Genomic DNA, 119,382 nt, shown 5'->3' with positions numbered 1-119,382 from the left:
GTAGGAATGGGTTAATGATTGATTGTAGTGTAAAGCGCTTTGGGGTCTTTGGGGACTTGATGGAACGCTATACAAGTGCAGGCTATTTACCATTTACTATGATGCCCTGGGTTGAAAGCCATATTGCCCAAATGAAAAGCTGCCAGTGATTATGGGACATGTATGCATAATTTAAAACGATGTAATATATGACAATAACTAGCCATGTATAACATTAATTGTTTGTTTAGCTGCACAATTACAATGTGAGAATAACAACCCAACTCCTATTAAATTCTAATAACAATACAATAACAGCTATAGTTTAAACTATTTAACAACTGGCTATTTAAAAAATAAAATAACCTATTTTACAGTTGTGCATCGTTACATTTTAAACATTTTTATCTCAGTATCTCTCCAAATCTCATATTGTATTTGGGTGGTCCCAATGTTTCGAATACGATATTTCCTAAAGTTCTTGAATGCAGCAAAAAAAGCTCCTGGTGACGGAGAGAAAGAGAAGCGGCAGGGAGGGAGCTGTCAACATCGTCTCATACCGTCTCTGGACATAAAGGTGTGGAAAGGACACTGCTCTGAGCTTCCTTCAGATAACATACTGCCAAAGCGTAGTTTTCACGCCGCTTGTTACACCACGACTGTTTACATAATTGGGTTGTTGCGTTTGTGCGCCTGTGTTCGGTTACATTGCTACATTCGTTAGCTTTACGTTAGCATAGCTGCTTGCTTAGTGTGCTTTTTCTACAGTGGGAGGTTAGCGACAGGAGGCTAGCGTTAGCTTTCCGGTCGGCGTTTTCACGTCATCCTAAACCCCAGATAAGAATCACAGCAACAAAATAAAACAGTCAGACGGCTCCCGTGGAGTGTACACTAGTGAAATGTGATTATCTGTAACGGGAAACAAATTAGTGAACGCTTCTCTCCCATTTGGCCGTTTGACAGCTCCGTGTCCGCGGAGATATGGAGACGCCGGGGAGAATAGTAACCACACCGGACGCTCTGGACTTCACCGTGGAGAACGTAGAGAAGGTGAGTCTTCATATGTCAACAGCCTGTCAAACAATTATTCAGTCTGTAGAATAAAGAAGCTGGTTTATTTAAGGTACATCACCTGGAAAATAGAACTTTATTTATAATGTAACCACATAATAATAGCATATTTTTTTTACTTAACAGAGAAAATTAGTAAACAACGTGTGGATATACGGAATTAAAGTTACCAGCTCATGTTCCTTATATATAAAGTGCTTCTCTGCGTCGTCTTGTTGTCCTCTGAGGGACTGGATAAAGTATGATGTGTATTTGCTTGCACGGCGCTGTTAAGTGCCAGGTTGCTGTGATGAATTACGCTTCTGGGCGGCCAATGGCTTGGACATACCAAGGATGATAGGTGGGGGAGGAAGGATGGGGAGAGATAGAGGTGCTCAGTGGAGGAGCAGGATTGATGGAAGATGATAAAGGTGAGGGATGTGCCAGCAGAGAAACAGGAGGGGGCTTGAGGAGATAGGTGATGCGACAAAAATGATTAAAGGCAGATCAGAGGGAGCATGCACATTCCTGCAGGGGAAACGATTAAGCATTGGGTTGTAGGTCTAATAGCTGCATGGGTTTTTTGTTTTTCTCTCTTTTACTTCTTTTGATGACGAGAGCATTGAGTAGCCTGCGATGATAACCTTGAGTAGAACTGCCAAAGATTCAGTGTTTTTGCAAATAAATTAAAACAGAAATGTATAAATTCATTCATTCATTCATAATATAACATAATTATTACAGGTATAATAATGTTATATTTATAACCTTTTTGTATTCTTCGGCTCTGTTTGGATAGCTAGTCTGGATTCACTTGCACCTTGCCAACTGTAGGTCTGAGACAGCTTTACCTTCAGAGGATTGATGGGAGGATGCTTCTTTTAGTTTCTACATCATGATTGTCCATGTTTTCACAAACAAAAACATTGACAAACTGTCAAATTTGTCTTTGCCGTAAGCAAGAGAAAAGTGTACCAGCTTTCTTTACTCCAGCTGACCAGCAGTGCACAGTGTTAGGTGGAGCAGAGGCTGTGCTATGCTACCTTTTGCTGTACAAATATATATGTATATATATGTATATATATATATACACACACATACATAGAGACATGTTATAATTAGAACCATCTCTGGAGTCACTCTGGAGCTGAATTACAATATTGATGAGGTTTTCTTCTTCTAAGGTCCAATTGTTAATCCTTTTATAAGGGAACCCGTAGCACACTTTTTTTTTTTTTTTGCTTTTAGGGGTTATAATCTTTTAAAAATAATCTGATTAGGTGATTATTATAATGAACAGTAAGGCCTAAAATAAATTTGGAAATCACTATCATCCTGATCATAACTAATTAGATGACGTTAAAAAAATGCTTCAAAAAAGGTTTCTTTTAGGATTTTTCTGTTTACATTGGTATGTATTTGTCTTTCCTTTTGAGTGATTAGAGTAAAATAGGTTTTTAAGTTTGCGTTGAATTAGTGCGCACTGTTACTTGTTGTCAGCATTGTGTTGGAGATGATGGTTCCTGGCCCATGTGTCCAACAGACAACTCTTTGTTTAGTATTGGGTCCTTTAGACAAAGTCAAACATTGTCTCCATCTTTGTGCATAAGGAAATAAATTGTATACTGCCTTACATTTATTAATAAGTACTACTTACTTTATTTCTTTTAAGGAAATCTGAAAGGTCAGTTCTGGGTTGTAAGTGTGCGCTGTTGAGATTTTATAAATCTCTCCCTGAGGGAGTTACTGTACAGTTCCACATAATGCTTGGTCTGACCTGCCCATCATCTTGCTCAGGGGTGCTTGGCCAGGGGTCACTTTGTGTCACATTGCTTCAGTCAACAGTCCCTCACAGCAAGCTTTAAAAATGAGCCACTATTAGTCCCAGGGTCCATTCAGGACTGCTCATCTTCCAGACTTTGTACTTTTTACTCTTCTGAAACAGTGTTGAGATAGAATAAGACGAATATGTTGCATCAAGTATAAGAATTAGGAAGATGATTCAGAGTAAAACCTAACATGTTTAAGGATCAGTGTTGGAAAGCAAAATCGGTCACAGAGACACATATGACAGAGTTAGAAGTAGAGAAGTGCTGAGAAATTGGCTGGTGAATGGTCATTCACCAGCCAATTTCAAATTTCACCTTGGTCAGCCCTGATCAGTGATGGGCTGGTTGGAAACTCAAATGGTAGATGCTCTTCCAATCAATGAATTCACAATACTCAAGGGCTACTGGATTGTTGTAACAACACTGCTTTTCAGTATGGAAATTGTTACCGATAGAAGGAAACTCGCTGTGAGTGAGATGTTTAGAATGAAATCAGAGGAAAAACAAAATATTTAAATCTATTTAAAAGGAAACAATTTTCCACAACATATCCAAGACATGAATGCAGTTCATTCAGGCAAAGAAAGAGCAGGAACGAGCGAAACATTTGGCAGATAACAGGAAGGCCTAACGATGTACAGCAGACCTGCTGTGTTTTATCCTTTAGAGCTTTTAAAGGTCTTTCTTGGAACTCGATTTAAAAATGTCGGTAGCCTTTTGAAGGTCTCATGGTTAAAGTAAGGAACACACACTGCTTTAGTAATACTAGCTGTGCTAACTTTGCTAATCGTTAATATAAGATGCCAAGTACAACCTAAAATGTAGCCTCAGTAATCAGTTTGTCTCTGGTTTATACACACTGTGACTTTGCCTCTGTTCCTAATATAAATAACTAATGAGCACTCACGGCTGGAAGCCTGAAAAAAATAATATGAATGCGGCTTTAAAATCAACTAAAATTGATAAGAGAAGACCAGGGTTCTCTCAGTGCACCTGTAATATGAAGTAGGTTTTTGTTGGTCAGAGATGGGTGGTTCATTTTCCATCCAGGCCAAATCATCTATGGAAGATAGTTCAATGTTAAACACACGACTATCGGGTTGCTCGATACAGTTGTGTAGCATGATTTGTTCATTACTCTGTTTTATGCCAGTCCTGGGTATTGTGTTAATGATTTTGCGACCGCTACAGAATATTATTTTTGTCTATCCATGCAGCTAAGATTTAGAAATGAAAAAGGGTCATCTAAGACAATGGGCTTTTTTGATCTTATGCTCAGATCTTTTCACTATTGGCAACATCCTGCTTCTCTTAATTTTTGCCATGCCTGTGTGCTGTCAACAAACACCCACGCAAGTCTTAAGACAAACTATTCTTTCTGGTAATAATCAACAAGCGCTTGAAGGTCTGTGATGCACACAGAAATAATAAAAAATCAGGCTTTTATCACAGTGATGATCTTAAGAGTGACTCTCCTGAAGATCAGATGAGTGGAACGCACTCTGAAGCCCTGGTTCAGATGACCTGCTGTGGCTGGGAATAGTGTCAAAAGACCTGTTCTAAATATTTGGATGTAATTCTGTGTTTATTACAGCTATGAGGATTGGATGCTATTTAAATAAACAATAATTATATTGTCCATTGAGAAAGTCCATCTTTCTTTTGTCTTTTTTCTGTTTATGTAAATCATTAATTGACACAATAATATTTTCAGTTCACTGGCTTGGTTTTGGTTTGTCCTTCTTGCTGCGTACTTTATTATTTACTATGTTTTACTGTATGTTCTTTGAAAGTGTTTTGTTGTTATGCTACCAATTTTAATAATCCCAATTCAAGTGTTATACAGGTATATATGTATTGATATCTAAAGATCTGCTCCAGGAAATCATTGCATGACCTATCACAACTTGATCTGACCAAAAAATCGGATCGGTAAAAAATCTCTTTCCCGATCTGTGAGAGCTCTAAACATACCTGGCAACAGGTTGCTTTGACGACAATGTTCGTTGTAGAAGTTGTTCCTGCAGGAGGAAGACTGAGGTGTTTTTCCTAACGATGAAGTCAGAGGAAGCACAAAAGGTGCAAGAAGCTTTGTTGCTCACCTGGAGTTCACTTAGTTTTCTCTCGTTCACACTTAGTAGTAGTAGATTTATGTTGGGTATTTAGTTCTCCAGATAATAGGTAACAATATTGTGCTTAAATGTCAGAGAAAGGAACATTTTGAATAAGAAAATATTTTAATTGGTTTATAATACTCTGAACTACAGCTGCACGATATGAGGAAAATATGCTATATGCAGTAATAATGTTGGATGCCACAATAGCAACATGACCTGCAATAAATAAATAAGTAAACAGTGTTAATGTTCTTCTGATTTGTGTTCATAGCACAGTAGACCCAAGTTAATGAGTAGTCTGTCCAGCTAATGGAAAAAAATAAGTGATTATTTTCATCTAAATAACACAGTTTTCTTGAAAAGGTTTCTTGATGACTTGACCACTTTACCAACTCTTTATCTTTAAAAGATTTCTATAATGCTTTAAGCAAGTGTCCCTGTAGATGAGGATCCACAGAATAATGCAAAGCTGGGGGATGAATTACACTCGCCACCGAGTGTCGGTCAGGACATAAACTGGAGATGGAATTTTCTTTGAATATTTAATTAGCAGTTAGAGCAGCTGTATATACATGAAGTAGATAGAGGGATGTGGTCTAAATCACATGAGAAACAAAACAAATAATAATTCACCTTAAGAATAATTAATAGATACAAAGTACAGCAGTGGCACCTGCTGGTCGTAAACTGACTGCAGGTGCCCAATAATTACCAAAACAGATAATTAAACTTTTTCCTATGAAGTTAAATGACTTAGACGTCATATTAATCATGCAATATCAAACTCAAAATAATTACTGATAGGAGCACAGCAAGATACCAGAAAAATAACTGAGGCACCTCACCAATTACACAGCATATGCTCACAGATGTTAGCAAGGTGCAGTATGCTAATAGCAGTCTAAATATTGACATTACTACACATCACAGGACGAAACTACATTATTACACTGAACTAATTTGCTTGTGGGGATTAATAAAGAATTACGTACAATAAGTCAGTAACGCACATCAACTACAAAGCGAAGTCAGCACCAGCTGCAAACATCCACGCACTGAAATACGTTGCTCAGCACACCTCTAAAACAATGAAAATCTTACCATTAAGTGGCACCCTGACTCCACCCAGGTTCAAAACAACAACATGAACTCTATTTTAACACAATTGCATTGTGAAATGTCCATGTCCAGTGGCAAGCATGAGCCTTTCTAACAGCTGCCCCTAAATGTAGGAGGTATATTTGCTCCAGAGGAAGGCGATGGTCTAAGTCTCTGATGATGAACTGTGGCTGTTGGACTCCTCTTGTAAAGCAGGAAGAACTCATCCTTGCCACCGGTCTGGTGTAGACTCTGTCCGCAAATCTGATGCAACCATCAGCACTTTGATGCACATTGGTCACTCTTCCCATTGGCCAAAGCGCTCTGGGAAGCTGAGGATCCATGGGCATGACTACAGTTCCCTCAACCATGTCAGCCTCAGCAGACTGCTATTTTTGTCTGACTTGCAAACCTGAAAGGTATTGCCTGATAAATCTGGACCAAAAGAAAAGAGTCAACATCGAGGTGGGTGAGAATGTCAAGGTGGGCAGCCCTAGTCGTTAAGCACTTAAAGAGTATGCCCTTTTTTCCTTACGGCATCCAATTTAGACATCAAATGGTCTGAAACAGTCTGTTCCTGTGGAGTGGAAAACAGGCTTAAAGAGATGGAGATGGGCGGCAGGTAAGTCAACCATTCAGGGAATAGTAGGCTTGGCCTTCCACCGTCTGCAGTCAGGGCAGTTGGATTGATGACATCGAACAGCTTCTCTGCCTCGCAGTATCCAAAAGCCTCTGTGAATATCCACCCAGGACCGGGATGGCATAGACATCAACGTAACCCTGTATCAGCAGTCTGGTGAATGGGTGGTGTGGATCTAAAACAATCGGATGTACTGTCCCGAACTCTAGATTCTTTGTGTGTCTGTCTGCCGCCTACCCTGATTTCTCCTGATTCATCCAACTCTGGTGCCAAAGTACAGAGTCTGCTGTTAGTGGCAACAGGCTTTCCCAGTCTAAAAAGCTTGATCTCGTCAGAAAAATTGTCACTTTGTATTCTACTTACAATGTGCTTCTCTGTGATGCTATGGTCTGCAGCAGTCAAACCTCCTCCATTCCCTGCTGTACCTTGTAGCTTCTTAGCAGTGGATAGAAGTAGTTCCTGTCAGTCTTGTACGTCTCAGATTCTGGGTTTGAGGATGCTGTGGTTAAAGCTGTACCACAAAAGGCTGACATTCGTAATTCTAAGGGTTCCTCCTCTGGTGGGGTCCTTGGCTTAGTAGGCCAGTTGTCCTTGAAGTTGGCTCTGAAGGAGGAAAGGGAGGCCTTGGTTCCATCTGTTCGGCTCAGACAGAGCCTGTAAGGTCTAGCCTTGAGTAATGTCGTCAGCTGGATTGTTGGCTGAATCAACAAACTCCAAGACTGCCGATCTGTTAGGTCTTGAACCTCAGCCGCTCAACAAATACTTTGTAGCGACATGAATCTGAAAGCATCCACCTTAACACTGCAGCAGAATCAATCCACAAGGTGGTGGTGTTATTCTTCAGGGTGAGCTCTGTGTTTAAAAGCTTGGCCAGCTGGGCTCCTGTTAAGGCTGCAGATAGCTACACCCGAGGTATGGTCATTTAATGCCGTGGGGCTACTCGTGAGTGAGCCTGGAGGAAGCATAGGTGGATCCCACCTTGACTTTCCCCAGTCCTGAGGTATGCGACTGATCCACACGCTTGCTCTGAGGCATCACAGAAGATACATATTTGTTTGCTGGTGACAAAAGAATCATCAACCACAGGAGAAGAGTGCCTGGGAAAGTGAATTTGGGGCAGCAGGTCGAGTTCACCTTCCCATTGCTGCCATAATATCTGTAAGTCTGGGGGAAGTAGTGGGTCATCCAAGTCTTGATGTTTCTCCCAAAGGTGATGGACTAGCACTTTGGCATGGGTGGTGAATATTTTTCAATTAATTCGTAAAGAGAAACCAGAATCAGCTAACTCAGTATTGTCAAGTCAGAGCTTTACACTGGTGATCGGCAAACCAGCAACAAAACCCCTGATTGGTGCATCTTTAGTAATATCCCAGGCTGCAGTAGGAAACTTTGTGACCGAGCCATGCTACTGCAGTTCTGTCCCGTAACTTCATGCTTATGTACAATTAATGCCATCTGTCCATGTCTGGAAACAGTGTGCTGCTGTCAGACTGAGCCAGTTTCTTCAGATAATTTGTTTTGTAGATTTTTTTCAGTTGTAGGTTGGAGATATTTCTGTTGTTTCTATGGATATTCATCCCTTTGCATGTACTTTCAGAGCCGGCTAACAATATACAGTCAAGATAAGTAACACTAATGGCTCGTATGTGCGGTGGTGTTTTTATTGATAAGGGTAGTTTTTTTGTAAGATTGAAGAAGTGAACTAACCAGCTTGTTTTTTGTCTTTGGTTTTGATATTGATCCCCAGAAGGACACACAGAGCTGTTTGGGATAAGATAAGGAGAGGTCTGCAGCCACAGAATGGACTGCAGTGATGATTAGCTGCTTCTTTTAACTCTGAAATCCCACCCTCTATTAGAGAAATGCCAAAGTGGAGCTGGATGGCTGTGTAAAGGAAGCCTTGATAATCATCCATTGAAAGACACTGCAGGAGCCATCATTTTATTTTTATCCTAACTACCATTTTGTCTACATTAATCCCTACTCTCCTGGGAATCCATATCAAAGCCAAGTTTATGTATGAGTGGGTTTTATTCTTTAAAGAGCACAACATGCAGGTGGATGTTTTTTGAGCGCAGAGACCCTGTTGGCCATGAATAAGTTAAAACTTCAAGCATAATATAAATTCTGCACCTGCTTTGTATTTTATATGGGTACCTACAGTCTCTGTTTCCACTCATAGAGGCAGAAGTGATACCTGGCTCTCTGAAGATTGTCAGCTTAGTAACACAGCTTGGCTTGTTCAGAGCCTTGCACATTAAGAGGAGACAGATAATTGTACTGGATGATGGCAGACTGAGGAAGGCTACCTGATACTCTGCTACCAGAATGCATCGACATTAGTTTGATTTTCCTCTTTGCAGCTGCAGCTGTCTCGCTGCATTCTGTTACACTGTTTTTGTTTTGTTTTAATCTTTGCTTGTTAATTAAAAGAATGATTTTTAGATTATTATTGTATTTGCAAAATGTTCAATATTGAATGCCATGGCTGGGATGAAAATGAGTTTAGGCTGTAGGATGACAGCTGTATAGATAAACCTGAGAGGGCAAGATTGGTGGTTTTGGATGACAAGGGTGCAGAGATGAAGCTCACAGCATGAATCTTTTTTTTTTCTGTGCTCTTGATAATGCTCTTTACTCTGGCTGCCAGAGGTTTTAGTTCACTAACCGTGTGCAAGTGTGTTACAAGATGAGAGAAAAGCCAACATTTTTCAAGAGCAGTATTCCAGCGTTTTCAGAATTGAAGACATCTGTCTAATTAATGCTTATTTATCCTGTCCCTTATATCCCTCTCATACTTGTTCCCATTATATATTTATCTTTACCTCTTTCCTCCTTTGTCGTCCTTGCACTCAAGTCCTCAAAACACCCGAAGCTGTGCTTTAAAAAGGACTGTTTTCAGTTCATTGCTTTCTAGTCTGCTGAGGTTTTTGGGGTAATGTGTCTACTGTGTGTTTGTGGGAGCTCTTCTCCAATGATGTAACCCGCTCTCTCTCCGACTGTCAGGAGTACGGAGGACTGTGGTTGTTTCTATGTTAGCTGCTTTGTTTTCCCAGACACCCTTCGTTTTCTCCGTCGCCGGTGTAGGCATGGTCCCGTATGAGATTCTCATTGAATGATCACCTGAGTAAAAATATATTGGTATCACAACATTTACACAAATATTTAAATCAGCAACGTATAATGTGATCTTATTTCCTTTATTTCAAACAGAAAGCTGACTTTGGCTGCTAATCGCTAAAACTGATTGTTACAGTTTTAATAACATTATATTTAACACTTACAGTGGGGAGAACAAGTTTGATTGAGACTGTGGACAGGTGTCTTTTTATACAGATGAGTTCAAACAGGTGTATTTAATATAGGTAATGAGTGGAGAACAGGAGGGCTTCTTAAAGAAGAACTAACAGGCCTGTGAGAGCCGGGATTCTTACTGGTTGTTAGGTGATCAAATATTTATGTCATGCAATAAAATACAAATTAATTACCAAAAAAATCACACAATGTGATTTTCTGTATTTTTGTTCAAGATTCCGTCACTCACAGTTGAAGAGGACCTATGAAATAAATGAAAGACTTCTACATGCTTTGTGCAAGTGGGAAAACCTGCAAAATCGGCAGTGTATCAAATACTTGTTGTCCCCACTGTATGTGATATTCTGATACACCCCTCACATTTTTATAAAAAATTTTTTTCTATTTGTATTCTATTCTGTTCTATAGAAAGCAAAAAAAGAAAATGGGTATAATAAGGCCAATAAAAACGACTACCATTAAACTAACCCGGTGTTTATGCTATATTCTTACCTGTTCTATGTTATAAAAAACAATATTATATAATAATAATCAATTTTATTGGTCATTGCACATGTACATTACAACGAAATTTGTCCTCTGCATTTAACCCATCCCTTATAAGGAGCAGTGGGCTGCCATTGGGCGGCACCCAGGGAGCATTCTAAGGGTCTTGCTCAGGGACCCAGAGTGGCTATCTGTGGGATTGGAACCTGGCCCCTTGTGTCCCCTCCGGAACACAAACCTCCTGCTCTAACCACTAGGCCACCACTCCCCTACATAATGATAATCAGTGCAGCATATGTTAAATGACAGTCACTATTGCGATATAAACAGTTGTTTTGTGATGTCATGCAGTCCTAGTAACATTTTTTGTATTATTTCAGCAGCATCAGATTTAATTGTTGGATTCCTGTTAAAATAAAAGCAGTCAGGTTCTGTTATATATCATGTTTTTAGAGTTTTATATGAAACTTGTGATATAGTGCAAGCATAGTATTCTTACTCAACGTTATCAAAGCTTGGGAGTATTATATAGGTCCATACATTATTTAAGCTCTGGGAACTGTGTGAATTTAAAGGTTCTGAAACTGCAGCTCTGTAAAATCTTGGTATACCAGCCTGGTTGGCTGTATTTTCAGATGTTTCAGACGATAACTTCAGGACAGTTCAACTCCTTTATGTGAGTCATTCATTGTGTGGATGCATCTAACTGTTCTCTTCATTTCCATGCTTATTTCCAGGCTCTTCATCAGTTATATTATGATCCAAACATAGAAAACAAGAATCTGGCCCAGAAATGGCTGATGCAAGCTCAGGTTTCACCTCAGGCCTGGCAGTTTTGCTGGGTCCTACTCAGCCCAGATAAGGTACATGGTCCTTAAAAAACTAAATTAAAAAACTCAATAATAATAATACAAAGGAAGACTTTAAAGATTGTTTTATATTCACATGTATTTTCTCTAATAGGTGCCTGAGATTCAGTACTTCGGGGCTAGCGCACTTCACACCAAAATCTCTAGGTACTGGTCGGACATCCCAACAGACCAGTATGAGTCCCTGAAGAGCCAGTTGTTCTCCCAGATAGCCTGCTTCTCCTCCGGCTCCAAGATGGTTCTCACCCGGCTGTGTGTGGCACTGGCCTCTTTGGCACTCAACACGATGCCTGATGCCTGGCCTGGCGCTGTGGCAGAAATGGTCCGGGTATTTCAGGAGGAGGGGGGAGGGGTGGATGGTCGGGCACGTTGCCTGGCTTTACTGGAACTGCTCACTGTGCTGCCCGAGGAGTTCCAGACCAGCCGCCTGCCGCAGTACCGAAAGGGACAGGTAATATCTGCCTGGCACCAGCGCCACCTGTTTGACCACCTGCTTAGTAGTAATGGTTTACTGACTTATTGCTTTCTCCATACCTCTGTGCTAACATTACTATATTAGGACTGAGCTAAATCAGTTCTCAATTTACATTTTATGAGCATACGTTTTCTGATAAGAATTTATTGTGTGAATTTTTGTATTGGAAAAATACAGGTTCATCTTAATATTTCTGAATGTCAGTTTAATAAAAAAGTCAACATATAGCAAAGTGGTATATTTCAAGCTTTTATTTCGTTTATCTTGATGATTACTGCTTAATACCAACGAAAAGTAGAACATTACATAGAACCAATAAAAATGAGTCTTGATACAAAAATACTAGTTTATGGCCTAAACAATTATGGGGAAGACCTCTGATTGGACAGCTCAGCAGTCAGTCACTGATACCCTTCACAAGGATGGTAAGCCACATAAGGTAATTGCCAAAGAAGCTGGCTGTTCACAGGGTTCTTTATGCATGCATAATAATGGAAAGTTTGGTGGATGGAAAACGTGTGGCCAATAAAGGTGCACATGTAGCAGGGATACCTGCAACCTTGGGAGGATTGTGAAGCAAAGCCTCTTTTAAAGAGTTTGGGGAAGATTCACCACAAACAGGTTCCGGGATATCGGCTGCAACTTGGACCAGAAACAATGTCAAAAGCATCTTACCTGGGATACAGAGAAGAAGAACTGGACTGTTGCTCAGTGGTCCAAAGTCGTCTTCCCAAATGTAAAGTTTGCGTTTCATGTGGTCTACCAGGAAATGTTAGAGCACTTCATGCTCTCTACTGCTGACAAGCTTAATGGAGATTCTGATTTCATTTTCCAGCATGACATGGCTCATTCCACTGCCAAAAGTACCAGTATCTGCTTTAATGATCATGGTATCACTGTGCTTGACCTGAACCTCATAGAGAATATGTGGAGTATTGTCAAGAGGGAGAGGAGAGACCCCAGACCGACAATGTAGATGGCCTGAATGCCCCCATTAAAGCAACCTAGTGGGCTTCCTTAATACCTCAGCAGAGCCACAGGCTGATGGCCTCCATGCCATGCTGCATTGAATCAGTAAATTGTGCAAAATGAGCCTGACAAAGTATTGAGGGCTTATACTGTACAATACATGGTTTTTGGTTTGCTGTCTGAAAATTAAAATCCTTTTTCATTCATCTCATGTAATCCAGTTTTCTCAGAAACTGAATTTTGGGTTTTCATTAACTGTAAGCCATAATAATCAACCCTAACAGAAATAAAAACTTGAAACATATGCATGTTTTTGTAATAAGAAATATGGGTTACTTTTTGAATTAAATTACAAAAATAAATACAATTATCAATGATTTTCTAATTTGAGATTCATTGTTAGAATGATTTTGGCATCAGAGCAGAAATATCTGAAACATAGTTATATAACTGCTTAAAATGATTAGCGACATGAAGTAATGTAATGTTTTTACTGGACGTCCAGGTACGGGGGGCTCTGGGTCGAGAGTGGGGGTCGGTCTGTCCCTTACTGCAACAACTGCTTCGACGAACAGACAGCCCCGGGGCGGTTAAAGCCCGCGTGCTGCGCTGCCTGTCATCATGGGTGCTGCTGGATGTGCCCCTCAACGAGAGCGAAGGCCTAGTGCATGACTGCTTCAGCGCCCTGTCTGACCTGGAGCTCTTTGACACAGCAGTAGAGGCTATAGTCAACGCCATTTCTCAACCGGACTCCCAAAGGTATGTTCAATGTCTGTTGCCTATTTGCTATGAAATAGTAAAGAACGTTGTGCTCATAAGAAAAGAAATTATATTGAACTAATGCTGAAGTACAATAAAGACACACGATGGGGGAGAAAATTGGCTGTGTGGTTACTAAAAGGCACCAGGGAGGGATGGATGGATAAAAGGAAGATAGGACTGGTACAGGGCAAGCTCACAGCCAAGAGGAGGAAAGCAGCATTTCGCGGTTGGATGGTGTTGCTATGGTTACAGATCTGGGGAGTGATGTCATCATGCCCCGGTTGATTCAGACATGGCAGGCACCCATTACCCCTCCCTTAGAGACAGAGCGGGCGGGGGTGATGGGACTGTGCTAAGAGAAAAGGAAAGGAAGCTCTGAGAAGGCGGAGGACTGGGGGAAGGTGTGAAGGAACCCAGATATATAAGGCTTTATTCTCCATACCTCCAGTAGTCCTACACAGACTGGGGTTCTGGTTATCTGAAGCTGCTGCTGGCAAGCTAGTTTGAACACAAAGGCATCATATCAAGCAGATGCCTGTTAAGTTACATCAGTCAGTACAGCACAGTGCAGTATGACTGTTATTTCTCCTTGAGCATAGAAAAGTTGACTTTTTTTGTCAACTTTTCTATGCTCAGCATGTCCTAACTAGTGAGAGGATGGTGCATTCTGTCTTGTGTGAATCCATGATTAACCACAGAAACAAATTATTGTATTGAACCAGTTGCAGGACTTTGACCTGCCATTCTTACAAAGGAAATCAAAGCCCGTCATGTTTCGTACTTCAGCCTCTTGGTTTTCTTGTTATCTGTTTTATCTTTTCTCCCTGTCTACCCCTTTCTCTGTACTCTTCCCTTCTCACCTCTCACCATCAGTGCCAAGCCCTCCTCCCTGTCTCTTGTTCTCTTTCTCTGTTTAAACACGTTACAGTCAACTCATTTGGGGGAATGCTATTGGTCCAGCTGCATCCTGTTGCCAGGCAACCTATTTCCCCTGTCTCAGAGTGTTGCAGTAATTGCAGAGGGGAACAGAGGGACAAAGGGGGGAGGGAGAATGAGACACTAAGGGAGAAGACATTAAAGGAGGAGTCTGTGTAAAACGGCTGGACAGAAGCAAGAAAAGGAGATGAGTTAGCGGAGATGGGTCTGCAGCAAACGGTCTCTGTGGAATCTCTAAAATGTCAGCATTTGTTTCTTTTATGAGATGAAATGGATAAATGCATACACATCCAGTCTGGCCTTTTAATCCCCCCACATACACACAAGCAGCCTTTCTCCTGAGCTGGGAGTGCATGACCTCTGTCTGAAAGGCACCTTATTAAAAATAAATGATCTTTTGAGCGTGTGAATGCACGCATGCACACACACACACACACACGCAGGCAGGGAGGCATGTAGTCACTCAGACAGTAAAGATAAAAGCTATTCCTGGCACTGCTCCTAAAGTTGGTCAAATACAGGCCGTATACTCCAGTAGTTGCACAGGTTGTGGCTTATTTTTTTACAACCAGATTGATACTGATAACATTTCAACAGGGTAGAGATTTCTCTATTCAGGCTAGACTGCTGGTTTGAGGATTTGCCTTATATAGCAGGGCCATATAAAAGGCTTCTCAGCCTAAAAGAGGTCTAGAGGCAAATTAGTGAATTTAACCCATGAGCTGCAGTCCTATATTTTTTATTTCTTCTTTCTTCATTTCTCTTTACTTGTTAGTTTTCTTGAAAACTTATTTTGTTCCCCTAAACCTAATTCTTTGTTCTGTGATAGTTTCGGCTTTTACAGTAGATTTATATGGTTTGTGGTTGGAATGGCTATTGCACAAACAAAAGTGTTGCTACGATGCAATGTAGGTTTAAGCATTCTGACGTGATCTGGAAACGTGGAATTTTATTAAAGTACTTTCCAGGCATTGATAAGTGTATGAAAACAAAATGGAAAATGCAAAATTTCCTAACCGTCCGTCCGTCTGTGCTTGCATCGATTCATCTGTTGCTCCATGCATGCATCCATTTTCCCACACATACATGCATAGATCCATCCGTCCTTCACTTTATCCTTATTGCTGTATATCCATTGCTTTGTCCGTCTGTCTGTACGTCCATTGTTACATCCATCCCTTTGTCTATGCATTCATCAATCTTTGTTAATCATCAATCATAGTGAACTATTTGGGTTATAATTGAAAAATAGGCAAAAAATATTTAATTTGGAAATTGGATTGTGGAAAAACTATTGAATTTCAACAATGGAAAATATGTAGGAAACCGGATTTTTTTAAAGGAAATTTTGACTAAAAAGCATATCTGTCTTAAAATCAATTGTTGCTGCACTCAAGGAGCTTGTGAAAGAAGCATTGTTAGCTTTTATATAATGTTTGTTGTTTTAAATGCTAACAATGTTCAACAACCTTACTGTGTCATTGATAAACATTCACCAGCCTGGCCAAACATCCTTATTGCGATTCTTCTGAAAGTTGAACCGCCTCCTGCATACCACAAACTCCCAGGACACGTAATATGGTTTTCATGCATTGCATTCATGTGTGCGCACAATCCTCTGTGTGACATTCAGGAAACACGTTCTCTGTCCCTCATCTTCAAACGTCACTCCTCCTTTCGCTGTCACCAACGATGACAGGAGGAGCGATGTTTAATGTTGACATGTGCAGATGAAGACCCGTGCATGTGTAACCATGTGTCTGTGTGTGTGAATTATTCAGAGTGAGGGGACTTATAAATGGCTGAGACAGCAGCTAGTAGACGTAATTATTACTGACAGCAGAGTAGCTGCAAAAAGGAGCTTTGAATAGATTGTCTGGTTCCTTAGTAGATATGTGGGATCTTTTTGGTGGGTGTGCTGGATCAGAGATCAGAGGTTGGATTGACTTGGACTGACGTGATTTAGAAAGAAATAAAAATACGTCAAGCTAGCCATAAAGAGGGAATCAGTTTTCTACACACCAGTAAACATTTTCTTCACTTGTGCTTGCTGTGTTTTTGCAGCTTTATGTGTATTTTTAGAAATATTAGTATTAAATATGTTCCAATCTTAAGGTTTGTTTATTTTGTGTGTTATGTCCATGGTTTATAGATATGTGAACACATTACTGAAACTGGTTCCCCAAGTGCTGGCCCTCCACGATCAGCTCAGGGAGGCTGTGCAGAATGGAGACATGGAGACATGCCATGGAATCTGCAGGATCGCTGTAACACTGGGAGAGAACCACTCCAGGTGTGTGTTTTTGTCCATTTAAGCAAATGTTATGACATTATTAAAACCAAAATAAGACAATAGTAATGTTTCTCAGCTAAGGCTGCTGCTCTCTGCAACTGGATTCTTTATTAGTGGGTGTCAGTTCATACCCACTTTGGAGATGTTTCATTAAATTGGCAAAAAAAGCTAATTAAACCAGAGCCGAGTGGAGCAGACAACACGAAGGCAGAATGTATTGAAGCAAAGTTATTCTGTTTAAACCTTTTGAGTTTTGAGCTTCTCTCTGTTATGGAATATGTTGACAGCCTTGGAGAAATACACAAAGGCTGCTTTTTAAAGTTATTAATGTTAAACGTGCTAAATCTTATGCTACAAGAAGGTTTAAATGTCATTATAATTTTATCCTTGTTTTAAGTTGGTAAAACTGCGATGACTTTCTCACACATAGTGGGGTATCACCTACTCTCCTGATGAAAAAATGACAGTAATTATAACAGTTCATGGCATGAAAGCTTGAAATTTTACATTTTAAATGCTGCTAGTGGCTCTTAATGGGAAAACTGAACCTGCTAAAATTATCTCATAAGAGCCCTAACAAAAACAGAGATTGGACATCAGCCACAATTCTCTAATCCGTGCATCTCTAATAATTTATATTAAAGATAAAATGCATGTCCAATTTAACAGAAGTTAAAGATAATCAGCACTAGTATTGCTTTGTTACTTTGAATGTTTTCGTCTGTCTATCTCTAGCTAAAGATTTTGATCTATGTTCCATCTAAATCCTACTTGCTCTCTTTCGTGGTATTTGCAGGACATTGTTGGAGCAGGTGGATCACTGGCAGAGCTTCCTGGCTTTAGTCAACATGATCATGTTTTGTACAGGCATCCCTGGCCATTATCCAGTCAATGAGACCACTAGCTCCCTTACACTTACCTTCTGGTACACACTACAGGTAAGAAATGTTAACATTCAGTTTTGTATGATGATATTTAATCTGATAAGGGTCACTATGTTTCAGCTCATATGGTCTACTTTCTTCTAGTTTAGTCCAGTCTTTAGAGACAGCTCTTATTTGTCTTGCAATAATATTTTTCTTTTATGCAAAATGAACATTAATGACTGCTTTAGTGTGGTAAACTTTAAGGAAACCAAGATTGTTTCGTTTGTTCTGTAAAATACCCTCATAGCTCTTTGTTTGAAGCATAATAATAATGGTTTTGTGTTTATTTCCTTTTTCTCAGGATGAAATCATGTCATTTGAGTCAGATAAACAGGCCGTGTACCTCCAGGTCTACAGGCCAGTGTACTTCCAGTTGGTAGATGTGCTGCTTCACAAAGCCCAGTTCCCCTCTGACCAGGAATATGCATCCTGGTCCTCAGATGAAAAGGAGCAGTTCAGGATTTACAGGTCCGTATCCCTGTCTGTTTAAGATTTGTATTCCCAATTCATCTCTGTCCTGACATGCAGGTGTGTTTCACTAACTGCCAAGTGTTTCAGAAATTACTCACTGACAGGATGATTGGTCAGCAAATGAGTGCGTCTCCCTCTAAATGTACTCTAAACACTCTGGCAGTCTGACACAGATTTAACAGATAGGATTTCAAGAGTGCAACCCCCTAAAATGTCTGCCTGTGCTCTTCTGTCCTTCAGGGTGGATATCTCAGACACGCTCATGTACGTGTACGAGATGCTGGGAGCAGAGCTGCTGAGTAACCTGTACGATAAACTAGGGAGACTGTTGACAAACACAGAACAGCCGACATCATGGCAGGTCAGTGAGACGGATTAGCAATGCTAAAAAGAGCGAATGATAGCCATTTTGTGTTGTCATGTAAAAAAGAATCCTAGCAGTAAAAAAAAAAACATCACAAGCACGGTGAAAATTAGACAGAAATGTATTTAAAAACCTCATTTTATTCCCATATATATTCTTCCCCCGTAGCACACAGAAGCTTTGCTGTACGGCTTCCAGTCCATCGCAGAGACGATAGATGTGAATTATTCCGACGTCATCCCAGGCTTGATAGGACTCATCCCTCGAATCAACATCAACAATGTTCAGTTAGCCGACACTGTCATGTTCACGATAGGTAAGGCGATAGATGTCAGGATTTGAAAAAATAAAAATAGTGTTTCTCATTCATTCTCTGAATTCATGCTCTCCCTGTAGGTGCTCTGGCTGAATGGTTAGCAGACCACCCAGTGATGCTCAGCAGTGTCCTGCCTTTGGTTTTACAAGCGTTAGGAAACCCAGACCTTTCTGTATCCTCTGTCTCAACCTTAAAGAAAATCTGTAGGGAATGCAAATACGACCTACCACCCTACGCAACTAACATCGTAGCAGTTTCTCAGGTAAGTTTTATTTTCTGCCTTGGTAAAAAAGGATGGATTGGGCCACATTTAAGATTAGATCAGACCAATAAAAAAAACCATTTTTATTACAGAAATGTGGGCTTAATGAACATTGTGTTTAATACCTTCTTTAGGGTTATTTTCTCAAGGTACTTTTAATTTGACAGACGAGCCTCATTGGATCTCATATTGGGATTCACTGAATATGGCTGTGGTTATTGAAGGGAAATTTAAATCTATCAAAATTAGTACCAGTGTTTTAGAGCTTTACAAAAAGCAGAAATTGGCCACAAAAGCTCTGATCGGTTCATCCCTGATAACACACTGCCTCCTTCATGTTGTAGACTTTTGTAATGTGTTTTTATATTCCAGAAGTAATGGTTGAGCTTCAGTTGTGTTTACTGTTGCTTTTTGTTCATAACTTTGTTTCTTGAGATTAATAGAGCCGTCACTCTTTCTGTCTGTTTTTTTCTCTAAAGGAGGTGCTTATAAAACAGATCCACAAGGTGTGTATCTCTCATCTTTACTTTTTCTTTTTGTGCAGTCCAGTGATGTTTGAACATCAAATACTTTGAAAGACTGCAACTATTTTCTGCCTGTGGTCTGCTATCTGGAAAAAAAAGTGTGGCTAAATATGTTTGCACTGTTTTTATATAAGCGTATTGTTGACTGAAAGCTTATTGTTTGTTTAAACCGCCTCTTCACACAGACCAGTCAGTGTATGTGGCTGATGCAGGCTCTGGGATTCCTGCTTTCCGCTCTGCCTGTGGAGGACATCTTGAGAAACCTTCATTCCCTCATCACCCCCTACATTCAGCAACTAGAGAAGCTAGCTGATGAGACGGTCAGTTCACACCCAATGCAAAACAACACACACGCACACACACACAAAGGGAGGGGGGGACAGCATGCACAGATGGACTCTGGCCAAAAGGAACAGGCTTTGTGTCCGTGTGTTGTCACTGCAGTGGAACGATTCGCTGCAGGACCAGATTGGGTTTGACCCTCCACCATTGGCAAGTGACTCATGTTGGTTCACCAAATACATTCTCTGACTCCTGCAAGCACTCACTCTTAAATGAAATGAATGTATTAATAAAAACGTCCCCAGCCATGCACTTACAGTAGGTCATGCTTTTGTGCATGCAACACAGTCGTTCAGAACAAAAATTAGAATCTGCTCAAATGTTTTTGTATAATTGAACTTAGATTTATTGCCCTTCATGCTGGATAGCTTAAATAAGAACCTACATGCACCTAAAAATAGTCATCAATCAGGGCATCTAAATATAGTTTAATATTTGCTTTTTGTGGAAAAGGAACTATTTCCTTCAGATTTCCTAGGATGGGGTGGACATACATCTGTTTAGATTAGTTCTTTATATTTCTATGTCTCTTTGTTCCATAATAACCCACTGTCTGATCCATCCTAACATTCTTCCTTTTATATTGTCATGACATTACGTCAGAGAAAGCAGTCACGGGCTGCGTCTGGAGGTGGCCAAATAGTGGCACCTAGTGGGGAGACCTTTGGGTTCCATTACGTCAAGGGTAAAAGAGCACAGTGTCTGAAGGCGTTGACCTAAAAAGGAAAAGGATTGATTCACTTGGATGAGTGACAGCAGAATACGATCATATAATGTTAATTTTCTAGAGGGACTATTGTACACAGAGGCATTAGTCCAAATCTGAAGAATACAAAAAGGGTGTTATTACTGGGTGTGGCCGCTGTGTTTGTGTTTCAGATTGCTGGCTGTGTTACATCACCATGGAGATACTGATTTAGCGCTCTTGTTAAAACCACGATTTTTTAACAACTGAATTAGGAATAGGTTGACCTGTCAAGTTCAAGGCCTGTTGGCCATATTTGGCCCTGCTTTGAAGTTTTATCTGAGGTCATTAGATTATTTTTTTATGGATTGTAACCATCCTATGAACATACGGAACACAGATCACTAAAATCAAAAATCCCATAATGCACTGGAACAGGCAGTGCGATCACGTCATGCAAGGGTTGTAAGCCAAGATTTCTTTGCTGCTCAGTCTATTGCTGCTTTGCTGAGTCATGATCACTGCCATTTTATTGCCAGTTGATTTTATAAACTGGGCATGTTTAGCTCTAAGTGTTAAAAGCTAATGTTCTAAAGACACTTTTCACATAAACCTCTGTTGAACTCTGAAATAGTGATAAAAAATGTGACTTTGTATACTGCACTGTTTTAATCATGTTTCATTGCTCACAAGCTGCTCTGATGATCTCCATGCTCACCAGGTCACAAACAATCAAAACATCCCATAGAGGAATTTCCACAAATCAGGGCTTGATCACAGATGCTAACATACAGTCAATAAAATGTGGCTGCTGTGTTGCTGGTCTTTTAGCAGAGCTACAGTGTCTCATTGAATTCATGTTATTAGATATTATTTTTATAGATTTCTCTGCCCTACATTTCCATGGTTGAATATTTGTAGCTCCAATTGGGTCGCTAATGTTTTTTTATGAGAAATAAATAAAACTCCTGATTGAGGGGAAGGCATAGAATAAACATTAATTTCCCTTCAAGATGTCTAATTATCTGTAAACCATGTTTGTTCTTACTTCTGCATAAGAGCACTGGGAAAAAATTAAGATTATTTACTTGCTTGAATATTTTGAATCAAGATAACTAGAAAACATTTTAAATAGGTTTTTCTAATTAACTACATATATTGACTAAGGTTTAAAAGTGAGTTTGACATTTAAAAAAGCCCATGAATAAAAGCTTCTGTACATAAAACTTCCATCTTCAACCGTATGTTTGCACGCTGACTGTTTGCATTGTGGACAGTAAAAATACTGGTATTAGAAGAAGCGATTGCCTTTTTAAACCTTTAATTTCAATTTACTCAGTTTACTTTCTAAATAAGAACAGGAGCACCATCACTTTGACTGATTATATAGGATCTATCAAAAAAAAAAAGAATATAAGGTGCTAATTTCTTGTTACTGGACAGAATAATGTAAACATCTTTTTGTCAGTTAAATGTTGTAATTGTAATAATAGAGAATTGTGTCTTATTTTAAGATTATTTTTACTGATGCACAGATTGAACTTTGGGTTAAATGGAGGAAAAATCCCTGTTAGAGTTGAAGTGTTTATCTCTTGTTTTGTTTTGCTACAGCCTAATCCCTCCAACAAACTGGCAATAATTCACATCTTGGGGCTGCTGTCCAACTTGTTCACTACGCTCGACATTAGCAAGCAGGACGACGAGTCGGCTGACGGCTCTGCGCCACCTGTCAAAGCAACCCCACCCCCTCCTGGACCAAATCCGGTCCGTCGGTGCACACCATAACCAGTCTCATATATGGCATTGGGTAGTTTTAAGATGACAATCACTGATGAGCTGAGTGTAAAGAAGGCATAGTGAATGCATTACTCAAAGGTTTTGAAATGTGACAGTGAAAATGTGAAATGACTGTGTTGTAGATAAAAAAGCCACATAGTTCTTGGGATAGTTTGACTTTCATTTCCTAAACCCCAACCTCAGCCATTGTAATTCTTTTTACTGTTATCCTTACCGTTTTGAATGACTGGCTTCTCTCCACGTTGCTTCCTGTGCTTTTAGGTGGTGGTCGTTTTGCAACAAGTTTTTGCACTCATACAAAAAGTTCTGAGCAAGTGGCTCAATGACTCGCAGGTTGTAGAGGTACGTAGACATGCGCAGTCGGGTCCCATCACCTCTTTACATCTGTGGTCCACCCATTTCAGTGTTTGATGTTTCACAGGCGGTGTGTGCCATCTTCGAGAAGTCTGTGAAGACCCTCCTGCATGATTTTGCCCCCATGGTGTCTCAGCTAAGTGAGATGCTTGGCCAGATGTACAGTACAATTCCCCAGGCATCAGCTCTTGACCTAACACGACAGGTATACAATCAACTCGTAGGCAAAAGGCACAAGATTTTGGTCACATGAAGAGAAATTAGCACTTTGTCAGAGAAGGCATTGTGTGAGCTAATAAGCTAGCCATTAGTAAGTTAAACATCTTGAGTATGATTTATAATCAGGCTTTAAGTTTTAGCTGTGTGACAAATTAAATAAGATACATTACTTACTATTTACAAATAAAAATGTTTCTCCTTAACAGTAAACACCTTTCTGATTTAGTATTCACCAAAGAGGTCAAAAAGTGGAACATTTACTTCAACTAATCTCGTTAGACATTTATCTTCTTGCTCGTAAGAAATCGCTCACATTAGTCAGACAGCATTGGGAAGTATTTTTATTGTGCACAAGTCCAGTTATTGTTATGTTTAAAGATATTAGTCAGATCTTATTCTAGTATGCTTAATAAAGCCTGGGGATACCAGTTCACTCGGGTGGATTTCTGTGAAAGAGATCTAAATGTCTGTTTAAATGTTAATTGTGATGTAAGCATGCCAGTCTTATCTTACACAGAACATGTGGTTCTGGAAGCAGTTTTTAGGTCATAGATCACCGTTTCTACAGCTTTACCTTTTTGGTTGTGTTTGGGTTTGAAGCTTGTGATAGTTTTATTCATTTCTGTGTCTGAGATTGAGAAATATTTTGAGGAAGCATATACAAGGAAGCAGTGAACACAGCCAAAACTGAGAGTGCATGGGCATTAGTATTGAACACCCAAGAACAAAAGAAAGTAGTTAAACTGTCCAGTTCGAAAGTGAGTTCATTTGACGTTTTGTCAGTTTGTCCAGTGAGGAGGAAGAAGTCGCAAGAGAATAGACCGGCAGCCAACCCAGGTCTCTGTGGTTAGTCTGGCTATCTGTAATTTGCCACAGTGGTGAATGACTGTGGTGGTAGACCTTTTTCTACCAACATCCGTGTAACCAGGATAGGCTTTTGCAATGGTTGTGTAACACATAACAGCAGCAAATGAAAGCAGCTTAAAGTCTCGTTGTTCTTCACATAATCAGTCCATGTTTTACTCATGAGTATTAAATTGCACTAGAGCTATGTTGCTTTTAAACCTTTTATGCTGAGAACACGATCCACCAATCAAACTTTACCATTAGTTTTTATCACAACATATTGTTTGGCCCTTTAAAAGTCCCTTTAAGCTTGTGCTACACATGTGGTTGAAAGGGAAGCAAAAATCTGAACAGATCTATTGTTTATTTGGCTCAAAATTTGGCAAAATGACTCACTTCTTCTGCTTATAATTAAAGATAAGCATGCAGGGAAATCTGTGGAATAAGTGGTTGTTTAATAACACAATCTGCAAATGTTAGCAGATTTTTTGTTCAGGTTTTCTGGCTAAAATAGTCAGTCTTGGTCCAGTGTAGACTAAAATCAAACAAACATTGGGTCCATAAATACCATTTTTAGACTCTAGATGAACCCATTTATCTGGAAATCTACTGATACGTGAAAACATTGGTAACAAATATACTAAACACCCTGGTCTTTTTCAGACTACATCACTAACCAGCAGTAATCTGGATGGTTTGTTTGGTTGTTGTGTGCAAGTAAAATATAGCCACCGTCTGACTTGTTGACCCACTGTTTCAGATGGTGCATATCTTCGCCAGTGAGACAGACCACTTCCCACCAATCAAGGCTCTGTTTGAGCTGGTTACCTCGGTAACACTGTCCATCTTCCAGCAAGGTAGGGGTCCGCCAGAGGTGGGAGTTTCAGGACTCTAAACCATTTCTGTTCAGGTGAAGGATGGGTGTTTCAGATCAGAACCAATCTGATTTAAACATACAGATAAACCAGTTTGTTTAGTGGTTGATGTAAACAAAATTTCTTATTCTAGATGGTAATCTAGATGTTAACAGAAGATTGATTTTATTTTATTTTTTACTTTTGCTCATTAATGTTTGAGGAACTGCAGTGTTTTCTGTCCTGTCGGTGATGTTAGAAAGCAACACTCTCTCCCAAATACTGGATTTGCTTCTGTAATCATAAGGGTCATTTGTTGAAGTGGGGGACGTCTTAAAACTGCTCTGCTCTATAGGCACAGGAGCAAAGGGCCCATTCCAGTATAGCACTGATATAAGCAAATCAGTGCAAGACCAAAAACAAACAAACCAGTGAATAATCAATAATTTTATTTCTGCTTTAGTCGATTAATGTCCACATTCCCATAAATGTCATCAGACTTAACTCTTCTGTTTACCCACATTAGGGATTTTATGTTTTACTCTTTTAATCCAGACTGTTTACAAGTAAATTGAACTTAAAATATAATCAAACATGAATTAGAAAAAAATATTTTTCCCCTATCCAAAAACCAGTTATGATCTCAGTCTTCTGTTCACCATTGACTTCTGGGTGTACAACTATAACCAAATGGCCATTGTTTTCAAAGGCCATATGTTTTGCACCAGTGTGTCCATGCATTTAGCAGCTTTAATAGTTTCTCTGCTATTCGGGACAAAACTAGTTAAAATGGTGAATAGAAACCAGTCTGCACATGAAAGATCACAGTCTGCAACCTTTCAGGCACTGCCTGTGACTATCACAGGTATTACAGTAAGACAATAAACAACAAATAAAATCCTTAATAAAGTCTACAAAGAAGATTTCATCAATGCAGACCTTTTTTTGCCCTTACTGTTGTTTAAATATTTTTTTATGATTTGCTGTAAAAACATGAACTCAACATGTCACATTTTCTGTTTTTCTAATCTGTTTTTTTCTTTTGTTATTTATTTATTGATTGACTACGGCCAGACCTTTCAGACATTTGTTTCTTTAATTTTTACGGAATGTCATTAAGTGGTCAAAGAGGTTGATCTTATTTTTTCTAAAATGGGTTTAGACTATCTGTATCAGGTCTGGCTGATGCCTCTTCTCTCTATGTTGTCCCTTTTCTTCCCTTCTTCTCTTGCTTTCACTGGTTCAGTAATGGCTGCCTCTCCTCCTGCATTTTAAGTGTTTTTTTTTTTTTTGCCTCTGAGCAGGTTCCTGCAGTACACAATAATAATAATAAAACAGAGTACAGAAAACAGAGTGGCTTATTCAGTTGGCTAACAGGGAATGGGGAGGGCAAGCCTATTATGTCTGCAGCCACTCCTGTGCTTCAGACACTTCATCACAGCTCTCTGAATAAGCCCTGTGCCAAAACCATTGGCAACCCTGGTAAAGATGTTTAAAAAGCCTTAAAATAAACTCATTTTATTGTAGCTGCATAATCTCACATTGAAGAATTAAAAAAAATCCAACTTTTAATTTAGGTAGATTTATTCAGTGGAAGTAAAACCTCATGTGTAAGATAAAATTAACTTGACGTAAAACGATTGGTGCCTCTGATGGTAATGGTTTTTACAACATGCTTTGCCAGTCTTCTTACCATTTTACGAGGCTGGAGCATACACAAAGAGGGATCTTTGACCAGTCGTTTGTGGACAATCTCCTGGTATGTGAGGGAGGTTTTGATGCCCTGAACTCTTAACAAGGATCCCAGGACCTTTGTACAAGAAACTGATCCACAGCATCACAGATCCTCCACCATTTGGTATTTGTTTCATACAAAGCCCACCTGAGTTTTTGTCTTAGTAGTGGTGCCGGCAGTTTTTAACAAACTTCATACAATTACATTTGTGACTGTAGGAAAGAAACTGCTCTAAAAGAAAAGCGTTCTCTAGCATCCTCACCAATCACTAGTTGGCATGTAGATGATGCCTGGTGGATGTTAAGGAGGCATAAAGACCCAAAGCTATTACTTTTTCCTGTAGTTCTCCAACACTGAGCTTTGGTGATGTGTTTTTATTTATTCATTCGTTTTGGAAACCTTCCCTGCTGTCCTCTGATCTCTGGTCCTCCTCGGTTTTGGGCTGCTTGAAACTTCTTAATGATTACTCTGACTGGTGCCGTTTATTAGTTTCTAATGATCCACACAGTTATAGTGCTACATTTTACTTGATTAAAAACAAATCCGTGTTATCATTCTGTCTCTAATGAGCAGCAACACATTAACTGCATTTCTTAGGGCTCCTCACACCACAAACTAAATAAAGTTTAATAAGAACATTAATGAAAAGTGCATTATCCTAACAGCAGGTCATGGACTTCTAATTAAAAGCCCTAAGCACTCTGATCAACTTATATGTTTATTGTATTGAACTGGGTAGGGGTGCCAATAACTGTTGCACCAGAGATTTTTGTAAAAGCAAGAAAAACATCCCCAAAGTGGGATTTGTTTGCCTTTCACTAATTAAATGCACTAAAATTAAAGCTGGAAGCTTTCAGAAAATTTTCAGAGTGAGATTATGTGACTGCAATAAAATGTTGTATTTTAGGGTTTTAAGCTGTTTCAGGAGTACCAATATTTATAGAGGGTGCTGTATCGTCTCTAAAGATCGTACCATCTGGATGAGGACTAAAGGGTTGAACTGGTCAGTAGGCCTGATTGGATGCTGGGAACAGACGAAGCTGGACGCTCACCGTAGACACGTGTCTTGCTTACCACGTTTTTCTCCAACATCACTTCTAACTCATCTAATTATTTAAAAACATCCTGAACTTTTCTGTAGCCTCTTCAGTAACAGATAGAGAAGATCTTTACTTAACTGTAATTTATTATGTTAATTGCATTTTTAATTGATGAAATGAGTCTTTTAGTTCGTATCCAGCATAAGGGAGGTAATGGGGTGCAGTAAAAACCAATGCAAATATGTAAGTGTATTATTGGGTAGAACAGTTCATCTTGTTGATCAGCGCTGAATGGACCCTTTACGGTACCTTCTCTGCCAGGTGTAATGTGTTGCTTTTAACTGGGTCATCATCCTGCTGCTGGTGCCTTATGGGAAGGAGGGTTTGTTCAGGTTTGGTAGCCCTTCTCATCAAGCTGTAACTGTAACAGAGGTGCCTCCTGGGTTTCCACTCCAAACCCACCTTTGCTTCTTAGGTTTCTTCTTTTTCTCTCGTTACTTCTCTTTTTGTTTCCCTCCAAACAAACCCATGTGTTTGTCTTCTGCCTGTTTGTTTTTGGTTGGTCTCTTTAAAGACTTTGCCAAAGCTTCATATGTCCCCCGCCCCTGCCCCTTTGTTCCTTACTCACATGTAAATTATTTCGATGAAGTATTGTTTGGTTCTCTTTTATTTCCACATGACTGTTGAATCTATTAAGTTGCTGTTTGTATATTATTCTTATTCTCTCTTATGATTTCTTAAGTTTCATCTTTATTATATTATAGGACCCAGGGATCATCCTGATATTGTTGATTCATTTATGCAACTCCAAGCTCAGGTGTGTTTTTTGGTTTCTTATTTCATTCACTTTGGGTTTCTCTCTCTTTCTTTCTCTCTCTGAATTCTTCCTGTTCTTCTGTCTTTCTCTCTTTCTCTCTATAGCTCTTGCTATTCTTTGTTACTGGGCCCTAAAGTGTCCCATCATAAAGGCGAGGCAGTGGAATGAAACACTCGAGGGAACTGTTTGAAAAAGGGACATTTGTCTCTCCTCAAATGCTTTTTGACTCTAACAGTCGCCTCACCACTCAAACACATGTAAAGTTTTTGTTTTACCTGCAGAAACCACCGCTCAATGCACCATGTCCTAATAGTCATAAGACTTTGATTTAGACCTGAGCCGAAGTGAGACTCTAACTGTTTGATAAACACAACAGTTTTTCAATTAATGCAATTTAGAGCAAAAGTGAAATGTGGATATAGATTTTTTACACACAGAGTGATATATTTCAAGAATTTCTTTCTGGTAATTTCGGTGATCCATTTCGAAGGCTTAGAGCTACTGATGACCACAATTCAGTTTCTCAGAATATTTGAATATTACAAAAGACAAAAAAATACTTTAATGAAGAAATGTCATCCTGAATACTGTACATTATATGCACTTAATATTTGCCCCGGGCTGCTTTTGCATGAGGTACTACATCAGTGCAGCCTTCAGCTCTCTTGCATTGTTTGCTCCGCTATCTCATCAATACTCAACGGATTTTCTGAGGTTTAGATCTTTTCCAAACAAGCACAGTGACACCATGGTCATTAAAGCAGGTATTAATACTGTTGGCAGTGTGGGCTGCTGCCAGGTCCTACTGGAAAACGAAATCAGCATCTCAATGAAGCTTGTCAGCCGAAAGAAGCATGAAGTTTCCTGGTAGATTGCTGCATTGACTCCTCCTGGCTCCTCAAATCATCACTGACTGTGGAAACTTCACACTGGACTCTGGGACCTTAGTTTCCAAATGAAATGCAAAATTTACTTCCATCTAAAAAAAAGGGGACTTGGGACCACTGAGCAACAATCCAGTTATTTTCTGCTTAGACCAGGTAAGATGGTACTGGTCCAGGAGTGGCTTGACACAGGATTGGAATGGTTATTGCAAAATGATTCATACCCCTAGGAGTTTTTTTTTCTGATTGGAAATGAGACGGGCGTCTCACAAAGGTAATAAAACATTTAAATATATTTTCAATAAAAAAAGAACAGCTTTTATTTACATTTTATTTAAAAATGACTTTTCAAAAATGATTTATACCCTTGTAAATAATCAGGTAGAAATCTTTGTCATTACAGAAATGAAACTCTCCAGCTTTCTGCACGTTTCCTGTTATTGTAAGGATTCATCTTTGGTAATGATCTCCAAGTAAAGCTGCACAATTTACCGTAATTGTATCGTTATGGCAACATCACTGTACACAGTGTTCACATCACAAAGAACTGCCTGAACTGCAATGAATGTAAGCTAATTATTTGAGTACCATGCATTTGGGCTCTCTATATCCAGCATGTTTCATTACTTTGTTACTCTTTAACGCAACATAAAACATTTAAAATGTAAAGAGGTGGCAAGATGATTAAGTAAAGTTAAGATAAAGGTACAGTTAAGTTGTTTCAGAGTCAAGCAGATGTGAGCCAGAAGCAACTTTTTCAGTAAAACCATGTTGTTGGGATGGGAATAATGTTTTTTTCCATTAGCTGGGTAGACTGCTCATTATCTGGGGTCCGTTTTTGCTATGAACCCAAAGCAGAAAGGCAGTAACAACCTTAGTATCATTCACGTCTTTAAGGCCGTAAGACCTCCTTGCCATCACTCAGGACTGGCTCCAAAATGTTCTGAATATCTCAGTCAAAAGACACATTTAGGTAAAACTAAAAGATTACTTTAAATCTACCAGGGGTATGAATAATTTTGGATTTAACTTGAACGCCTGTGTGTGGAGGATCCAACCTAAATGGGTTTTATTTCACGATACGTTCACTCAACTTCCTATGAATTCAGTAGCAATTTTCAGCAATGACCTTGAGTAGCTTCCCCACCATGTGGAGAGGGTCAGTAACTCTCTGCTTGGCAGCTGTCAAGTCAGCAGGCTTCTCCATCATTTTGTTGGCTATAATATAAACTTTCTTAATTAAAACTCTTTTTTGTTGGTTTTATTTAGTTTTCTGATAAACTAAATTTTGGGGTTCACCAGCTATGAGCCAAGATCACCGAGATTAACAGTAATAAAGACTTGAAATCTATGACTTTGAGGAATTATTCTGTATAATTTGAGTGAAAATTTAAGACCTGAATAACTGAAATAAATTACCTTTTTTAATTAAATCCTAATTTATTGGAATATGCCAGGATGGTTTCACTGTATCATAGTATTAACACAAAAACATAGAACAAGAATCCTGTTAATTAAACAGAAAAGCAACAATTATTCATACTGCTGCTAAAATAAAATAAAACATTGACTATTACAGTTATAATGATGTTCTTTAAAATGTTTTTCAGTGTTTTGATTTTCCTTCATAGAAAATATAAACACGCACTAAATTGTGCAGAATAATTCTGCCTGTATTTTTAGCTGGTCAGTTAGTCAGGCTATCTGCTCAGCTGGCGAGCCTGCAGTCAGCTGCTTTACCGACCTGCCGCTCGTAGGTGGCCAGCTAGGCATGAGGTGGTTACTGGTATTCTGAGGTACACTGAAGTTTGACATGGTTTGTTGCAAACCTGCTAAATGTTCCTATTAAACCATTAGATTCAAAGCCCTTTTAATAAAGTACTGAAGTGACCAGATGTTGATGTGGACTGCTGATCAGCTGGCTGATAGAAGACAACAAAGACAAGTTTGGAGATGTTTCTGGTTGCAAAAGCACGAACGGTCATGTGTGGAAACTAAAGATTACACTTACCAAGGTAATGCTGTTTTAAAACTGCAGTAGACAAGAGGTGAGCTAGTTGGCAAGCGGTTTTAGATTAAAGCAAGCGATCTTGTCACACTTTTCTATTGCATTTATGCGTTAAAGTCATGATACTGTTATTTCTGGCCGTGGTAATCAGGCTACTGGTAATCTCATAGTAGAGCATGTTTTTACATTTAATTTAAAAACAGTGTTACATTAATGATAGCTGGATAATAGCAATCCTGTAGGGTCCGCAGCATGACTGTTTTTCATGACTGGACATTTATCCAAAATTGCTTAATGTGTTTTCCTTGCAAGCAAAGAATAAGGTACTGGAGCCTCTTTCAGCCTGCTGATCAGCAGTGTGGAGCAATATGTGAGAAGGAGGGAGCACTACATTTTGCCTCATTAAAAGGACATTGGACTGTAGTTGTGGTATGATTGAAACTGTGGAAACAACTTTAAAGCTTTCGTTTACCTGGACGCCAGTAGGTGGCCCATGCCTGTTGTCATCACAGGAAATCTTTTCATCTAGAGAGTTGACTTTTAAAACAACCGACGTTTTAGAAATAATCGTTGAATTTCGAGGTTTGAAGAAAATTAGAAAAGTGTATTTGTGGCATGAAAATGTGCAATTTAAAACAGTTGAATGTGTCTGAATTGTTACTCTTCTTACACATTTAAAAAAAACATCAACACCTTGGTCCTTTGTTAAATATTTTAGCTGATGCTGCCCTCTCAGAAGATGAATGTCATCTTGTGGTCCCGGTGACTGGTTAGTCTCTGAGCCCAGTCCTCCTTTGAAGTCATTCCAGCCCAGAGCCAATCAAAGCCCAAATGAATTAATATTCAGCTAATATTAATCTGCACCAACTAATTGGCTGATGGCTCTCTTGTTTTTATTTTTTTGTCTTTTGTCTTCATTCTTACTTTGTTTTCTATCTTTGGATAGATCTGAACCTTTTCTCCCTTTCCCTCTCTCCCTCTCTCCTCTCCTCCATCCTGAATGGGTTCATTATTATGAGATGAGTTGTCTTTCTCTTTATCTGCACATGTTAATTACTTATTACACACTTCTGTTGCATATTCAGTCTAGTCAACCAAAAACAAGGAAGATGAAATTGAGTTGAAGAATCTAAGCCAAAAACCATCATTGCCTTTAGTTTGACTTAAGTTTTAAATTATTTCAAAGTTTGATTTTTTGCAATTTGTTTGTTATACCTGCATCAGTTCTGCATTGGAGGATCTCTGTTTGAGTTTAGATAGATTTTGTCCTAAACAGATGGAGAGAGCACTGTAGCCTGGTAGGCAGATCTGGTCCTCTGTTGCCATCAGATCCGGCTACCAGGCTTAGCGGATGTTGTTAACAGTATTCTGAAGGAGCTTATGCAGTGGAATGTGGTGAAGCAGTAGCGAATGGGTCGGGCCTACAGAACCGTAATGCGAATTGCTTTTATCTGCCTCGTAGGCCCTCAAACGGAAGCCCGACTTGTTCTTGTCTGAGAGTCTTGATGTGAAAGCAGTGTTCCACTGTGGTAAGTGAACACAGACACATGTCCCTGTGTAGAGATCCGTTGGGTTCTTCAGTGAAGCGTGCACACGTTTGACATCAGCACTCAGAGGTCTGTCTTCTTCTTCCAACTTTAGGAATTCTGTCTCTTAAATTTCCTGAGGCCCCAACAGTCAAGTCGACGTGCCAGTACTTTGTAAGCACACACACACACTCACACACACACACACACTTTGAAAACTGTTGAGTTGTCTATAAAATGCCTGAGATTTGATGATTGATTGTTTGTTTAAGACTGAGCTGCTGCCGCACTGCTCGGACGTACCTCCATTAGCCAGGGTGGTACAGGAGGATGGCAAGCTGTTGGTGCAAGCTGTATTGGAGGTAGGAAGCACTACATTACCTCATATTTTAATTGTACAGTAGTTTGCTGTGGTGTCAGTAGCAACACAACAACACATGATGCATAGTTTTCAATGTTTATTTATTTATTTTTTTAGATATTTTTTCGGCACTAGTGGCCTTTATTTTTATTTTTTGACAGTAGGCAGACAGGAAAGAGGGGTAGAGAGAGGGGGAGACATTCGGCAAATGTCGCCGGGTCCGGGACTCGAACCCGGGACAGCCGCTTTGAGGACTGTAGCCTCCGTATAGGGTCGCGCGCTTAACCCCTACATCATCACCGCCGCGCCAGTTTTCAATGTTTTTAGTTAAAGATTGAAAAGTATGGTGTGCCTTTGAATTCAGCCCCCTTTACTCTGATACTCTTAACTAAAATGCAGTGCAACCAAATGTCTACAGGAAGTCACCTTGTTGGTAAATGGTCAACCTTTGCATAATTTAATCTCAGTAAAAATTCAGCTGTTCAGTGAGGGCCTCAGAGGTTTGCTAGAGAACATTAGTGAACATCAGCATTGTGAAGATCAAGGAAAACAGCAGACAGATCAGGGAGTTAGTTGTGGAGAAGTTTAAAGCAGGATTTATTTGAACATCTCACAGAGCTCTGCTCTACTTAATAATCTGAAAATGAAAATCAGCTGCAAACTGATCCAAGAGGCTTTAGGCAACTCTGAACTCTGCAAACATAGAAGCTGCTGCTTTGGTCAGATGATACCAGAACTAAAATGATAAGATGCTACGTGAAAATAAAACAAAACAGTTTTTTTTTTACTTTTTCTTTGTATAAATGTTGAAAACTAGGTGCCATTTTCTTCCCACTTCAAAATTCTGCATTACATTGTGTTGTACTGTCACAAATAATTACAATAAAATACGTTGAAGTTTGTGGTTGTAACATGACAACATGTGGAAAAGTTCTGTTGGTTTCAATGCTTTAATAAAACACCTCCTCCTTTCTCTCCAGGGCATCGGTGGTGGAGCATCCCGGAGTCTAATGGACCAGTTTGCTGAAGTGCTGTTCAGTCTAAATAAGCACTGCTTTTCTCTGCTCACTGTGTGGTTGAAAGAGGCACTGCAGCCTCCGGGTTTCCCGTCGTCACGCATCACGACTGAGCAAAAAGACAACTTCTCACAGCAGATACTCAGGTATCAAATATGCAAGTTTATTTATAGGATTATTAGAAAAAGTCCAAGATTAGGCAACATAGTAACTTACCTGTACTCAGTGGTTTGTTCTTTTGTTTTTCTATCCCCCTTTTGCAATGCAGAGAGCGAGTAAACAAGAGAAGAGTGAAGGACATAGTGAAAGAGTTCACGCTACTGTGCAGAGGTCTGCACGGCACAGAGTACGCTGCTGAATACTGAATCACTGCCCCACGACCTCCCAGCTAATCATAACCTTCGTCCTCAGTGCAAATATCCGGATGCCACAGCAACAAAGTTCTTTCAAAGTCCATAAAGACGTTGAGAAATGATTGTAACTATAATCCATCGAGTTGTAGGACAAGACATGGTTCCCATTCCAGCACAGAGCTGCCATCGGATCAGTGGACAAACTTCAACTCCCAGCAGGCCTCAGAGAGGGCCTCCTCTTTGCTGCATTGATTCTTTTCACTGTTATAAGATTGATTGCCTCTCCCTCCTCTCTTTTCTCCTTCAAAGGTCATTTTGTTGGAAGGATTTTAGCAGCCCACCCAGCATGCTGCCTAATGCCTCCTATCTCTGGCTTGTTCTGCCTTTCTAGATCTTCCTGTGGTTCACTAGGTTTGTTTGCTGGTGATTAGCATCTATATGAAATGGTAGTGGTATCGTACGTAGCTACTTGACATTATTTTTCAAAGTAAACCAAGTTAATTATATAAATGTATATGTAAATACAAATGGAAGGTTTCAGTCCTGCTGCTACTGCTGCTAATGGGATAAAAAGCAGCAATGTTTAGGGGGTAATTCTGCAGGAAGTTAGTACAATATTTGCTCCAGCTCATGCCCCTCTGATCTCTGCATTTGCCAAATTATATTAATTGTTTTGTGACTTTCTATTTCTTTTATTAAATGCCTTTCATGGGGTGTGAGTAGGCAAGGGAAGCTGAAGACCACAATGCTTGGACTTTATACAGTCAAATAACTCAACAAGCCCTCTTTATAAGGGGCTGTACCTCATATATGTATAATCCTATCTAGTGACACTGCAGTGTCCTCCTTTACCCTGAAGTAAAGCAGGACTGCTGAAAACGATGGCAGGAGCGAAAACGGATCCCAGTAACCGGCACCATGATGGAAGCTGCTAAGAAGGGAACTAGGCATTTCTGACAATGGGCTGCTTAGTTGCTGTAATCGTGCAAAAATATTTATCCAAGTTGTGCATATTAACAGTTAAAGCTGAGCACTTGCGTATTTGAGTATACGAATGTGTTCATATCTGTGTGTACGAGAGGTTTGCACATATGTATCTTTTCCCCCACTTGTTCAGTGCACTTATATTGGACCTATGGTACAAATGCATCATTTTCATCTTTTATTATAAGAGCCCGTTTTATTCTTCAAACCATGTTCACTCAGGCAACCCTCTTCAGAAAGACTGACCCAGAACATCTAGCATGTCGCGGACTCTGCAGCCATCCCTCATCTGTATCGCCTCTTTTTTTCAAATCAGACTCATCCATGTTATTTTCACCAAGCACTGCAATGAACAAATGCTTCTGAACAAGCTACCCAGAATCCTCTGGGTCACTGCCTTGGAGAGGGTTGAGAAGCATCAGAGAGCCGAGCACCACAACATAAGATCCCTGAAAGAGAAGTTTCTTCACGCCGACATTCTGTGCTCATCCTTTACGCTTGTGATGCTACGGCTGTAAATTACACTTTTTGTCAATCAGCAGCACTCGGCATCAGAACGTACCTTGTGATCTCTGATAAAACTTTTATCTCAGTATAATCCTTCTGTCTTATCCGAGGTGCCTGCAGACATGTAGCATGTATGTGTTTTGGGGTGGGAGGGGGTTCTTGGGGCTAATTTACAGGGTGTGGGTTAATCTGCAACAATGGGTGAAGACAGAGACCCAAGGCAGGAATCACTTTTGATGCAAGCCGCTTCGCTTTAATCCAGTAAGTACCGTGGACGTCTTGTCGTTCAACATTGATCCCTGGTTGTTTTGCGCTCTTGGTCTGAAGTGAGAGAAGGGGCGGTGTTTATCACAGTTGTAGGCGGATGAGGGGTGGAAGGAATAAAATGTACAGTAGTCTTTTTGTACCTTGGCTTTAATTTATTAAATATATCTGAGACTGCAGCTATTAACATCTAATGGTTGTAGGGTTTTTATTTTTATTTAGTTCTATCAGCACTTCTGTTAAAGATGTATTTCTTCTAGATGCTGGCTCAGTTTTTAGAACATTTTTTGCATGAAGACAAATCGTGTCCAGTTCAGCTTTACAAAATTACATCAGTTCAACAGAACTACAAAACCTATAGTACAGGGAGGCAACAAACCCTATCACAATTAATTTAGCAGGAAACATTCAGCCTTCCCTGCAAACCTGTCAAAGAAGTCTCCTTATTGAATGTTTGGATAAAAAGGATTAAATTGTTCTTGATCCGTCCTCCACTACCAACTGCCATATGACTGTGTGTATTTAACAAGGCATAGCTTGATAACAGGGATAGGTGGTTCAAAGAAATCCCATTCGTATGAAGCTTATTGAAGGACGGTTATGTAGCCGGGGTCAAAAAATACTTCACAAAGCTGGAAAACATCAATTGTATTTAATTTACCCAAACTATTATACTATAAACTATATACTACAAAGTTTATTAAAGTAATTTTTTTTATTTTTCTACTTCCCTTTTTTAATTTTTTCCTGTGTCCTGTCTTGGCCCTTCAGGCATAACATATGGAGAAGCTGGCTATATGTGCCACGGCCGATTTGCTTTACAAAAAGGACATGAAATCCTGATTGTGTGATTAACTTTATTAAATCGAGACTGGATCCAGCATCAAAGTAAGCAGGCCACGTTGATGTAATGGTAACTTGTGTTTGCATGACCTTCAACCATTTGGATTACGTGGGTGGGTTGGTTGAGTATGTGTGTTGAAAAATATGTTTGTGTTGAGTGGGTGTATGTGAGCAAGTTTGTCATTTGTACAGTTAAGAGTGGAGAGAAAAGTAGAAGGCCTGCAACACACAGCACCCAAGATCAGCAAAGGACAGGTGGACTCCGGAAGGCCGCGGCAGACTTGCACAGATCGTCACCCCAGGGCATCCATATGCCCCGTACAGAGGTAGGTTGTGAGTGAAGCACAGGAGCAGCAGCCCCCTGCCCAAACAGGCACAGGTTGAGAGGTGGGGCACCGAGCCCCCAGCCTGACCCATCCTCCACCACGCAGTCCAAGCTCGGGGCCCCATCAACCTCCAGCAGATAGACTGCCTAACACAAAGTAGGGGAAACCCACCAGCTGCCCTGTGCAGCACCTGTGGCCCAAAGCTGGCCCCGGCAGCCATGGGCCGCAGGGCTACCACTTAGGGACATGGTCCTGAATGGTGGGGGTTGTCTCCCAGATAATTCTTTTCAGCAGAAGTAGCAAGTGATGCAGCAGGTATGCATGATGCATCGTTGGAACTTGAAAATTGTTTTAATGTAACATATTGACCTGACCAAATGGATTTTATGACAGCTGGGCTGAATTCTGTCCATTGGTCACATTCTTGTCACATTTGTTGCAGATGTGCAAAATGCATGTAAATTTGGAGTAATTTGATGATGCAAACAGAGGGGAAAAACAAGAAAAGCATAAACTAATCTCAAATGAGCAGTTGTGGTGGATGTTACCTTGGTTAATTTCTTTTCCTGCTCTCGGTGGAGGTGGACGCTTTTCCTCTGTCTCCCGCACCCCTCCCATATCTGCCCTGCTTCAGCTCTATGTCTTGTCTTTTTTTTTTTGAGCCTCTTTTTGCACATCTTCCAAATTCTTCCAAAATATGGATTTTGTCAGCTGGTCTCTCAATGCAATTGATCAAATTTTCTCGACGAGAAGACAGGGGTCGGGAGAGCCCACTTGCCCGGACGGGACATTTTTCTCCGGATACACGATGGACTCCTGCAGAAGTGGAGGATTGTGTGTTTGTCGATAATGTCAGTCGAGGATGTGGAAGATATGTATATGATTGGATGTTTGATATCAGGATTTCTGCTTTTTGGAGTCAGCGGTTACCTGGAGTATCGAGAAATGCGGAAAATGTCAGCAGCTATTCTGGCCATTGTGAGGCTGCCTGGCATGTATGATGGGATCTTCAGGGTGATCAACACTCAGACTGAGATGTTACGTGAGCTGAATCGCAGACTGGATGTGATCCTTACACAGGATCACAGGCAGGTTGCGGTTCCTGGACTCAGGGGTGAAATGGGATAAATCTTGGAGAAAGTTCTTCGCTTGGATCTGGCAGAAAGACCAGGAATTTGGCTGTTTGGATTCGCCTTTGAGAAGCACCAGCGAGACTCTCAAGGCTGACGGAAAATTAAGAGTCAGCCTAACCCAAATAATTATTGTTTTTCTGAATCTGGCTCCCCTGTACGGCCTTGATGGCTGGCTATCTTCAACTTCTCCTGGAAGTTATGTAAACATGACGCTCTGCTCCCTCTGCCCCCTCCCTTCCCTGAGGACATCTGTGGACCTGCTCAGAACTTTGTGGCCGGTTGATGAACTTTCCAACGTACCATCAAGGACAATGGCCTCTGTGACAATGCTTCATGGACTTACTTGCACACACTCACTTGCACACACACACATGCTCAAGATAAACATTTGCACCCCTCACACCACCTTCACCAATCCCGGCTTGTTTTGTCAACTTGTTGCTTCTTTTGCTGAGGTTTTTTGCAATCTCAAACTGTATCCTGCTAAGGATAAAGTGTGAAATATGATTTTTTCCTCTACTTACCTAATGTGGCCTCTTTTCTCATCTAAGGGCAGCGCCTGTGAGTGGGCAGCAAAGCCTCGGTGACCCGTCTCCCTTGTCTTGTGTCATGATGTATGTTTGATGGGTTGTACTGGAATTCTAATTTCCCCTCGGGGATCAATAAAGTATCTTTGAATTGAATTGAATTAAACAATTTTGTTTAATACAACAAAGTAGCAGAACAAATGGAAAGAACCGACCATGAATTGATGTTTTGAAAGTTAAAAATTATGTAGGAAGTGACTAAAATAATTTGACGCAATTTGGAATATTTGAAGTGTGATTTAACAGACTTGAGGCTTGTTAGTGTCAATTAGAAAGTAGTATCAAAGTGAAGCTTTTCACATACAGTATATATACGGAGAGTCGCTGTGGTGACGTGACGCATTCATGGTCTTCCCAAAATGTCTGATACCCCAGTTCCCCCAAACAGTCCCCAGCTGCGCATGCGTCTTGCGGTCAGAGCAGCGCACATGCGAGTTGAGTTCCGTCCAACCTGCCCATGCCAGTCTGCTGAGTTGACCCATAAGCAGACCACTTCCAGGCCTTCCTTCAGGAAAACGCGTCTTCTCAAAGTCTCCAGCGGTGATCTCAGCAGTTCCTCCTAATCTACTGAAGCTGCTGCACGTAAGTTAGCTTCCTGCTAACTCTCTGATCCACGTAGCTTTCATACAGCAGCCTCCCGTGCAGGATACTCTTCATTCATCACTTTTATGCTGTTGCTAAATGTAAACTCACAGTTACTGTGATCAGGAAGGAAGGGGTTTGTGTTTTAAATGCCGGCTGTAGCTCGCTGCAGCATAAAGCTCCTGATGTATGCATGTTTGCTGCTTCAGAGAATGAATGAGTGAAGTCAAGCTGAAGTGAAGGAGCCTTCACATGAGAAGAGTAAATCTTGTTTTCTGATGAAGTGCATGACAGGGGCAGACATGTTTATGTAATCAAGCAGGCTTAGAAATAAAGTAATGCTGCTTCAAAAAGTTGAAAATAAGACATGCATCTTTTTAAGCTCTCTTTTTGCCTCTTACTCATTTAAAACTAGAGGAACTGGCTATGTTCTTCTGTATTTATGGCTTTTTTGTTATCTTCATTCAACGATGGCATCAGGGTCCAGTGTGTTTACAAATCATTATAACACCTTGTTCTTTTTACTGAGCACAGTGCATTATATCTGTTTGTTTGTCTTGCTAAAGAATTAATGCGTGATCAATCAAAGGATCCGAAACACAATAAAGTACATTCCTGACCCCAGTCCACTCTTGAGATTATGGGCATTCAATATCAATGAGCTAAGATACTTCATTTTGTTTTAGCACATTATCTTTCCTCGTCAGGTTGTCTTCAATTGTCCTGAACTGAGATCAAGCTTAGAGAGAACTCTCTAATCATTAATCAGTATTATTGACCTTTGCCCTTTTGATTGATGAATTTCTCCAGAAAATGTAGTTTAAAATGTATTTTTAAAAATATTTATTTTTAGTAAATGACTTGTGATTTATTAATTTTCTTCCTTGTTTTAAAGGAATGTCTCAAATCTAATGTTTACTATTCATACTTGAAAAGTATGTCAAATTAATGTGAAAAATAAACTTTTTTCATTCATTTATACATTGGTGACGCCATTCTTTTGATTTAGCACACCACAACTTTATTTGAAATGTTGAATTGTTTGAAATTGTGAAAAGTATGGAAAATGATTTGATGATTTTTTTTTCTGGGTTTGGATAACTGTGGAAGAAAGAAAATTTTGAATAAAAATATGTTTGATTTTATTTATTTCAGGGTCTTTAGGTCTTAGATCAACTGGGTCTGGTTTTGATGCTAAACGCAGCATTGACATTCCTTTTTTTTGTAAAAGTAAAAGTAAACCTTAAAAAACTGTATTAAGTATAGAATAATCCAGTTCAGTAAAATAGAAACAAGTTTATCCAAGTTGGTCCAGATGGCATAAAAGCCCTTCACAGTCAAACCAGAAGCTAACTTCAGAATTGTGTTTTTATGGATTTTTTTGGAATATACAGAAAATAAAACCCAAATAAGTCTTTTTTTTTTGTAACTTAGATGTCCGGAAAATATAAAAGTGCTTCTGGGAGAAGATTGTGGAAATCAGAAATTGAATGTTGGTCGGAACCAGCCTTTATTTTTTATTTTTTTGCCCCTTTCCTCACCAGCCATGGCTGTGGTGAGGTTCTACAGCAACGAAGCTCTGAACGGACGAGCCTTGCAGAGGGCAGCGAAGCTCTTCCCACATCTGTCAATCACAACTGAGCTGTGCTTCAACGTGGAACTGACAGGTGAGATCCCACTGATGAACTCGTTGTGAACAGTGAGTTTTTTCTAAAAACTGCAGGTTTCCACTTTGTGGGGCGTTCCGGTTTCATCCTGTCCTGATCTCTGCTGCAGGTGGTGAGAGTCTGAAGGCAGAGCAGAAGGAGGTGCTCCTCTGGTTGTTCCGTCCTCCCCTGCAGGCAGAGCCGCTGACTGACGAGCCAAAGCTGACAGAGGGAAGCGGAGACAAACTAGTAGAGATTGGACCGAGGTGCTGCTTATGGTTTCTACATACCTGAGACTAAGGGGTCATTGGCCAGGACTGGCATCATTTTCAACTGAGATGTAAATTATAGCATAACAGTACATGCAGCCCCCTTAAAATGTGTTGGTTTATCTGGTAAAGGTGTGTTTAAAAAAAGCTTTGTAATGCAGCAGGATGACCTCAAATATTTGAAATATCCAACATTTAAAAAGTATGGAACATTTATTTTGTGTTAGAAAAATCTCATGAAAATTTAAAACCATCCCAATACCGACTTCTGGATTTCTGACCTTCGGATTTATTTTTTCACCGAAAAAGCATTATAACGCATAAAAATTGTGCTACAGGTTCTTCCCTAAATGTATTGGATTCAAATCCAACATAACGTAGATGCAAGATCGTCCTTATTTATGCATCACATCTCCCTAACATTTATTTGACGTTTTTGCAACCCAACTATAAAACAGTACATTAAAAAAACTTCTCTTGATACATTTATAAGTGGGTGATCAGGGCAATGGACTCTTTCATTGAGAAGAAATCAGCTGTTGACTGGAAATGGCTGATTTTCTCTGACTGGTGAACGGCCCATCTCAAAATCAAAAATGTGATCTTTTTTCAACCAGGGAAAATAAATAGTTTATGACTGCTCATGGGAGGAAAGGTAGAGGAAAAAAAATTGAATTATTGTCTTATACAGTACAGACCAAATGTTTGGACATACCTTCTTATTGAAAGAGTTTTTTTTATTTTCATGACTATGAATATTGTAGCTTCACACTGAAGGCATCAAAACTATGAATTAACACATGTGGAATTATATACTGAACAAAAAAGTGTGAAACAACTGAAAATATGTCTTATATTCTAGGTTCTTCAAAGTAGCCACCTTTTGCTTTGATTACTGCTCTGCACACTCTTGGCATTCTGTTGATGAGCTTCAAGAGGTCGTCACCTGAAATGGTTTTCACTTCACAGGTGTGCCCTGTCAGGTTTAATAAGTGGGATTTCAAGCCTTATAAATGGGGTTGGGACCATCAGTTGTGTTGTGCAGGAGGTGGATACAGTACACAGCTGATAGTCCTACTGAATAGACTGTTAGAATTTGTATTATGGCAAGAAAAAAGCAGCTAAGAAAAGAAAAACGAGTGGCCATCATTACTTTAAGAAATGAAGGTCCGTCAGTCCGAACAAGTGGGAAAACTTTGAAAGTGTCCCAAAGTGCAGTCGCAAAAACCATCAAGCGCTACAAAGAAATTGGCTCACATGAGGACCGCCCCAGGAAAGGAAGACCAAGAGTCACCTCTGCTGCGGACGATAAGTTCATCCGAGTCACCAGCCTCAGAAATCGCAGGTTAACAGCAGCTCAGATTAGAGAACAGGTCAATGCCACACAGAGTTCTAGCAGCAGACACATCTCTAGAACAACTGTTAAGAGGAGACTGTGTGAATCAGGCCTTCATGGTAAAATAGCTGCTAGGAAACCACTTCTGAGGACAGGCAACAAGCAGAAGATACTTTTTTGGGCTAAAGAACACAAGGAATGGACATTAGACCAGTGGAAATCTGTGCTTTGGTCTGATGAGTCCAAGTTTGAGATCTTTGGTTATAACCACCGTGTCTTTATGCGGCGCAGAAGAGGTGAACGGATGGACTCTACATGCCTGGTTCCCACCATGAAGCATGGAGGAGGAGGTGTGATGGTGTGGGGGTGCTTTGCTGGTGACACTGTTGAGGATTTATTCAAAATTGAAGGTATACTGAACCAGCATGTCTACCACAGCATCTTGCAGCGGCATCCTATTCCATCCGGTTTGCGTTTAGTTGGACCATCATTTATTTTTCAACAGGACAATGACACCAAACACACCTCCAGCCTGTGTAAGGTCTATTTGACCAAGAAGGAGAGTGATGGGGTGCTGCGCCAGATGACCTGGCCTCCACAGTCACCGGACCTGAACCCAATCGAGATGGTTTGGGGTGAGCTGGACTGCAGAGTGAAAGTAAAAGGGCCAACAAGTGCTAAGCATCTCTGGGAACTCCTTCAAGACTGTTGGAAAACCATTTCAGGTGACTACCTCTTGAAGCTCATCAACAGAATGCCAAGAGTGTGCGGAGCAGTAATAAAAACAAAAGGTGGCTACTTTGAAGAACCTAGAATATAAGACATATTTTCAGCTGTTTCACACTTTTTTGTTCAGTATATAATTCCACATGTGTTCATTCATAGTTTTGATGCCTTCAGTGTGAAGCTACAATATTCATAGTCATGAAAATAAAGAAAACTCTTTGAATGAGAAGGTGTGTCCAAACTTTTGGTCTGTACTGTATATTATATCAATAAGAAATTTTGTAATTGATAGCTTTGACAAAAACTGAAAATCGGAGCCTCCCTGGTCTTTAATAAGTGGAATCTTTCTGGAAAACCTTGCACAAAGTTAGGTGAAGCAGCCTATGTAAGAAGATATGGAGTTGAACCTACAGAGTTTTTATTTATTTTTGCCTTTTGTTTGTTTTTAGGTTGAACTTCTCCACCGCCTGGTCCACGAATTCCGTGTCCATCTGTCATAGCGCCGGCCTCTCCAATGTCACCCGAGTCGAGCAATCCCGCAGGTTTCTAATCAAGGTGCACAGAAAATAATGCAGGAGGTTCACAATTCAGATTTTTTTTTTTTTATTCCCACGCCTCTGAAGTGACCTGAATGTCTTCTCGTCAGCCCAAGAATGGACAGAGCGCGAGCGAGTTCAGCGGAGATGTAAAGAAGCTGATTGAGTGCCTCCATGACAGCATGACGGAGTGTGTCTACCAACATCCCATCACCTCCTTCACCGTGGAAACCAGGCCACAGCCGGTGTTTGAGGTGGACATCCTGGGGAAGGGTCGCGCTGCCTTAGAGACTGCAAACCATGAGCTGGGTGAGACTTTTTGGCAGCTCTGAGGTATCTGCTGCTCTGCTCTTACTTCTACATACACACGGAGTCTCCTGATGTTTAAAATGTAGTGTGACACCTCTCTCTCATCTCTTTCTCCATGCTTCCTTTCTCAGTCTCACAGTTTTCTGTAAGTACTCTGTGTGCTGAAGGAGGCCATATTGTCACATGATGCATGACTTTACCACTTAGCTTCTTTTAGTCACAAGATGATGAAGACGCGCTGCTGATTATCTGACGTGTGCACGTGTTGTTTCTGTGTGCTTCACTAATGTAATGAAACCAACAGAGATCTACTTCATTGAACAAGCCTTACATCCTTTATGTTCTTGTGACCGAGCAAAACAAAAATTGTTATCTTCTTCTTTTAAATGAGGGTAAAACATTTTGCAAGTGTTTCCCATTTTGTCAGGATATAACCACAATGTTTAATGCATTTTGTGAGATTTTCTGTGATAGGGCAAGACCAAGTAGCACATAATTCGGAAGTGGAAGAAAAATTGTACAGCATTTTAAAATTTTTACAAGTAATAATCTGAAAGTATTCTTTGCATCAGACTAGACGGAGAGCATCTGCGAACATCAGTTTCTTTAAGTCTTGCCACAAATTCTCAATTGGATTTGGGTTGAGACTTTGACTGGGCCATACTAACACATGAATATTTTTAAATATAAACCATTCCATATTAGATCTGGCTGTATGTGTACGGTCGTAGTCCTGTTGGAAGGTTAACCTCCGTCCCCAGTCTCTGCTGTGTTTCAGGCTCTAACTGGTTTTAATGGTACTGCTACCACCATGTGTCACTGTGTTGGTTTTTTTCACAGTTTTTTTCGCACTGAGGCTGAAAAGTTGCATTTTGGTATCATCTGACTAGGGCCCCTTCTTCCACATCTTTGCTGTGTCCTCTCCACGGCGTGCGACAGACTACAATGAAGATTTTATAGCAATAGCTTTCATCTTCCACTCTTCCATAGCCAGTTTTGTGGTGTACAAAACTAATACAGTGAAGTGTATGGTTGTAACGTGAAAAACGTGGAAGCCTTCAAAGAGCAGAAACACTGTAGGACAATCATGTCCTATAAAACATACCCACTTTCGTTACATATATAAAAATGTGTTGTGAGCAATAAAGACAAATATATTAAATCCTCAGACACAGTATATGATTGAAAGTAGATCTAGTCAAACACATTTGGCAAGCCCTGATTTTATCTTGCTTTACTGTTGAGGAATACATAATTAATATTATCAGGAGCGCATTTATTTATGGCAGCTTTTATCCTTTGCTGGATGATCAGTTAAAATTACCAGTCTCTGAAGGCTTCAAGCTCTTTTTTTTTTTTTTTTTAGAAGTAATGAAATACATCCAACCGCAGAGCCAGACTGTAATAAAAATGTGTTGGGTTTGTCCTCTTGGAGCAGTGTAGATGCATGTTGGTTTGTGCAATGTGCTGTTAAACTTGTTAAAAAGTTCACTTCACACTGCCTCTTTAGCGTTGGTATTCATGCTTTTAGTTTGTGTGCGTGCTGCAGGTCTGGCCTTCGACTCCTGGGACCTGGACTACTACACGTCCATGTTTCAGAGGATCAATAGGAACCCCACCAGTGTCGAGTGTTTTGATCTGGCCCAGTCCAACAGGTGGGTGGCTGAGTGCAGGGGAGAAATCAGCTGAACAGCTTCCTATTCTCTGTTCGTTTTTGATTCAGTTTCTTTGTATCTCCCAGCGAGCATAGCCGTCACTGGTTCTTCCGGGGGCGAATGGTGATTGATGAGCAGGAGCAGGAGGAGACTCTGTTCAGTCTCATCATGGACACCCAGCGGCACAGCAACCAGAACAACGTCATCAAGTTCTGCGACAACAGCAGGTGGAGTTGGAGACGGTTCAGCTGCAACATGCTGTGGGTGTGATTCTGGCCCTGCTCAATCAGTGAAATCTGTTATTTCTGTATTTAGCGGCATCAGAGGCAGGGAGCTGCAGTGCATTTACCCAGCAGACCCCTCTGAAGCGAGCCCATATGAGACAAGATGCTCAATGAGACATGTTATCTTCACTGCTGAGACACACAACTTCCCAACTGGTCAGCACACAGAAACTTTCACACTTCCCTTATCACAAGCCCTGATGTGCTTCTTATCCAAATAATGATTCTCTCTGAACTCTGATGGAACCTTGTAGGTGTTGCACCGTTTAGCGGGGCCACCACAGGAACTGGAGGTCGCATCAGAGATGTTCAGAGTGCTGGACGAGGAGGGCACGTCATCGCTGGAACTGCAGGATACTGCTTTGGAAACCTGCACATCCCAGGTCTCTCACTACACTGTTAGAACTAGAACTAGCTACTCTATTAATGGTGGCAGAATAGTTGTTTTTCATGCATCTCAATATATTTGAATCTCATCAGCTTTTCAGGAATTCACTTAAAGTGAATCTGTTATTGATTCCTTAGTCTCAGGGTGGTATATTACTAGTGTTTCTTTAAATCAATTCATTTAGAATTATAGCTTACCAGTAATTAGAAACCCAGCATAAGACCAATAAAAAAGAGGTTTATTACAGAAATCGAATTTCATGTCCTACAGTATCATGAGGACTGTTGACTTGACAGTTATCCAGTAGATTGTTACTGACACGTTACCCAAGAAACTCACTGTTTAAAGTGCTGATTCCATCCATAATAATGTAAAGTTGAGTGGAAGGAAAGTATTTGAGAACAATCAGAGCTTCTTGAGTCACCACACAGACATATCCAGGACATAGGCTGCCCCTGATGGATTCCTTGCATTAAGCCACTCCTGAACCTGAGACATCAGAAATGTTGTACCTTGGCTCAGGAGAAAAAGGACTGCGCTGTTGCTGAGTGGTCTAAAGCCCCCCTACTCACACTGCCAAAAGTAACAATACCTGGTTTAATGAACATGGTATCACTCTGCTTGACTGGGCAACAAATTCGCTTTACCTAAACATAAAGCGTTGGAGAGGAAGACGAGAGACAGTAGAACCAACAAACGGACAAGCCAAAGGTTGCTGTTAAGGTCTGTAAATCGTTTCTAAATCAGACATGGAGGCAGTTAGAGCCGTTTCTGTAATCATGTGTTCCAGTACATTTTCGCTGAAGGAAAAAGGGCTATTTCATTCATCTGGCAAACAGGCTTTTAAATGATTTTTCATCATTTCAAATTTTAGAAAATAAAGGCATAATTCTTTGCTGAAAAAACATAAACAGTATGTCTTGGGACTGGATGAACCAGAGGTTTTGGTAAATGCATCATTTGTTCAGAGCAGGTCACAACCTCCTGATTTCCAGAGGACCGTTATTCCCCACTCAGTAAATCAAGTTGCAAATGTAGGAAATTATTTGGTGAACAAAATGGTTAATCCAGCAAATTTCAAGTATTAAATTGACTTATGTTAACTACTTTTTTCCAGGACCGTAGTACATTCATGCTTTCCTATGCTAAGAACCCCTCTGTCTAATCTGTGAAGCACGCCCAGAACTCTCCTCCAGTACATTAATTTGCTTATATTAAAGGCAGCGAGGTGAATAGGCCTAATCAGACTGTTCTAGCTGTGATTCAAGCTTTAAGCAAAGGTGTTGATTTCTGTGATTAATACTGTATTACTTTGTAGTCACACCAGTGTTAACGTTTGTTCTGTTTTTCTGAGAATGTCTCCAGATCCTTGCTTGTAAATGGCTGCCTGATGCCAACGGCCCCTTCATTATTACTTTTACAATGACCATCCAACAAATTAGAATGTATGCTTCAAATACAGAGATGAGTCTGTTTGTCTCATTTGATATGATGTCTGAGTCCAATAAGCAAGCAGTCTCTGTTGTTGGGTTGAATCCACAGTTATGGTAAAAATACAGAATTCTAATGGTTTATAGTCAATGACTTCATGGTGTCCAGGTTCTGTCAGCCCAAATCATCAGACCTCTGCCACCGTGCTCGATAGTTGGTCATTTTATTTGACCCCTTCAAGCGTGGAGCGGTGCATTGCAGCCAAACATTTCCACTCAGATCTTATCTGTTCATAGGACACTGTTCCAGAAGCTTTGTGGTTCATGTAGATGCAACCTTACAAACTAAAGTCGGGGTGAAATGATTATTTTGGAGTAGAAGCGTTCTCCAGACAGCTTTTTCAAACAAGACATGCATGTTAAGTATCTTTTCTTATTTTCCAGTTTTTTTCTAAATTATCTGAGGATTGCATGGTCCGCCATTGGGGTGGATTTAACAGAATTGCGCACTTGTGTATAGAAGAGCATCTGTAGGAACATTAATAAACTGATAATTTAGGAAAAGTTGTCTTAAAATCATACAGAAAATGTATAGTTCAATCTCTGTCCTCACCTGCAGGGTACAGTCTCCCCTGGGAGCACGAAGGAGAGGGGTGGCAGTATCCGTCCAGCTTTGCCCCTCCACTGCAGGTCGCAATCGAGGCCAGCGATGGGGCTTCAGACTATGGCAACAAATTTGGAGAACCAGTCCTCTCAGGTGAGAAAACACAACTTTAAAAGATTAAACAGCTGTTTGTTCTTTAAGTTACAGTTAATTCACATAACCTAAGTCATAAATTTGTACTCTAAAACAAGGATGTTATGGTCGTAAGATAACCACGTTTGTGGAACGTTACATTTATTCAAAGTCAGGAGTAATATGGTTTTAGTTTTATGTCCCAAAATAATTCAATATCTGCAATGAGGAAGGTACAGGTTGCAATACAGAAATTTTAAGAGATATTTCAGGAACTTATATCTCAGTAGTATGTTTATTCACTTTAACTATACAGTCATCTTCCTTTAGGGTTTGCCCGTTCCTTTGGCATGCGGTTGGCTAACGGCGAGCGGCGGGAGTGGATTAAGCCCATCATGTTCAGCGGCGGTCTTGGGTCGATCGAAGACAGCTATGTGAAAAAAGAAGAAGCCGAAGCTGGTAATGTTTAACTTTCTGTGTGAACACAAGTAATCAATTTTGCAGCTATTTACACACACATCAATCAATGACTCACTCTGCCTCCTTTTGCTACTCTACGGCTGTTTGCAATCAGGTATGGAGGTGGTGAAGATCGGCGGGCCAGTGTATCGGATTGGCGTGGGAGGAGGAGCGGCCTCTTCTGTTCAAGTGTGAACCCCAGAAAGGCTGACAGTATCCTCACATGGTGCTCATGTTTTGTTTTTTTTGGCATTTGTAACAAGAAAACATTCTTATTGTAGGTGCAAGGAGACAATTGCAGCGAGAGGGATCTGGGAGCGGTCCAGAGGGGAGATGCTGAGATGGAGCAGAAGATGAACCGTGCTCTCAGGGCATGTCTGGAAAGAGGCAATGGCAACCCGATTTGCAGCATTCACGATCAGGGAGCAGGAGGAAATGGTACTAGCTTGTGGACTTTGATAGCAAATAATTGGAGGCAGGGTACTGACATGTTCTCATCTTAAGGCAATGTTCTTAAGGAGCTCAGCGAGCCAGCGGGGGCTGTGATCTACTGCAGCAAATTCAAGGTAATCAGCACCAACAAAAAGCTTGACTTTTTGTTCAAGTTTTCACATAAATTAGTTTTTTTTTGCATTAGAGGTACCACTGGTCAGCGTACTCGGTCGGTCAGAAATAAGACAACTCAATGTTAGCCAGTTTCAATATCAATGAGGTGTTTAAAATTAAGTCAGAGGAAGCATTGAGGTGTAAGAAACTTTTTAAAAGGTAACAATTTGTTTTTCAAGGTTTTATCTAGCCTGCGGAAGAGAGCAAGACTTTAAGTTGATAACAGGAAGGCTCAGTGGAATGCAGTTCTGTTTGCTCTGTTTTATCCATTTAAATGTTTTTTACTTCTGTTTGCCCTGAAGCATGCTGAGTTAAGGAAACAATCTCATAATATAGATTCAGCTAAAATCAGTATCTGCAGGTCAAAGCTTTGCAACAACTGAGGATCAAAAATCTACCACAAATCCTTAAGCAGTGCATCTCCATTTTGCATCCTGTATAATGGTTGTCTTTAAGTCTAATTAGTTTTATCTCTGTTTAATGTTATCATTTCCCTCTTTTTCATGTGTCTGTGTGCAGAAAGGTGACCCCACACTTAGTGTTTTGGAGCTATGGGGGGCAGAGTATCAGGAGAGCAACGCTCTTCTGCTGCGCCCCACAGACAAGTCTTACTTGGAGAGGGTTTGTCAGCGTGAGAAGTGTCCTGTTGACTTTGTGGGACACATCACAGGAGATGGAAAGGCATGTTTTATAAATCTTTGTCCACTGTGGTGGAAAAGCGTACAGGAATTTTATTCCTGGATGGCACGAATGTGTTTACCTTCATGTGTTTTCTCACACAGATCGTGCTGGTGGATGACGAAAGCAACAGCGAACAGGCAGGCGGGCTCCGCCATCCAGTTGACCTGCAGCTAGAGTGGGTTCTGGGCAAGATGCCACAGAAAGAGTTCATAATGGAGCGACAGGCCCTCACCAATCAGCCCCTGACTCTTCCTGAAGAGCTGACAATCAGAGATGCTCTGCAGCGGGTTTTACGTTTGCCTGCTGTGGCCTCTAAGCGCTACCTGACCAACAAGGTTGCGTCCTGCTTCAAATTTAATTAAATTTTTTTTTTTTACAGAAATTTTGTGACTTTGTGTCCCTGCTCTGCTCCCTGCTTTAGGTGGATCGCTCTGTGACTGGCCTGGTTGCCCAGCAACAGTGTGTCGGCCCTCTTCACACCCCACTGGCCGACGTTGCCGTCGTTGCTCTGTCACCGTTCAGCCTGGAGGGATCGGCCACTGCCATCGGGGAGCAGCCAGTCAAAGGCCTGGTTTGTCCTGCAGCGGGGGCTCGGATGGCTGTCGGAGAGGCTCTGACTAACCTGGTGTTTGCCAGAGTCACGGCTCTGAAGGTGAGCTCCACCTACAAATATCATCATAAAAATAACAGAAACATGTTGTCAAGCTTAAGGAAATCACACATAATTTTAATCCTACTTGATTAGACAACTTTGAAGACCATTCCTTTCTTGGTATGCACTAAGAGATATTTCAAGCTTTCTCGTCACATTTCAGGATGTGAAGTGTAGCGGGAACTGGATGTGGGCTGCCAAGCTGCCTGGTGAGGGGGCGTGTCTATGGGACGCCTGCAAAGCTATGTGTGAGGTCATGGGTCAGCTGGGGGTGGCCATCGACGGGGGAAAGGACTCTCTGAGTATGGCAGCAAGAGTGGGGACAGAGACTATCAAAGCTCCAGGTACTCACACTGGGCCTTATTCATCAATGTAAGTAGGTCCAAGTCTGATTTCTGAAACCCTATGTATACTGGCCAGTCCCAATGCACGAACACGAGTGTTGGAGGCTGGAAGCAGTCATCATTTACACACCTCAACTCTGTTTATTCATAGTTTTGTTGTCCTCACCCAGAGAACTGATTACACGGAGGAAGGAAACACAAAGAGAATTTTCTGACGTTCTTTACCTTGATTGCATTACAAAACAAGATTAAACCTAAAACCTTCTCACAAAATCTTCTCACACAAATAAAACTAAAAGTATCAAATTAAACCAAACTGTCCATCACAATATTGTATAGAACTGCACAGGTGAAAATAAAGTTGCAAACTTTCTCAGCAGAGTTTCTCTAACCATCTCCTTCGTTGTACCCCCAAAGAGGCCTATGTCTGAATACGTACATCCCCGATCTCCTGGTGTGTCCAAAAACCCTAGCATGGAGAGCCCCTGTAATGTTCTGGCTTTAGAACACCAGGTTTCCCCTTTTTAAATGTGGTTCTTGGTTCTGGTCTCCATGATGACATGCCTTGGAAGATAAAATCAGCTTGAATGTTACTTATATATCTGCATAAAAAAATCTCTTTAGTTCAGGAAAGCCTCTAGAGGACAATTGTATAACAGAGATCAACGGTAGTTGGTTTGAATCTCCTTGGTTATGATCTTTTGTTATTTAATGTTCTATATAACTGTGAATAACTAATCCCACACAGTCTAGATTCATACAGTATCTTGTTTTATTACACTGTCCAACTTCTTGAGGAATCAAGCTCATTCACTGCTGTCTGATAGTAATTCCTGTTTCAGATGCTAAGTTTTTGTCCTTTAAACAAAGCTAAGCAAGTGTACAATGTTATTATTTTCTGTTAAAATCATCCATAATAGTCAATGACACAACTTTGCACAGCCTATGTTACCTTTAAACAATTAGCCTCTCTAAACTTTAAAGTAAATGGAATATAACGGCATTAACATATCACTTTAAATCTTGTTCTGCTAATCAATATTTTGCTTCCGTATGAACTAATAAATCTCCAGTATGCCTTCACTTCTTCTGCTGAATCAGAATCAGAATCAGAAAAGCTTTATTGCCAAGTACGTTTTTGGACATACAAGGAATTTGTTTTGGCGTAGTCGGTGCAATACAGTACAAATTAAACAGTACAAACATATCTACAATATAATATAAATATATGTGCACAGTTTTAAGTGAGTGAGAGTAAATATAGAGCAGTATAAGATGCAAGAGCAATACAACAGTGCAGGTGATCATTGTGCAAGTAAAGCAGTGCAAGTAAGCAGGAGTCCAAGCTGAGCGTTAATGTAACGCTTAGAGTTACAGGTTACAGGTGTCCTGTCAGCAAAAAAAGGGGGGGTGTGGGGGAAAGGGAGAGTGTCAGGGTGGTTTCCGGGCTTTGTTAACCAGGCTGGTGGCAGATGGGAAAAAACTGTTCTTGTGGCGTGAGGTTTTGGTCCGGATGGACCGCAGCCTCCTGCCAGAGGGGAGAGTCTCAAAGAGTCTGTGACCGGGGTGGGAGGGATCAGCCAGAATCTTCCCTGCCCGCTTCAGGGTCCTGGAGGTGTACAGTTCCTGGAGCGACAGTAGACTGCAGCCAATCACCTTCTCAGCAGACCGAATGACACGCTGCAGCCTGCCCTTATCCTTGGCTGTAGCAGCGGCGTACCAGATGGTGATGGAGGAGGTGAGGATGGACTCAATGATGGCTGTGTAGAAGTGCACCATCATAGTCTTTGGCAGGTTGAATTTCTTCAGCTGCCGCAGGAAGAACATCCTCTGCTGGGCTTTCTTGATGAGGGAGCTGATGTTTGGCTCCCACTTGAGATCCTGGGAGATGATGGTTCCCAGGAAGCGGAAAGATTCCACAGTGTCAATTGTGGAGTCACAGAGGGTGATGGGGGCAGGTGGGGCTGGGTTCTGCCTGAAGTTCACAACCATCTCCACTGTCTTTAGAGCGTTGAGCTCAAGGCTGTTCTGGCTGCACCAGTCCAACAGATGGTCCACTTCCCATCTGTACGCGGACTCGTCACCATCAGAGATGAGTCCGATCAGGGTGGTGTCGTCCGCAAACTTCAGAAGCTTGACAGACTGGTGACTGGAGGTGCAGCTGTTGGTGTACAGGGAGAAGAGCAGAGGAGAGAGAACACAGCCTTGGGGGGAACCACACGTCCAACAGCAAAACAGTTTGCCTCCCAGGGCCATCACAGAACCTCGGCATGCTGCCCCTGTCCCACTCTCGTGCCCTTCTCCATAGCCTTCATCATTTTAATAGATTTGCATTTAAAGGGTTTATCATTTAAAGTCTTTGTAATGTGGGATCATGTGCAGTAGAGTCAGTGTGAAGAGTGTGTGTGTGTGCATATGTGCAGTGTTGCCATTGGTTTTAGGAAGGTCATCTCAGTAAATTCTGATTCTGAAATGTGATCTGAGACCTGCTGCAGGATGTGAGCATGAACTACATCCCTAAAACAGCCAGAAAAACGCCTGTACAACCCTTTCTTTTTTGTTTTGCTGTATGCATGTTTCATGCAGTGTGTCTGTGTGTATGTACACAAGCTTGTGACTTTAATATAATTTATTCCTTTTCAGGCGCCCTGGTTGTTTCTGCATATGCTGTTTGCCCTGACATCACTGCCACGGTGACACCAGATCTGGAGGATCCAGATGAAAAAGGTACAACATGCTGACAGAAAGAAAGGACGAATCCTTGATTCTGGTTGAAAACACATTTTTGACAGCTTTGTAATCAGAATTCCCGCCTTTCACCATAAGCCACATATTCCACACTGTCACGCTGTTTTTTTTTTTTTTCCCCTCCAGGAGTGTTGTTGTGGGTTCCTGTTAGTCCAGGCTGCCACCGTCTCGGCGGCTCTGCCCTGGCTCAGTGCTACAGCCAGCTGGGAGACAGCTCTCCTGACCTGGACCAGCCTGAGTTCTTGAGCGCCTGCTTCAACACCACCCAGAAGCTCATAGAGGGTCAGTGTGCCAACACAGCAAAAATTCAACCTTTTTATTTATGCAGATGAACACATGTATCATCTTCGCTTTGGTTAAGTCTGCGAGAATGTTATTTTTCCAACAGTTCATTTGGTACAATCTCACCATGACCAAACTGCCCCCTGCTGGTTTGCTTGTGTATTTCAGTACATAAAAAGCTGCAATTAACTTTATCTCCTCCTAAATAATGAAAAATAAACCTACATGTCAGTTTAGTTGTATTTTTACAAAGCTGACTTGTCTGTAAAAGGTTTTTTTTTTTGCTCAGATCATCTGCTCAGCGCAGGACATGACATCAGCGATGGAGGCCTCATTTCCTGCCTGCTGGAGATGGCGTTTGCTGGAAACCGTGGGCTTGATGTTGAGCTTTCTTCTGAAGGATGTGGAGGTTACTGAGTGAATGTGTCATTTGTTCTGCTTGTCTTTGCATTAAGCATTCACCCTCTTCAGATCGTTCGGCTGCTGAGATCTTTTGTAGATGTTTTTTTTTTTTTTTTGCTCTACACTTTTACTACATGGTCCGTAGAAATTAAATCTGCTCTTCGAAGACTAACTGCTGCCCCTTACTTGCAGATAGAAACATCATTCAAACTCTTAGCCCAACATCTTGTGACCTGTTATTATCAAATACATCAGTTTGTTATGTATTTTACTGTTTAAGTTTTAAATCAAGTAGTATTTATTTTAGCTTCAATGCTACTGTTCAGATGAGCTCCTGAAATTCACAAGCTCCTTATGGATGAACAACAGATCAACAGCGCATCCACCAAAGCATTACGATTTTTCCATTTTCACATAATGGGACATAACAGTGTCTTAAGAGCTTAAACTTCATGCCACAGAAGCAAGAAAATGCCAACAGCTTCTCCACAGACACCAATGTAAGAAAATCAGATTGGGTTTTAAGTGCAAAAAGAGTGCTTGTGTTTACCTCGATGCTGTGTCCACATTTCTGACACATGGAAGCTAAAATCTACATGTCTAAAACCCTAAACCTTTTAACATTTAAACAAGGTTTAAAATACTTTTTATGGGATCTCTTGCGTTTTATTAAATTGAATTTATTTAAATATTAGGTTAAACTGGGAGAGTTTCTGCTTTTCTCTCTAAGCTACATTCACCATTTCAGCTTCTGTTTCTTTTTTCAGCTCAGACTTTTATTTGCCAACTGATTTATGTTTGCTCTTAAGTTTGTAGCTCATTCTCACAGTTCAGAAAAGGTTTCCTCTTTACTTCCTCTTCTTGAGCTCCTCCATACTTAGACCTAACGTTGCCATTTAAGATTTAACACAGATGATTTTATGTATTACTTCTGCTTAGATTTAAACTACTTTAACATGAAATTATAGCTATATTAATGTTTTTGCAATACAACCCTCTAGGGAATTTCTCCTGCACTTCAGCTTTCAGCTGATTTGAGCTCATCCCTTCATCTCATAGCATACCTTCTGCATTTTACAGGGAATGCAGTTTTTCTCATTATTCAGTGTTTCCTGTTTTCTGTGCAGTGATGGAGCTGCTGTTCAGCGAGGAGCTGGGTTTGGTTCTGGAGGTTAGTCAGACTGATCTAGAAACTGTTTGTCAGAGATACAGGGATGGAGGCCTGCAGTGCCATCACATTGGCAGAACCTGCGGCTTTGGACCAGACGCTATGGTGAGATATCTGCATCTGCAACATTTAGGGCAGACTGTCCCAAGACCATTTTTTCTTCACGCTGGCAGATTCTCTTCTCCTGTCGTCGTCAAGGTTAGAGTCCGGGTGGACGGACAGGAGGTACTTTACGAATCACTGCCTGACCTCAGAGCCGTTTGGGAGGCAACAAGCTTCCAATTGGAGCGCCTCCAAGCAGATGAGCTCTGTGTGAAGCAGGAGGAGGAAGGACTTTCCAAGAGGACGCAACCCTACTTTAAACTGACCTTTGACCCATCTGAAACACCCAGCATACACCAGCTGAGTAAGACTGATGTAACTGGAATATTTGCTGACTGTACAGTCCCTTGCAAAAGTATTTACATTCTTGGAACTTTTTCATGGTGTTTTTACCATACAATGATACATTTCAGTGTATTTTATAGGGATTTTCTGTGATAGACCAACAGAATACAGTGCATAGGTTGATCCTAACAATAAATGATTGTCAAAGACTTTTACAAATAAAAATGTGGTATGCACTTGCATCTAGCCTCCTTTAGTCTGATATCCTAGAATAAGTCCTTCAGATTTACTTGTGTAAAACAAAAAAACGGCATACTTTTTATTCCACTTTATAATTATACTACACTTTCTATTTGTCTTTCATTTTAAATCCCCTAAGCTACATTAAAGTTTGTGGTTCTAATGCTGACTAAGTTCAAGCGGTATAAATACTTTTGCAAGGCACTTTAATTGCAGCTAAATATCTTACTTTATTTATGATCTTTAAATTCAGTTTGCTGAGTCAGTTTTTTTTTTTTTTTTCACTTTTCGTCCTTTTAGCTGCAGGTCTACCACGTGTTGCTGTGATCAGAGAGGAGGGCAGCAATGGCGACCGAGAGATGTCCGTCTCTCTGTACATGGCAGACTTTGAGGTCAATATCGATACCTTTACAATCAGAACTATACAGGGGTTGGACAATGAAACTGAAACACCTGGTTTTAGACCACAATAATTTATTAGTATGGTGTAGGGCCTCCTTTTGCGGCCAATACAGCTTCAATTTGTCTCAGGAATGACATATACAAGTCCTGCACAGTGGTCAGAGGGATTTTAAGCCATTCTTCTTGCAGGATAGTGGCCAGGTCACTACATGATACTGGTGGAGGAAAATGTTTCCTGACTCGCTCCTCCAAAACACCCCAAAGTGGCTCAATAATATTTAGATCTGGTGACTGTGCAGGCCATGGGAGATGTTCAACTTCACTTTCATGTTCATCAAACCAATCTTTCATCAGTCTTGCTGTGTGTATTGGTGCATTGTCATCCTGATACACGGCACCGCCTTCAGGATACAATGTTTGAACCATTGGATGCACATGGTCCTCAAGAATAGTTCAGTAGTCCTTGGCAGTGACACGCCCATCTAGCACAAGTATTGGACCAAGGGAATGCCATGATATGGCAGCCCAAACCATCACTGATCCACCCCCATGCTTCACTCTGGGTATGCAACAGTCTGGGTGGTACGCTTCTTTGGGGCTTCTCCACACCGTAACTCTCCCGGATGTGGGGAAAACAGTAAAGATGGACTCATCAGAGAACAATACATGTTTCACATTGTCCACAGCCCAAGACGTTTGGCATTGGCATGAGTGACCAAAGGTTTGGCTATAGCAGCCCGGCCGTGTATATTGACCCTGTGGAGCTCCCGACGGACAGTTCTGGTGGAAACAGGAGAGTTGAGGTGCACATTTAATTCTGCCGTGATTTGGGCAGGCGTGGTTTTATGTTTTTTGGATACAATCTGGGTTAGCACCCGAACATCCCTTTCAGACAGCTTCCTCTTGCGTCCACAGTTAATCCTGTTGGATGTGGTTCATCCTTCTTGGTGGTATGCTGACATTACCCTGGATACCGTGGCTCTTGATACATCACAAAGACTTGCTGTCTTGGTCACAGATACGCCAGCAAGACGTGCACCAACAATTTGTCATCTTTTGAACTCTGGTATGTCACCCATAATGTTGTGTGCATTTCAATGTTTTGAGCAAAACTGTGCTCTTACCCTGCTAATTGAACCTTCACACTCTGCTCTTACTGGTGCAATGTGCAATCAATGAAGACTGGCTACCAGGCTGGTCCAATTTAGCCATGAAACCTCCCACACTAAAATGACAGGTGTTTCAGTTTCATTGTCCAACCCCTGTACATGTCCATGTTTATTCAGTACCTGATTTAACCTGTAACGCCCGTGGTGTAGGTTTGGGATGTCACCATGCAGGACCTCTGCTCCGGCTCCTTGACCCTCCACCCTTTTAAGGCGGTCGTGTTTGTTGGAGGATTCAGCTACGCAGATGTCCTGGGATCAGCTAAAGGTAAACCATAAAACCATCCCAATACTTGGCCACTGGCTACTTTCAGGTGCAGGGTCCAAGTGTAACAATTTATTTCTTACCTTAAGGATGGGCTGCAACTGTGACTTACAACCCCAAGGCCAAGGCTGAATTTGATCGCTTCCAGCGGAGAGAAGACACCGTGAGTCTGGGAGTGTGCAATGGCTGCCAGCTGCTCGCCCTCCTGGGCTGGGTGGGAGAGGGAGAGGATGGAGCAGGTGAGACCAAAAGGAAACACTAAATAACACTGAATACTTACACTGTCGTAGACAGTGTCATAGACATCCAAATGTAGGAGTTCTCTTATTCAATGACATAAGAAAAAAAACACGAAAGACTATCTCAAGAAAGTTCTCGGACTGAAAACTGACATGTCTTCAAATGTCTCAAATTCTCTGTTGAATTACTAGCAAAGCTCTCTTTACTGCAGAAAGTATTTACTATAAATTTTGATGAGGTTGCATTTAGTTTCGGCTCAAATCAGGGCTTCAACTAACAAATATTTTGCTAATCGATTAATCTGTTCTGATTATTTGATTAATAATCAGAAAGCAAAGGTGCTTAATAGGAGATTTGTTAGTGAATTTGAACCAGGTAAAGCTAAAGCTATGCCATTTGAGGAGTTTTGGATAGAGCATATTAACAAAGAATGTTAATGTATATATTGTACATTTTTGGCTTCATTACTGTTTTTAGTGGGTTGTTCAGTCAACAATTGGCATGTTTTTGAGTCTGTATTATCAGTTAATATTATTTGATTATTAAATTAGTTGACAATTATTTCAATAATCAGTTAATTGTGATTAATCCAATTAATTTTTTCAGCCGTAGTTCAAATGACAGTAAAGTGAAGATGGTTTAAAGTGCATCAAAGGAGTCAAGTTATTTATTGAAACTATGTGGACCTCTTTAGATCAATAATCCACATTCAAGCATCCTATTGCACAATAAATTCATTGATTAATTGATTAAACAGTGCCTTCTGAAAATACCTTTTAAGTCTTTCACATTTAGCAACATTAGAACCATAAACTTTAGTGTATTTTTTGATTTTATGTTATGAATCCACACAAAGTAGAGCATAATCATGAAATAAAAGGAAGGGAGCTGAAATGTTTGCTCATTTTTCTTTGCATAACAACCCAAGCTCGGTCAGATTTCATGGAGAGCGTCTGTAAACATCAATTTTCAGGTCTTGCCGCAAATTCTCAATTGGATTTAGGCCTGTACTTTGACTGGGGCATTTTAACACATGGATATGCTTTGATCTAAAACCATTCCATTGTAGATCTGGTTGATTATTTAGGGTTGTCTTTTCTAGCCTTCAAAAAGATTTTTTCCATGTTTGCTCTGTCTTCAGCTCCATTCATCTTCCCATCAAGTCTGACCAGCTTTCCTGTCCTTGCTGGAAAAAATCTTGTTTCTTATTAACAATGTGTTTTGCTCTTTCTGTTGTTTTTGGTTAGACTCTGAAGTGGTGCTGACCCACAATCGATCCACAAGGTTTGAGTCGCGGTTTGTCAGCGTTGGGATCCAGAAGTCCCCGTCCATCTGGCTGAGAGGCATGGAGGGATCTGCTCTGGGAGTCTGGGTTGCGCATGGAGAAGGTAAACATACAAAACAAGTCAGGTCCGTTTGGGTCATGCACCAGTTGGAGCAAGTTCTAAGAAATGTACTTCCTGAGTGGCTCTGTGCACAAGTAGGTTAAGTCAGGGGAAAATTTATGTTTGACAACAGCGAGTCATTCCAGAGAGCAGAACCAGCACCTGTGTTTCTGTCATTTATCCGCTCCAACCTCCTTTCCGTCCTGCAGGTCTAATGCGATTCTGTAGCTCTCAGGCCCAAGACCTGATCACCTCTTCTGGACTCGCCCCTCTCCGTTACCTTGACGACCAGGGCTGCCCCACTGAGGAGTACCCTCTGAACCCCAACGGGTCCCCTCAGGGTATTGCAGGCCTGTGCTCCGGGGACGGAAGGCACCTGGCCATGATGCCCCACCCGGAGCGCTGCACCCTCGGCTGGCAGTGGCCCTGGGCTCCGAGGGACCTCAGGCCTTCACTCACACCTTCACCATGGCTGCGCATGTTCAGGAACGCAGCCGCCTGGTGCAGCAACACAGATTAATGCTACCACTTTAATGTGATTCTAATGATGTTTACTTATTACATTACATTTATTACAATTTTAACTTCCTGTTACACTTGTCTTTATGTTCGCTGTTGGAGCCAATGTTTTACAAAACCACCTTACACTAAGTTGCCTCGCAGAAACATTTACAACTAAACCTGCTAATAAATCTGTTAAAAATATTTTCTGTGACATAAATAAAGATGAATGTTATAGAACAATAAATATTCTTTATTTAATCCATAAAAACAACTTCATACAATATTACATATTTATATATATATATATATATATATATATATACAGGGAAAATATCACAGTACTGGCATAAATTTGCAGGTTAAACTGCAAAGGTTGAGCTTTACAAGTCATTTCCAACAGATTAACACATTTCTTTCCTTTTCATTATACATTTACAGACGGCAACCATTTGACATACTTGTCATCTCAGGAATTTAAGGATTTGTAATGACAGCTGAACCAGCACACTGCATTTAAATGAACCACAGTTACATAAGCTCTGTAAACACTTGACAAGCAGGCCTGAAGTCCACAGTCTGAGGCGTCCGCCTGCCACACTGTTAACAAACAGCCCTTGTCAATATTCTCTAATCTGCTAATCCAACGAGGTGGTGAGTAGAAATCCAATAAAGGTCCATTTCAAACTGCTTATACTGACAGTTGAGCAGCGTTAAACTACAGCGAGCTCCCCATAACTCCCTGGGAGGTTGTCCTGTTTGGAGAGTGTCCTCCTTCTGGTGTAATTTGCTGGTTGACGTTAATGACACAGAGAAGCAGCAGAATGACCACCACCAGGTCATCCAGAACCCCCAACAGTCCGCAAAGGGAGGGGTCCGTTTCCAGGGGACTTGACGATGAAGACACGGGGTCCACAGGGGGTGATGAGATGGACACCATAGTCCCCACACAGCACAGGGCCACCCTGAAGAGGAAGAGCCAGACGAGACCTCCCATGGTGCCAAGTCCACGAGTCAGTAACTGCAGAAGAAGAGGTGCATCGCAGAGGTAGTCTGTTACCTGGAAGGAACACGATACATCAGAGTAAGTCAGACTTAAAGATGTATCAGAGGGTTTCATACAAATGTTTTACTGATGGAGATTTTGTATTTAACCCCTTCTGTTCTGATGGCTCCAAATAAAACTAGGACAACCAACTGCCCTCAGATTTGAGCTAATTAGTAAAAGGTCCATCTGTATGTAGTTTAATCTCATCATAAATCCTGTTTTTTTGTGAAGGCCTTAAAAGGTTTGTTGTAGAACGTTGGTGAACAACGAGCATCATGAAGACCAGCAGACAGGATACAGAGAAAGATGTGAAGAAGAGATTTGTTCAATCTTTCATGTGAAAATAGTATGTACCTAGACACGGCCATTCAAAGAGGGCGTAAATCAGAGAGCAGCCGAGAGGTCTGTGGTAGCTGTGGAGGAGCAACAGCTCAGGTGGGACAATCTATCAACAGGATAAGTATTAACTGTGTAGTTTCCTTCATGCAAGGAAGGAATAAAAGTCATAAGAAGTCAAATCTACTTTGTGTTATTTTGTGTGTGGTAAAAAACTAATACTCCACCCTGAACATATGGTGGTGGCATTATGCTGTTGGGATGCAATTTTTAAACAGGGACAAAGAGCGTGGTCAGAGATGACAGGAAGATGCATGGAGCTCTTTACAGCCCAATCCTGGAACCAACTTGTTTTGCTCTACATGCATAACAAGATATTTGTTCAGGTCATCAACCTGGATGCACCGTTCCAACAGTGATATTTGGTGGCAAGATTATACTGTGATACATTTCTAGAAATACTTTTTCAAGGTGCTGCAAGCTCATCTGCTTCTGTGTAGTCTCAAACTAAGCCTCCATGCCTTCATCATCCAACTTGGGTTTACTTCAGCCAACAATTAAGCCCTCTTTACATTTCCTAGCAACAGTATGTGAAGGAGATCTCTATGGGAAATCAATTGTTACCTGCTGGGTGTGCCATTGAAGTATTATCTCTTTTATCTGCCTTTTTTTAAACAAATTCTTGAGGTTAAATAAGAGATATTCCCATTACCTGCCTATTATAGGAGAATATATTGAAATATTCTTATTTCCTCCTCAATCTGATCTGATGTTGCATTCAGCGCTGTAAAAGAAGGAGTCTCTCTGTGATCACTGACCCTTCGCGGGGCTCCAGAGTAGCGTTTGTTGTAGTCTGTGATTTCCCCGACAACTTTCTTGGATTGCTGATCTGATCGACTCTCGTTAAACAGTTTACACAGCACGCTGACCTGAAAAAGCGAGTTTTTATTACATGTCTGACAGTCACAATATGTTCATGATTTACAGTAAAGCTGTCTCATCACACTACCTTCTGTCTGCAAAGAGGACAGCTGACTGCGTCCAACCAGGAGCAATGTCTCCAGTAGGTGAGCAGACAGTTGGCTGTAGAAACAAACACAGATTTTAATACATTTGCCTGGAAAAAAAAAAATACACCTTTAGCGCTTTGAGTGCCTTGTTGCTGAAAACGCTCTAAAAATAAACTTGACTTGACTTTAAAGCTGGCGTTGAGAACAGAATTAATCAAAGAAGATTTCCTTCTTTTAATTATAAGGGGTATATTTGAAGAGGCTACACAGATGAGGCACAGGTGCAGGGCAGAGCGATTTTAACTGAGCTGGGCGTTACTGTGAACGTGGGGTGAGCATGTCCTTTGTAATCAGTAACAGGATATTATCAAGGTTAAAGAGGAGTGAGTTCATGTCAGAAATACTATCACTATCTTAGAGGCATAGATTTCCAAATATAGAAACCAAAGGACGTCTTGCTCAGCTACATGAGAAACTTTGATAAAGGTAAAGCATGGCTGAAGCTGAAGCTCTCTGGTTGAAGTACACACACAGAAAGATATATGACCTTCGGTAATCCCCTTGCTACACAAAATATTTATTAAGACTTAACAAAAAGCGTTTTTTACACATTTTGGTTCGTCAAGTTAAGATAAGCTCCAAGCGTTAACATTTTGCACCTCTGCACACCAATAAACCACAATCGGGACTCCTATAGCTGCTGCACACTGACTCTAAATGATATACTGTGCTTTGTAAAAGTATTCACACCTTATGAACTGTTTCACCTTTAGTCATGTTACAAAATGAAACTTTAATGTATTTCATTGGGAAATATGTGTGATAGACCATTACAAAGTAGCACAAAATGTGAAGCAGAAAGAAAACGATGCATTTTTATTTTTTTAATAGCCTACTTTATAGAACAATCTTCCAGTACTTTGGGGTATGTCTCTTCCAGCTTTAAATATCTAGAGGCAAAATGTTGCCCATTCTTCTTTGCAAAATAGATCAAGCATAATCAGATTGAATGGAGAGCCTGTGTGAACATCATATATTTTGATCTAAACCATTCTGTCATGGAATTGCATATGAAGTTTTGCATGTGCACAAAACATTTTAGATTTTGGTTTGATACATGCCACACTTTGGATTTTTATTTATAAAGAATAAAAAAAGAAAAGAAAACAAGCATAATTTTATTTCCACTTTCAATTTTTCATTACTTTGTGTTGGTCTATCACATAAAATCCCAATAACAAACACTGAAGTTTATGGTTGTAATGTGACAAAATGTGAAAATACTCAAAAGGTTTTAGCAACGCACAAATGCATAGTATAAATGAGGATTGTGAGAATAACAGGAAAAGTTGCCACTTACACAAGTACAACCTGAGACCCCATGTAAGAGTGACAGAAATAAGTCATATGGTGTGTTTTTGTGTGATCTCATACCACAGAATAAATGGCCACAGTTGGTCTGCACTGGGAATGTTGCCGTCTGCAGGCATACTGGGCAGTGGCAGTCTCTTGTGCTCATGGATGGACATGGCTGCGTTGATTCCTGAAGAGATGACAGGAGCAGAGACAAGTGTCAGGAAATGACATGGATGAAAAGCACAAGAGGAAAAAGTATAAAGAACAAAATAAGGATATCCTCTGAACAACGGTCATTGATTTTCTCTTGAGACACAGCAAACACGTACACAGAACACTTTTAGAGACTTTGTGTTTGGTTAAGGATTAATGAGGAACTGTGGGATTATTACTGGCTTTGTTTGGCAACAACTCTATGAAGCTGATTATAACCCTGATAAAGATTGTGATTAGTTTAAGGTTGAATGACATGTTGATAATCACGTACTGAAAACCTGTGTCACTCACATAATGGCAACTTGCATGCATTGTAAACTGCTCGAGTGTGCAGGGCGGAGCTATAAATGATGCCAGGTGATCCTGACCCACTTGATCTTCAGGGTGCAGATGGTCCAGTCTGCAACATGACACAAGGATTGTTTTAAATGCATCATAAACATAAGCTTATATGTCTACCAGTGCTGAGATACTGACACATCACTACTGACTTGAGCGAGATAAGGCTAACTATCTTCTCTGATTGTGGTTCACACATATTGATACTCTGACAGCTGCAGTTTGACAGTTTACTCACATTATTTAAAAGTAACTGTTAAATATTAAAAATAATAACCCTACTAATCAAACATCATACATCTTTCATTTGACAGTTTTTAAGCATCACATTTTTGCTTTAACCGCTAAAATGCAGTCACAACAATCAGGATTGGCAATAAAATGATCAACTGATCAGAAATACCTCTGAGAAAGCTCAAACTAATTGATTAATAAATCCCACCTTCAACAAAAAAATGTTCAGTAACTTTGGAACCTTAGTTTTTGTTCACGTAACTTTGAAGAAGAGCAGCTTACCTGGACTGAGATGTGTGCTACAGGGTCGCAGTTCTTCCAAAAGCAGCCGTAGCTGAAAGAGAAAGGGATGGTCTCTGTTTCCTAGCAGGAAGTGAAGTGTTGCCTGATAGCACTGCAGGAGAAAATAAAGCCGGGCTGCTTGTTAATGATCAACTACACCCTCCAAAATCAGCTAGAGTCCTACTGCTTAAAAGGAGCGCTGCTGGAGTCAGATCAATAAGACTTTAGAAGTACTACAGCAAAGAAGGCACCTAATTTCAGTTTAAATCAGACTGTGATGGTAGAGAGGTATTCAGATATTCTAATTAAGTAATGAAGGTTCACTGATGAACTATTTGGATCATATGATCAGATGAAGTCAGTTATTTTTCCTCCCACACTTTGTTTGGTTGGTAGGACCTGACTTAACAAATCATTTACTTTACGTTTACTCTGCCAAAACCTTGTCCACACAATATTTCTCTCACACTGAACTCCTGGTTGTGAAACAGGTACCAAATCAGACAGAATTTAGCAGAAGATTTAAACCAAAGACATCAAATTTGTATTTAATGAAGGACAGAAGTTGAGACAATGTTACCTTTAGATAAATAGTAAGTGCTCTGTCCAATGGCCCCAGTTGGGCCAGTTAGGCTTTTAAAAGGTTAAACCTTTAAAACGACCCATACAAAGAATCTTAATTACATTAGTTATTACGGAGAGATTTTTTGACTATTTTAATTTACACCACACAAGAAAAAAACAGATTAAGAAAAAATAAGACATTTACTAAAGATTTTGTTAATCTAGTTATGGCAGATATAGGCTACGAATTTGCATTCAGAGAAGCCTTACACTTATCTGCAGCTGCTTAGAGAAAATGTAACTTGACAGATCAGTTCAAATGTTGAAGTTAACTTCCCAGAGTCTCATGCTGTGGAGGTGCTTGTTTAGACTGTGAAGCCTTGAACATCTCCTGATGCAAAGTCTCCAAGTTTCCATATTGCCACTGCAGAATGGAGGAAGCCCTCTACAGACTTGGTGGAGGTCTTAGGGAGTGATAACACATGCAAGTGATAGAAATCTGCCATTTTATTCCGCCCAAATGTTTTCAACTGTAAATGCATCAACAAACAGGTAGTTCTATCGCATTTCTTAATTTTCTGACTGCTGGAATCAAAACTACAACCTTTATCAAAGAACCGTAGCAAAAACATTCCAATCAAATCAGTTTATTGTCATTTTATGGTAGAATTTAGAATACAACAACATGTCTCTGTGATTTTAAATAGATGATTAAAAAACTATTAACTGGAAAAACAAAACTGATAAAGACATATGAAGGAACTGCAATGATACAGTGTGTATAATCCTGTCAGTATTTCATCAGATAATTTGTATGTGTTATCATCCTAAGAAACACAATTTGAACTGGACAAAATCGTAATCAGAAGGTCAAACGTCAATGAAAATCGGAAGCTGCTTTTGGCCAGTAAATGTCTGATCTTTGACATTGTCAGCTGAGCTTTCTGTCTTTCTCGTAAATCCATCCAATCCGGCGGACCTTTTGGTGCTTCTAAAACCTTGGTGAAGTCCAGTTCTGCCTGACTGACTTCCATGAAAAATAATTAGGACGGCAGACATTCACAAACACAAACACTGAGAGCTTTTGATGTGTGCAGAGTAAAACCAAACGATAAGGGCTAAAAAAGGCTTGGAGATACAAAGAAAACGTATTAAATATAGGAGCTAAAAGGGTCAAATGCTACTCACTTTCCATTATGGAAAAAGACACCAACCACTCTTGGATCCAACTGCACAGCCAAGAAAAGATAAGGGATGGAAGGTCAGTAGAACAGCAGTCACTACAATCAGGCCAACACCACACTATCTTTATCATCATCCTGACAACAACCCCAAAGTGTTCTATCCCAAAAAATAGATGTCATTGAGAACCAAGAGACAGTCCTGAACTCCTAAATAAGGTCACATTAGTCATAAAACTATATTTTTGCACCACATTCTTTTAACTATAAATGTGTAAAACAAATAACCCTAAATGGAGCTCCTGATACTGCATCGGATGTCAGATGTCAGCATTAGAATCTCTCTCACATGACCTGACACTGAACTCAGATACGACAACCCTCACATAGTTCAGGGGGGCGTGCAATGCAGAAATATCTTGACAAATATTTATTCTGGCACCTCAGATAAAAGCTGGAGAGTCTGTTGGCTTTAGGTAATCTGAAAATAGTCACTGTCTGTCAGTAAGGGTCAGTGTCACAAAGTGGCAGGAATCAGGAGATCAAACAGTGCTTCCCCAACTGAAATCTAAAGCTGGCACAGAGTGGGTGCAGGATAAATGGGTAATGTCCAGTCTTACCTAACACACATATTTGCTGGTGATATAATCTTACCGATTTCCAGAATGGAGCAAATTTGTAGTCTAAAAGTGGTAACAGTATTGTAACTTTAACCCTAACCTTAGCATGAGCTGGATAATATCATGAGAGAGAGAGAGTGGATTACATACAATATAAAGATCACTCCTTACCAACGTCCTCACAGCATAGTAGAGCTGTGGTGGAGAATGTGCTTCTTAAGGTGGCACTCCAGCTGCAATATGGCAGACAAGAAGGCCCTGCAGAGAATAGTGAGGGGAGCTCAGAAGGTCATTGGAGTATTTCTTGGGAACTATGAGAAGGCTGTCATATGAAGGCTCACTGTCAGATTATGAGACATTAATTAAATTATAAACATTTAAAACAATGTCAGAGTTGTGGGTAAATTAACACTTTGGTACATTTATCTTAAAATGAAGTGGTACTGTTTAAGAATAGAGGAGCGGCTGCTGAATTTGATTACTGAAATATTTTAAACTTGACCCTTAAAATGTCCAGTTTATGCGTTCAGAACCATCTGTGTTAATGCTTTTGGTCATCTCTTATTCAAAATGTTTTGTGTTATTGAAACAACTAGCCTAATTTGTTCTGTCTTGCTTATTAGTCAATTAGCCAAGATCTTTCATCTCTTTTTTCTCTTTCTGGCTGAGGAGGCAGATCTAAGAAGTTCAGCTGGTGTCACTACACTTATTCCGCAACAAAAGCTGACTTTCATTCAGCTCTTTGACCCCTGTTGTTTTGTTTCTTTCTCTACATACTCCCAGACTTTTTTAGACCTTGTTATTATATTTTACTCTTCTATACACTTTAAGTTCTTTATCTTGGCATGTGTCTGCCACTTTGATTGCTTCATGGGAACTATTTAGACTTAATGTAAATTCCGAATTTACGGGAAATATGTTTTTCGTTTTTTAACAAATACTTGTAGGGAACTTCAGAGGATGGTGAGGGGAGCTGAAATGGTCACTAGAGTGTCTCAAACCTTAGTTGTGGATCTGATTCAGATTGCTGGTGAAACAGGGCTTTATTAACATGGTCAGAGTCTTCTCACAGCCTCTCCATATTACTACAACATCAAAATAAGAACCGATAAACTGCTACATAACCCTCTACTGCGAGCTGTGGAAATGCTGATGCTCCTGCTAAGATCTTTATATGTTTTGTCTAATAACTATCTTTATCAGTTTCAGAAACTGTCTTGTTTTAAAAGTATTTGCTTTATGATGAAATGACAATAAATCGATTTAAATTATATTATTAAATAATGTGATTATGTCTGTTGCAGTCAGAGGTTATTGCCTGTCAGAATGCTGGTGTTGTACAATGAATTCAGAGGCTGTCAGGGAACAGTGCAGATGTCCTATAACATAATCTACAGCTAAAGGGATTAATATTCCCAAGTTTTAGTTTTCTCAGCTTTAAACAACATGCTTTTCTAAACTCTACTAGCTTTATGGTTGGGTTTGTATTTCAAAGGTCTGTCAAACACAAGTCAAACTTCAATAAAATACTTTTGCTTATGTAGTAAATAACATAACTACTCTTCTAGAAATCTGTATGTCCTTGCTTTTAATTTTCCTTTTTGCATAAATTCAAATATTTCTTGGGCTATATGTTGTTGTTTTTCTCATTTATTCGTATTTTAAATCAGATTTTCTTGTCAGCATTTTTTTGCTTATTTCGTTATTATTTCAACCTCAAAAGTGCTTATTTTATAAATTTCCCTGGTATTAATTAATGCAACACGCACAACAACAATCGTGTGAAAAGTCGTTTGATCAGCGAAAGCTGTGTAAAACGCTTTAATCACCTCTTAATCACAAGGGCGTATATAAAATCCCAACGCTGCTCTTTCATTGGTCAGAACACAAAACAAGTAGCTGGCAATCATATCTAAACTTAATGTTGATTGGTCGAGTGAGTATCAACCCAAGTCCGCACGCAAGCAAGTGAACGTCAAGAAGCTTAGCAGCAGCGCTATTCACAAACACTTTACGCCATTTTGTGGCGTAAACCGCCCGCCTTTCGCCCTCGAAGTACGCATTCTTCGCTAGCAGTTTACCTTTGGCAGCAGGTGAGGTCAAATGCAGCGGAACAGAGCGGAAGAGCTTCGTTGACACAGGTGGAGGAGAATACTTAGCGTTTTTTTTTTTTTTTTTTTTTTTACATAAAAAGGGAAACAAATGGAAAACCGTGAGACAGCGCTAGTGGAAAGCCTGATAATATGGGTGAGTTTATTTGGTCATGTGAATGTGAAGCTGAAAGACTGCGGTTATGTTAGTTACCTGTGTGTTGTAGGTGGTGGGGCTTTGGGTAAAATAAAGCAGACATAAGGTACTACTCTAGTTGATCGATAATAAACTCGTTATTTTAGCGCTTAGCTTTAGCTTTAAAGGCACAGTTACAGTAGAAACAGTGTCTGTAGGAACCGAGAGTCAATCGGTACAAAGTGTCGCTAGAGGGTGAGGAACAACAACGGTCGTTTATTCCTCCTGCTTGCTTTTTACTGCAGTTAGCACCCAACATATACAGAGGTCAGTAATGGAGGGCTACAGGTGCCAAAATCCAATAAAAACATGATTGATTACATAATTATGCATCCAAGGCTAAAATAATAAAAAAAATACTCTAAATATATAAAAACAGCATCAAAAATGTATTTAACATACGATTAAACAAGCTGGTCAATCAGTCGATCTCTATTGCTGGATTTATGCTGCTGATCCAATTAATTAGGGGGGTATGTTGTTGCTCTTGACACCTTTTAAAAAGTTATGTGACTTATTAAATGTAGCTTTAGAACTCAAGAAAACGGGAGTGTAGCTAATATTGTTTCAGTTTGCTAAGTAGACCTTATGTCAGGTTAATTAGATAATGTTTCCAGGAAGGTTTTTTTTGTTAGGTATGTCAACAAAATTTTTAAAAAGATCTGTTTGCCTTTTAATATGAAAAAGAGCAATAAAAAAACAACATTTTAACCAGGACTGTGTAAACTGATTCACATCCTGACTGCTAGTGATTAGAAACCACATATGATGCTCCAGTGTGTTATCTTGGTAGTTGAAGCTCTGATCTGGGAATGTTGTCAAACCTGAGTTGAACGCGTTCTAGCTGTCAATTAGAAAAATCTGTAAAATATGCTAATTGTTGTGGCGATAACCACGAGATATGCAACAATATGAGCGGGGGTGTATTATTATATATTTATACACTCCTCTATAGTAGAATGGTTGATAAAATAGGCCACACTACTGTATTTCATACTCTCCTCTTGTATTCAGAAATGCTCATAATGTTGCTTTGTTTTTCCCTCACAGCTGCAGACATTCAACACTTCAGCACCTTGCAGCACAGTGGAGGAGCTCACCACTGGAGAGGCAATGTCACAGGCACTTCATCAGATGTAAGAGATCACATGTGCATAAGGAAATTAGTTAGGATGGTGTATCTGTGTTGGGATTATGAATCTGAAAATATTATTTAATATTTAATGATATTTTAATATTTTATCAAATAATATTTCTGTCTGTTAAGGATTGTCCTGTGAATACCAGCCCAGTAAGGCGATGGTATTAGGACAAAGTAGAAAGGTGTGAGACAAGCTCTGACATTATTGAACAGCATAAACTCTGCACATATATGAAATGAATTCACACAATTTCTTAAAATACAAGAATTTATTAACAATAATAAGTCAACTCAAAGTCAAACATATTTCAATCAACAAACTCTTTACTATGCTAAAACAACCCAACTGAACTACCAAGCAGAATTAAAGAATAATGAAGACTAATGGGTTATGTACAATATAAACAAGTTGATTAAAGGTGAAAACCATGACCAAAAGAGTGATACAACTTTACCATGCAATGTTTATGTTTGAGAACCAAGGATTATCTTGAAGAATCTGGAAGTGAAGTTAAGTTAGTCTTGGAACCAACTTAGGCAATAATCAGCAAACATTTAGACAACCATTCACAATGCAAGATCAGATAAAATATTATTTTAATAAAATAATGTTTTAAAGAATGATCTGCTGAATAAAACCAACCTTCTAGATAACTAATTCTCAACGGTGTCTCATTAGCTGCCTTTATTTATTAAAATAATATTTGAAGAAATATTGAGTATTTTGGAAAAGAGCCAAATCTTTCTTGAGAAATGGGGCTTAATGGTGTTTACTTAGTTATCAAATTTAGTAAAATAATGTTTAGGGACACATTATTTACTGGATTGAAAACTAACAACCTTTCTGTTAAATATTCTGTAGTAGCAAGCACGTGTTCTTACCGGTTAGCAGTTAAAGCTAACAAAAGAAGCTGATAACGTAGCACCAGAATCAAACACAAACCTTTAAAATACCAGGGTTAATAAAAGGGTTAACATGCATAAGCGCGGACGGCGCGTTATGATCAATCTTCTGTTTAAAATCCCCCTTCAAGTAAAGTTTGTCTTAACTTTAAAAACACACAAACAAAGAACACAAAACTGAACACGTGTGCTGCAGATAGTCTGCTAGAACCAAGATAGCTGAGTTCAACACAAACAAAACCAAACTTCATAAAGTGAAAAACGTTTAGATCATTTCAATCTAAATCCTTCCATTTCTCTGCTCAAACACTTAACCTCATGACCTGTGGTGAGGAACGTTGTCTAAGGCGTCGAAGTTTGAAGAAACGTCCACAGTCAACAAACTGTTAGCTTCCAGCTAACCTCCGTAGCTGTGGATAAAAGACGGCTCGTTGTGTCCGCCAACCACACTGCACGTTAACACGGTGATGCGGTCTCTGCTGTCTTCCTTCCACACTGGGAGACAGCGTCTCTGCAGGGGCTTCTCTGGAACACCGTTTGCTTCTGCAGGCCTCAGAGAGAAAGTCAGGCAATGCTTATACCTTAATTTCCCCTTTTTATGAATGAATACTGGGTACACAAACAGTTATTCACTCGTACTTAACTTTGCATATGATCGTGTGATCTTATGACACTCTTGGATCCAGTTGAAGAGTTTATGTCTTTTTGCCAGCAAAAAGACATCAGCGCGCTTCCTCTCCGATCCTGGTCCTGCAAAGAGGAACAGTGGAAGAGGTCGGCTTGTTGGAGAGGGGGTGCTCTTATTCAGACAGTGGCATCATGGGAAGTCTGCTGCTACCCCCCTTTCCTCAGTTGCTGGGAGTCAGTTAAATGCAATTTATTTTGAAAGTTCCAGAAAAGTTTGTACCGGAGTTTTAATGCTGTTTCCATGGCTGGGTCCCAACATCTGCAACAAACATGCATTATCTGCACTGTTCATCGACTTATACAGATGAATAACTGTTATAAAGAAACACAATTATTATCTGGTGGCTTATAAGAGTTCTTTTTTACATTAAATGTCCTTTATTGTTTTAATTTCATTGCTGGTTTCATTTTTTTGTTTTGTGAAACATGTTTCAAACTATGCCAGTGAGATCATAACATAGCAGTAGACACTGTAATCCCACAGATCAGTGGTTTAATTTTGGCCTCACCAGTTGCTCTACTGTTTTCTTTTTCTACTGTTTATGTTGTAGAGACTCCACGTGGTTCAATGAAGCATGGATGAGTCGTATCAAAACAGATGTTGAGGACAACTGGAGACTGAAGGTATATAGATTGTATAGATTGGCCCTTTCTGACTGAATGCTGTTATTTGCTTCACAGTTTCATTGATGCTCAGCACAAACCAGCTCCTGTCTTGCTGCCTTTGGCTAAAATAGTTTAGTCTTTGATTAGTCCAGATTTGTAGTCATTCAAGGTTGAGGTTAGTTATGACGATATTCGGTCATAAAGGATTAGAGCAAAACAGAGATAAGATACTGTCTAGAAGGCAGATTGTGGTCATAGCTGTTCTGTTTTATTTGCCTCTTTCTCCTTCCGCTTTGTAAACTTTTATGTTGCAATTTGGGATTTTACCTGAAGGATTTTTGTCTTTTAAATTAAAACAGTTCTTGAGTTTTGAATATTGAATTTCAGTAGCGGCTGACACAAGCTGGCAAATTGCAAACACTGATCACAGTCTGTTCTGAAAAGGTTTTTAGCCCAAAGGGTATGTATAGTTTTTTTTGTAAAGACATTGGGATAAAATAGTATTTTTAATTAACTGTTTAACTAATTAAAAAGGATGATAATGTGGGAAACACCGAATTACATAATGATAATTTTTAAAACTGGATTGAACAAATCCTTAATTAGAAATTGAATGGTGTTGCAGTATTTGGTTTAATTGATTAAGACACAAATTTGACAATTTTATCAGCATTTGGAAAAAAACACATGACCAGTTTTAGAAAAATTCACATGGGAGGATATTGTGCAGGGAAATGTCTAAAACACTTGGTTTGAATTGTTTTTTGTATTGTTCGTAAAATGGTTGTATGTTGTAGGGCTGCACAGTACAACACCAATTTATTCTTACCAAAAAATTCATTGTACACAATATTAATATCTGAAAGAACTGCCTGTACTGCAATACATACTAGCTAATAATATAAGTAACATATATTTTGATTTAATGCTGGTAGCATTTGTTGTTTAATGCAGCATAAAAAGGTTTTCTAAGGTAAAGTCATTAAGAAGATGCATATTATGCAAAGCAGAAAGTCATCAACAGTGTTGGGTAAAATATTTATTTATACATAGAAAGTAATGCTGTTATTGCTTTATTCTCCAAAATGATCACATATTGCATGTTTTCCAAATATCAGGGAGCCTTAGTTTGTTGTATTGTATGGCATTTTTAATTTTTGAATTATTAATTAAGTTTATCATAGTTTAAATCCTCTCTGCTCTCAGATGAACAATCTGAAGAAGATCCTTCAGAAGGTGGTTGACTATTATACAGAGGTATGAAATCCATAGTTTCTCTCTTGATTCCTGCACTTTGCCTTTATAGTTTATTATCTATTTTTATTTGGGAAGGGTTTTGTTTATGAAGGCTCTCTTAGGGATTTACCTATGCCTGTGTACCATCAGGTTTTAACTCAGGACATTTCGTACTTCCCTTTGCCGGATGTATCCCTGGTAGCAGAACACTTGGAGCCAGCGGAGATGGGAAGGTTGCTGCAGCTCATACTGGGCTGTGCTGTCAGATGTGAGCAACAACAAGGTATGCCGCTGCTTTTATGGTTTTAACAAATGTTAAACACAGATAGCACATAGTTTTACTCTGAATGTTTTTTTTTTTAACTTACCTTGCAGAGTCTAGAAACAGTGTAGATCTGGGAAAACAGGGTGGAAAAAGTTGCACATAAAAAGAAAAATCCACTTGATGAGATGACTTTCTCATTTGTTGGCAGAATATATTCAGATAATCATGACCATGGAGGAGTCCGTGCAGCATGTTGTCATGAAAGCCATCCAGGAGGTTAGTTCATTAGGTTTTTTATTCACTTGAATTATGTACATATATTATGTAAATTTGCAGACAATTGCAGATAGTTGGATCCGAAAATATAACTTTATTTTTAAAGTTTGGAAAGTCTTTGAAAGACGCCAGGCGCAGCAGTTGTTGTGGACTGGGCATGGTTCATGCTTGCATCTGGTTGTCTCTAAGAAAGTAAGCTTTGAATGATAAATGTCTATGAAATTATGTTAATGTATCTGTAACATGCCTGAGAGCTGTTTGATTAGACTGTATCCATATTACACTCAGAACTATTTAAAAAGAGACTATTTAACAAGGCTTGGTAAATGCTTGTCTTATATGGAACGCCAAAGTGTTCAAAATTAAATAAATAAATGAAACATGAAATAAGTATCTACATCAATAAATAGCAGATAATGATTTAATGTGACAATGAAATTGTGAAATAATTGAATGCATATTAAATTCTGGGTTCATTATTGTGAAATATATTCCATTTTCCATTAAAAATCAGCGTTATAATATAAATGAATTTTCAAATAAAATTTTTACCTAATTTAAATTATTGATGAGCCTCACCACCTCTTTTTATTTTTTTTATATTTTAAAATGTCATTTTTTAAAAGTCAGCTTTTATTAAAAAAAAATACAGCTTTTATGTTATAGTGGTGAGTTTACCCCATGGCCATTTATTTCATAATGTTAGTTTACAACTGAATGACTATGGGGCCAATCAGCATCAACAGGCTGGACCTGCATCCTCATTGGCTGAGCCTTACATAAAGATTAGTTTCCTGGGTACCTGCTCCCTGAGCAGCTACTGCGCCAGCTTAGGGTCTAGGAAGGACGGTGGAGTTTCTTTAACTTCATTGAGCACTACTTACCTTAGCAAATCAAATTGAGTTGAATAATTTATCATATGATGCCGTTTAGAGATATTTAGATGACTTCTTTCAAATGATTGGGATGATAATTGCTCTCCACAACGTTAGCATCGACGACGCCATTGTGGATACCCTAAGAGCCATTAAGCACCGTGGCCACATGGAATATGCACTGCACTCAAGACTTTAGTGCTGTCTGGCATAACCATCAGGGTTAGTGCTGTGTCACCCAGCACAGTTCACTGCGGTCCAATGAGCCGACAGTCACGCCAGCTGATGTTAACTCTCTGTTAAAGATTAGCTTCGCACATACAAGATGCATTACGGTAACAGAGCAGACCAGACGCCAATCCAGGCAACGGCTGAGAAATTAAGAGGAAAACAGAAAAGTAACCTTAAGAACATTTAAATTAATGACATATTTACAACTTTCACATACATGTTTATGTAAAAAATATATTTTTAATAAATTGACTGTAGATTTTTGGAGAAATAACGGGTCAAAATACCTACTAATGCTTATCTGTTATATACTTTTGTGTCACTTTCAGCAATTTATTTCTCCAGAATCATGAGTGGTGACCACACAATCTCTTCAGATTATATTAAAGGGTTATCTATACTATAACCAGAATTAATATTTCATATTTTACTGTAGAGTTTTGGAGAAATAACCGGTCTGAGAATCTCACAATGCATTTTGTATAAGAGGGTTGGCCCTTTGACTGACATCTGGGCTCCTTCCTTGTGGTTTTTATGTCGGCTTTCTGTCGGCTCTGTTCCTGCTTCCTTTCACCCTGTGACCCTGCGCAACTGCTAACGGTATAGCTTGCTAAAATCATGCAAGCTTCGAAAGGTGGGTATAAACCCCCCCCACCATGCTCAAAAAAATTTCTGGTGATGTTTCGGAATGTATAAGGAAGGGGAAGGGGTCCAGTCACCGAGCAAACTACAACCCCTAGTCCAATCGAGTTGAGAAGTTGTGTAAAATGTAAATAAAAACAGAATACAATGATCAGCCAATCCCGTTAAACCTATATGCAACTTAATAAACTATGAAGACAAGATATTTAGTGTTCAAACTGATAAACGTTATTGTTTTTTTGCAAATATTCACTCATTTTGAATTTGGTGCTTGCAACACATTCCAAAAAAGCCGTGACAAGGTCTTGTTTACCACTGTGTTACATCATCTTTCCTTTTTAAAACACTCAATAAGCATTTGGGAAGTGAGGAAACTAATTGTTGAAGCTTTGTAGAGGGAATTCTTTCCCATTCTTGCTTGATGAACAACTTCAGTTGCTCAACAGTCTGGGGTCTCCATTGTTGTATTTTGTTCTTCACAATGTACTACACATTTTCAATGGGAGACCAGTCTGGACTGCAGGCAGGCCAGTCTAGTATAGGCACTCTTACTAGGAAGCCATGCTGCAGTATGTGGCTTGGCATCATCTTGCTAAAATAAACAGAGATGTCCCTGTAAAACATGTTGCTTAGATGACAGCATATGTTGCCATGGGCATTAACACAACCCCATACCATCACAGATGCTGGCTTTTGAACTTTGCACTGATAACAATCAGGATGGTCCTCTTCCTCTTTGGTCCGGAGGACACGACGTCCATGATTTCACAAAGCAATCTGAAATGTGTACTCATCAGACCACAGTGCACTTTTCCACTTTGCGTCAGTCCATTTCAGATGAGCTCGGGCCCAGAGAAGCTGGCGGTGTTTCTGGGTGGTGTTGATATATGGCTTTAACTTTGCATGGTAGAGTTTTAACTTGTAGATGTAGTGACGAGCTGTGTTTACCTGTGGAACGTTCCAAACAGGTGTTTTTTGAGCATTCCTCCACTTTCCCAGTCTTTTGCTGACCCTGTTCCAGCTTTTTTGCAATGCGTTGCAAGCGTCAAATTCAGAATGAGTGAATATTTGCAAAAAACAATAAACTTTATCGGTTTGAACATTAAATATATTGTCTTTGTAGCGTATTCAGTTACATATAGGTTAAATAGGATTTGCAAACTATTGTATTCTATTTTTATGCTTTACTCAATGTCCTGACTTCATTTGAATAGGGATTGTACCACTAAGATGTTTCAATGCCAAAACAACAGAAGCTACTTTTTCATTAAATTGTTGAGATAGAAATGATTGATTTTATTTTTTTCATTAGCTGGGTAGTCTGCTCATTATCTGGGGTCTGTCTTGCTATGAACCTGAAGCAGAAAGACATTAACACTGTTTACTTATTTGTTTATTCATCATAAGACACATCGTTGTCATGCGATTTACCGTTATCACATATGTCATGTTTTCCTAATCATGCAGCCCTAATGTTTATGTCTGCCACCACTGCAAGCAAGCACAGTCCTCTCTCCACATCTATTATTTTCCTTTTTTATTTTAAGAGACTGAAAATCATCATAGCTGCGATTTCTAGGTTCCTTAGTGATATTTTGTCACCACTGTGGTATAAATAGACTAATGATTTGCAGTGCTTCCACAGCTTGTGTGTAATAAACCTGCTGACATTTTCCTTATCAGCTCATGAAAAAAGATAATCCAACAGCATTTGGAACCGAGCTGTCAGGGGACCCGGAACAGCAGGTCAGTAATAATGCAGCAGTCGTTAGGTCTGTTTTTAGGGAGTAATTTTTCACTAACTCACATTTTATAATAAACTGAAGTTGAATGTTTTGCAGTAAAAGGATGTAACTGGAGCTGCAATGCCTTGCAAAAGTATTCAAACCTATTGATGTTTTCCACATTTTGTCACATAACCACAAACCTTGATGCTTTCATGATCTCAAAGAGCAGCGATAAATATATAATCTGAAAATGGAACAGGTGTGACACAGCTGCAGTCCTACCAGGACCACATAAACTGACAGGCTGGGCCGGGAGAGCATTAATCATCAAGCGGCAAAGAATCTCATGGTACCTGTGCAGTAGCTTCTGAGATCCCAGCTCAGGTGGATTAATCTATTGACAGGACAACTATTACTTGTGTTCACATGAACCTGGCCTTTGTAGAGGAGGGGCAAAGAACAAACCCGTTGTTGAAAGAAAACCAGAAGTTGTCAGGTTTGCAGTGGGCATGTAGGGGACGCATCAAGAATGTACCAGAACATTCTCTGGTCATCAGGGACAGATAAAGTTGGTCAGATTTGATGGGAAGATGGATAGAGCTAACTTGAAAACCTGTTGGGGGCTGCAGAAGACTTGGTTACTGGAGGAGAGGTTTAGCTTTCAGCAGGACAAAGACCCTGAACATACAGCGAGAGCCACACTGGAATGATTCAGATCAAAGCATAATGGCCCAGTCAAAGTCCACACCTCTACATGATCAAAGCTGCTGGAAATGTGAGACTTGCAGCTGTAATTGCAATAAAAAGTAGTTCTATGAATGATTCATGCAGGGGATCTGAATAAAAATGCACAACAATTTTCAGATTAATTTTTGAAAACCATGGATAATTTGGCTTCTACCTCAGTTGTTCTCTACTTTGTGTCAGTTTGTTGAGCACAACGACAATAAGATTAATTCTTGTTTGTAGTTGTAATATGACAAAATTTGGAAGGGTTGAAGCCGTATTGATGGTTCTTAGTCTCTAGAAGTAGAATGGGAGGCACATCCTTTAATTATCAGACTCCTCTCCTGTGGAACCAGCTCCCAGTTTTAGCCCATGTGGCAGACACCCTGTCTACTTTTAAGACTAACCCTAAAACTTTCCTTTTGGTAAAGCTCGTAGTTAGTCGCTTAGGTTATCCTGCAAATTGGCACGATGTAAATGAATTGAATTCAGTTATTGATACCTTTGCAAAGCACTGACTCTCTGTGTATATCATTGAATTGTATTATACTAAACTGAATTGATTTGAATTGAATAACTTAATATTATTTGAACCTGTTTTTCTTGTGTGTATAGCCTTGACATGACATCTGTTGTGAATTGGCCCTATATAAAGAAATTAAATTGAAATAGTTTCTCTTATTTCAGAAATGTGCTTCCTAATGTTTGGATGCTTTACATTGTAATTCAGTTTCCCAATCATCTGTCCAGGTGAAGAAACTCCTGGAGGACCTTTCTGAACTCATGTCAGAAAAGGAAGCCTTAGCCCAACGCTGTCAAGAGCTGGACTTGCAGGTGAATGTGGACCTCATACACAACCCTATTCTGTTCAGGCACAGAGCTCCTCATAAATAATGTAGCAAATACATTTTTTTTGTCAGTGAGGGCTCTGAAACATCTCTTAAGTTAGCAGATTTTAGCTCTCCATGTATGCAGCCATGCATGCCTTTGGTACAGAGTAACCTGGAGTTCTGTAATGCTGGGCTCCATTGTCTAGAGATGCTGTGGCAGAATGAGTGTGGACTCAACGTCTGGGCTGTCCTGGTTCCACTGTGGCATCCAGCCACAGCCATCTGCCACTCCTAGAAGGGCTAACTCTGCTCTATGGGGAAACTAAATTTAGCATAGGGACTGAGCAGCGCTTTGAGTGCCTTGTTGCTGAAAAGCGCTATATAAGTAAACTTGACTTGACTTGGCTTGATCAACTGTTTCCCTGGACTCTCAGCAGATTAATTTGATCAGTTGCCTGCCTTGCTCGGGTCTCTGGGCAGAGAGGTAAGTTAAGCACAGCTTATTGTCGGGGGCGGGGGTGGGGGACTAAACCCATCTAAACCAGCTGCTCAAATGTTTACTCTAACTCTGCTAACAGAGGGTTCAAACATGGTTCTGATGACTTATGCAATGGTTGTTTAGGAATTTTGGCAATATTTCAATAATTTATCCATGAATGTGTTTTATGATAGCTATTTTGTCCTCTTTAGGGGGAAATATTAAAATATACATATTCAAGCTATATTAAAGAGGGGTGTTTGTGGGGTATTGCTGATTGAGTCTGCTAGTGGTTTTATTCTACCTTATTCAGTCTGTTGGTACAGTGCTGTGAAAAAGTATTCCTACCTGACAGTTTTTTTCAGTTTGTTTTGTTTTCAAAATTTGAAAATTTATCAGAAATTTACTGGAGGGAAAGAGCTGTACAAACCAACTAGGCCTTAAATGACAAGGTAATTACTGACCTTGCAGTTAACTGTGATCAACCAAAAGAGCTAGATCCAATTTTCTTACCCACAACCACCCCAGATTACTGCCAGACCTGTAAAATCAAGAAATTACTAAGACTGATGTGACATGAGGTAGAATAACATGGCTGAAAAAGCACTTCATGCCCAGATCTAAAGAAATTCACGAATAAATAAAAGCAAAGGTTTATGAGGCCATTTCTAAGGCTTATCCACAAATGAATAAAATATGGAACTTCCTCCACAGAGATATAAACCACTCATCGCTAGTTATTGCAGCAGCTTGATGGCTGTTGCAGCCAAGGGTGGCACAACCAGCAATTTGGTTCAAGGGCGATAACAGTTTTTACTTATGTTAAATAAGGTTGGTTTGGATAGCTTTTATGAAATCACCATTTTGAAGCTGCCTTTTATTTAGGTTATTTTTGTTTGTTACTAAAATGTGTTTAGATCATTTAAAATATGTAGGCGTGACCAAGAAGAAAGATTGAAGAGACGAATGCTATTTTACAGCACTGTAAAAGTAAGACTTAGAAACAACTAATAATTTTGCTTTTTCACTCTTAAACTGGTATATCTAGTTAAATGTGATGAGTTGGAGGGGAAACTAACATCCTTGTATTAACCCATTAGCTCTAAGGGGGCTTTGTTTGTGCAGCACCTCCAGCATGGATTAAGGGCTATGTTTGCTTAAACAGATGAGACAGGAGATGTGTTTTTTGTGCTTTTTCTTTTAATTCTCAGGCGTGACTTTTTCTGCTCTGCATGTTGTCATTGACCAGCATGAGGTTGAACACTGCAGCTACTTTCTGCTTAATTTAATTCTCCTTAACACCAGCCTAAAACTCCTAAGGAGAGCAGCACTAACATATTTGTTTCTGGTCAGGTGGCCGTTCTTCTAGAGGAACGAAACAGCCTCTTAGCTGAGAATGATGTCCTAACAGACCGAGCCAGCCAACTGGACACATTTGATGACTCAAGCAAACCTTCAGGCAGAAAGCACAGTCAGCTTCAGCAGCAGCTGGAGGCTCTGCAGGAAGAGAACTTCAGGTTTTTTCCCATGGCTTTAAATGCACTTCAGCTGTATATTTACAGAGAAGACCAAATGCCCATAGTGTGTGTGCTACCTCTAGGCTGGAGGCTGCCAAGGATGACTACCGGATCCACTGTGAGGAGCTGGAGAAGCAGCTGATTGAACTTCAGCATCGTAATGATGAGCTTACCAGTCTGGCAGAGGAATCCCGGGCTCTCAAAGACGAACTGGATGTTCTGAGGTTTGTATTTGTCAAAGAAATGCTTCCAAAGTCTGACCTTTTGGCATTTGTGATAAAGTTAATTTCTGTACAACACTGATTTCTAAACCCGTGTTTTATTTTTCTAACCTCTTTTCACTCTTACTTTGTTCAGTGGTGTAAACTCATTTAACAGTTAGTATGTGGAATAAAATTAGCCTGTTTTTCCATTTTGCTCCCATTTTGCAGTGCTTGTAAAAGTATTTTTACTGCTTAAAACCTTTCAAATTACAACCACAAAGTTTTATCAGGATTTTATTTGATAAACTCACAAAAAGCCTCAAGTCTTTTGTAGCCTTTAGCAGATTTTCTTCCAGTGTTGCCCTGTATTTAGCTCCATCCATCTTTCTATGAACTCTGATCAGCTTCCTGTATGTCCTGAAGAAAAGCATTCCCTGCAGGGATTGTGGCAAACTTCTCACCGAATATTTATACTTTCAGCATCCATGCCACTTTGTTTTAAGAGCTTGTTGACTGGATATTGTGTTGGTTATCTTTAGGAACTGCTCAGATAGGGTGGTGATGCTGGAGGCATCAGTGGAAACCTACAAGCGTAAGCTGGAGAATCTTGGTGATCTAAAGAGGCAGGTGAAGCTGTTGGAGGAGAATAACATGACCTACATGCAAAACAGCGTCAGTCTGGAGGAAGAGCTGCGCAAAGCAAATGCTGCCCGCGCACAACTCGAGTCCTACAAAAGACAAGTAAAGAGCTAACTGCACCATTAAATGCGGCTGTGTAAAAATTTTATTTATTGATTACATGTTGTATATATTGTCTCCTTTGCATTTGGAGATTGTATTTAGTCCTAATCACTTTGGGTTTATGTTTGTTTGAAAGGTCCAGGACCTTCACAAAAAGTTGTCAGAGGAGACCAGGCGAGCTGACAACATGGCGTTTGAGATGAAAAAATTGGACGAAAAGCATGAAACGGTGTTGAAAGAAAAAGAGGTTCAACATATTATAAAATGTTGCCATTAATATAAATTCTGTATTTGCTTTGTTTAAAACCTTTTTAATTCTTTTGTTTAAAAAAAAGCGGATCATCATTGAACGAGATTCTCTGAAGGAAATCAACGAGGAGCTGCTGTGCTCTCAGGCTCAACAGCACCAGCTCTCACTTTCAGGTACCTCAGTAATCACGCAATGATGCTGCTTATTGTTCACTAACTTACTTACTACGTCTAGTGCTGTGAAAAAGTATTTGACTTTGTAGTGATTTCCATTGTTTTGTTCCTGTTTGTCACACAAACATGTATATTTTATTATCAGCCTGAGTAAACACAAATTGTAGTTTTCAAATGATTTTATTTATCAAGCTATCCAAACCAACCTGGTTCTACCTGACAAAGTAAGAACACATCAGCCACTCATCCAGGAAGTCACAAAAGAACCTAGAACAACATCTAAAGCACTGCAGACCACACTTGCTTCAGTTAAGGTCAATGTTAATCATTCAACATTAGGAGAGAGACTGGGCAAAAACTGCAATGTTTTCCAAGGTGAAAACTTCTGCTGGCTAAAAAGAACAAAAAGGCTGAAAAACATCTTGATGATCCACAAGACCTTTAGGAAAGTATTCTATGGACTGATGGGGCAAAAGTGAAGTATTGGGCATTTCTTTACATTTGACGAAAAACTAACGCGGCATTTCCGAAAAAGAAAAAGGACATCAACATCATTCATGCTTCAGAACTTTGAGGACTTGCAGTAAATAATAGAACCATGAATGCTGCGCTCTACCAGAAAAAAAAAATGTGTGGCCATCAGTACACGTAGGTTATGCAGCAGGAAATCACCCCAGCAAGTCCACTTCTAAATGGCAAACATAGATTTAGAAGTGTCCTATTTAAAGTCTGAATTAGATTCCAATTGAGATGCTGTGGCATGACCTGTTCAAAGGCTGTTCAGGCTGAAAAGTCTCCAATGTGGTTGAATTAAAACAATTCAGCAAAGAAGAGTGGGAGAAATGTTCCCCACTGCGATGCTAAAGACTCATTGCTAGTTTCATGCAAACACCTAATGGCTGCCAGGAGGGGGACAGCAAATTATTAGGTTTAGGGAGCATTTGCATTTAAACATACAGCCAGTTTGGTTTAAATGTTTTTTTCTCCCTTAATTACTAAAATAGTTGTTTGACAACTGCATTTACTGTTTACTCTGGTTATCTTTGTCTGATATAAAATGTTTTGATGACCAGAAACATGCAGGTGGGTCAAAAAAAATAAACAAAAACAGAAGAAAACTGTTGGGGGTTAAATGTTTTTTTTCACATCACTGTACATTTTCATCTAGGGATCCTTTCCTCTGCCAGCCCCAGCCATGAAAACCTGGCAGCAGAGTTAATTCCCATCGAGTACAGGTAGTATTTTATTGCTACATTGTCAGCTTTGCATTTGTTCTGCTATAATGCTGTGTGTGAGTGCTGACCTTTGTGATAATGTAGAGAAAAGTTCATCAGACTGCAGCATGAGAACAAGATGTTGAGAGTGCAGCAGGAGGAATATGAACAGGAGAAGATTGTCACCCTGCAGACCCAGCTGGGGGAAGCTGAAAAGACACACAGTAAACTTGACACGGAGAACAGGTTTGTTTAATTGTTTTTGCTTCTTTGTCCTGATTTTCCTTCTGCATGTTAATGTCTCTCTGTTTGCTGCTTCATCTTCAGATTGAGCCAAGAGCAGATCAGTGAGTTGCAGCAGCAGGTGGAAGACCTCCAGAAGGCTCTACAGAGTCAGGCTGCCAAACCAGATGATGTAAGGCTGCCAACGTGCACTGTCGGCAAACTACAGGGTTTCTATGTAGTCTGAAAGCTATTTAAAAAAAGAAATTGGTTGTTTTTCAGGTTTGATTTGTGTTGAGATAAAATATAGAATATAAAGTATTAGATATATTTTTAATTCCTTTCTTGGCAAATATTTACTCACTCACTCCTGTACTTAGTTACTGAGTGAGTGACTGAATTACTCACTGATGTACTTAGTTATTACTTAGTCACTTTATTACTTACATACTTAAATACTTAGTTACTTAGTCACTTAATTGCTTACTGATGTACTTGGTTACTTACTTAGTCACTTAATTACTTAGTCACCTAAGTAATTACTTTGTGGTACTTAGACTGGAGATTTGAGTGTTTAAAAGTATGTAAATTGGACATAGAACCTAGAACACAGAAACCTCCCCCTACTAATGTGTCTTCTTTCAGGATTGTGAACTAACATTTTTAACTTGAATGTTTATTAAATGTATTTTCTTTCAGTCAAATCTAAAGAGGAAACTGGACGCCCATATGTAAGTCAATTTGCTCATAGACAGAAATGCAAGTTTGTGTTCTTCAGTAGGTGGAAGTTGATCAGTTGACTTTGCTCAGGTCCCAGCTGAACGAAGCTCAGGACGAGATCATGAAGAAGAAAGAGCTGCTGGAGGATCTTCAGCCTGACAACACTCAGACCTGTACCTTTTAATGTTTTAATGCAACTTTTCACCTCTCTCAACATATATTGCGAAACTGATTTGTTGTTTCTCAGCTTTGAAGGTGGATGAGCTGATGGCTGCTCTGAAGAAGAAGGATGATGACATGCGGGCCATGGAAGAGAGATATAAGATGTATCTGGAGAAGGCTCGCGATGTGAGTTAGATTAATTTAGCTTTAGTAACTCAAAAGATGAAGTTGAATATAGTGAGTTATTAGTGTTTTCCTCTTGATCTTTACTCTTTGTTTGAAGGTGATACGAGCTTTGGACCCAAGGCTGAATCCTGCCAACGCTGAGATCCAGGCTCTTAGAAACCAGCTGGCAGATCGGGACAGACAGATTCTTAATCTTGAAGTAATTGCACCTTTTATGTAATTCTCTCTTATATAAATTTGCTAACCTTTTAAGAATTGTATTCATTAATTCTGATGGAAATTATTTCTTTTCTTTCTAGCGTCAATGTGAGCAGGCCAGGTTAAGAGAGTATGAGGAGAAGCTGATTGTTACAGCTTGGTATAACAAGGTGAATTAAAATTGCTTTGATTAAAAAGACGAGGTTCACAGGAGGCAGCGGTGGCATTGAATGAATGAAAAAGCTGCATAACATTTCTGATGAGGTTGATCTGGTTATGGACAGTTAACTTCTCAAAGAACCTGCCACCTAACAGAAGACTCATCAGCAGAGACGCACTAAGAAATTGGCTGGTGAACAGTCAGAAACTAAAACATCTCACTTTATATTGATAAGTAAATGCATCATACTAGCTGCTGAAACATTGCTCTGTCAACAACACTCTTTGGTGGGGGTGTTGTTCCTAAGTGACACTTAAGTTAACTGTTTCCAAAGCTGTCGGTGAGATATATAAAAATAAAGTTACAGGAAGCACTGAGAAGTAAGACGCTATTTAAAAGGAATTTTTTATGAGACATGTTGCAAGGTGTCTCGAGGTTCTCAAAGCCGCGAGACAGTGAGAGAGCTAAACATCCAGCAGATAACATAAAGGTTGCTTTGATTTATGCTGTTGACATTTCAACCTCTGTCTATCTTGGAAACACTGAATTTATAAATGTTTGCCACCATTTGAAAATTTCTGAGGTACAGGATTAATTTGGATTATGTTTGTTGTTTTTGAAGTTATTATTGGTAATAGCTCTCTAACCTATAGATGATGTTGTTTCACACTGAGCTTGTTGATAAATACGTCCTTATATCAGAAATACAGTCTGTTTTATCTGGCATTAGAAATTACGAACAAAATATCTGTTCATATCAGTGAGATAGAACACCATGTTGGCAGATATTGGGAGACCATTCTTGCATTTGGTGCCGTTTTATTCAGCCGAACATCGTCCGTGTTTTTACGTGTCGTTACCTTGGTTTAAGCTGCTGGCTGTATCAACCCACCAGATCAGCTGCGACTCGCCGGTCCGCTCCAGCTTCGCTCAGAATTTAGTAAACCTTTGGATTTTACGTCAGTTGTGCAGCAGCATCGAGGAGAGTATTTTTTTCCATGCTGTCCAGGTCTCATAGTTGTTTGTGAGTCAACCAGAATTATTTTCAATCAGCTGATGAGACGATTTGATACAGCTTTAAACACACTGAGGATGTATTTAATTTTCATTAAAGCTCATGGCCATATGACATGCTGCTACTATAGGTAAAGGAACTATTATAAAATAGCTTCATAGAAAACAGAAAACCCTTTAAGGATCCTGCATTCTATTGAAATACATACTGAAATGAGACTCCCGATTTTATTGTGATAGCTGCTCTCACACACGTTATATGATGTTGCCTATGTCCCTAAGACAAATAATGACTGCTTACGGTTTGAGAGGCTACTAAAAAGGTGTTAGCTGCTGTTTTTATAGCTTCTTATATTACAGTTATCTAAAGAGAAAACAGACTTGGCTAAAATTGGTTTCAGCAGGTCAAACATTATTAAAACAGGATATCCAGAAATTCTGTACTCTTATTATGGTTAAATTAATGACTACAACATCAGAAATTGACCTTTGGTTTCTGTGCTCTTAGAGTTTGAACTTTCAGAAGTTGGCCATTGAATCCCGCCTCGGAGGCCGCACCGGCTCCATGTTCTCACCTGGCCAGTCCTTCCTGACGCAGCAGCGGCACGTCTCAAACGCCCCGCGCAGGGCGGCTTCTATCAGCATGCCTGCCACTACCTCCAATTAGGCTGTGTCACAGCGCCACAGCACCTCACTGCAGTTAAACAGCAAAAAGACAGCAGTGGAAACACTCAAGTGACCTTAAACATGTCTGCTCTCAGCCTTTGAGGAGGGTCAGACTGCATAGGATCAGTGAGCACTTATCAGATAGGTCACCCATCCGAGGTTAAAGCAGAGGTTGTGTTAGTAAGTAGTGAGGTCATACTCTGCTGTACATTAGCCTGAAGGACAACCTTGCTGAGTCATTACTCCCGAATCCACCTCACAAGCCAAAGCCAGTTGTAGATTTGCAATGACTATCTGCTCCGCCCTGTGATTTTTGCTTTTGCATCTTCATGTTTAGCTTTTATAACTTGTTTATGCCTGGCTCTCCTTGTAAACCACTATACACAGAAGTGAGAGGGGGAAAAGATCCTTTTAGAAATGAAGCCTGCCATTTTAGTTTTAGTATTGCTTTAAAGGGTGACTTAAATACTGAAGCCAATTAAATGTAATAATTATATAAACATTTAAGAAATGTATGATCACAGTGCACAAGTGTAATCCTGCAGAATGAATGGTGTTGATCCAGCAATATCTGGTGCGGGCCACCAAGGACTTCAAAACTAAATGAAGTCATATTAACTCTAATCGACCCTTGAGGTGCTGCAATAACAACTCTTAGAAAATAAATCTTGGAATAGTCTGTTATCTTTTGTATATGCTCTCAATGGGAACTGACAGGCCTTTTTGTTTAATGTGTATCTGATTTTTAGTAAGTCAATAATTATTGATACAGAAATTGAAGATTCAACACCAGCTTTTCATCTGACGATCACAACCAGGTTAAGCCCCTACAAATTGTAACTCAAAAGGTTTTAATAAATGTAATCGATGTTGTCTTGTTGATGTTGATTACAAAAAGAACGTGCACCGTGCTGTTAAATGTTATTGTGACTTTTTGTGATGGACCGTCATAAAGTAGCGCATTATTGTTGACTGGAAGGAGCATAATACATGACTTTCAAAATTCTTTACAAATAGTTATCTGGAAGGTGTGGAGTGTGTATGTATTCTGTCCTCAGTCGATGTTCTGTAGAACCATCTCTCACTGGGATTTCAGCTACATGACTGGTTGGAAATATCTCCACCATCTTTCCACTTCTAGAGGCCTATTTATTTATTTTTTCTAATCGTCTCAAAGCTCACTCAGACTAGATGGCCCTCATCTGAGAACATTAATGTCTAGGCCTTGCAAGCGATTCTTGATTGGATCATGGGTTGGACTTTGACTAGGTCATTCTAGCACATGATTATGCTTTGATCTAAACCATTCCATTATCCAGTATTTAGCACCACCAATCTCCTCATTTAATCTTGACCGACTTCCCTGTATTGCAGAAGAAAAGCATCCCCCATATCATGATGCTGCCACCACCACCATTTTGTGATAGGGACGGTGTGTTCAGGGTCAGTTTTCCACCACACAGTTTTACATGTAGGCCAGAAAGTTTCAGATGGGACTGTTAGCTATACTGGATTTTTATTTAGGGATATGAGTCAGTTAATACAAATACTTTCCCCACTTTTCAGATGTTTATTTTTTTTATGTATGCTATTCTTTTCACATCATAATTATGCTCTATTTTGTGCTAGCCTATGACAAATTCCCAGGACGATATGTTGAAGTTTGTGGTTTTTAGAAGGTGTGTGAATGCTTTGCAAGGCATTTGAAGCTGATCAGGTTTGGCCGGTTCTTTGTTGCCTTTTCTGTTTATATATTGTCAGCAGCACATCGCAGATATTCTGTCACTATGGCAATATGTGATTTATAGATATATGTCACTTGAATCTCTTTCTTTGCAGCTAATTGTTGTAAATTGATGATTTAAAAACAGTTTAATGTCTAATGATCTAGAAGGTACAGTCAGGTAGAGGTAGCACAGGAATCTGTATAATGATAAATGTTTGTGTGTGTCTAATTAAAGTAATGTATAAAGGATTTCAGATATTTTAAAGACTTATTTCTCTGAATAAATTTTATTTCGAAAACTGCATTGTTTCTTTTCTTAGCCGGAAAAATCTCAGTCTTCAGTACCTTGTATTCTTGGAGGGAAAGCGGTTTACAGCTGGTTAATTTGGAAAAGATGGAAGCTTGATGATTAACATCTTAAGTGTTGGAAATAGGTGAAGTCATTCATTGTGTATGCATTTGAACAAGGTGCATGCTCCGTCTGACGTCGCCTGGTTAAAAACACTGAAGGTTCTGCAATTTGCCAAAGTAACATATGATACATTTTCACAAAGTGCCATTTATCCAACCTGCAGCTTATGCTGTATTGCATGAAGCCTAAAAGTCAAAGCGTGATTTTGCAAAGATCTCAAATGGGTGAGGTGTGCGTGTGGCTCCAGTAATTCCCTCTGTTCTCAGCTCAACGCCATCCAGAGTGGAAAAGTGAAACTTCTGGAGTAAGCTGACAACAAACAGGAATAGTTCCATCCTTGCCAGACCCTCACCGGGACACGCTCGCTTTCCTTGGAAGAAAAATAAAAAATACCATCATCCCACAGGCACAGGGCTTCTGTTTTCTCTTAGATCATTTTCACAGATATTTCCTTTTAAAATCTTAATCCTAAAATAGGTTTATGTGCAGAGTTATTAAATGCAATTGTTACCAGCGGAGAAAGGTAAAAATGCTTCCTTCTTCATGAACCTGCCATCATCATCCAGGAAGTGTTTGGGGTTGAAGCTGTCAGGAGTTTCCCATTCGTTCTTGTCAAAAAGGACAGAGGTCAGGTTCGGCATCACAGTTGTACCCTGCACGCACCGAAAGACAACAGTCAGACAATCAGAAGGAGAGAGAACATCATTTATCTTACAAAAGACATGGAACCTGTAACACAACTCAGAGCTAGCTCATTATTTGGATTTTAGTGTTTTGTTCATGATGTGTCAAAAGTAACAGGAATAATTTACACGACAGACAACGTGTTAGACATTATGTCAGTTTGAATGGAATCACCTAAATACTGGCACAGCAAGCAATAATACAAAAAACAAAATCCTAATATAACTGGAAGATCTTTCAGAACTTTATTAAAGTATAGTGTCAAAGAATCTCTTCAAATATTGGTGCTGCTGCAAGAACAGCTTAAAGATGTCATTTCCAATATATGATGGAGAAGATCCTGAATCTTGTGAAGACTACAGGTAGAGCGACTCAAGTGTAAAATCTACATTAAGTTTACAGCACCTTACAAAAGTGTTTTTCCATTTATTCTGAAATATAAATCACCTGAAAGAATCTCTTTCAGCTTTTGCAAAGTCATCTATTGTTGCTTCAGATTTTTTGATAAAAACATTGAAATGTATGATGCTGCTGATGTGTTATGAGGGAGGATAAGATGCACCTTTGGTATGAAGTAACCGCCCAGTGTTGTGTCCCTGGCAGTCATCCTGAGCCCGTTGAGAGGAACAATGTTTCCCATCCTTTGGATCTCGTGGATGACGGCATCAGTGTAGGGCATGTTGGATCTGTCTTCCATGGTGGGCTGGCGGGTCTGTCCAACCACTCTGTCTATTTCTTCCTGGACTTTGCCTACAAGGCACATCACATCCAGTTACTGATCAACATGCAGTATACTCCCTCTGGTAATTTAAACTATTTCTTTGTTTAAAATGGTTCTGATCTGAACCCACCCTGGATCTGAGGATTTTTTATAAGGTACAGGAGTCCCCACTGTAGAGTCTTTGAAGTGGTTTCACTGCCAGCTAAGAAGAGATCCAGACAGCACAGAACCAGGTTTTCTTCCATAAAACCAACATCCTGTTTTCTGTTGTGCTGTTGAGCAAAGTAAAGCAACAAACGTGCAGTCAGGTCTTAAATGTGATATTTCACAGCCTCTTTTTAACGTTTCTAAAGTAAGTCCCATACTCTTTCCTCTATAAGGAAGTTGTCGATGTAATCTCGTGGGTTGCTTGGATCCAGATCTAGCTTGTGTCTTTCTATCTCTTTCCTGATAGATGCCTTCAATGAATTGGAGCTGCTAAAGATGCCATTGTGAGGCCCTGGCAAGTGTCTCATTAGTGATGGGAAAGCATCATAAAGCTGTTAAGAGAAACAAATGAGATAAAGAAGTACTGTCTCCAAGTATTAAAAACAAACAGCTTTTATCCCAATGACAGCATCAAGTTTATTACTTTCTGGCTTTTACACTTTGTAGCTTTCTGTGTATCTTACTAGAGCCCATATTGAGCCTTCCAGGTAGGCCATGTCTGCCAGATTTTTCAGCATGGTCTGGAGGTCCTGGTCACTGTAGTCAAATCGTCTTCCAAACACAATCTGGCAGATGATGTTGGACACAGCATTGTTCAGGAGTGGCACCGGGTCAAAGGGCTTACCTAAATAGAGGACAGAAGTTTTTAAACACAGGACGCTATGTGTGGACAATCTGGTCTGTTTTCTGCTGCTGTCAACCTTCCTCCTTCTCCATCGCCTCCTGAAGGTGTCGACTCTCCTGACAGATGTTCTCCTCCATGGAGCCCTTGGCCAAACCAAAGGTACGCAACGTGGTCATGGCAAAGCGCCGCTGCCTCCTCCATACCTTCCCATTACTGAAGAAAAGACCTCCTGACAAAGGCAAATAAATCAAACATCACCCAGGTGTTGATTGCAGTGATTCTTTAAATCTGATCCACTCGACTCACCTGAGTTTCCTGAGTAAATCCTGATTGCCATTGGGCTGTAAGGCCGGTCCACAAAATGTTCGGCGTGTATCACTAAAGCCTCTCTCACCATCTTCCACCCAGACACAAACACTGTTTTGTGCCTTCCCAGACGTATGCAGAACACATTCCCATAAACATCAGCAAGCTGTGGTTGAACAAGCACAGAATAAGAGCTGCATTGTGGAGCATGTGACTATAATAATGCAGAGTCAATGTGATGTTGACACTGTGACCGCTCATCACATTTTTAGCATTTTTATAATAAAAAATGTCTAAAAAAAGTAAGAAAGGGCAGACATTTTATTTTGAAAATTAGTCATTCTTATGTAAATCAGTCATATTGTTAAAATGTTGGATTTCCAATTTTTTAAATTCATTCTGGTATTTTACCTTAGTGAGGTAAATATGAGGCTGCTTAGATTCAATGCTGAAGATATTCCCCAAAAAAGGAAATGCAGGTGGTCCTGGTGGGAAGTGAGGTGGATCCTTTTTGATGAGTAAATTTACCACGAGGAGGATTGTCAAAATCAAAATCAGCATCCATCTGAGACTGAACCACTGCCACAAGCTGCAGAGCCACATTGTTACAGAGAGGAGAGGAGGAAAGAAAGGAGACTGATCAGAATTTCTGTCCACATGGTTCTGAGATGGGCGGGTTCTCTGCTGACTCCACCTTTGGTAGATGTGAAGTGTGTGACTCTAAATCAGCCCTCTTACTTACTTGTAATCTGTACCTGCTTTGTCCTGCTGGATTTCATGGACTTTGGGTTTGTTTGCAATTGACTCATGATTCATCAGTGGTAATAACATTTAGCATGAATGTTTAAAAGTGAATAAGGGGTAGCGATACTTTCCCCCTTACTTTCTCTGATTCCTTATATGGTTGCACAAGCACAATAGTAAATTGCACGTCTGCCTTTCTTACTGGAACCAACCAACAGATGTCAGCAAAGTGAAACATTTGTTGATGTGACATTACATTAAATATGTAAGGAGAGACATAAAATCACAAAAGCAAACATTAGAGAAGTTACTTTAGCTTTTAGCTACTAAAACGGTTACCCTGGCTGCAGGTCTTTTGGGGTATGTTTCTAACACCTTTCTAAAAAATGAATAATCTGGCCAATCTTCTTTGCAGAATATCTCAAGTTTATTCAGATTGGATCGAGAACATTGTTGAAAATCCCTTTTCACAGCTTGACCTTGATTCTTAGTTGGATTTAGGACTGGAAACTGAGTGGACCATTCTAGCACTCAAGCATGGTTTTATTAAAACCATTCTGTTAAAGCTCAGGCTGTATGTTAATGTTAGTTGTCCCACCGGAACGTGGACCACTGTCTCCAGTCGCAAGTGCCCTCTAAGTGGTCTGGTTCCTGGATCATAATATATATAGCTCCACTCATCTCTGCATCCAGCCTGACCAGTTTCTTTGCACCTGCAGAAGAATTCCCACAGCATGATGCCACCACCACCATGTTGGTAGTTGCAGTTGTGTTTCACTGGGATGTCCAGTCTTTGCTTTGGGCAACAGATATTGTTTTGCCTGCGAACTAAAAATGGCAATTTTTTTGTCTTATCTGACCAGAATGTCTTTTTCGACTTGTTCCTGGAGGAAGATTATTTGTGACTTTTATGGCTTTGATTACCACATAAACCAGCCTTCCACTGATTCTTTTGGACTAGTGCAGTGTACACTAGCAGGTATACAGACTCCATAAATGAAAGGATGTGACTGTCACATCTTTTTGTTTTTCTTAATATGTAGGAAATATTTATTAGTAAATTTGGACTTTTATTATTGCATGAAGCAATTTATTATTCTGACCTTAATTGATAGAAAAATCATTTTTCATTTAGCTGCTAACTTCATTTAGTTAACAATTCTGCACACTACTAAGAAATCCAAAACTTTGGTTTTACTTTTTTAAGTAAAATCAAAGTTAACATTTTGGATTTAGTGGGATCACCGTAGCTGTTCAATAATAACATTAATCTTAAAAAATACAGCTTATCTGTTCAAACAGTGTGTATATAAGAAAAGTCGATAGGTGCATCTTTAGAAGTATGTACATTTCTCAGTTTCGTATTTATTACATTCTCTTTACTCATTTAATAAAATGGAGAATGCAAACATCTTGTAAACATTTACCTTCGGTTTCAGACTTATTTTATGGAGACATTGTTTTAAAAGAAGAATTCTTGCTCAATCCTATTAGGAGTCAGTGACACAAAGTATGTTATGTTGTGTTTTTAATGATGATACATGATGATGATACATATAGCTATCACTTTGATTTACTGCACATCTAAAAGCAATCAACATGCTTTCTTAACAAGCAGCAACCATACAACAGTGGCTTGGTCGTCTGTTCAGCCAAACCAGGTTTGGTGAGAAGGCCGCAGCTCAGCGAGCCTTAGTGAACACCTCATAGGGGTGAGGAACACGCGTAGTTCCAGTTATTCCTTCAGTACTCAGCTCAACTCCTTCAGGAACAGAGAAAGTGAACTTCTGCACTAAGCCAACAAAAAACAGGAACAGCTCCATCTTAGCGAGGCCCTCACCAAGGCACACACGTTTTCCTGCAGGGCAAACACAGACGCATACATTTTCAAGTGAAAAGTGGTAATGATTAATCATAAAATTATACCTGGAAAACCCGGGTGGGGTGCTAAATAACTTCAGTTTTCATTAGAGATTTTAAAATCTTTTCCTCAGTCCCAGGCAGACCCCTCCCACGCCACCAAACTGCCATGGGAATCTCTACCAGGCGCTGATGCACCAAACAGTGCGTCTTCCAGAGAAATGTGGCTGCTCCATGATCTGGTTGTGCTAACAAGTCAGTGAGTCATGAAAATGAGTGTGCTATACCTGCAGAGAAGGGCAGAAATGCTTCTTTCTTCACAAACTTCCCTTTAGCATCCAGGAAGTGTCCAGGATTGAATGTGTCTGGAGTTTCCCACTCAGTTTTGTCTAACAGGACAGAGGTCAGCATGGGCATCACTGATGTTCCCTGAAAGATCCAAAGAATAACAAAAAGATGTATGAGAAAATACTGAAATACATTATTAACTGTTGACTGCTCAGTAGATGTACCTTTGGTATAAGGTAACCACCAAGAGTTGTATCCTTGGCAGCAACCCTGAGTCCATTCAGAGGAACAATGTTTCCCATCCTCTGGATCTCATGGATTACAGCATCAGTGTAAGGCAGGTTTGGTCTGTCAGCCATGGAGGGTTGGCGAGACTGTCCAATGACTCTATCAATCTCTGCATGGACTTTCTCTGTAAAAGCATTACGTTTTATGGGAATGAGGCTTTGACTGGAGATGGAAATTTCTTTTCTCCCCTTAAACCATGTTTTTTCATATAATTCTTATCCTCGCTGCAGAGCTTTTTGACTTTGGAAAATAACCTTTTCAGCACATTTCTGTCGTACTTGAAAAGCAAATATCACTCGGTGGTAGTAACTGAACTTAATTTAGCATTGCTAGTGAACATTTTTAAGCTTCTTCTCCTAATGTTTTAGTTCATTTTCCAAGGATTTAGTAAAAAACCCAGTAAATAATAATAATTTACTCTAGCACAGGACGTTTTGAAGTTGTCCGACTAAGGATCAAAGTAATGCAGGTAAAGACTGAGCAGGTAAACAAAACTGACATCTGATCTCAAGAAAAAAGGACATTTACTCAAATATACTTTAACTGAATTAATTTTAACCAAACTTTTATTTTCCCTTTATCAGCTCTGTTCAGAGTAAGCAAACCCACAAAACTATTTGCCCCAGTTGGCTTTACTGCCTTTTTTTTTTTTTTAGTGTTCATTTGTTAATATTTACAAGTGAGCATAGTTATAACGGCTGTTATCAGGCTTTATAGGATCTACCTTCAGTTACAAGCGGATCATTTTCCACATGTTGTCATTGTATATCACAGATTTCATTGTTTCTTACAGGGATTTCATGTCATCGACCAACACAAACATAGAGCACAAATGTGAAGAGGAAGGAAAATGATGCATGGTTTTCAAGATTTTGTATAAATGAAAATCTAAAGAATTGTAGAATCTATTTTTATTTATTCTTAATTAGTCAAACTACATTTTGCTTCAATTGCAGCTGGAAACTATCTACAAACTAAAATATTTGCCAATTATTATTTTAATAAATAGCTGAAAATCGATTAGGTTCAATGGAGAGCGTCAATGAATATCATTTCTCAAAGATTACAAATGATTCTTGATTGGATTTCAGTCTGGACTTTAACTGGACCATTCTAACACAATGATATACTGTAATCTAAACCCTTTTATTGTAGCTCTGATTGTTGCTGGAAGATAAGCCCCCATGTCCCCACTTTTACAGTGATGCACATTGTTGTGGTCCATCACATCACATTCCTAAAAATAAATTGAGGTTTGTGGTGACAAAATGTTAAAAGTTCAAGGGGTCTATATTTGAAAGGCACTGTAGCATGTCACCCACCTTGAACATCAGGGTATTTTGTAAGGAATAGCACAGCCCAAAGCAATGTGGTGGCTGTTGTTTCTGTCCCAGCGAGGAAGAGGTCGAAAGAGCAGAAAGCAAGATTGCACTCTGTGAAGCCCAGGTTAGACTCTTTGTGCTACACCAAAATATAAAGATAAGTTGGTTAATGAGCCTTAGCTTGACAGAAATAGCTGTATTTAAAGTAAAACAGGTTCAGTAACGATGAGGTACATACGTTCTCCATTTCAATGAGAAAAGTGTCAATGTAGTCTCTAGGATTGCTATGATCCAGATCCTTTTTGTGCTTTTCTATTTCCTGATGAAGAAACTCTTTTATGACGTTATAATTGCTGAAGATTTTGTTGTGAGGACCTGGTATATACTGCATCACTTGAGGAAATGCCTGATAAAGCTGTTTGAAATAAAATAAATGATAAAACAGCCAAAATTTCACTTTTCTTCCTTCATAATGAAACTCGTCAGAACCAATGATACCGAGGGAGCCTCCTTCAGAGGTAACTGACTCACCTGACCCCATACGCTCCCTTCCAGCCACAGTCCCTCGGACATGTTCTTCAACATTGTCTGAAACCTGTGGTCATTGTAGTCAAATCTCTTCCCCATTACCAGCTGGCAGATAATGTTAGATACAGCCTTGTTGAAGAGGCCTGCTGGGCTGAAAGGTTTACCTGAAGAAGATTTTTGTACAGAATAAAAAGAAAGTTGCCTTGCACAGCGATATGAGCGAGCTGCATTTCACGATCGATCTAACTCACCTTTCTCACTCTCTATTTCCTCTTGTAGGTGTCCTATCTCCTCACAGATGCTTAGCTCCAGCACGTTTTTGCCCAGGCCAAAGGTGCGTAAAGTAGATAAAGCAAAACGTCGCTGTTTCTTCCATATTTCTCCATTGCTTACAAAAAGGCCACCTAAAAATAAGTCAACAAAGATGTAAGCGTTACCCATTCATGCCAGCAGTTTATAGATAGAGTGCACTGAGTAATGGAAACTGATTTCACACCAGAGGGTTCAGTGTAAAACCTGTCAGTGACTGCATTAGGTGGTCGATCCACAAAGTTCTCGGCTTGTGTCACTATGGCTTCTTTCACCATCTTGTGTCCACTGACAATCACCATGGATTCCTTGCCGAGGCGAAAGCTGAAGACGTTCCCGTAGATGTCAGCCAACTGTGGGCAGAACAAAAATGAAAAAGCACAGAATGAACTAAGCACTTCAGAAAATTGATTCAAGATATATTTCATAAAGTTAAAAGAAAAACAAACAAAACAAGAAAGTAAAAAGTACAATCAGGAGAAGTACTGTTTGGAATAGTTAACCAGGTAAAAATGTGTCTGTATTTTTACGGTTCAACCCCATGGTGTCACTATCTGCTTTTACATGAGTTCATAGAGCCTGAGTCATTAAAATCAATTTCCTGCAGTGAACATGTTGAAGTTGGCTTTTTCCCAATAAAGAGTTTGCTGCAGACTTTAATTCTGAATCATGAAGCAAATCAAACTGATGCAAATTGTAATGCCTTCCTATTCCTCAGCTGAATTTGTAATTACTGAAAATATGCACAACCACAGAAAACATTTTCAAATTAAAGCTTACGAGAAATATGTGTAGACATGACTTTGACTTATCTTCAAGCCCTCAAGTTAAAATGTCTTCATAAATTGGTACCTTGCTGAAATAAATGTGTGGATGTTTGCTGTCCAACCCTAAGATGTTCCCCAGAAAGGGAAGAGACTTTGGTCCTGGTGGAAAGTTTGGTGGTTTCCTGTTCCTTAGGAAGTCTGCTATCAAAAGGAAGGAAAAAATAAACAAAAGAATTCCCTTTAGGTCGCAGCTCAGGAAAAAGTTATAAAGCCACATGATTAGAGACCCAAAAAGGCAGCAGTAGAAGAAATGCCTTCCCTTATCTGGACTGTCCACACGTTGTTTTTATGGAGACTGTTTAGATTTGGCTTTAACCTTCTGAGTTAAGCACAGTAATGTCATGCAAGTGAAAAGAACAATCTTTCTGAGACTGTACAAAGTGGAAAATTCTTATATAACCACTCCTACTTTTCTCTCGATTAACCTAACCTCTCTTGTTATACAAGTCTGATGTAACCAGCTGTTATCTAACCCCCATGAGATTTCAGCACAGCGCTATAATTTAGCTAAAATCCCCTCTGAATTCCAGATTTGGTTCTTAATTGTAAAATGTTTTCACAGAAATCTAATATCAGACCTCAATTATCATAAGAAACATGGGCAGTCATTTTCAAAGCCAAAGCACTTTGGAGTAATTTTAATACTAAACAGCTAAAAAGGAATGAGATAACCACATTTTTACAACTAGTTGATAATTTATGACAGAGCCATAAAACAAAATGATATTTATATTCTTTACAAGCTAAATGCAGAATGATAAAAGAGCCCTTTTCTCAGATTTTGTTAATCTTACTAATCTGTTCTTACAGAATCTACCAGTAGTTTCACTAGTTTACAAAGTATGGATTTGCAGCTTACAATATAGTTAAAACAGAGAGTATAAGATTGAGTTTATATCAGAATTAGCATCACAATGTTATCAAACCAGAGCCCTAATAAGGGATTTCCTGAAAGATGCTGAAATGATCACAGGTCTACGAGGAAAGGCCCAGGGATCTCCCTCCCTAGAGAGGCTCTACATCTTCTTCCAGGGAATCCCAAGATGTCTTGGCTAGAAGGTATATGTTGTCCTTCCAGCGAGTCCTGGGTCTCCTCCCGGTAGGACGTGCCCAAAAAAAGTAGGCTCGTTCCAGCTGCTTCTATCTGAATTCAAATTCTTCTGGTCCAATTAAATATTTCAAGCCTATATGTAAGGGTTGTACTGTTGCCAGACCAGTAAATCAAGAGCTTTGATGGTTGGTTTAGCTCTTCGCCATTATCAGACTCCCTTACTGTCAGCTTAACCAGAATTTCCTTGAAGTAAACTGAACATCTTTCTCCAGAGCCTGTCCTAACTTCTCCAATGCTATGGTTTTTGTGTTAGCAAACACAGAAACCCCAGTTCTTCTGGCTAGCCCAGTACCTGCCTGCTGCTTAAGGAGTCACCAAGGACAACCAGTCCTTAAAGGCCTCCTTCTTTACTGCTTTCATCACTGCTTGTGTCCACCAACAGATCCTTTGGTTGCCGCCATCCCGAAACCTTCCATGGACCTTGAGAGAAACCCTCCCGAAGGTGAAAGCTGATGATCTCCTTCACAGGGGCCTCCTCCAGATGTTCCCAGTTCAACCAGGTTTAACAGGTCTGTCTGGCAGCCTGCCCTCACCACCAAGATTCAACTCACCACCAGCTGATGATCAGATAACAGCTCAGTCCCTCTTTTCACCTGAATGTCCCAGGTTTAATGCTGCAGGTTCAATGATATGATTACAAAATTAGTCTTTAAACTCTGGCTCATGGTAACCTGGTATCAAATACACTGAGTAACCACTTTTTGTTCAAACATGGTGTTGGTTATGGACATCCCATGTGTACCACAGTCTTCCATTAACAAGGAAGGGAGGCTGCTGCTCCCAATCACACCCAGGGTTAGTCCTCCAAGTGCTTGCAGGTGAGCTCCCATCTCCTGGCCTGGCTCGAGGAGGGAGTCCAGGTCTTCCTGGTTTAGGCTAGGTTCGCCATCTCCTGTGGCCTTCTATTTATCGAAGGCTTCTGTTAATCTGATGTCAGTGATTAATCTTTCTCTTTATACTCCTGTTTTTATGGTTCTGCTTAGCTGGTTTAAAATTCAGGGTCTCTTAACATTTTCACTTCTTCCAGGTGCACAAAATGTCTAATGGTTGAATGCCATCTTTAGCTCTCCCTGTATATATTTTTCTTGGTCTCCTTTGTGCTGTTTGTGTTAGTTGAATTTTTAGTCTGTGTTTTTCTGCTCTACCTTTCCAGTGAGTTCAATCATTGCTTTTTTTGATGGCAACTCACCTTTCTCATGCCAATATGTTTTGCTTTTGACTCTGTCACCTTTGCTACAGATTGTGAACGAACTGCTCAGAAATGGCGTGTTCTTGGGTAAGAGCCATGCCAAATAGACAAAGTACAATGGGAGCAAAAAGCACAGATCTTATTTACTGAGCATGGCATTGTAAATACGTTTAAATGAGGTAGACTCCTTTGGAAACTTAAAACAGGCAGAAAAAAGTGAAATTAAATAAAATTAAGGTATGTGTTTAAAGGTTTTTACTTTAAGCTTAACTAAGGAATATACTGAAAGGGGCTGGGCAGAAAATTCTCCCCGTGTAACTCAAGTGTTATTATGCTGGACTTTTTGAAGTTTAAAAAATGTTTGTTTTTTTTTAGCTATTGTGGAGACTATAAAGACATTGAACATTATACACATTTGTTAAAATTGAAGATTATGTGAGTTGAAAATTGCACCAGAAGCATTAATGGTAGAGATTCATCAGAACGTCTTCTCGGGTTTACTGGCTGCCCTTCCAAGTGGCAGGCTCAAGACTAGCTTTGCCTTGGCAGATAGTGGATGGATTATATTTATCATATGAAGCATCATCTTAGCTGGCTCTAGGCTACTCCACTCACACAAGGAGATCATGCTACCCGGCTGTATCCACAGCTGGTACAATTCTCTGGTCAATTTCTGTTGCGAAATCACTGAAATGCGGACAGACAGACAGGAACCAGACTGCAGATAAACCTTTAACAATTTAACTGAAACAGACCATTTTGTTTTATTTCACCTTTTCTATCCAACACCCTGTATTACAATTATACTTTCCCTATTTGTTGGTGTTGTTGCTGCACATGTTCATGTAGTTGTGATGTACGTCTGTGCAAATATTAGTCCTTCGTGTATTAATGCAAAAAAAGAAAACTGTCCACAACTATTTATAATTAAATATGGAGTGGAAATCCAACGTATGCACATATATAATTCGGAGATAAATGTTTATGTACAAAGCACTTAATAAGGCAGTTGAAAAGGAAAGACATTAACATTATCTCTTTATTCACCACAGCCTTCCAAAGGTCTGAACTTCAGTCAGAACATTTTGTTCCTTACTGAAATCTTGAAGATATTTCTATCTGAGTGACAGAGAAGGAAATAATAATAAAAAAAATTTCAAATTAGTTAAGAAAAATGCTTGTATTTATATTTTTCTGTCAGTTTTATTGCTATTGATGTTAATACAGTAGTACTGTTTGGTGAATATAACGGCCACCCATAATAATGTGTATAGCTAAAGACAATCAGTATGGTGTAATAATAACAAGCGTTAATACTGCAATACTCAAAGAATGATGTCAAAGTAATGCTCAGTCTTTACTGAGTAGTTAATGTTTGGTGTAAAGCCCACAGCTCAGTGAGCCTTAGCCGACACCTTGTATTGGTGAGGAGTTCGTGTAGTTCCAGTGATTCCCTCAGTATTCAGTTCAACTCCTTCAGGAACAGAGAAGGTGAACTTCTGCAGTAAGGCCACCAAAAACAGGAACAGCTCCATCTTAGCGAGGCTTTCACCAAGGCAAGCTCGTTTTCCTGCAGGGTGAACACAGACACGTCATCAACAAACAGCGGTTTGAATACTGTCATGTGTTCTTGCTTAACTAAATTTTGATAATTTTTTACTATAACCAAAACCTCATCTAACCAGAACCGCTTCTTCTATGTTTGCTGTGCCTTCTACATGTTTTGTGGTCAACTTTAAATCTGATTACCTAAGACCTTCTTTCAGTCACACCTTGCTTCTAGCCAATGCAGGCCAGATTTGTGGAGAGCTTGTCTAATAGCTGTCAAAAGATTCTCCACCCTTAAATTTGAAACTCTTGCTGTACCTGCAGAGAAGGGCAGGAATGCTTCTCTTTTCACAAACTTCCCTTTAGCATCCAAGAAATGTCCAGGATTGAAGGTGTCTGGAGTCTCCCATTCAATTTTGTCAAACAGGACAGTGGTCAGCACGGGCATCACTGATGTTCCCTGAAAGATCCGAAGAATAACACAAAGATATTCCAGAAAAACAACATATAACAAGTACTCACACTTGTTTGTATAGTAAGTATACCTTTGGTATAACATAACCCCCCAGATTAGTATCCTTGGCAGCAACCCTCATTCCATTAAGAGGAACTATATTTCCTATTCTCTGGATCTCGTGGATTACAGCGTCAGTGTAAGGCATGCTAGATCTGTCGGCCATGGAGGGCAGGCGGCTCTGTCCAATCACTCTGTCGATTTCTGCTTGGACTTTCTCTGAAAGAAAAATAAATTGACAAACTTAGCTCCATTTGATTAGGGTTTTGTTCTGTTCCTAAAGGTTGTGTGTTTTGTTAGCTGGATTCCATGTCCAACGAACTAGAGAAGGTAAAACACCAGATTAAGCACTTCTTCACTGAGCATAAACACAATTTATTGCTATTGCCTGTATTTTTTATCACTTATGTCTTTCTACTTTAGTTTTACATAAAAATACAACAGCTATTTGTTAAAAAGAGTGACTCCTGTTTTTATTGTACTGCAGAAAAATGATAAAAATTGAGATCAAACTAAGGGTTAAACTGATGAAAGACAAAACATCTGATCTTGAGAATAACAAAAAATGTACTCATTTGTATTCCAGTAAAATTACAGGGATAGTTCAAGATATTGATGCAATGTTTTAGTAAAAGTTTATAAGACGTTAAAATGCTACCTGCAGTGATTAACTCATTTTCATTTAGGATAAATTCAAATTAGTTGGTCCTGGTGGGTGAAGCTAACAGTTAGTCAGAGAAGCACTGAGACCAAAGGGAGCTGCTAAAACGACTCCAATCTCAAGAAAGACACAATTTCCTATCAGTAATCAATGACTTCTGTATAAGTAACTGTCCAATGTAAATGTGTCAGTGCTGAATATCTATAAATCAGTATTTCTTAAACCACTAAGATACTTTTGAGATTGAAGTTGATTTTAGATGGAAGAAGTCTGCATTGGTCTCGGCCCTTCTTGGACCAGCGGCTAGATTCAGGCACAAGGACCTGGATTTATACTAAATACAGAAACTAGAGACGGCAGTGAAAGATCTAAACTGCTTAGAACATCTCAACAGTAACTAACTTTAAAATATTCTGAACAATCCCATTGATTACTATAATTGCTGTTACCTCCAAGTAATTCAGAAATGCTTTTGATTTAGTATTTATCGCATAAGATACCAGAGAGTAAACCTTTGAGGTCAACTCTCTGATAGGCTCATTTTGAAACCCACCTTGAACATCTGGATATTTTACAAGGAAAACCAAAGCCCACAGCAGTGTGGTGGCTGTTGTTTCTGTTCCAGCAAGGAAGAGATCAATGGAGCAGTAAACCAGATTGGCCTCTGTGAAGCCACGGTCTGACTCTTTGTGCTGCCGCAAAAAGAACAAAATGTTTTACAGCTTGGTAGAAATGATTGTTTCAGCCTGAACTTATTTTAATACAAATGCACACTCACGTTCTCCATTTCATTGAGGAAAGTGTCAATGTAGTCTCTGGGATTGTCACGATCCAGATCCTTCTTGTGCTGCTCTACTTCCTCAAAAATGAACTTTTCTACATGGGTGAAGTGACTGAATATTGTGTTGTGAGGACCTGGCATGTACTTCATCACATTAGGAAATGCCATGTAGAGCTGCTCGAAAGAAAGAAAAGGTCAAACTGGAAAAACTATCTAAATTCACAAGCAGGTTAGACTCCCCCAACAGTAGGGCATCGTTAGTGCCATTGTTATTTTAAGGTGTGAAGTGGTTTAATACTGACTGGACATCAGGCTTACTGTTGAACTGTATGTTTTTGAAAGATGAAATCTGAGGCCTCTGTTTAGAGTTGGTTTCTTTCATTTGGCATAAATGGCTTTCTTCACTCCTCTCACATCTACCATCTTTGTCTAAAACTGAAGTCCAATTGTTTTGTTTTTTAACCTTTTCTTGATTTACTATATCCTGGACGACTGAGAATCTTCACCCGCTCACAGTTAGTGACACAGAGACTTTCTCTCTTTGTGTTCATTAACTTACCTGACCCCAAATGTTTCCCTCCAGCAACATGGCTTCTGACATGCACCTGAGCATCTGTGTAGTCTGTGTAGTTGTATCTTTTCCCCATAACCAGCTGACAAATGATGTTGGACACAACATTGTTGAAGAGGCCTGCTGGACTGAAAGGTTTACCTGATGGAGGGGAGAGCACTACTTACAAACAGGCAATTTGCATTGCCATGAGCTAACAGCATGCTCTGCTTATTATAACCCACCTTTTTCCCTTTCCATTTCCTCCTGCAGGTATCGGATCTCCTCACAAATACTGTGCTCTAGTGAGTTTTTGCCCAGGCCAAAGTTGCGTAAGGTAGATAAAGCAAAACGTCACTGTTTCTGAATCAGAATCAGAAAATCTTTATTGCCAAGTACGTTTTTGGACATACAAGGAATTTGTTTTGGCGTAGTCGCTGCAATACAGTACAAATTAAACAGTATAAACATATCTACAATATAATATAAATATATGTGCACAGTTTTAAGTGAGTGAGAGTAAATGTAGAGCAGTATAGGATGTATAGGAGGGAGAATGTCAGGGTGGTTTCCGGGCTTTGTTAACCAGGCTGGTGGCAGATGGGAAAAAACTGTTCTTGTGGCGTGAGGTTTTGGTCTGGATGGACCGCAGCCTCCTGCCAGAGGGGAGAGTCTCAAAGAGTCTGTGACTGGGGTGGGAGGGATCAGCCAGAATCTTCCCTGCCCGCTTCAGGGTCCTGGAGGTGTACAGTTCCTGGAGTGACAGTAGACTGCAGCCAATCACCTTCTCAGCAGACCGAATGACACGCTGCAGCCTGCCCTTATCCTTGGCTGTAGCAGCGGCGTACCAGATGGTGATGGAGGAGGTGAGGATGGACTCAATGATGGCTTTGTAGAAGTGCACCATCATAGTCTTTGGCAGGTTGAATTTCTTCAGCTGCCGCAGGAAGAACATCCTCTGCTGGGCTTTCTTGATGAGGGAGCTGATGTTTGGCTCCCACTTGAGATCCTGGGAGATGATGGTTCCCAGGAAGCGGAAAGATTCCACAGTGTCAATTGTGGAGTCACAGAGGGTGATGGGGGCAGGTGGTGCTGGGTTCTGCCTGAAGTCCACAACCATCTCCACTGTCTTTAGAGCGTTGAGCTCAAGGTTGTTCTGGCTGCACCAGTCCAACAGATGGTCCACCTCCCATCTGTACGCGGACTCGTCACCATCAGAGATGAGTCCGATCAGGGTGGTGTCGTCCGCAAACTTCAGAAGCTTGACAGTCTGGTGACTGGAGGTGCAGCTGTTGGTGTACAGGGAGAAGAGCAGAGGAGAGAGAACACAGCCTTGGGGGGAACCGGTGCTTCTTCCATTTTTCTCCATTGCTCATAAAGAGACCAGCTAGATATTATAAAGCCAAGATAAAAAATGGCTTAGAATTTATCTGAGCTATTTTTTTACATAATCCATTAGGAAGTAGAGAGGGATTTGACACCTGAGGTTTCCTTGAAAAACCTGTCACCTATTACATCAAATGGTCGGTCCACAAAGTTCTCAGCTTGGGTCACTAATGCCTCTTTCACAGCCTTGTGTCCGCTCAAAAACATGACTGTCTCCTTGCCGAGGCGGAAGCTGAAGACGTTCCCATAGATGTCAGCCAACTGTGGACAACATAACAATGGGAAATTGCCACTTAAACAAAAAAACTCATTAACTCATACACATGCATCAATAAAACCAACAAGATTCAAGAAAAAGAACCGAAATGAAATTAGACACTTTTTCAAAAAGTTCTTCTGTTGTGTTCAAAAGCTGGAAATTTAGTTGATATTTACTATAAAATGCAAGACTTTCCCTTCAAAAAAGGGAAAGTCTTGCATTTTATAGGCTCATTACATACAGAGTGAAATGTTTCAAGTGGTTATTTCTGTTAATTTTGATGAGTAGTTACAGCTAATGAAAACCCAAAATTCACTTCCTCAGAAGGTAACAAAATGCATGAGGTGATCAGCCTGCAGATGTGTTCAGGAATCCCAGGTTGTTTCAATACCGGCCTTTAGTTTGTCTGCATTGTTGGGTCTGGTGTCAAAACTCTGTTGGGTCTGGTCTTGACAAAACTCCACCGATTCTCTCTGCAGGTCAGGTCAGGTCAGGTTAGGTGCTGGCCAGTCAAATGCAGTGATATCATGGTCATTAAAACAGGTATTGGTACCTTTCCATTAATATGCTTGGATACAGCACTTTGTGAAAAGCTAGCTTGTTTAGCAACGTCTTTTCACAGAGTTTGTCATTGACTGTCAAGTCAGGGGTTTTCCCAATGATTGCAAAGGCCACAGCATTACATTTTAAATTGGTCGTTTGCATCATCTGTATTCTCTATTATATTTTTCATTACTTGTGAGCCATAATCATCAAAATGGACAGAAACAAACAATTACAGTATGTCTGTGTCTGCAATGAATGTACATAATATGAGTTTCAGTTTTTGAGCTGAATTACTGATATAAATTAATGAGATTAAGATAAAAATAAGATGCACGTCTATATCTCCGCCACAAGATATCGGAAACTGCTTCAATTTGTTTAGAGAACCTTTTAATTTGAGGCCACAACTTAAAAAACAATTGTATTCAGAAGAGAAAATTCTAAGCGTGCATGTATTTTAGTTAGTTTATATTTTGTCAACAAATGAAGCTCTCCTTAGCAGCAATTCAGAGTTTGTGAGACACTTAATTCTCACACGTAAACCCCAAAGTCAACAAGCACAACTCACACCCACTAAAAATATGAAAGCTAAACCACTCATAAAAACACACTTTTAAAAATATAATTTAAGTGATAATAAAGGTAACATGACATTTCTTCAGATAACATGACTGTACATGCACAGGTGGTAACCCCCTAAACCGATAAATCAGTACCTTTTGGAAATAAATGTGTGGATGTTTGCTCTCCAAACTGAAGAAATTCCCCACAAAAGGAAGAGCTTTAGGTCTTGGCGGAAATGTTGGCGGTTTTCTGCTTTTGTAGAAGTCTGCTATCAGAAGACACAGAAAAATAAACATGAAAAGCCCCTTCACATTGATGCTCAACAAAAGATTATACAGCCACATGGCTAATGAGTGCAGAACTGCGATGGGAGCAGTGCCTGTAGTTATCCTCTTCTTGTACGGAGCGTCTAAAAAGTATTTCTAAAAAGCCTTTTTACGAATGATTGAAGTATTTTGTGTCGGGCACACCCATTTCTGTCAATTGAAACAGATAGCATCATGAAGGAGGAAGGACTTATATAACATGGTGCAAACCACCCCTCCTTGTCCCAAACAAACCTAACCACTATTGTACCAGTGTAATGAAAGCTACTGTAATCCACTGCTGTTAACACATTTACTCATTAAAGTATGAATTAAGAAGTATGATAAACATTTTGTGGCAATATTCTCATGGTGAAACTAACTACTTTGCTTATGTTCTGGTGCGTTGGTCTCGGGTGTTTTTGATGTTAGATGTTAATTGTAGGAAGGGAAATGTGCACGACTCCACACAGCGGCAGTTTTTGATGGGCGGTAACCCAGGGCGGCTTTAGAAGGGGTCACACACTTTATTTTTTTTATTTACCTCTTATTAGTTCTCTGAACGAGTTTACATTTTTTCTTGTGCAGTCAGTGAGGAGCTGGGGCCCTCTTGTGTTGAGTAGGTGCCCCTTATTTGTTTATGTCTGGGCTGCACAACATTTCCCTCCCAACACATGTCTGAGAGGATTTCCTGGATCGCTTTTTGGTGATTTCATCCAAACTGAAACCCACATGAGGAGGAAACTAAGTTAACATGTTACCTGCTACCATAAAAGGGGAGAAATTTGAGTCTTTGCAAGTAAGGAAGGTTACAGAAATGTGGTCCTGCATTTGGTTCCCTCCTTTTACGTATCACGTGGACTAACAGAATGATCTGGATTGAAATGGACCCTCTGCAGAAGGTAGATCATTTCACAGTTGCAATTCCCAGCTCCAGGCTCAGATCAGTTCCACATCATCTTCAAGCTTAACCACAGTTCAGCTCTCCACCTCAGTTTCAGCTCAGGTCCACACCACAGCCAAGAAAAATCAGAGCACTATATTACTGGGGGTATTGCTAAGTAAAGCCCATGTCACTAATGAAGTACTGGGCAACCCCAGGTTCCTAAGGAACAATGCCTCTCTTGGTGTAGTGGTGTTGCCACTCCTGTGAGCCAGAGTCCTTGGGATAGTATAGTGCACAGACCCATTCAAATATGCATGTTTATAAGAGGTCTTTAGCATGACTCTGCAGCAAGACCACTGAGTACAATTCAATGACATTCACACTGAATTTCTTTTCCTTTACATTGTTTTTCTGCCACGATAAAAGTAACATTTCCCTTATTGCATTACATGTTTCGGATAAGACATTACTGGTGACTGAGGACCAAATTATTCTTTAGACTAAGTGCCATTTACTTTTATGGAATTTATCTAACACTAATACTTTTATTAGATCGGAGTTGTTGTAAGATGGGAAACATTCATTTGGTCTTGTTCCCAGAAATGACCTAACTTAAAAAGTTTAAACGTCTTGCTGTTTATATAAATTGAAGTGGTTCAGAGATCTATCCACTCCTGAAAAGATGCTTTTTAGCGATCCACCGAGCCCTGCCTCTGAAAGAAATTCAAGCTTTCCCTTTAAGAAGCATGTTTTGGACAGCTCTTGTGTTGTCATTTTAGTTTTGTTGTTTCATGTACATGCAGGGGTTGGACAATGAAACTGAAACACCTGTCATTTTAGTGTGGGAGGTTTCATGGCTAAATCGGACCAGCCTGGTAGCCAGTCTTCATTGATTGCACATTGCACCAGTAAGAGCAGAGTGTGAAGGTTCAATTAGCAGGGTAAGAGCACAGTTTTGCTCAAAATATTGAAATGCACACAACATTATGGGTGACATACCAGAGTTCAAAAGAGGACGAATTGTTGGTGCACGTCTTGCTGGCGCATTTGTGACCAAGACAGCAAGTCTTTGTGATGTATCAAGAGCCACGGTATCCAGGGTAATGTCAGCATACCACCAAGAAGGACGAACCACATCCAACAGGATTAACTGTGGACGCAAGAGGAAGCTGTCTGAAAGGGATGTTCGGGTGCTAACCCGGATTGTTTCCAAAAAACATAAAACCACGGCTGCCCAAATCACGGCAGAATTAAATGTGCACCTCAACTCTCCTGTTTCCACCAGAACTGTCCGTCGGGAGCTCCACAGGGTCAATATACACGGCCGGGATGCTATAGCCAAACCCTCGGTCACTCATGCCAATGCCAAACGTTGGTTTCAATGGTGCAAGGAGCACAAATCTTGGTCTGTGGACAATGTGAAGCATGTATTGTTCTCTGATGAGTCCACCTTTACTGTTTTCCCCACATCCAAGAGAGTTACGGTGTGGAGAAGCCCCAAAGAAGCGTACCACCCAGACTGTTGCATGCCCAGAGTGAAGCATGGGGGTGGATCAGTGATGGTTTGGGGTGCCATATCATGGCATTCCCTTGGTCCAATACTTGTGCTAGATGGGCGCGTCACTGCCAAGGACTACCGAACCATTCTTGAGGACCATGTGCATCCAATGGTTCAAACATTGTATCCTGAAGGCGGTGCCGTGTATCAGGATGACAATGCACCAAGACTGGTGAAAGATTGGTTTGATGAACATGAAAGTGAAGTTGAACATCTCCCATGGCCTGCACAGTCACCAGATCTAAATATTATTGAGCCACTTTGGGGTGTTTTGGAGGAGCGAGTCAGGAAACGTTTTCCTCCACCAGTATCACGTAGTGACCTGGCCACTATCCTGCAAGAAGAATGGCTTAAAATCCCTCTGACCACTGTGCAGGACTTGTATATGTCATTCCCAAGATGAATTGACGCTATATTGGCCGCAAAAGGAGACCCTACACCATACTAATAAATTATTGTGGTCTAAAACCAGGTGTTTCAGTTTCATTGTCCAACCCCTGTACATGTAATGGGAACAGTTGTTTTCAGGTTCACCTCTTTGGCTGTCTTTGCCAGTCTTTGTAAGTTTAACACCCACAACATCTTTGTGCAGCAAATAGGTTGAGTTTATTTAGTGAAGTTGTCAGAGAACAAGTACCACCGTAGTCTGTTTTGTCAAAAGAGGAGGTTTATTGTCCTACATTTTACAAATAAGCAAATGTAGGTGCTTCCGTGCATTTGATACAGTTCATTAAGTTTTTTTTTCAGTCATCCAAAGGAGTTTTATATGTTCTCTAAAAGAAGGAATTGCTTGAAATTGCTGAGCACTTCCAGACTGATGGCTTTAAAGGAAGGATTAAAGTTTGTTGCCAAAGCAAACCCACTAGAGGAGACTAAATGAAGACTATTAGTGAGAACATCTTTGCTGTGCTATAAGTCCTCACCACGAACCCCTGATGCAGGACTTATTTTCAGTGGTTTTAAATCTACTCTAGCAGTTGGTCTGACTCCATAACCATAAGAGTACTAATACTTCAAAAAGGAGTATTTTACAGCTTTTTAAATTTTTGTCAGATCATTCTTTTACATTAAAAAATGCATTTAAGGCTTATTACACTTCTTCACCAGAGGTGCCAAAAACCTCAAAGGAATTTTCCTTACCCTAAATACCTGGCAAAATATACAATAAAAAAAGAGAAATGTTTCAGCTTCGGATTTTAACTGAACACAATGGTAAATCTATCAATTACACACTGGAAAAAGCTTAAAAAAATTAAATTTTTCTTTCAATATTTGGTAAGTTGTATTTTGTAATCAAACAGAGTATTTAAATGTATTGTGAATTGTTGCTTTTGTTTTTTGTCTTTATGTGACCTAAGATTTCTCGCTCATAGACTCCTAGTAGTGTCAGTACATCATAAGTTACATCATGCTCTGAAACCGTTTACTAATGTCATATAGTAAGTGCAACTACTATCCAGAATATAATGTAAAGCTATACACAGTCAACATAATTCCCAAACAAGACGCATTATTAAGACTCTGATTATAAAATTATAACAGCTTTGTCTTATTTATGTCTTGAGTAGAAATGGGAACGATGTACATCTCAGCGAGCCTTAGCGAACACCTTGTAGGGGTGAGGAACACGCGTAGCTCCAGTTATTCCCTCAGTACTCAGTTCAACTCCTTCAGGAACAGAGAAAGAGAACTTCTGCAATAAGGCGACCAAAAACAGGAACAGCTCCATCTTAGCGAGGCCTTCACCAAGGCACACACGTTTTCCTGCAGGGTGAACACAGATGCATGTTTAAGGCTTTTAAAACCTAACTTTGAAATTATTTAGTGTTGAATAAGGTATGTCAATACATCCAAAAAAAACAAAAACCATATATAAGTATTTTTCATGTATATATCTTTGGGAAAACATTACCTGTGTGTCAATGTCATGGGAAACAGTTGTAGATAAATTTTGTAACTATTCCTTAACTGTCAAAGATTGCGACAAATTGAATTTTGTAATTGTATTTTGTTTGCACTCAGGATGTGTAGAGAAAATCTGGGTCTACATCAACACTTCAAAAAAGCAAAATAAGAATAATTATCAATTGCTTGGAAATTTGAAAGGCGATCTGTGTCTGCTCAGATTAGCAGTGGTGCCTTACATTATTTTTTTTCTACATGAGAAACTTGAAAATTTTCCAAAGTGGACACAGGCTTGGTAAATGCCAAACTTAAATGACGTCATTGTGAAAAACTTTGAAACGTTTTTCATATTTATTATTGTATGATATACATCCTGTGCAGTTTAACCAAGGACCAAGCAAATCTTGAATACCGCGGAGGAATTATAGGAACTCTTAACTCAGAAACACGTTCGCTGTACCTGCAGAGAAGGGCAGGAATGCTTCTCTTTTCACAAACTTCCCTTCAGCGTCCAAGAAATGTCCAGGATTGAAGGTGTCTGGAGTCTCCCATTCAGATTTGTCAAACAGCACGGAGGTCAGCATGGGCATCACTGATGTTCCCTGAAAGATCCAAAGAATAACACAAAGATGTATGAGAAAACACTGAAATACATTATTAACTGTTGACTGCTCAGTAGATGTACCTTTGGTATAAGGTAACCACCAAGAGTTGTATCCTTGGCAGCAACCCTGAGTCCATTCAGAGGAACAATGTTTCCCATCCTCTGGATCTCATGGATTACAGCATCAGTGTAAGGCAGGTGTGGTCTGTCAGCCATGGAGGGTTGGCGAGACTGTCCAATGACTCTATCAATCTCTGCATGGACTTTCTCTGTAAAAGGAAAGTGAACAGCACAAAATTACGTACTAAATACCTTCAGTCACTGCAGAAGCATTTTTCGGATAGGACACCAGCTGAACACTTTTCCACCACATGACAGAACATTCTTTATTAATTATAGTACTGAGTTTAAGATACAGTAATTAAATAACTGAACTGAGATGTTGTGCATTTTCTTTATATTTTTATCTTTCCTGTTCCTAAGTTTTTTTCATCATGTTAATTTTCACCATCTCCTAGCCGTATATCATTTCTATGGAAGCAAATCGTTACCATATTTCAAATGAAAAAGCATTTCCAGAAATGCTTTTTCATTTTAAGAATGTGGCTGCATTGTTTGACTCATAAATGAAATTAGTTATCAATAATCCTATTTGCATTTTAATTTTCTTCTTCAAGACTGCTCATTCTTTCACTTAATTAAAATGAAAAAGAAAAAGACTTTTGAGATTTATTTTTCAAAATGTACCCCAGCAAATAGATACCAAAATTCAATTTGAAATGTAAAATTTGAAAATGAAAAAGCATTTCCAGAAATGCTTTTTCATTTTAAGAATGTGGCTGCATTGTTTGACTCATAAATGAAATTAGTTATCAATAATCCTATTTGCATTTTAATTTTCTTCTTCAAGACTGCTCATTCTTTCACTTAATTAAAATGAAAAAGAAAAAGACTTTTGAGATTTATTTTTCAAAATGTACCCCAGCAAATAGATACCAAAATTCAATTTGAAATGTAAAATTTGAAAATGAAAAAGCATTTCCAGAAATGCTTTTTCATTTTAAGAATGTGGCTGCATTATTTGACCCATAAATAAAATTAGTAATCAATCATCCTATTTGCATTTGCATTTTATTCTTCACGACTGCACATTTTATGCCATAATCAAAAAGAAAACAAAGCAGACATTGCTTTTTCGTTTTCGTGGTCTGCCCGCAAAGTACTGCTCAGAACTCGAAAACGAAAAAGCATTCCGAGCGGCGCAGAAGAGTGACGTCAGCAGCCGCTCTTTCTCAGCTCCCTGCTGACCGAGCTACCCATCTTGTTCGGTAGGGGGCGCTGTGCACGTCTGCATTGCATTACATTGCAAACGTGCCGAGAAATTGATTGAATTGCAGCAGGGTCGAGCTGTATGCTGCCATCTTTCTGTCATAAATCAGCCATGACTCTTGTCTCTATCCACTCCACACTGTGTTCTCTTCTTCACCTCTTTTGTGCACCCCCAGTACTTACCCATGTTCAGTAATTCCAATATTTGCATCTGTTTAGCTTCAAGTGTGTTATATTCACCACAAAGCATATCTCCTCCTCTCTGTGCTCCAGACCACCATATCCCTGCTCTCATTGCAAATCACAATATCATCTGGAAACGTCAATATTCATTGAATCTCCTGTATGACCTAACCTGTCAGTTTGTCCATTACGTTTGCAAACAAGACAGGACTCAGGTCCTTAAAGTAATCTCAGCTCTCACCTTGAACCTTGTATTACTCCTACCTCACACTTCATCCCTGTCTGGCCTTCCTTTATATTTAAATGTATTCAATTATGCTTTTATCTTTTTAGTTTAAAATGGACTACAACATGAGGAAAAACCCTATATTTTCATGAAGATAGTAACTAAGAAATGTGTTTTTACTTTGGTAGAGCATGACAACCAGAGGTCAAACTGAAAAAAGCCATTAAATATATGTATTTCAGTAGTATTAAGTAGGAACACTAAAGTTCTTGATTCACTCACTTGATGGTCATCCTGGCATCATACCCAAACAGTATTTCTTTTTAACAGTTATTTAATAAACGTATAAATCTGTCCCATTTGGCTTGGAACTTTGTATATATTGCATATTTGCAAGACAGGCTAACTTTAAGCAAGGCTGTTATCACTTTAGAGAGTCACGCCTGCTACCAACCTTGGACATTTGGGTTTTTTATTAGGAAAATCAAAGCCCACAGCAATGTGGTGGCTGTTGTTTCTGTTCCAGCCAGGAAGAGGTCGAGAGAGCAGAAAGCCAGGTTGCACTCTGTGAAGCCCAGGTTTGACTCGTTTTGCTACACAGAAATGTAAAGAAGACAGGTTGGTCAATGACTCATAGCAGAACAGAAATCGTTCTGTTTTAAAGTGTATTATCTCCAATCGCCTACATACACTCTCCATTTCAATGAGAAAAGTATCAATGTAGTCTCTGGGGTTGTTGTGGTCCAAATCCTTCCTGTGCTTTTCTATTTCCTCATAAAGGAAATGTTGTATGCTGGTGTAAATAGTGAAGATCTTGTTGTGAGGACCTGGCAAGTATTTCATCACGCTGGGGAATGCCTGATAGAGCTGTTCAAAGGAAAGAATAGAAGGTAATAAAAACAAAGTCCTTTTTCCTCTTTTATAATAAACCTCTCACATTCCAGTGTGTGACATGGTATGTCCTCCATCAGTGTTGTGGAACTTACTTCACCCCATATGCTCCCCTCCAGCCAAACCACCTCAGACATGTACTTTAACATCGTCTGAAACCTGTGGTCAGTGTAGTCGTATCTTTTCCCCATAACAAGCTGGCAAATAATGTTGGACACAGCATTGTTAAAGAGGCCCGCTGGGCTGAAAAGTTTACCTGAAAGGGAGAAAGACACGGTTCAAAAATAGAGCCACCTTGCACAATTACAGTACATCAACATTTTACAGTGAATGTAACCCACCTTTCTCACTCTCTATTTCCTCCTGCAGGTATCTGATCTCCTCACAGATGCTCTGTTCCAGTATGTTTTTTCCCAGGCCGAAGTTGCGTAATGTAGATAAAGCAAAGCGACGCTGTTTCTTCCATTTTTCACCATTGCTCAAGAACAGACCACCTACATATAAATATGCATACACGAAAATATTTAAATTGCATGTCATCCACGTCTGCCCATCGAAACCAAAATGTTTCCACACCTGAGGGCTCGGAGTAAAACCTGTCAGCAACTGCATTGTATGGTCGGTCCACAAAGTTTTCAGCTTGCATCACAATGGCCTCTTTTACCATGTTATATCCGCTTATAATCACCATTGTATCCCAGCCTAAGCGGACTCTGAAGACACTACCATAGATGTCAGCCAACTGTGGAGAATTTAGAATTCAGTTAACAGGGTAATTTAAATGGCAAAGGGACTTGGTCCTATATATGCTGAATATGCTAAGGTGTAAAAAATGTTTGTCTCCTTAGTTGGATATTCTCCTTCAGGATTTTCCATTCAGTTCGAGGAAATTTTAAAGGTCTTGGAGCAGCAAAGCAGCCCCAGATCATTGTACTACCACCGTCTGAATGTCAGTATGTTTTTTTTTCTGAAATGCAGTGTCAATTTTTCGCCCGATGCCAGAATGTGCACACCTTACAAATGGTTTCACTTTTGTCTCATCGGTCCACAAAATATTTTCCCCAAAGTGTTGGGTGTCAATTAGGTAATTTATTGTAATTGTGAGTCAGGTTTTTTTAATCGTATTGGTCTCGAACTTCAAAATTCTTGTATGGGTTTCATTATTGCCTCTTTCTTGTTAAAGAATCTTGAAAACTGAGGGAAATTGAGGCCAGCAGTGCTTTAAATGTTGTTCTGGATCCTTTTGTGACCTCCTAGATAAGTTGGGGATGTGCTCTTGGAGACAATTTAGTAACCTAGGAAAAACTGCATTTTGATGTATACAGGTTATCTTTGTCTTTGATTTTGATTATCTGAAAAACTGGTATGCGACAAATGAGCAGACACTGAAATCTCTTAAAGGCAAATACTTTTTCACAGCACTGTATTTTCAGCAGCTGTTATGTTTTGTGCATGCAACTCTATATTTGACAATGAAGTTAGCCCTTAATGTAACTCAATACCTTGGTGAAATAAATGTGCGGATGCCTGCTGTCCAAGGTCAAGATATTTCCTACAAAGGGAAGAGCCCGTGGTCCTGGAGGAAAGTTTGATGGTTTCTTGTTTTTCAGATAGTCAGCAATCACAAGGAATGATAAAAAGAATAAGAAAAATCCCTTTAGGTCGAAGCTCAGCAAAAAATTATAAAGCCACATGATTAAAGTGAGCAAAAACAGGCAACAGCACTTATCTGATGTCCTCTTTTTGTGAAGTCTGTCTACAGTTCAAGTCTGTAATACTAGGCCAGGTAATGGAAAAGCACAGCATGTCCTAGACTGTACAAAGGGGAAAGTGCTTTTAAATGCTGCAAACCACACCTACATGCTCTTTGATAAGCCTTGTAGTTGATGTAAGATAAAACCTAACATATCACTAATCAGTTTCAACAGAGTGATAATGAACATTTAATATTCAGTCATTATATATTCTACATAATATTAATGTCTAAATCCTTGCTGTGTTTGTGTCTCTGTTTGTGAATTGTGCAGCAGCTGGAAAATGGGCTTAAAAAAGCTGGACCGGTTTAAGAGCTAAACTTGGACTTTTGCACAGGAAAACTGGAGAACTATGCGCTACAGTCCCTTCAGAAATCATTCAATGTATTTTATTGCAATGTTATTTGGCAGATCAACACAAACTAGTCCATAATTTCAAAGAACACATAAAAGCTTAAGCTGTTTTACAAAGTAAAATGGACCAAGAATCTCATCTCTAGATGTGGGAAAGATAATAAAGACATAATCTCAAATACTTGCAGCTGTAATTGAAGCCAAAGGGAATTGGCCCTCAAGGACTGGAATTGGACACAACTCCTTTATTATTTTAAACAAGCTGAAGCCAGTTTGGAAACTAACCTTTGGGCAATTACATGGTCAAACTGGAAAGACATGAGCTGTGCTTAAGATGGTATTATAGGGAGCTTAGCTAAACACAGGTTCATGACTGTGCAAAAAATCTCCTTGTATAACACAAACATAATTCAGTGATTTTATTGAAGTTGATCAAATATTGCTATAAGAAAAAATTATTAACACTGCATTTTTTTTTTCCTTTGTTCACTTCATCTTCTTTGATTGTGTCCTTTGAGCTGAGCTTTTATCACTTATTAATGCTATAAGGTCTGACAAATAAGCCATCATTAAGAAGACTGTTTATTATGGATATTTATAGAATATAAATATTGTTACATGTTACAAAGGTTATTCTGGAGGTATTTTGCAACATTTTACTTCTCATCTTGGTTTGTTGTGAAACAGTGTCAAAATCCTCTTAAATTGCAATGAACATAAAATATGATGCACAAATTAAAACTGAATACCCCCCAAACTGCTCTTAGACATTAAAAAGCTTTTTCTCCCAACAGTTTTTCCTTTGACAGTTTTTCATGCATTCCCCAAATTAGAGATAAAAATAATCAATAAACTGTCTACATTGTTCCAGGACTGACAATTCCCACAGAGACAAGAACACAAAACACTAATCATGATTAATT

General features: G+C 39.7%; 6 protein-coding genes across 7 annotated transcripts; 3 read left to right on the top strand and 3 right to left on the bottom strand.

Moving 5' to 3' along the window:
* The first annotated feature begins 415 nt into the window (after positions 1 to 415).
* On the top strand, positions 416 to 36,462 carry LOC124873322 (importin-13-like). Its single transcript, XM_047373884.1, has 23 exons — positions 416 to 556; positions 943 to 1,029; positions 11,252 to 11,377; positions 11,478 to 11,834; positions 13,333 to 13,586; positions 16,678 to 16,818; positions 17,615 to 17,756; positions 18,046 to 18,212; positions 18,456 to 18,576; positions 18,748 to 18,895; positions 18,976 to 19,157; positions 19,637 to 19,663; positions 19,867 to 20,001; positions 22,320 to 22,472; positions 22,767 to 22,847; positions 22,927 to 23,064; positions 24,685 to 24,781; positions 28,318 to 28,370; positions 32,725 to 32,791; positions 32,904 to 32,962; positions 33,061 to 33,150; positions 34,130 to 34,311; positions 34,434 to 36,462. Exons 1-23 carry the CDS (start codon positions 431 to 433, stop codon positions 34,528 to 34,530), a joined length of 3,030 nt encoding a protein of 1,009 aa, XP_047229840.1. The 5' UTR covers positions 416 to 430; the 3' UTR covers positions 34,531 to 36,462.
* Positions 36,463 to 36,606: 144 nt separating this feature from the next.
* Positions 36,607 to 61,070, top strand: pfas (phosphoribosylformylglycinamidine synthase). The gene is made up of 28 exons (XM_047373885.1): positions 36,607 to 37,442; positions 41,289 to 41,411; positions 41,521 to 41,656; positions 44,171 to 44,276; positions 44,368 to 44,566; positions 46,116 to 46,221; positions 46,308 to 46,448; positions 46,537 to 46,661; positions 46,760 to 46,888; positions 48,943 to 49,080; positions 49,390 to 49,518; positions 49,634 to 49,707; positions 49,800 to 49,956; positions 50,023 to 50,084; positions 50,644 to 50,805; positions 50,907 to 51,140; positions 51,227 to 51,457; positions 51,621 to 51,801; positions 54,445 to 54,528; positions 54,676 to 54,831; positions 55,121 to 55,240; positions 56,361 to 56,506; positions 56,600 to 56,807; positions 57,329 to 57,420; positions 58,750 to 58,864; positions 58,951 to 59,100; positions 60,349 to 60,489; positions 60,696 to 61,070. Exons 2-28 carry the CDS (start codon positions 41,291 to 41,293, stop codon positions 61,004 to 61,006), a joined length of 3,954 nt encoding a protein of 1,317 aa, XP_047229841.1. The 5' UTR covers positions 36,607 to 37,442; positions 41,289 to 41,290; the 3' UTR covers positions 61,007 to 61,070.
* Positions 61,071 to 61,222: 152 nt separating this feature from the next.
* si:dkey-183n20.15 (RING-HC_RNF170 domain-containing protein) lies at positions 61,223 to 67,567 on the bottom strand. The gene is given in 7 exon segments (XM_047375798.1): positions 61,223 to 62,047; positions 63,190 to 63,300; positions 63,381 to 63,454; positions 64,816 to 64,924; positions 65,245 to 65,353; positions 65,809 to 65,920; positions 67,561 to 67,567. Coding segments are annotated over 7 exon segments (864 nt in total). The 3' UTR covers positions 61,223 to 61,705.
* Positions 67,568 to 70,271: 2,704 nt separating this feature from the next.
* Positions 70,272 to 90,536, top strand: hook1 (hook microtubule-tethering protein 1). 2 transcript variants are annotated; one of them, XM_047373886.1, is made up of 22 exons: positions 70,272 to 70,420; positions 71,510 to 71,595; positions 73,742 to 73,814; positions 75,003 to 75,053; positions 75,183 to 75,315; positions 75,506 to 75,573; positions 79,005 to 79,067; positions 80,525 to 80,608; positions 82,436 to 82,599; positions 82,683 to 82,823; positions 83,342 to 83,543; positions 83,680 to 83,790; positions 83,879 to 83,966; positions 85,135 to 85,201; positions 85,286 to 85,426; positions 85,508 to 85,595; positions 86,102 to 86,133; positions 86,213 to 86,295; positions 86,370 to 86,470; positions 86,568 to 86,669; positions 86,770 to 86,838; positions 88,351 to 90,536. In XM_047373886.1, exons 1-22 carry the CDS (start codon positions 70,376 to 70,378, stop codon positions 88,507 to 88,509), a joined length of 2,151 nt encoding a protein of 716 aa, XP_047229842.1. In that variant the 5' UTR covers positions 70,272 to 70,375; the 3' UTR covers positions 88,510 to 90,536. The 2 variants fall into 2 exon arrangements, with proteins under 2 accessions (XP_047229842.1, XP_047229843.1); XM_047373887.1 differs by lacking the exons at positions 70,272 to 70,420; positions 71,510 to 71,595; positions 73,742 to 73,814; positions 75,003 to 75,053 and having other exon boundaries at positions 75,205 to 75,315; positions 75,408 to 75,573.
* On the bottom strand, positions 90,506 to 99,707 carry LOC124874445. The gene is made up of 18 exons (XM_047375797.1): positions 99,381 to 99,707; positions 98,716 to 98,881; positions 98,471 to 98,623; positions 98,223 to 98,383; positions 97,930 to 98,106; positions 97,692 to 97,830; positions 96,306 to 96,493; positions 96,081 to 96,222; positions 95,617 to 95,791; positions 93,601 to 93,883; positions 93,190 to 93,355; positions 92,960 to 93,112; positions 92,723 to 92,883; positions 92,417 to 92,590; positions 92,182 to 92,323; positions 91,893 to 92,080; positions 91,158 to 91,299; positions 90,506 to 91,016 (listed from the first exon to the last, which is right to left on the bottom strand). Exons 1-18 carry the CDS (start codon positions 99,570 to 99,572, stop codon positions 90,832 to 90,834), a joined length of 3,087 nt encoding a protein of 1,028 aa, XP_047231753.1. The 5' UTR covers positions 99,573 to 99,707; the 3' UTR covers positions 90,506 to 90,831.
* Positions 99,708 to 103,049: 3,342 nt separating this feature from the next.
* LOC124874444 lies at positions 103,050 to 118,138 on the bottom strand. The gene is given in 20 exon segments (XM_047375796.1): positions 103,050 to 103,225; positions 103,522 to 103,663; positions 103,749 to 103,936; positions 104,932 to 105,074; positions 105,158 to 105,333; positions 105,719 to 105,773; positions 105,775 to 105,871; positions 105,955 to 106,065; positions 107,055 to 107,096; positions 107,191 to 107,356; positions 108,617 to 108,873; positions 112,804 to 112,977; positions 113,579 to 113,720; positions 113,804 to 113,991; positions 115,915 to 116,053; positions 116,151 to 116,327; positions 116,447 to 116,607; positions 116,693 to 116,845; positions 116,928 to 117,093; positions 117,854 to 118,138. Coding segments are annotated over 20 exon segments (3,045 nt in total). The 5' UTR covers positions 118,046 to 118,138.
* Positions 118,139 to 119,382: the final 1,244 nt, after the last annotated feature.

Source organism: Girardinichthys multiradiatus, chromosome 9, assembly GCF_021462225.1.
Source record: "Girardinichthys multiradiatus isolate DD_20200921_A chromosome 9, DD_fGirMul_XY1, whole genome shotgun sequence".
Lineage (NCBI taxonomy): Eukaryota > Metazoa > Chordata > Actinopteri > Cyprinodontiformes > Goodeidae > Girardinichthys > Girardinichthys multiradiatus.
The sequence above is the reverse complement of the archived record's forward strand: the minus strand, read 5'-3'. Positions and strand labels throughout refer to the sequence as shown.

Excerpts from the sequence above, each read along its gene's own strand:
- LOC124874445 (XM_047375797.1), bottom strand. The coding sequence starts at position 99,572 with ATGTGGCTTTATAACTTTTTCCTGAGCTGCGACCTAAAGGGAATTCTT. Across the intron at positions 98,107-98,222 it reads AAGGGAGCGTATGGGGTCAG|CTTTATCAGGCATTTCCTCA; the intron begins GTGAGTCAGTTA and ends TATTTCAAACAG. Across the intron at positions 95,792-96,080 it reads ATTTCTGCCCTTCTCTGCAG|GAAAACGTGTGTGCCTTGGT; the intron begins GTATAGCACACT and ends TTTGCCCTGCAG.
- LOC124873322 (XM_047373884.1), top strand. The coding sequence starts at position 431 with ATGTTTCGAATACGATATTTCCTAAAGTTCTTGAATGCAGCAAAAAAA. Across the intron at positions 1,030-11,251 it reads CCGTGGAGAACGTAGAGAAG|GCTCTTCATCAGTTATATTA; the intron begins GTGAGTCTTCAT and ends GCTTATTTCCAG. Across the intron at positions 17,757-18,045 it reads CCTTCTGGTACACACTACAG|GATGAAATCATGTCATTTGA; the intron begins GTAAGAAATGTT and ends CCTTTTTCTCAG.
- pfas (XM_047373885.1), top strand. The coding sequence starts at position 41,291 with ATGGCTGTGGTGAGGTTCTACAGCAACGAAGCTCTGAACGGACGAGCC. Across the intron at positions 49,081-49,389 it reads TGGAGAACCAGTCCTCTCAG|GGTTTGCCCGTTCCTTTGGC; the intron begins GTGAGAAAACAC and ends ATCTTCCTTTAG. Across the intron at positions 51,802-54,444 it reads AGAGACTATCAAAGCTCCAG|GCGCCCTGGTTGTTTCTGCA; the intron begins GTACTCACACTG and ends ATTCCTTTTCAG.
- hook1 (XM_047373886.1), top strand. The coding sequence starts at position 70,376 with ATGGAAAACCGTGAGACAGCGCTAGTGGAAAGCCTGATAATATGG. Across the intron at positions 73,815-75,002 it reads AGGACAACTGGAGACTGAAG|ATGAACAATCTGAAGAAGAT; the intron begins GTATATAGATTG and ends CTCTGCTCTCAG. Across the intron at positions 86,471-86,567 it reads ATCTGGAGAAGGCTCGCGAT|GTGATACGAGCTTTGGACCC; the intron begins GTGAGTTAGATT and ends CTTTGTTTGAAG.